Consider the following 144,179-nt stretch of genomic DNA (forward strand, 5'->3'; position numbering starts at 1 on the left):
AGATGTGTAGACACTCACTGAGAATATCCTATCATTTTATCTCCCCACACCCACCCTACATGGATGGCATGCCATTTACTCAGGGTCTATTGCCAATCAATTGAAATAAAAAAAGTGGTAAAATACAGTAGTGATGTGGTGGGGCTGTATGTGATGAGAGGTGCTTCATAAAACCCTGGAATCATGGTAAATGATGTCCAGCTGTGTTATTAGGTCTTTGGAGAAGGAAGTGCATCTCAGAGTAATCATTAGACATTATCCTGTATGCTGGAGACACAGCACAATAGAGGTGACCACCTTCTGGGAAGAAGCAGTCCAATGGGAGACAGCTATACACGGAGCTCAACCTTGTCTCCCAAAGGACACACTGGCACAAGTTTGAATTTTGTCCTTTAGCTCCAGAGAAATAAAATTCCCAGGGAATGTAAGACAAAAGAATACTTCAGTAATGAAACACAAGGGATTTCATCCATTAGAGACAAAGGACTGTAAATACTTTCTACACACTGACCAAGATCTACTTTATTCATGTAAGGTGATGAGAAAACACCATTGTACCTTCTAGAAGCCTTATGAGTGGGTCCATCTCCATGTTCTTCCTGGGGGCACAACCTCTGGCTTTAGCAGTGGTACATGGGAGAAACAGCACAGGTAAACTCTTCTCTGGATGAGGAACAACATCATCGCGGGTGCCCAGAGATTGGTCGTGCAGGATGGCCCTCTCTTTTTGGCACAAATAATTGCAAGTTTAATAGATAAAGTCCTGATGAGTTAGAGTCTCTGGTTCTAAAGTCTGATTCTGGCAACATGGCAATGTCTTCTTTCTCTGATCTGTCTTCCCCGGTGCTGGCTCTCATTCCTGCAACCTCCTTCTCTCAACAGCCTTCCTTGCTTCACTGCATTAACGTGTGTGGTAACCTCATTCAACTATTTTTCACATAGTCACTCACAAAACTCTTCTTTACATTAAATTATAGGCTGGACACAAAGAAATGTGTAGACATTTTCCCTTCTTGTAAGTATCACACATTCTATGTAAGGCAACAGACGGTAAGTGCGTGCTTATTCCGGCTCTGCAATCCTACTGAAATGGACCATATTGTTGCACTCCTTCCTGGGGACTTTTAGTGAAGGTTTCACAGAGAGATGATGGTCACACTGAGCTTTGAAGGAGGAGACAAGAGGGGAGTAATGTTGGGATTATTAAAGCCATATGGTGTGCTTTGGAAATTGCACATAATTAATAACTGATGTACAATGAAAGCAAGGAATGGAAAGTGAAGCATGAGTGTGGACAGGTAGGCATCAGCCATGTAACACACAGCTGTATGCATTGCCTAAAGATGGAAAACTCTGAAATTAGCGGAGTGTGGAAATTAGCGGAATGTCAAGGCAGAAGAACTGTCAATCACAGAACTCTTATTTAGCATTAAATTATAGTCTGGACACAAAGAAATGAAAAGATACTTTACCTTCTTTCCAGTATCTGACATTATCCGTAAGGGAACAGACGGTAAGTGCGTGCTTATTCCCGCTCTGCAATCCTACTGAAGTGGATCATAACGTTGTTGCCCTTCCTGCGGACTTTTCATAATGGCTTCACAGAGAGGTGATGGTCACACTGAGCTTTGAAGGAGGAGACAGGAGGGGAGCTTTCGAGATTATCAAAATCACACGGTGTACATCGGAAATTTCACATAAAATTAACTGATGAACAAAGAAAGCAATGAATGGAAAGTGAAGCATGAGCGTGGACAGGTAGACAGCAGCCATATAACACACAGCTGTATATTTTCCTAAGGAAGGACAACTCTGAAATTAGCGGAGCGTCAAGGCAGAATTAGCAGCACAGCATGGGAACAGTTAGACTTGCCTTTGGAGACATTGCTCTGGTTCATGTGCAGAGAAAGCACAGTAGAAGTGGGAGATGAATCTGTGAGGTTTTGGGATATACTACATCCAAAAATCTACCAAATAATATGAGGTAGCTTGACATTTTAAATTACTTTTTATTTATTTAAAATTTTAAAAAGTTATTTAGTTTTTAAACTCCTCTATAAAATTGGCATCAGAATTTGGGTTTAAGAGGTGCCGAATATGGGCATTAAAGCTGTGATTTTGCTAGTCCAAGGCAGGTACTGAACTCTGGGTCAGCTTCATAGCTTATTGTTTTCAAGGTATTTGCATATGACTTATCTTAAAATTTTTACTTTACATCTTCAACAGTTTTTCTAATAGTAACTTATTGTAATGTATTTTTCTTTCTTTTAAACAATTGTTAGAACCCAACCCAGATATCATACCATTCTATAGTTCAGTCATATCAAGCCATGTTGTACATCATCCGTTTCAATACTATTTTCCTTCTTGATATCAGAGCCCTCTTATCCTTTTCCCCTGCCCTCATCTAGGTCCCCTTCCATCGCAGCAGGAACTATCATTCTCGTTATTGTCCCTCACCATAATTGTGATGTAGCAATCACCTCGTTATCCAGTAGAGTATTGTAGAGATGACCATAGTAGATGAAAATGATAAATTTGACTTCAATGGTTAAAACCTTCTCATTTGATCTCTCCACATTATGGTCTATCTGGTTGTTAGTATGTTTTAATATTTTCTATTTTTTCATTTGGGATTTATGTCTGTTGTATTTTGTCGTTGTTGGTAACTCTCTTGACTCTTGGTTATGTATTATCTTATGTTCTCTGTGACATGCTACCCAGCATGGGTGAAGCTCTAGAGATAACGGGTTTGTTTGTTTTATTTTATAGGCAAATAACAAATACAGTAATGACAGTTCCCATAAACCTGTCACTTAGATGCCTATTTTCATCTCTATCCAGATCCTGCATTTATTTGTCAGACTTCCGTGGACTCCTGTGGCTGTGACAGGTTTCCTGATAGTTCTCCTTGTTTGATGCCCATACAAGTGTTGATGTGTGTCCATGAACTGTTTTGTAAAATGTCTCTCACTTGGATTTTGTCTGATGTTTTATCTCAGACAAAGATTGGAGCTGTGGAGTTTAAACTTATTATAATTTTGATTTATTGGTTTTTGGTAGAAGTCCACAAGGGTTAAGTATCAACTTCATTATCATTTTTTCAATAGCTATAAACTGGCTTAGATATTGATCTTAATTGAATTTAATGTATGGATCTAGTAGGGAAGGTTTTACATTTCGCAGTATTATTCATCCTTCCAATTCATGAACAGAGACTAAGTATGCATTTAGTCCTTTCATTTCACTGACAGGTATTATGTAGTTTTTAGAACATTTATTTTGATTGAATTTTGATGTATAATTGCCGTGGTTGAAAATTTCACTTTGGGATGTTACTGTTCATTATTGTTATGTGGAAATATATGGGAGGTTTTACCTTTACTTTGCAAGCTGTCATTTTGCTCTGCTTATCAGTTTTAGTATTTTTCTGTTTGTGGCTGTTTCTTTGGGTTTTCTACATAGGCAGTGAGGTCTTCTGTGAACAAAGAGAGCTTCGTTTCCTCCTTCCCAGTCTGTGTTTTGTATTTTTAAAATTTGCATTATTGTGTTTGTTAGGACTTGCAGTTAAAGAAGAGTGTTAACAGGGGATATCCTTGCCCTGTGATGAATCCAAAGGGGAAAATGTCTAATTTTTCACCATTAAACATGAGCCTAGTGGTCAGTTTCACAGATGTACTCTATCAAGTCAACTTTTTAAACTTTTTTCAACTTTTGGGGGGGATATTAACTTATAAATAATAATTTTGAGTGCTAACAGGTGCTTATTGTGATTTGACTTTATGACTTTTTTTCTTAAGTCAATGTTTCATTCTTCTATATTTTATTTTTTAGTTAGTTGATAGAATATTACATAAATGATTCTAAAATTTTTGAACCACTCTCTCATTTCTGGAATAAATACCACTTAGTTGTAATATATTATACTTGTCATTCATTATTGGATGCAATGAATATTTTTGAAGATATTTGCATTTCTTCTCATGGGTAATATTGAATGGTAGTCATCCTTTGTGATATATTTGTAGCTGGTTTTGATATTACTCACTGCCTTCTAATCTTTTCTGACTCATAGAGATCCTATAGGACAGAAAATAACTGTCCCCATGAGTTTCCAAGACTTTGACTGTGGATGGCGCAGAACGCCTCATCTTTCTCCCATGCAGTGGCAGGTGATTTCAGACTGCTGATCTTGCTGTTGCAGCTTAATGATAATCCAGTATCCCACCAGGACTCCTGGATTTGATATTAGGATACTGCTAGCTTCACAGAATGAATTAGGAAATATTCCATCTGCTCTTGCTTTCTTAAAGAGATTATAGAGAATTTATATCATTACTATTTTTTAAGCTTGTAGACTCCATGATCATTTTACTATTATATTAATCAATCACTGTGTGTCTAATATTAAAATGCCTCCTTAATGCACTGGATTTTCAAAAAGGAATTAAATATTCCTATTAAAAATTATCTTCCATTTTCTATATATGATTATTTAAACTACTTACTTATGTTTAAATATATTTATAATGTGAGTATAAGAATCCATTTAGATCACACATAAAAATATGTATCTACTTGGGTAATTCCACTATTGTTACTTTTCTGGGTATTGTGGGGCTTTGAACTAGGTAATATAACCTCCCTTTCTCTGATTCTTACATCGTTTATAATAATCTTCTTCCATCCTCTGTTGTGTACTTCATTCCTTCCATCCTCTCTGTAGACTGACTTTCTATCACATGGCAGGAGATGGCCACAAATAAAATCTCTGCCGAAGGGATTACTCGTCTCTTGAAATACCCAAAGACCTGGTTTTAGATTACTGATTCTCAACTCAGTTCTCACAGGAGAGTAAAACTGACTTTATTTTATTACCTTTTTGTTGTTGAATTGCCTCAACCTCCATAACACACCATCATAGATGAATATGGAGAGAGCAGGAGCAGTTATCAGTAAATGGGACACACGCTGAGCAGACACCTTAAGCTGCCATCTACAGTCCTAAAAGGGAAATATTATACCGCCTAGAAATTGAGGGAAGAGTAACTTTTGTGGAAGGCTGAATTATAAACCATTCATGTACATTATATTAGTATATACAAATAACACTTCACTGTATCACATAACAATATTGATGCTGTCAGCTGTCACCAAGTCAACTCTAACTCTGGATGAACCCACATGTGCAGAGTCGAACTGTGCTTTGGGATTTTCAAGGCTGTGATTTTGGGCAAGTAGATCACCAGACTTGCCTTTAGATTCCTCCCTGTTGGTTGTAAATGCCAAACTTTTAGGGAGTAGTCAAGTGCTTGCTCATTTGCATCACCTAGCGGCTCAGTAAAATACAGTAGGATATGATAGAATGTGTTGTGGTAACATGACAATACATATAACAATTATAAATGATGTTTAAGTTCTTTATATGGAGTCTGTTACAACCGCATCACCATCTTATCCCATATTCTCATCATTTTTAACTACAACTTTGATCCAGATCCCATTTTTGCACCTCAGTTACATCATCCACCCGTGGTGTCAGAGGGGTGAGGAATAGTCCTGTGTCGGGGGAGCACAGGCGCTGTCTCTGTACAATGTGTTCTTCTCATGACTAGCATCCTGACTGCATTCAGGTTTCTGCTGTAAGCCTCTTTATCAGAAGAGATTATACTAAGGAGCATTACGTTTTACTCTGTAACTTGCTTACGTCTCACCTTAAATTACGTGGTTTACAGACCTGACCAGCATTCAAGAAATCACACACATTCTGATATAACTCATCCACTTAAATTCCCCGATGTGTCGTAGCTGATCCCACTCCCTCTTTGTGTTTCCTGTTTCCATTCCTCCTTCCTAACGCTCTGAATTTTGTTCCTGGGCAAGTGCTGCCCTCTTGAACTTACATAGTTGAATATTGGCACATGGAGGAGAGTTCTGTTCCAGACGTGACTGCGGTGTGCATGCTCCATGACTCCATTGCAACAACTGTTTTTGAATTTCCATCTCTCTTCTAACCTCTGTAAGGGAAGAGCTCAAACATTGCATCTTCTGCTGTTCACATCAAATAAGGGTAAGAATTTTTATTTTTTCACAGAGGTTCCCACAACTGTTAAGAAAACTTTCATAAAATATTTGGTCAAACAAATTTATTAAATGAGCAATCAAATTCTTAAAAATATTTAGATAAATATAATGTTCTAGGGAAAAGATGGTATTAGAAGAAAGGACAGTTAGACAGTTTCAGCATCAAAGAGAATATTGAGCACATGAGATTCAAGAACACAAGATATACAAATATGAGCAGGGATTAATTAACTAACTGTTTAAATAGAAATGTCAGTATATCCCTTAAACTGTTGTTAACAGCTTATGGCAGAGTTTGCAATGCTCTTTTCTCTTTCCCAGTAGTTTCATCAGCCACATGGAACCAGGAAACCACACTCACATTCCAGAATTCATCCTTATGGGGCTTTCTGAAGAGGCAGAGCTGCAGCCCCTCCTCTTTGCACTGTTCCTCTCCATGTACCTGGTCACCTTCACTGGGAACCTGCTCATCATCCTGGCCATCACCACAGACCCCCACCTCCACACACCCATGTACTTCTTCCTCTCCAACCTCTCCTTTGCTGACATCTGTTTCACCTCCACCACTGTCCCAAAGATGCTGATGAACATCCACATGCAGACCAAAGTCATTACATATGAAGACTGCATCATGCAGATGTATTTTTTCTTGCTTTTTGGGGGATTTGACAACTTCCTATTGACAGTGATGGCCTATGACCGATATGTGGCCATCTGTCACCCACTGCACTACATGGTCATCATGAACCCAAGATCCTGTGGCCTCCTGCTTCTGGCCTCCTGGATATTGACGTTTCTAGACTCTGTATTACAAAGTTTGATGGCTTTGCGACTGTCTTTTTGTACAGAATTGGAAATCTCCCATTTCTTCTGTGAACTTAATCAGGTCATCCATCTTGCTTGTTCTGACACCTTCCTCAATGTCTTAGTGATGTATTTAGTAAGTGGACTTCTGTGTGCTGTTCCATTCATTGGGATCCTTTTCTCTTACATGAAGATTGTGTCCTGTGTTTTGAAAATTTCATCAGCTGGGGGCAAATATAAAGCCTTTTCCACCTGTGGGTCTCACCTCTCTGTGGTTTCCTTGTTCTATGGTACAGGTCTTGGAGTTTATCTTAGCTCTGCCGCTATTGAAAAATCTAGGGCCACTGCAGTAGCCTCAGTGATGTACACTGTAGCCACACCCATGCTGAATCCTTTTATCTACAGTCTTAGAAATAAAGACATAAAGCAAGCCCTAAGAAAACTCTTCAGCTGAGGAACATTCTATATAACAGAAATGCATCCTTAAGTTTAGAGAGCTTCTTTTGAAAATCAAAATTCAAAATAATAAAAATCTGTATTATACTTTCCTCAGGTCTAAATGTGTTTATGTACAAATTCAACAGCTGTAGTAAATTCCTTTTTTTTATTTTGTTAAAAAATATATATATATATATATATATATATATATATATATATATATATATATATATATATATATACTTTAACCGAATCTTCCCTTCAATGGCCAATTCAGCTTTCATTAGGAAATAGGTTTTCATCACTCACCATAGAGGAATAGCATGCAGTTATCACAAAGGGCCGGTGCTAGTTATTATCCAGAACCATTAAAAACTGGGACACAAATTGTATAATTCCTATTTTGGAAAATGTTTTTCTAACGATTACATCGGGCATGAAACTTTCAACCCACCTTGGTTATTTTTTTACACTGAAGCCATGTTGAATATTTTAAGCATGAAGTTTGTTAATTTGCCCTTATTAAATTATTCAAAGCACTGGTGGTGGTATGTTCAAATATTGGAAATGGCCTCCATAACCACACTGAAAACCAGACCAGCTAAGCATGCTGATACGTCTTCTATCATCAAAAAGACGGGAGAATCAAACAACTGAACTTATTGACTTCCTATACACGATTAATTTTCTGCCATCCAGATAATAGAAATTTTTGGTATAATTTTTAGTTCAAGATCATTGGTTTCAAGACCTCTCTAGATCTCAAATTGTTTAGCAAAGGTATGCATATCCCTTCCTGGCTTCAATGATACTACTTGAAATTGGCCTTCATTGTTTCAAAAGAACCTAGTGATCTTCAATTATGCTTGACTATAAAGTTCTCTTCACCAAAGCATCTGCCTCACTTGTGCCCTTGAGTCTCTCCCCGCAATCTGGTCAGCATCCTTAGCATGTTACAGGGGCCATTGATTTGAATTAGCAAATAACTCTCACAAATAATATAACCATATGAATATATTGATATAGCATGTGAAATGTTGTTATGCTATATAATTTTCAATTATGTTATATGATATTATGAAATAAAATTTGATTATTATGTATGAACGATCTTATGGACATTAACATTTAGGCTTTTTATCTATTATGATCTGTAGGTGTGTAGACACTCACTGAGAATATCCTAACCTCCCATTTCCAAATACCCTCCTTATAGGGATGGCATTCCATTTACTCAGGGTCTATTGTCAATTGATTGAAATAAACCATGGTAAAAAAACAGTGAGGGTGGTGGTGCTGTATGTGATCAGAAGTGCTTCATAAAACCCTGGCATCTTGGTAAATGATGTCCAGCTGTGATCTTCAGGTCTTTGGAGAAGGAAGTGCATCTCAGAGTGATCATTAGCCATTACCCTACATGCTGGAGACACAGCACAATAGAGATGACCGCCTTCTGGGAAGAAGCAGTCTAATGGGAGAAAGCTGTACATGGAGCTCCACATTGTCTCCCAAAGGACAAACTGGCACACGTTTGAATTTTGTTCTCTTAACCCCAGAGAAATAAAATTCTCAGGGAATGTAAGACAAAAGAATGCTTCATTAATGAGGCACAAGGGATTTCATCCACTAGAGCCAAAGGACTGTAAATACTTCCTTTACACTGACCCAGATCTACTGGATTCATCTAAGGGGATGAGAAAACACAGATGTACCTTCCAGAAGCCTCATGAGTGGGTCCATCTCCATGTTCTTCCTGGGGCACAACCTCTAACTTTAGCAGTGGCACATGGGAGAACCAGCCCTGTTGAAGTCTTCTCTGATAATAAATGGGTGGAACACAACATTATTGCAGGTGCCCAGAGACTGGTCATGCGTGATGGCCCTCTCTTCATGGTAGTGTCTGTAGGCGTATCAACAGGTATAACAAATAAAATAAATTTTAATGGATAAAGTCCTCCTAATTAGAATCTCTGGTTCGAGAGACTAGTTCTGGCTACCTGACAATGTCTTCTTTCTCTGATGTGTCTTCCCCGGGGCTGGCTCTCATTCCTGCAACCTCCTTCTCTCAACAGCCTTCCTTGCTTCACTGCATTAATGTGTCTGTTAACCTCATTCAACTATTTGTTCACATGGTCTCTCAAAAAACTCCTATTTAGCAGCAAATTAGACTCTTGACACAAGAAATGAATAGACATTTTCCCTATTTGCAAGAATCTTATATTCTACACAGGGTAACAGACGGTAAGTGCGTGCTTATCCTGGCTCTGCAATCCTACTGAAATGGATCATAATGTTATTGCCTTCTCTGTGGAATTGTAGTGAAGGTTTCACAGTAAACATGATGGTCACACTGAGCTTTTAAGGTGGACACAGGAGGGGAGTAATTTTGGGAGATATTTTTAAAACATATGGTGTGCATTGGAAATTGCAATTAATTAATCACTGTTGACAATGAAAGCAGGGAATGGAAAGTGAATCATGAGTGTGGACAGGTAGGTAGCAGCCACCTAACACACAGCTTTATATTTTGCCCAAGGATGGACAAGTCTGAAACTAGCAGAGAGACAAGGCAGAGTTAGCAGCAGCGTATGTCTGCAGTCAGACTTGCCATAGGAGACATTGCTCTGGTCCATGTGCAGAGCTGACTCCTGCTCCTTTGAAACCCGTAGAGAGATGAACAGTGGAAAAGCACAGTTGGCAGCAGAATTTGAGTTAAAGAGATGCAGAATATGCGAGTTAAAGCTTTGATTTTTCTAGTTCAAGGCAGGTAGTAGACTCTAGGTCAAGTTCACAGCTAACTGTTTTTAAGGTACTTGTATATGATTAATTTTAAAGTTTTTAGTTAACTTTCCCTTTTAACAGTTTTTCTAATACTAATTTATTTTAATGTATTTTTCTTTCTTTCAAACAATTGTGTTAGGACCCAATCCAGACATCATATCTTTCCATAGTTAAATCATATCAAGCAGTGTTATACATTATCACTTTGAAACATTTTTTCCTTCTTGTACTTCTTGATATCAGCTCCATCTCATGCTCTCCCTGCCACCCCATCTATGTCACCCCATCCCCGGCAGGAACTCTTATTCTAGTTATTGTCTCTGACAATAATTGAGATAGAGGATCAACCTGCTTATCACAGTATTGTAGAGATGACCATAGTTGATTAAGATGATACAATTGACTTGAACAGTTAAAACATCTCAGCGTTGGCAGGGTTTCCGCATGGGTTCCCAGGGCTGCTTCTGGTTCAAGTGTCTTTTCAGCTGCTGTGTCTCCCAGGCTGTGAGCAGAGAGTCACCCACCTCCAAGGAGGAAGCGCCAGATTTCCCAGAATTCTCAGAAGGCCATGCCCAAACAGAAGCCTCATTGTCTATGATCCAATTGCCAGATTAGAATCCACCCCTCCACTCATAATCCTCTCAAATTGACAATCATAAAACAACCACACCCAGGATGGGTGAAACTCTAGAGATAACAGGTTTGTTTGTTTTTTAATAGAAAAACTATAAATACAGGAAAGACATTTTCCATTAACCTTTCACTTAGTTGCCTATTTTCATTTCTATCCAGAATCCTGCATTTGTTTGTCAGACTGTCTTGGACTCCTGTGGCTGTGACAGGTAGCTGATATTGTTGACATGTGTTGTTTAATTACTTTGTAAAATGTCTATCACTTGGTATTTGTCTGATATTTGTCTCATGAATAGATTGAGGTTATGAAGTTTAATTTTTTTTAAATTTTGATTTCTTGGTTTTAGGGAGAAGACCACAAGGGTTGTTTCAACTTCATCCATTATTTTGTCAATAGCTGTAAACTAGCTCAGATCTTGAGTACAACTGCATTAGTATATGGATCGAGTTGGTAAGACTTTACATTTCACAGTGTTGCTGATCCTTCCTATTCATGAACAGAGAATGTCTATTTATACGGTCCTTTCATTTCTCTCACCGGCACCTTGTAGTTTTCAGTCTATGAATTTTGTTTGCATTTTGGTCTATTATTTCCATTGCCTCACAATTTCATTTTGGTATGTTACTGCTCATTATTGCTATGTGGAAATGTATTTGTTGTTATAGCTTTACTGTGCAACCTATGATTTTGATCTCTTTATTAGTTTTAGTATTTTTCTGTTTCTGGCTGTTTCTTTGGGTTCTCTACTTAGACAGTGATGTCTTCTGTGAACAGAGACAGCTTTGTTTCTTTCTTCCCAGTTTGTGCGGCTTTCATTTTTTAAATATGTGTTATTGTGTTTGTTAGAACTTCCAGTTAAATAAGAGTGATAAGAGGGCATATCCTTGCCCATTTATGAATCCAATGGGGAAAATATCTTATTTTTCACCATTAAACACAATGCTCGCTCTAAGGTTTATAGATGTATTCTATCAAGCCAACTTTTAAAACTTTTTTCAACTTTTGGGGGGAAATTAAAATGTAAGTAATAATTTTGAGTGCTATCAAATGCTTATTGTCATCTGACTATGATTTTTTTCTTAAGTTGATGTTTAGTTTTTCTATATTTTATTATTTTTCTTTAGCTAACTGATGAAGGTTATTACATAAACTGATTTTTAAATTTTGAACCACTCGCTTATGGCTGGAATAAATATCACTCAATTGTAATATGTTATTCTTGTCATACATTGTTGGATTCAATTAGGTAGTATTTTGTTGAAGACTTTTGCAATTCTGTTCATGAGTAATATTGAGTGATAGTCTTCCTTTGTTATATATTTTTATCTGGTGTTGATATTACTCACTGCCATCGAATCTATTCTGATGCATAGAGACCCCGTAGGACAGAGTATAATTGTCCCTATGAGGTTCCAAGACTTTTACTGTCGATGGAGTAGAAGCCTCATCTTTCTCCCATGCAGTGGCTGGTGATTTCAAACTGCTGATCTTGCTCTTGCAGCTTTGTGATAATCCACTCTCCCACCAGGACTCCTGGATTTGATAATAGGATACAGCTGGCTTCACAGAATGAGTGAGGAAATATTCCCTGAGCTCTTGCTTTCTGAAAGAGATTATATAGAATTTATATCATTACTATTGTTTTAAGGCTTATAGAATCCACTAGCATTTCATGAGTATATTAAATAATAAAGTGTTTAATGTCACAATGACCCCTAAATGCACTGCATTTTGGAAAAGGAATTAAATGAAGTCCATTTAAAAATCCTCTTCCATTTTTCTGTATAAGAATATTTCAATCAATTACTAATATTTTAATCTTATATTTACAATGTGAGCATAGGAGTTCATTAAAATCACATATAAAAATTTGTATCTAGTTGGTTAAGTCACTCTATTTTTACTTTCTGGGTATTGTGGGTTTAGGTAATATAATGTTACTTTCACTGAATCTTACATAGGTTATAATAAAAAAATCTCCTTTCCTCCCCTTTAGTCTTCTTCATTCCTTCCTTCGTCTGAGTAGACTGGCTTTCTACCACATGGCAGAAGAATGTTGCAAATAAAATCTCTGCCCAAGGGATTACTGGTCTTTGAAATACCCAAAGACCTGGTTTTGGATTATCGACTCTCAGCTCAGTTCTCACAGGACAGTGAAACTGACTTTTCTTTTTTTAGTTCTTTTTGGTCTTTGAATTGGCTCAGCCTCCATAACACACCCTCGTAGATCAATGTGGAGAGAGCAGGAGCAGTTATCAGTAAATGAGATACATGTTGAGCAGATACCAGAGTAACTTTTTAGTATAAAGAAATAACTCTACACTGTATCACTAATAATATTGATGCTGTCAGCTGTCACCAAGCCAACTCCAACTCTGGATGAACCCACATGTGCAGAGTAGAACTGAGCTTTGGGATTTTCAAGGCTGTGATCTTGGGGAAGCAGATCACCAGGCTTGCCTTTGGATTCCTCCCTGTTGATTGTAAATGCCAAACTTTTACATAGCGTTCCAGTACTTATGCATTTGCACCAGTAGCTGCTCAGAATAATGCAATAGGATGTGATATTATGTGTTACAATAATACATGTAAAAACAATAAGTGATGTTTAAGTTCTTTATCATGTAGTCGCTTACAATTTCATAACTACCTGATCTCATATTCCCACAACTTTTAACTACAACTTTAATCAAGATTCATTTTTGCACCTCAGGTACACCATCACCGTGGTGTCAGAAGGGTGAGGAATAGTCCTGTGTCAGGGGAGCACAGGCGCTGTCTCTGTACAACGAGTTCTTCTCGTGACTAGCATCCTGACTGCATTCAGGTTTCTGCTGTAAGCCTCTTTATCAGAAGAGATTATACTAAGAAGCATTTCTTTTTAATCTGTAACTTGCTTATGTCTTACTGTGAATTAAGTGATTTACAGAATTGAGCCAATATTCAAGAAATCACACACATTCACATTTCACTCATCTATTGGAATTGCCTGATGGACCACAGTTTATCCTGATGTCGCTTTGTGTTTTCTGTTTCCGTTCCTCCTTCCTTCCTCTCTGTATTTTGTTCCTAGGAAAGTGCTGCCCTCTTAAACTTATACAGTTTATTATTGATACGTGGAGGAGAGTCCTGTTCCAGACATGACTGATGTTTGCATGCTCCATCGGTCCATTGGACCAATTGTTTCCTTGTGTCTTTCAACTTCCATCCCTCTTTCTACCCCTCTAAGGGAAGAGCCAATAGTTGTATCTTATGTTGTTCACATCAAATAAGGGTAAAAACTGTAATTCTTCCACTGAGGTATCCAAAATTTTAAGAATACTGAGTATAAAATAATTGATTAAACATATTTGTTGAATAAACAATCAAAGTCTTAAGGAAATTGTAGAGAAATATAATGCTATAAGGACAAAGTGATATTAGAAGATAGGACAGCTAGACAGCTTTCACATCAAAGAGAATATTGAGCTTATTAGATTCAAGAAGATGAGATACACGGATGTGAATAGAGATAAATTAATTGTTTAAATTATAAATCACATTATATTCCTTATATTGTTAACCACTCACGGCATGTGTTTGCAAAGCTCTTTTCTCTTTCCTAGTAGTTTCATCAGCTACATGGAGCCAGAAAACCAAACTGATATTCCACAATTCATCCTTCTGGGGCTTTCTGAAGAGGCAGAGCTGCAGCCCCTCCTCTTTGGGCTGTTCCTCTCCATGTACCTGGTCACCTTCACTGGGAACCTGCTCATCATCCTGGCCATCACCACAGACTCCCACCTCCACACGCCCATGTACTTCTTCCTCTCCAACCTCTCCTTTGCTGACATCTGTTTCACCTCCACCACCATCCCAAAGATGCTGCTGAACATCCACATGCAGAAAAACGTTATTACTTATGAAGAGTGCATCACCCAGATGCATTTTTTCATTCTTTTTGCAGGCTTAGACAACTTCTTATTGACAGTGATGGCCTATGACCGGTTTGTGGCCATCTGTCACCCACTGCAATATACGGTCATCATGAACCCAAGATTTTGTGGCCTCCTGCTTCTGGCCTGCTGGGTATTGACATTTATGGACTCTCTATTAAATGGTTTATTGGTTTTGAGACTGTCTTTTTGTACAGAATTGGAAATCTCCCATTTTTTCTGTGAACTTAATCAGGTTGTCCACCTTGCTTGTTCCGACACCTTCCTCAATGACATAGTTCTGTATTTAGCAACTGGACTTTTGGGCACTATTCCACTGACTGGGATCCTTTTCTCTTACATGAAGATTGTGTTGTCCATTTTGAAAATTTCATCAGCTGGGGGTAAATCTAAAGCCTTTTCCACTTGTGGATCCCACCTCTCCGTGGTCTCCTTGTTCTATGGTACAGGTCTTGGGGTTTATCTTAGTTCTGCCGCTATTGAAAACTCCAGGGTCACTGCAATAGCCTCAGTGATGTACACTGTAGCCACACCCATGCTGAATCCTTTTATCTACAGTCTTAGAAATAAAGACATAAAGCAAGCCCTAAGAAAACTTTTCAGCTGAGAAACATCCTATATAACAGAAATTCATCCTTAAGTTTAGAGAGCTACTTTTGAAAAACAAAATTCAAAATGATAAAAATCTGCATTATAGTTTCCTTAGTCCTAAATGTGCTTATGTACATAATTAAATCTCCTTAATATTTAAGACAGCATATGAAAAATTGAAGACATAATATAAAATTGTTTCCTGTGTATTTTGTTGAAAATGTATTTACTTTAACTGTCTTCCCAGCAACAGGCAATTTTTTCTCTATACTGCAGGTTTCCTTATGAAGCAACCTTTTCATTACTCGCCATAGCGTAATAACAAAACAATTATGACAAAGGACCCATGCTCATTGTTATTCTGAAACCCTAAAAAAATTGAGACATAAATTCAACAATTCCTATTTTGGAAAACTTTTTTCTTGTGATTACATCTGGCATGAAACTTTTAACCTATCTTGGATTATTGTCTTTACACTGAAATCTTGTTAAACATTTTGAGCATAAAGTTTGTAAACTTGTTCTTATTAAATTATGAAGAGCACTGGTGGTATGTTCAAGTATTGGAAATGGCTCCCAGACCACACTGAGAACCATTCCAACTAAGCACACTGATACCTTTCCAATCAACAAAAAGATGAGCGAATTAAAATACTGAAGTTATTGACTTCCTGTAAACAATTAATCTTCTGCTATCCAGATAGTAGGAATTTTTGTTTTAACTTTTAGTTCAAGACCATTGGTTTCAAGGCCTCTCAATACCTCAATTTGTTCAGCAAACGTATGCATATCTCTTCTTGGCTTCAATGATACTACTAGAAATTTGCCTTTATTGTTTCAAAACAACCCAGTGCTTTCCAATTATGCTTGACCACAAAATTATCTTGACCAAAGCATCTGCCTCACTTTTGCCCTTGAGTGTTTCCTGTAATCTGATCAGCATCTCAAATAATTACATTTGAAACTCATGGTTTTTATGATCCTGGAAATACAGTGCCCTATATTTCCTCTGCACATAGGAAGCAGCTCTGTTTAGTTTTGCGCTACTTGAAAGGCTGGATTTTCAAACCTAGTCAGTGCTCAGAGGGAGAAAAATGAGACAGCATGCTCCCATTTAGATTAGAGTTTTGTGAGAATAGAACTATGTGCTCATATTTATATGTTAAGAATTGAGGTTGTATAAGGACAGTGGACCTCAACTCAAGTACTCTTTTAATACAAGAACACTTTGTTCTAACAATCCAGCATTCTGTGATACTCCTCTTCCTGATATGTTCGCTGAAGACAAAATGGGTGTATAAGCAAATGTGGTAAAGAAAGCTGATGATGTCTGACTATCAAAGATATAGCATCTGGGATCTTACAGGCTTAAAGATAAAACAAGCGGCAATCTAATCCATCAGCAATAAAGCCCACATGAAAGAAGCACATCAGGCTGTGTGATCTTGTGCTTCGATTTGATCTGGTATCAGGCATCTAAGACCCAGAATAACACCATACCCAAGGTGAATTGGGGCACGGGAGGCACGGATATGGAGTGGAGACCCAATGCCGGTCTGTAGACAAGTGGATATCTCCTCACAGAGGGGTGACAGGACAGAGATGAGCCAATCAGGGTGCAGTATAGTATTGATGAAACACACAACTTTCCTCTAGTTCTTTGGTGCTTACTTCACCCTAATCATGACCCTAATTCTACCTTACAAATAAGAACAGACCAGAACATGCACACTGCTACAAATAAGAGCTCAAGACACAGATAATGTAGGATATATAAACCCCTCAGAGCCAAAAATGAGAGGAGAAATACCAGGAGGATCACGGGAGGGTAGGGAGATAAAGGGTTAATTGATCACAATGATTAATCTAGAAAACCCTGCCAGGGGGATGAATAATGGAAAAGTGGGTGAGGGGCATCAGAGGACAATGTAAGATATGATAACTTATCAAGGGTTTATGAGGGGGGTGGGTGGAGGAGGGATAGGGGAAGAAATGGGGAGCAGATATCAGGGGCTCAATGTTTTATTCTTGCCTTTTTCCACCATTCAGCAAATGGTAGCTTGGGGGCTGTTTTCTCTTTGTTGACCTCTGAGTGGAGTTATTCTATGTTGAAGTCTCTTATTTGTGCTTGGCGAGTGTTGTTATGCCCATAGTGGTTTGGCAAGAATATTTTGTAGGGTTAGGTTTCTTTTAACATATTCTTTTTTAACTTGTCTGGGAAGACTCTTACTTCTCCATCTATCTTGATATATAATTTAGTTAGAAAGAGTATTCTTGGTTTTGCGTTATTGTCCTTCAATTTTTGAATATGTTACTCCACTCTCCTCTTCTTCATATTGCCCATTGATAGGTCTGAGCATAGTCTTATTTGTGTACCTTTATAGGTGACTACATTTTCCCCCTAGCTACGATTATGATTTTCTCCTTTCCCCAAAGTTGGATAGTTTAGCTATTATATTCCTTGATGATTTCTTCTAGGGATTCGGTCTAGCTGGTGTTCTTTCAGTCTCCTTAATGGTTGTCTGGTTTTCATTCATTATGCTGGGAAAGCTTTCCTCTAAGGATTCCCTCGCTATTGTTGCTGTTGACTTCTTCATTGTGTCTTGTTCTGGTAATCCAATTATTCTGGTGTTGTTCTTCTTCATAGCATCAGACATAGCTCTCGAGTTTTCATCAGTTTTTCTAATTACCTTCTTTGACTTTCCCGTTTGTTGAAGTCTATCTGATTAGCCTCTAGGTCACTGGTACGATTCTCTTCTTCCTCTAGTCTGTTGGCGAAGTCTGTGAATTTGCTACTGGTTTTTGTAATCTCATCCTTTAGTTCTTGTATTTCCCTTTGGTGAGTGGCCTTTATATCCTCGATCATTTCATCCTTTTTTTATATTGCTTTCCTCATATCCTGTATGATTCTAAGCACAATTCTGAAATTTCTTTCTGCAGCAGGTCAACATCTGCCTCTTTGATGACTGCTATTATGTCCAGGTTTTTGTTTCTCTTATTTTCTTGTTGAAGCAGCTTTAAAAAAATGTGTCATTTTGAGGAACTAAGTGCAATTTTCCTGGGGGTCAAAAAACCCTGTGCTAACTCTTTGGGATGTTGGTATTAATGCTTCTGCAGGCTGCCTATAGCCAACTGCCCTGTGGGGTTGTATTTAACCTGTATCCCATTGGAGTTTCACTCTCATCCTAGCCTATCAGGAAGCTATTGTTTGGAGGGAAAGTTGGATGACCCTCTAACTTGTCAGTCTCTAAGATCATCCTGTGTTGCTCTCTAGCAATCCTTAGGTCTCTGTAAGGGTCATTTGCAGCTATGCAGGCTGACATCTGAAGGAAAATGCTGACCTGGGTGTGGAAGCACATAGCTCAGAGGGTAGGTATTTGATGGTGGTGGGCTGGATCCTGCGCCCAGCTAAAGGCATTATGGACAGACAGGTGGGTGGGAAATAGGGAAATAGAGAGGCAGGGAACACCACACAGGGCAAGGAAAAGGCAGGAAAGAAAGTGCTGGCCTTGGAGAAAGGATCCACCAACACGCAGCAGGAGTGCCTTTTGCTATTTGAGGTATCAAACTTTGACTTCTGGGTAGCTGGCAACAAGGACACTGCAGCCCACCAAGGCGTAGCAGTCAACCTCATGTCAGCTGGGGTCTGACCTGTTTCTGTGGGTGCAGGTAAAAGGGTGGGATTCAGCTTCTGGTTTAGTGAGGTGCCCTGAACTGTCAAGGTAATTAACCAAAAGCTCCAGAACCCCTACTCAGCCCCCAGATTCCCCACTCACCGATCTCCACGGAGCTCCCAATGTGAACCTCCTACCTGATTGCCAGCTTGCCCCAACAGCACAATGTCCTTTTTGAAAATGAATGTAACATCATTTCTAATGATTGTGCTAATCCTGGCTTAATAAATTATGTTATTTTCTAACTCAAAATGGTCAAAACCAGTTCATTTCCACTCACTAATGCCTAGGAGATCTATTTTTATGTGTCCCTTTTCCTTTTTGATAGCTTCCAATTTTCCTAGACTCATACTCTGCACATCCCAAGATCCAGGCACTGACAGAGTTTTGTAGTTGTTTCTTCTAACGCTGAGCTGTGCCCTATCAACAAATGAAGATCCCAAAGTCTCCACTTCCACAGACTTTACTCCATTCACAGCCTTGGTCAAGTCTACTGCAACAAAGAAGCTCCTCTTCAGTCACATTTCAAGTGGCCTTCAATCTGGAGGACCCATCATCCAGTACGATCTCAGATAATGTTCTGCTTCCATTCATTAGACCCTTGGGCACTGACAATGTTTGGAAACTGTGCATAAGGTTTTCAAGGACACTTCTGAATGGGCATCCACTTCCTTGTTCATAAGCTGTTCTTAATTTAGGAACTCCACTGAAACTGGTTCCCTTCTGGTGACCCCGGTGACATTTGAAGTATCAGTGACATTGCTTCCACCATCTCAGCATCACACAAGCCACCACAGTATGACAAAATGACAGACAAATGAGGTCACATGAAATCAGTTCTGTCTGGATGAAAAATTGACCCAACTTACTTGCCCACCACTTTAACCTTAACTCTCAGTTCCAGTAGTAACCACCTTCAATGTCTTTTACAGAAAGCACCTCCTTAAAGACACCACCAACCAAAGCCAAGAAAGAGGTAAGTGGAGCATAGCCAGGTAACAAACACTAAAATGTAGGGCAGAGTGCACATATCCTGGGATACCGACTCTTTAAAGATGGGGCTACAGTAGAAAGGCAGAGAAAAGTCAATTAACAATTGCATTAGTCAAGCCACTGAATAGCTTCCCAGATTGTTCTCATTCTTCTTTCTAACACCAGCCCAAGAAAGGTAAACTAAGAAAAGGTGTATTGGGATTATGTGAAGCTACTGCTGCAAAGAGACTTAAATAGTCGATGATTTTTCAAAAATGAACATTTATTCTCTTCTCTAGTAACAGTTTAGAAGTTAACTGTCTGGATTGGTAGAGGAATTTGGTTCTGAGCATCATGAAGGGACCTAAGTTCTTTCCATGCTGTTGTTCTACTATCCCCTGGGTTATTGTTCTCGAGTGATCAGAACATGGTTGCTATTGGGAAAGGGAGTCCATTGGCAGATTGAATGCTGAGCATAGAAAAGTGGAGAGAAGGGATGTATCTACTCACTGTATGAGATTCTAGGTGGTACAGGTTGTGCTCAGTTTCTAATCCACCTAAAAGTACCACAGGAGAAAAATGCCTGATGATTTACTTTTGTTAAGATTACAGCCAAGAACCCCCTATGGAATGGCTGTGCTCAAGAACACATGGTTCGTATGTGAGTAGGAATCTGCTATACAGCAACTAACAAGAACAATTTTACAATCGTTTTCTTAGAGGCAGGTCGTAAAGCAACCCTGGATTTTTGATAAGCAGATTGATCCAAGGTTCCAAGAACCTACAGCCTAATAGACTGAGCTTGTCTCCTCCTCTCTCTACCCTCTACCCTCACACTGCACTTGTTGTTGTTGTTGTTGTTGTTTTTAGGTGCCATTGAATTAATTTGGATCCATAGTGACCCTATGCACACAGAACTAAGTACTGCTAGGACCTGTGCCATTCTCACAATTGTTCCTATGCTTGACCCCATTACTCTAGCCACTGTATCAATACATCTCTTTGAAGGCTTTCCCCCCTTTCTGCTGCCCCTCTACTTTACCAACCATGATGTCCTTCTCCACGGACTTGTCTCTCCAGACAGCATGTCCAAAGTATGTAACGTGAAGTCTGGCCGTCTTTTCCACTAAGGAATGCTCTAGCTGTACTTCTTCCAAGACATATTTATTTGTCCTTTTGACAGTGTATGATACTTTCAATGTATTTCTTCAGTCTTCCTTATTCATTTTTGAACTTTCACATGCAAAGGAAACAAGTGAAAATACCAAAACTTGGGCCAAGCACACCTTATTCATCAAAGTAATCCCTCTGCTTTGCACCATTCTAAAGAGTAAAGAAACAGAATTATTCAATGTAATGCATCATTTGAGTTGCACATTTCCAGTGAAATTCTTCCTGCCTTGCCCTCCCCAACTTCCAGGCCTTTATACATATGGTTCCCTATTAAAACTCCCTTTTCCAGTTCCTCACTTGACTACCTGCCTTCCACTCTTCTTTGTTCACACCTCAGTTCACACTCCCCTCATCTGGGTTAACACCCCGTATATAGTGTCCCTAAGATGGGGCAACATGGAGGTTAGAAGTGAGGATCCTGGAGTCCTTCTTGCTGGGAGACAAATCCTTGCACCTCATTAGCCAGTGGCGTTTAGGCAAAATGACTTAACTTCTCTAGAATTATAACGTGGGGATGACAATGGTGTCCCCTTCCTTGAGTGGATTGGAAATAATGTAAGGCTTCAGCACAGTGCCTGATCCAGAGTAAAGGTTCCACCCACATTATCTCTTACTAATTGCTGCAGACTGAAGACACTGACAAGATGCAAGCCCCTTGAGGGCAAGGGCAACAATAAGCCCACACTAGGAGATCAACAAATGTTCATGGAAGTAATGTATAATATACAACCATGTGGTTAATGTGAATCTTTCATTATAAAAATGCCTTGTCAAGAAAATATCACTCCAAAGTCATTGTGCTGAGTCAGCTACTACAGTTGTAATTCTGAATGGCAATTCTTTCAGCACTTACTCTGTACAAATGCTTATAAGTCAAGAATACATCAGTAGTCACTTTGAGGAGAGAGATATGTCTTACATATCAGCTAAAAGCAGGGAGAGTACTTTTAAAATAGAAATTTCAAGGCAAAGTTTCCAGGAAACCTTGGTGAATTTAAAGAGTAGAACATTCAAAAGGTATACTTGAAGTCTGGTAATGAAAGCATATTGTCCCTGGCTATCAAAAAGAATAACATCTGGAAGCTCATCTGTAGATGATTAGACATCCCCACAGAGGGGTTATAAGGAATGGACAATTCAACCAGGATGTAGTATAGCTCTGATGAAACACAGATCATTCCTCTCGCTCCCAACTTCTTCCACCCTGCCACCATCACGACTCAGTTCTACCTTACAAATCTGGAGAGAGCAGAGTAATACACACATCGATACAGATAAGAGCTCTCAAGACATGAAATTCAGGACTCCCACTCCTCAGGAACAGAAGTGGAAGTAGCGATATCATGACAGTGGGGGCGGGGTGAGGGGAGGTCAAGGAAAGAAGGGAGAGAAAAAGGGAACCCATCACAATGTTGGATGTAGAACCCCCATGGGAAGGAAAAACAGGAAAGTGGGTGAAGGGAGATAATGGACTGTGTAAGACATGAAATAAGAATAATAATATATAATTGATCAAGGATTCACTAGGTTGGGAGAGTAGGGAAAGGAGCAGGGGAAAAGAGGAACTGATACAAAAAAGCTCAAGTAGAAATAAATTGTTTTGGAAATGTTGATGGCAATGTATGTACAAGTGTGCTTTATACTATGGAATAATGGATGGTTATAAGATTTGTAAGAGGCCCCAACAAAATGAGTATTTTTTAAAAAAATGAATATCGTCTGGGGCCTTAAAGACTTGTCCTCAAACAAGCAGCCATTTGCGCAAGGCATTAACTAAGTCCACATGAAAGAAGCACACCAGCCAATGCTTATAAATAATAAAATTTAGGTTCATAGAAGGAAATTGTATCAGAGCTTAAATTATGAGTATCAGTTTTCAGAACACTATGGATGACAATGGAAGGCTCAAATCCATTTGCAGTGTCCCTGCATGTATTAAGCCTCTGTGACTCCCATCTGACCACCGTCAGGGATGTGAATAACCTTCCTAGCAGACGGAGAGCACTGTGAACTTGGTAATAGAAGATGTTGTTGGGTTAAAATGTCATGCCTCATCATTTGATCTCCCTTTTGACTCATTTTGAAGCTAGTCCACTTTTGTTTGTAAGCGAAGAGGAAATCCTTGTAGGTGGGGATCCCGTCTAGCCGTGGTCCAGGGATGGGAATGACCTGGCTCTCGGGCAATGGAAAGCGGATTGCTGCAGGATCAGTGAGGTTAAAATCTAACACCTTATTATGTGTTCTCCTTTTGACCCATTTTTAATTTGTTCTGATTTTGAATATTTCCTCAATTCCTTCCAGTTGAATTTGTTCTCTGCTTATTTTGTTATTGTTGGGTTTGTTTGTTTGCATTTGGTTGTTTGTTTGGGGGGAGGGAGGTGCTGGGTTTTTTGTATGCTTTCCAGGATGTAAAATTTAGGATAGGCAAATCTATAGAGACAATAACTTGATTAATGGCTTATTAGGAGTGTGGGAGGGGTGGTTGGAGGGTCAGGGGAGCTAGTCGTAATGAGTACAAGAAGAAAGAAAATGGTCTGGATCTGATTGTGATGATGATTGAACAATTATTTTTGATATGGCTGAATGAATGAAGTGTACAATATGTGAATTTCATGTTACTAAAACTATTTTAAGGTATACTTGAACCTCAGTTCCAGAAGTTCCTCCAACCTCTTCAAAATGTTATTCACTTGATAACTCTTTGGTGTGGTAGCATATTCTCTTAAATGTGTTCATTCAATTGATGAATATTTATTGAGCACCTACTATTTGCCAAGGACAGCCCTGTGCTTGTTGGACACCATCAAGTCCATTCCAACTGACAGCAACCCTATGGGACTGAGTTGAACTGCCTGTAGGATTTCCATGGCTGTTATCTTTACAGAGGAGTCTGGTTACTCAGTGCCTAAGAACTTGGCTGCCAACTGAAAGGCTAGTGATTCCAATCCATCACCGACTCCAGCGGAGAAAGATGTGGCAGCCTTGGAAATCCTGGAGAGCAGTTCTACTCTGCCCAGAGGGTCACTATGAGTTGCCTATGAGTCTGAATTAATTCATCAGCAGTGGGTTTTCATCTTTCCGGGAGCAAATTGAGCACTTAATCATTGCACCACCAGGGCTTCTTCAGGCTAATGTAACTGCTAAGAAACAGCTGAGAAGTAAACATGGTTCCCACATTCATGGGACTTACTGTCTAGCATCTCAGTGTGCACACAAATTCCCAGGAGACCTTGTTACAGTGCAGAGTTCGAATCAGTCCACCTGGGCAGGGGCTATGTTCCTGGTCGTCTATAGGCTACCACGCGATGCTGACTGTGCTGGTTCCAGGACACGTTCTGAATACAAGGACATGAGAACCTGCATAAAAAGTATTTCGATTTTCCTGTATCACAGTGATATAAACTTCCCTTTAGCCCTTCATCCTTCTCCTGCTACTGGCTTGCCTTTTCTTTTCTTTCACAGACTAATTTCTGGGTTGAAAATGGGCAGGCAAATATTTCCCCAAATTAAGAGGAAATCTATATAGACTTTCTTCATTACTATAGCTCTGTTTCAGAGTTTCTCAATCTAAATATAAGCATTACTCATGCTCAGACTCGATAGTTCTCTGTGATGAGGCTATCGTGTGCATGGAAGAGCATGGAGCAGCTCCCCTGGCCTTTACCCCTAGGTGTCAGGAGCACTCCCACCCCAGTTGTTACATCTAAAATTGTGTCTAGCCATGGTCCTTATGAGGACCACTGGTTTATTTTTACCAGCCTTGCCTCTTCACTCTTGGTAAAAGACATCGTTAACATTTAACCTTTACATAATGTTGACCACGCACAGACATTGTCCTAGTGTTGTTGTTGTTAACTGCTGTAGATTCACCCCTAACTCGCCGTGTCCTCGTGCAGAATGGAATGAAACACTGCCCAGTCATGTGCTATCCCCATGGCTGGATACAGATGGGACTGCTGTGATCCAAAGGGTTCCATTGGCTGGTTTGGGGAAGTAGATTAACATTTTTTCCTGGTCTGTCTTAGTCTGAAAGCTCCCCTGGAATGCTGTTAGCATCATAGTAACACGCACACCTCCATTGGCAGACAGGTGGTGGTGGTCCTTGCGGTGCACTGTCCAGGATTGAATCCGGGTCTCCCGAATGAAGAGCAAAACTGTTACAACTGAACCATGACTGCTCCCTCTAGAAGTATCATTTTATTAGGGGCTCATGCAACTCTTATCACAATCCATACATACATCAATTTTGTCCAGCACATTTGTATATATGCTGCCATCATCATTCTCAAAACACCTGCTTTCTACTTGAGCCCTTGGTATCAGTTCCTCATCTTTCCCCTCCCTCCCCGCTCCCTCTCCCCCTGAACCCTTCATAATTTATAAAGTATTATTGTTTTGTCATGTCTTACACTGTCCTATGTCTCCCTCACCCACTTCTCAGCTATCTGTCCCCCAGGGAGGAGGCTATATGTAGACCTTGCAATCTGTTCCCTCTTTCTCCCTCACCTTCCCTCCACCCTCCCGATATCGCCACTCTCACCACTGGTCCTGAGGGGTTCATCTGTCCTGGCCTCCCTGTATTTCCAGTTCCTATCTCTGCCAGTGTACATCCTCTGGTCCAGCTGGATATGTAAGGTAGAACTGGGATCATGACAGTGGGTGGGAGGAAGCATTCAAGAACTAGAGGAACATTTTAAATTTCATCATTGCTACACTGCACCCTGACTGGCTAGTTTTTTCCCCACAGCCCTTGTGCAAGGGGATGTCCTATTTCCCTCGGATGGGTCCTGGATCCCCACTCCACAGTCCCCCTTATTCACAATGCTATGATTTTTAGGTGGGTCTTTGATGCCTCATACATGATCCCTTCGATATCTTGTGATAGCACATGCTGGTGTGCTTCTTCCATTTGGGCTTTGTTGTTTCTCAGTTAGATGGCCCCTTGTTTATCTCCCAGCCTATAGGACACCAGATTCTATATATTTTGGCAGCCAGGCACCATCCACTTTCTTCACCACATTTACTTATGCACCCACTTTTTCCTCAGCAATCGAGTCCGGAGAGGCTGGTATGCTTCTTCCATGTGGGCTTTGCTGTCTCTCAGCTAGATGACTGCTTGTTTATTTTCAGGTCTTTAAGACATCAGGTGCTATATCTTTTGGTAGCCGGGCACCATGAGCTTTCTTCACCACATTTGTTTGTGCATCCATTGTCTTCAGCAATTGTGCCAGGAAGGTGAGCATCTTAGACTGCCGAATTGTTAGAACAAAGTGTTCTTGTGTTGAGGGAGTACTTGTGCAGGGGCTCACTGTTCATCCGTTTTCTTAATATTCAACCTATAAATATATGTACATCGATCTATTTCCCCCTCATTGTATATAAATATATTTACATCTTTATATGCCTGTATTTAAATCTCTATGACTACCCTTTGCCTCCTAGTTCTTTCCTCTATTTCTTTGTACTTTGCTCTTGTCCCACTATCATGTTCTGCCTTCATTTGGGTTTTAGGAATTCCTCTCAGTTACATTGCCCTTGATCCAGCCCTGCCAGACCTCCCACACCCTCGTCAACACTGATCTTGGATCACTTGTTGTTCCCTTGTCCCTAGGTTTGTTAACACCCACTTCCTTTCCCCCGCCTCCCCTATTCCCATGTATGCCTGGAACTGTCACCCCGTTGTTCTCTCTTCTGGCTTGTTTATTCTGCCTATCTCTTCCAGGTAGACATGCTATGTACCATCACAAGACTGAGTACAATGAAGCAACAACAGAAAGTAAAACAATAGCTACAACAACAACACACACACACACAAAAACATAAATAGTTCAGGGTCTATTTGTTGTCCTTTACAAGTGTTTTCCAGTGGAGTCTGATGGAGTGCCATGCCCTGGCACCACCTCTATCCCTGGGGACTTCACTGCTCTGCTCCCCCAGCTGCTCTGCTGCACACCCCCAGTGGCTGGCTTCAGTGTAGTGAGCTCAGGGCAGGCACAGTTCCGGCCCTGTGTCTCTAGTGTTGTCCCCAATGGTGCTATGGGTCAATGAGGAATGCTCCCGAGGTGAGGCCGGCCATGTGGTCATCTCTGTGCAGGAACATTGTCCTCAGGGCTTGGTGAGCCAGGTTGTGCTTCACTTTTTTTCCCCCCCTATCCTCCTTCATTGGCTCCTGTATGCTCTGACCAGACCAGTCCCTCATCTTGAGCTGTAGCTTCAGTGCTGTCCTCTGAAGTGAATTCTTCTTGGGGGGAGAATGGTGCTGTCCACTTAGTTGGCAATGGGCCAGCCCCTCAGGCTTCTCTAACTGTTCCTTGCTTCATGTCAGTGTGTTGCGTTCTTGTCTTGGAGCTCCAGGTTTTAGTCTGGTCTCTCTTTCCCTGTGGAGACAATCAACACCCTCCCCCTGTGTGGGTTAGTGCCCTGTTCCCCAGGCATCAAACATCTTTCTTTCCCCCTCACTTTTACTGGGCTACCATATGTATCCCTGAGTTTAGTCTGTCCCCTGCCATATTACCTGGACCTCACCCCAGGGATGTATAGCATCATCTTCCCTATGCCCCTTTTTAATTTTTTTACTTTACCTCAGCGGACTAATGTAGTACTTGTCCTTTTGTGCTTGGCTTACTTCAATTAGCGTAATTTCCTCCAGTTCTTCCCATGTGGCGATGTGCTTCATGCGTTCATCACTGCTTTTTAGGGATGCGTAATACTCCATTGTATGTATGTACCAGAGTGTTTTAATCCATTTGTCTGTTGATAGGAATCTGGGCTATTTCCAACTCCTTGCAATTGTGAACTGTGCCGCGACGAACATTGGGGCACAAATGTCTGGTCATGGTTTATTTTTTGTCTCTTCTGGATATATGCCCAATAGGGGGATTGCTGGATCATATGGTAGCTCAATTTCCAACTGTTTTAGATATCGCCAAATCGATTTCCATAATGGCTGTACATACCTACAGGTCCACCAGCAGTGGACAAGAGTTCCTATCTCTCTGCATCCCCTCCAACACTTGTTACTTTCTGATTGCTTGAATTGGGCTATCTTTGAGGGTGTTAGGTGGTATTTCATCGTTGTTTAAATTTGCATTTCTCTTATGGCTAGAGATCTGGAACATTTTCTCATATATTTATTGGCCATATGGATTTCGGCCCTTGAGGAACTCCTGCTCAGGTCCTTTGCCCACCTCCTGAGTGGACAATTGTTTTTTTTTTCCTTTTTTTTGTTTTTCTTGTTGTAGGTTTGCAGAGTATTGTAGATTTTAGTAATAAGGCCTTTGTCTGATGTGTCATTGCTAAAGATGGTTTCCCATTCTGTGGTGTCTCATTCTCTTGGTGAATTATTTCAATGTACATAAGTGTTTTATTTTTAGTATGTCCCACTGGTCAATTTGTACCTCCTCCGTGTTGGTGTCCTTCCAGATTTCTGATAGCCTATGTAATCCCTGTGTCAAGGTTCTCAGGTTAGACCCAATTCCCTCATTGATGGCCCTAATAGTTTGGGGTTTGACCTCAAGGTCTGTGATCCACCTTGAGTGTATTCTTGTGTATAGAGTGAGGGAAGGGTCTTGTTTCATTTTTCTGCAGCTACGTTTCCATTTTTTTCAGCACCATGAATTGAAGAGGGCATCCGCTTCCCATTTGATATTGGGCCCCTTATCAAAGATCAGTTGTCTGTATGCTGATGATTTTTATTTCTGTGTTTTCAATCCTCTTCCATTGGTCTGAATATCTGTCGTTATACCAGTACCACACTGTTTTGACCACTGTGGCTGTGTAGTAGGTGCTGAAATTGGGTAAAACAAGCCCTCCGACTTGGTCCTTCTTGAGGAGTTCTCTGCTAATTCCCGGTTTCTTCCCTCTCCATATGAAGTTGGTTATCTGTTTTTCCAACTCTTTGAAGAAAGATGCTGGAATATGGATTGGGATAGCATTGAACTTATATAGTGCCTTGGATAGAATTGACATCTTTACAATATTGAGTCTGCTGATCCACAAGCATGGGATCTCCTTCCATTTGTTGAGGTCATCCTTGGTTTCTTTTAATAGTGTTTTGTAGGTTTCCTCATACAGATCTTTTGTTTTTTGAGTCAGGGATATCCCTAGATATTTCAATTTGTGTTTGGTTCTGTGCCCTTGGCCGATGTGTATAGTAGTGCAATAGACTTCTGTTTGTTGATGTTGTAATCTGCTACTCTGCCATATTCCTCTATTGTTTCCAGTACTCCTCTTGTGGAACTTTTAGGATTTTACATATATAATATCATGTCATCTGGGAGTAATGATAGTTTTTCTTCTTCCTTCACCAGACGAATACCTTTGATGTCCTTTCTTTGCCTTATATTGTTAGCCAGGACCTCCAGCACAATGTTAAATAGGAGTGGGGACAAGAGGCATCCTTGTCTAGTCCACTTTTTCAGAAGACTTGATCTCATCTTTTCTACATGTCTACCACATTGGTGTTGGTTTTTCATATATAGCTTATGTTATATTGAGGAATTTTCCTTCCATTCCTATCTTCTTGAGTGTCTTAAACATGAATTGGTGTTGGATGTTGTTGAGTGCTTTTTCTGCATCTATTGATATTATCATGTGGCTCTTTTATTTTTTCATTTTAATGTAACAAATAATATTAATGATCTTTCGTATGTTGAACCATCCCTGCATCCCTGGAATGAATCTCACTTGGTCGTGGTGAATTATATACTATTGTATTTGGTTGGCTAGTGTTTTGTTAAGGATTTTTGCATCAATATTCATTAGGGAAATTGGTCTGTAGTTCTCAATTCTTTCCCAGTTTAGGTATCAGAGTTACACTGGCTTCATAGAAGGAATTTGGAAGTTTGCCACCTTTTTCTATGTTCTGGAAGAGTTTGTGTAGGATTGGTGTCAGTTCTTCCCTGAATGTTTGATAGAATCCACCAGTATATCTATCTGGTCCCGGTGACTTTTTGGTTGGTAATTCTTTGATAGCCTTGTCTATTTCTTCTATTGATATGGGTCTGTTGAGGTTCTTGATGTCCATTGGGGATAATTTAGGGAGGGATTGTCTTTCTAAGAATTCATCCATGTCCTCCAAGTTTTTTAATTAATTGGAGTACAGTGCTTCATAGTACTGTTAATTATCCTTTTGATTTCACTATGGTCCATTGTAATATTCCCTCTTTCATCCCTCATCCTTGCTATTGAAATATGTTCCTTCCTTCCTCTGATCAAATTCGCGAGAGGTTTGTCGATGCGATTTATCCATTCGAAGAATCAACTTTTAACAGCATTGATATTTTTCCATAGTTTTCTTATTTTCTCTCTCCTGAATCTCAGATCTAGTTCTTATTATTTCTTTTCTTTTTCTGTTAGTTGGATTTTCTTGCTGACTCCACTCTAGTTGGTGTAAATTTTGTGCCAGTGTATCAATCATAAGCCTCTCCTCCTTTTTATGTGTACATGTAATGCTGTGTAGCATCTCTTAACTCACTGAATTCTCCCCCAAACCCCACAAGGTAGGATTACTGCCCCTATGTCAAAATAAGGAAACGGAGACTCAGAGTGACTGAATGGCTTGCCTAAGATCACACACTGGTGAAGGGTAGACCCAGAAATTAAGTCCAGGTCAGCTTCCCAGAGCCTGCTTTCTTATTTTCTGTTGTCCCTCAGCACGGGGATCATAGCAGAGTGGATTTATTTTATTCTTTTGTCTTCAAAGCTACAATGGGTAATTAACCAAGTTGAAGTACTTGTCACTAATAACACTCTGTGGGACAAAAGAGAGAAGACAGAAGTTGCATCCATGGCCACATCCATTCTCCAAAATGTGGAATTACGTGCTCTGGAAACTGCTCTGAAGTCCCCAGATAAAAAAGTACAGAACATCCACAGCAGTTCAATAGGTAAGATAACAATCGAGCCTGGTGCACAATGGGCACTGTCACTAGAAGGACTCTGGATAAGCAATTACCACAACAGACACACACAAATACACTGGATGGGTCCTTTTATATAAACTCCTCGATAACACAGATTAATTTATAGTGACAGGAAGCAGATCAGTAGCTGTCAGGTATAGGAAAGGGTAGAAGGATGACAAAGGGGCAGGATAAATATTTGAGAAACTGATGAGGGAAATGTTTATATCTTGACTGTGTGGAAGTTGCTGGGTGAATACACATCACAGAACTTATCCTAATGTGCACTTTAATTAAGTGCACATTGTTACGTTTAAATTACAGCTTACTAGCCATGTCTTCTTTAATTTAAAAATGTTTTTAAGGCCACCAATACGTCCCATTTGTGGTCTCTAATTTTGGCTTGAAGGTAGGATTTTGAAACTCTGGTGCCTATCCTTACCCAGGGCGTTCCTTGGGTGGAAGAATGCTAGAAACATGATTCTCAGGATTGAGATACAGCATTGTTTGCTTAATCAATTCCTTCTTATCCTACATTCAGGTAATTTCCCATGTTTCACCATTGTCTAAACAGCCATGATCCTTCTTGTAGCGATGTCTGTCCTCTTGTCTTTAATTGCTTTCTGAAGTAAGGCCCTAGAAATGAAGGCATTGCTTCAAAGGTGCTATGTAGAAAACAATGGACGGTTCCTGGAAGTAAAGTCTTTCTGAAGTTCTGGACCACACTTTTCCTATCTGTGAAATGGAATTGTAGAAATATTATAAGATTGACACATATATGGCCCTTCACTAAGAACCTGGCCCATCCCAGATGTTCAGTAGATGTGGGCTGTTCATGTTGGTGATGCAGTTTTAAGGCTCTTTGTGGCATCAGTAACTGGCCTGTTGCTCATCTTACCAGCCATTGAAACTCGAGTTGTTGGGAATAACTGCTCTGAAGAAAGAAAGACACTCAGCTTGCAGACCCAGATGAACACACTGGACATCCTGTGCGATGACGTGGTCCAGGGAAACGTGCAAGGTACATGTGACAGATGCTTTTTCTTCACACAGGTCAATAGCATCATTTGGTTTTTTCTTTATTTTTGTTGTTCTTCTTCTTGGTCTGGATATTGGTTTTGGTTTTTGTCATAATATGACCACCAAAGTAAACCAGTCATTCATAACCCAGGGACAAGCAGAAAGAGACTCAGTAATTTCATATCAGACAGAAATTACTATAAATTTGATTATGGTGAATCAAACCATGGTAAAATATGATCCTTGGTCAGTTGACCTCCCTCTTGACCCAACCTGAATTTGCTCTAGGCTTAAATATTTCTTGCTTGTTCCCTGAAAGAAATTTCTTCTCTAGATTTTAAAATGTTGTTGGTGGTCTTTTTGCTCTTAGTCTTTATTTTTTATTTCATCTTTATATTATTATTATTTCTGCTTCAATTTGCTTTTGCTTTGTTATTGTTTCTGTTAGGTTTCCCGGTTTATGAAGGAGTGGCTGCATAGAGACAGTAACTGATGCGATGGTTTATTGGGAGAGAGGTGGGGTCAGGGAATGAGTGGAATTGGGGAGCAAACCATGAATGCAGGAGGGGATAGGGGTCAATAGAACTGATTCTGATGATGGATCTACAACTCTTTTAAAAAGCAATTTAACTATGGACATGTATGATGAGAATATTCTATCAAGAAATGTACTACAAAAGAAGCCAAGTGACACGTGGTTATTAACATGGGTGAAGGAGGAAGAGTCCTTGCTTAAGGGTCATGAGTTTATGTTAATGGTGGTGGAAAGCATATCAATAATGTTTGTACAATATGAAGAGTATAATCACTGACACTGACTTATACATGCAGTAGTTTTGGATTGGAGACTGCTTTGTTGTGTATATTTTGGCCACAGTTTTAAAAAATATTACCCAACTAACAATGAGTACATGGAAGAAGAAAATGTTCTAAAATTGAATGTGGTCATGATTGTACACCTCTTCTTGTTATGGTTGAACTATTGAACTGCATGCTGTGTGGATGAAGTTCCAAACAACTGTTTTTCTTAGGAAAAGAAAATTACGTAGTAGTATATGATTTAAAATATCATGTACATAAATATTGTATGCTATTAAAATAAGTCAAAATAGGGCAGTCCTCTGCTTGAAATCCCTCAATAGCTTCCCTCTGAGCTTAAATTAGAAGCCCTTGAGACATTTGCCTCAGCTGCCCCATCTCCTCACTGCCCTCATCTCCTTCCACTCTCCCCCTGGTTTGCTCTGCTTTGACCACACAGGCTTCCTTGCTGCTCCCCGATTCTCCCCCAGCCATGGGCAGCTCTGTTGCATCCTCCGTGGTTTCTAGGGGTCAAAATTGATTCCCTGGCATACAACATCTGAGAACCCTCTGAAACCGCAGCCTCCCGCCTAGCTCTGTCCCCTTCCCCAGCTTACTTTTCTCAATAGAAATAAACACTCACTGATATACAGTATATGCCTTTATTTATTTATATCTGTCTTAGTATTTTTATCTGCATCAGAGTGGAATATCCATAAGAGGAGACACTCAATTTGTTTTGCCCTCCCTCACAATGTATCCCTAGAATAGTGCCTATAACATTAATGACCTTAGATTCTAAACAGTGTTGAATAAACGATGTCTATATTTGTTATTTCCAAATAGATTATTTCTTTTCAGTTTGGATTTATATAAGTGTGTATAGAACAGAAATTATTAGATAAATAGATCATAGAAAGATACATGTAAGCCAACATTAATAGATTTTTCCTCGTGTCCAGACTCAGCATTATATTTAATCCAAGTGAAATGCAAAACCATCTCTATGAGTCTCAAAAAACAAGTCTGTCTTTATTGAAGTCTCTTCAAGAGGCAGCATAGGAGAAGGATGGGACAGCATCACACAAGACTTAACCCATCTTCCTACAAACCCCCTTTACAGCAGACGCATCTCGCCTCTTTTCCTCCCTCAAAATTCCATCTGCTTCTCTCTTGCCCCTCCTCTCAACACTTTGTCATTTCCTTGGAAGGAGCGCTGGCTGCAGAATGGTTAGGTTTGGACTACTAACTGCAAAGTCTGCAATTTGAAACCAGTGCCTTTGCAGGAGAAAGATGGGCTTTCTACTCCCATAAAGAGTTACAATCTCAGAAACTCACCGAGGCAGTTCTACCCCGCACTATAGAGCCTCAACAAGTCAGAATTGACTCAATGGCATTGAATTTTGTTTGGTTGGGGGGTGGGGTGTTGTTTGTTTTTGTAAGGTTAGATCTGTGGCCTTTCTTCTGTAAATCAAATTAGTCTCACTTCATTTTTTCCACTTCTCATTCAGGGTCAAAACCCATTCACGGCTACACAACGTCTGACTCAGAATCTGGGAGAAGGAGAGACACTATGATTACCTCTACATATGTTGACCAATACACTGTGTGTCTGTTATGTACATCTACAGATAAACAACTCTCCCTATAGAAGTGTGTGTGTAAGAGAGAGAGAGAATGAGAGAGAGTGTGTGAATATATATTATACACGTGGACCCTGGGTGTTACAAATAGTTAAGCCAAAAGTTGGGCAGTTCAAACCCACTGACAGGTGTCTCAAACAACAGGCCCGGTGATCTGCTTCCAAAGACTCATAATCTTCAAAACTTTGTAAAGAAGTTCTACTCTACACACATAGGATTGTCCTGAGTTAGCATTGACTCAAAGGCAGCAAATATCGGCAACGTACATACATACATAGAGATGAGGAGAGTATGTGAGGAAATTACATTTTCTTTTCATTCAATTTTTCCATGAAGTGCTTTGACATATATCACACGGTGACCCAACATAATGCAGAAATTATTAGACACTATCATTAATATCACAATATCACCTGCAAGTAAAATTTTGTTGAAGATAATTTTAAAACAGTCACAGCAGTCCAAGGACATGGAGGTGTCAGAAATTTTCAGAAGGAACGAGGGAGATTATTGCTGACCTCCAAAGGAATTTGGCTTTAGGCAGAGAATACCAGAAAAAATTTTATTTGGGGTTCACTGACTGAGGAGAGGGATTTGACTTTATGGATCATAACAAATTATAGATAAAATTGAAGAGAATGGAAATTCCAGAACACTTCATTATGTTCATGCAGAACTCATATATAGACCAAGAGGCAGTCATTCAAACAGAACCAAGGGGGTACTGCATGGCTTAAAATCAGGAATGGTGTGTGTCAGGGTTGTATCCTTTCACTGTCCTTATTCAATCTGTATGCTAAGCAAATAAGATGGAAACTGAACCATATGAAGAAAACAGCATCAGGATTGGAGGGCGCCCCATTGACAATGTGCAGATGACACATCCTTGCTTGCTGAAAGCAAAAAGAACTCGAAGCACTTACTGATGAAGATCAAAGACTACATCCTTCGGTATGGACCGCACCTCAACATAAAGAAAACACAAGCTTTCACAACTGGACCAATAAGTAATATGATCGTGAGGTCATGATCATGAGATAAAATTAAGGTTGCTTGGGATTTCATTTCACTTGGATCCACGATGATCAACACTTGTAAATGTAGTCAATAAATTAATCAATCATCCCCTTGGGAAAATCTGCTGCACAAGATCTCTTTAAGGTGTTGAAGAGCAAAGATGTTACTTTGAGGACTAGGGTGCATCTGAACCAAGACGTGGTATCTTCAATGACGTCATGTTCACGTAAAAGATGAGCAATATATAAAGAATTGACGTATTTGAATGATGGTATTGGTGCAGAATATTGACTATGGAATGACAGAAGAAGAGACATGTCTTAAAGGAAGCGTAGCCAGAATACTCTTTAGAAGCGAGATGGAAAACCTTCATGTCCCATACTTTTAACATGGTATCCAGAGGGATCAGTCCCTGGTGAAGGACGTCAGGCTTGGCAACATAGAGAAGGTCAATAGGAAGGCTCTCGACTGGAGGGATTGAAACAGTAGCTGCAACGATGAACATAAAAACAAATGTGAGGATGGTGCCAGACTGGACTATTGTTTGCTTTGTTGTCTACAGAGTAGCTGTGAGTTGGAACCAATTCAATGGCATCTCACAACAGCAACATGTTACACTTAAATATCCTTCTACAACAAGATAAAACCATGAATCTCAAGAAAATGTAAATAACTGCATGTCAATATTCATGGACAACTCACCGATTAATGAGGCAACCAGTAAAATGTTAAGAATAATTTTGAGTAGCGATACCAGAGGGTAAGAGGAAGGTGGGAGGAGAAAGGGGGAACCAATGACAGTGACCTACATATAACCTCCTCCCAGGGGGGTGGACAACAGAAAAGTGGGTAAAGGGAGACGTTGGTCAGTGTAAGACATTAAAAAGTAATAATAATTTACAAATTCTCAAGGGTTCATGAGAGAGGGAAGGAGGGGAAAAATTAGGAGCCCATTCCAAGGGCTCAAGTAGAAAGAAAATGTTTTGGAAATGATGATGGCAACATATGTGCAAATGTGCTTGACACAATGGATGGATGGATGGATTTTGATAAGAGCTGTACGAGCCCCCAGTAAAATGTTTTTTTAAAAAGAATAATTCACTAGCAATTTGAAGAACAGATAAAATACATATTCATATATATACATAGAGAGACAATGAGGACTGTTGAGATACTTCGCTAACTGATGCAACACTGATTAATATTCTGTAGGACAATGGAATATTTGGTGTTACCTTTTCTCTGGAACAGAAAGAAACCATATACATATCTACCAAGCAAAATGCATTTGCACCTCCAGAGAGAACTGTTCACACTTCTATTAGTTTCCTACACACCCGCCTCCGTGCCTACAGAGTTATAACCTGGCAATAGAAAATCAAGGGTGAAAACTCCGACAGAATCTGATCCTCCCAGGAGGCCTACTGGACAGTGCTCTGTTCTCTATCGAAGACACCCAGTGACATCGTCTCCCCATTTTTAGATCTCAGATGACTTCCCTATATGTAATGTATAATGTATATTTGGAAATGTATATTGATTTATATAGCGTTTTACATCCAGTTCAACACCGATTATCTCACAGTAGCTGAATTATATAAGACTTGTGGAATTTCATTTTGTTCTTTCTATCACACAAATTTTCTAATTTAATTTGATAATAAATGGCGGTGTAGCAAGCCATGTGCGACTCCACAGGAGTTGAAAAAATGGACCACATTTGCTTGTAGCAGTAGGGCCAAATCCTGATGACATTGTCAGTTAACGTGACAAAGGCAAGTTGCAAAAGGATACACAAAATTATGGGCATGTTTGAAACACATAAAGCATTATGTGTCATTTTGTAAACACACATAGTAAAATTATGAAAGCATTCATGCACAGGCTAAATTCCAATTTGAATTCTATGCTTACCTCTGGAGAAGGAAGAAAGAGAAACAAAGTAATAGGAGCCATATCTAAACATTTCACTTCTAAACATTTCATATCTAAAACAATTCTTTTGAAAAGAATTCTGAAGACAAGACGTCAAAATGTAAATATCCTTACATCTGAGTATAGAATGTCTAAATTTGTTTGGTATATTTTTCTGCATGCTTGAAGCATCCTTTAAACTGTTTGAAGAAGAGAAAAGGTGTTTGTTTAAAATTAACCTTTTACTGTATGGCTGGCACTATGCTGGCAGCCCTGTCCTCCCAAAATGAAGTCTCCTCTCCAGTCACGGCCCTGAGGAGGGTTATAGTCTGTGGGGAAAATTGGGTTAAGTTTACATGAGGCAGTCAGTTGGCACAGCTATACAGGCATTCAGAGAAAGTGATATAGGTGTTCAGTGATACAGGCATTCAGTGATACAGGCTTTATAGGCGTTCAGTGATATAAGCGTTCAGTGATATAGGCGGTCAGTGATATGAGCGTTCAGTGATATAGGCATTCAGTGATATAGGCATTCAGTGATATAGGCGGTCAGTGATGTGGGCATTCAGAGACGGGAGCAGCAGAGCTGATGAACTGGTTTGACCCCGTCTTGTAGGAGGAGGTGGACTTGAGTACGAAGAGCATGCACGAAAGCTTGAACTTCGTGGGCAGCCCCTAAGCACAGAAGGAGATCGGGGAGGCTTGGCAAGTGTAGAGTATCCAGGTCCCGTTTAAGGGGTGGTGGACAGGAAGGACAGATGAAAAGGTGAACCACTGTTTCTTTCCTCAGGTCTCAATGCAGTTGCCTTTATTTCATATGCTTCTCTGGGGGACATCATCAATGCAACGTTTTCAAAAGAGATGAATGAGAGCAGTCGACTCTCCCTGAACTCCCAGGTAGTGAGTGCTGCCATTGGACCCCAAAGAAACACCTCTTCCTCCAAGTCTGTCACTCTGAGTTTCCGGCACACGAAGGTGGGTCAGAACTGCAGTGTGGTCTTGCTGGGGTTTCAGGGAGGTCGACTGAAAACTTGTACATGTCTCAGAGAGTGCTTCCAGAACTACACCACCCAGAATGGCAACCACAAATTCTCTGGCTCTGGAGCACTGGAACATAGCTATTCAAACCGAGATAGGCTCTGAGTGTAAGACACACCCCGGATTTGAAAACTCAAATATATTTTTTAAAGAATGTAAAATAACTCATTAATAATTTAAATGTTATCTACACATTAGAAAGAATACTTTGAAGATTGCAGATTAAGCAAAAGGTACTCTGAAAATTAATCTCACTAGTTTCTTCTTACCTTTTTTAATGTGGCCAGTGTACATTTTAAATTAATAGGTGGCTCACATGATGCTGTTTGAAAAACATAGTAGATGCAATTATTCTGTCTACAGGTACTTCATAAATGTGTGTGATTTAACTTGAGATTCAGAGAAGCCTGATGGTGGCATAGCAGCTTACATATTGGGCTGCAAACCACAAAGTCAGCAGTTCAAAACCAGCAGCCACTGTGCGGAGAAAGATGAGACTTTCTACACCCGTCAACAATTATGGTCTCAGCAGTTCTCATCTGTCTTGTAGGGTTGCTGAGTCAGGATTTATGTATTTGATGGCAGTGGGTTTTGAGATGAAACTCAGTGACCAAAAAAACTTTCTTTTAATCCATTTCCCTTTTTCCTTCTCTGTCTGATCTCTTAGAACAGCCAGACGCATATACGATAGAATTGGTCGGCTTCGTTTCCCTTGGGCTCTGTTAAAAACAGTTCCCTGGAGACATGTAGGGTTCCTCTCCCTAGAACATAAAATCTAGGTTTGGGATTTTTCTTGTGTGTCATCAGACTTGCTGCCTGATAAGTAATCTGGGAACGGCCCAGTGGGTGATCAAAGGAAATCAGGCCCCAAACAAGAGAGCATCCGATCGTAGTCTGGGCCCTCTGGACTGATGCTCTGGAAGGCCAGGGAACGAAGACATCAGATGGAAGCTTATTCTACTCTCTTTCCTCAGGACCTTTCTTCCCTATACCACCTTGTCCTTGTGTCCTTGAATATTGTGTTGTGGGTGTCGGGATCACAGTAGGTGTACAGAGACCAGGGAAATCGGGCTGGCTGAGAGAATCTTTGGGGGAGAAGATGCTACAATCAATGAAACCTAAAATCCTGGCTCCAAGAAAGTTGTAGCCGTGTTTCCAGTTATGCAGACCCCAACAGAGCTGCCCCTACAGTGGCGAGCGTCTGAGCCAAAACAGCAGGCTCACTTGAAATCAAAATCACCCGGGTGACACCTCGTCCACAGTGTTCAACGGGGCAACCAGGCAGACGTGGACTTGGAGAATCATCCCTCCTATGGAAGAAGATTCTATTTCATTTTATTTTCAGATGAAGCCCAATAGCAAGAAGGTTTTCTGTGTCTACTGGGAAAGCTCAGGAGAAGGTGGCCACTGGACCACGGATGGCTGTTTCCTGATAGCCGTGAACGAGAGCCACACTGTATGTAACTCCACCCACCTGTCCAGCTTCGCTGTCCTCATTGCCATCACAAGCCAGGTAAAGTGTAAATGCTTAATTCTTCTGTTACATACTTTGTGAGCAACTCTGAGAAAACAGTAAGTACTATAAAGGAAATAATAATAAATTTTAAAAGCAAGTGACTAGAGTGACGGGGGAAATATATAACTTTATATCATGTAACCAGAGTAGGGTTCTCTAAGAACTAAATATTTGAGCTCCTTTTTAAAAATTATTTTGAAATATTTGAATTTTTTAAGTCAGTACTCACACATAAGAACAATGGTGAAGATGGTGCTGGATAGAATAGTGCTTTCTTCTGTTCTACATAGGGTTGGTGTGTCATTCTGGGTAGATTAGGAAAAAAATTCACAAGCATGCATATGTGTATAAGAAAGAGCTTTATATATAAGAGCAGTTGAATATTGAGAAAAAACATCCCAGCCCAGTCCAGATCAAGTCCATATGTCTGGAATTAGGCCACATGTCCAATACCAATCTATAAAGTCCTCTTCAGACTCACAAAATACAGTCAATGAAGCCAAATACACGAAGATCACAGGCCAGTGGGTGGAAGGTCTTGTGGATCCATTGGCAGTATTAGCATCTCAGTGCTGGTGTGGGTCTTCGTGGCTCCTCCAACTCCATGGCGCTAGCATAGCTCCATGTGTCATGGCAGCAGGAATATCAAGCAAAGAGTCTGTGTGCCCAGCCTCCAGCAAGCTATTTATCTCTGTATTGTGACCTGATTGACAGGCTAAATTCCACCCATTTGCCCTTAATAGTCTCAAATTGGCACCAGATTATGCAACTACCACAGGAAGTGAGTTGGTTTTAGAGTTTCATGAGTCAAAATTGACTCAAAAGCAACAAACTTCCATTTTTTGTAAGTTTGAGGGCAAGTAGTCTGTCTGGGAAATGATCCCAGACCCTATCAGCCAAAGAGAAGGGAAGAGATGGAGCCGAAGGAAGTGGAGAGAGTGTGAAAGGGCAAGTCACCACCGTCAAAGAAAAGCTTTGACCAGTAAGTCTGCTGGGGTTACCAGGATGTATTGTGTGAGAGCTGTTCCTAAACAGAGGGCACCCCCAAAAATGAAGGTTACACTGTTTGGCTCATTAATGACATTTTGTTTTCCTTTTGTTTGGGGGAATTTGGTCACTGAAATCTAAGCTCAATTGGATGAATGTTGCCAAGTATTACGGATAAGTATTGCTGACAAGTGCTACTTGGTGCTGATAAGGAAAACTTGCCAGAGTTTTGATTCTACTTGCACCTATTGTTTCTTGTACACAACCTTATGACGGATTTTTGTTTGGCTCTTAGCTTAGCAAAGCCATTTTAACTCTTGATCCATATATATGTGTGTGTATACACACACACACACTTAACATCATCCTATGTAACTGGGCTCATCCCATTGAATCACTCTGGTCATAGAACAGACCATGCACCACAGTGTCATCTCACCTGAGAGCAAGGTTGCTGGAGTACTTTTCTACCAGTTTCTCAACTGTTATTACTTGAGTGTAGCTTTCAGGGACACTTCTGGCTTGCTCTGGCAAGTCCAAGTCTAGGTGGCTGAGAAATGGGTGGAACTTGGAGAGGATCATGGAATGGTCCTACTCCATAGGGCTTTCTTTCAAAATCTCTTCGGGAGCAAAATTTAGTCCAAAAGACTTTTCTCACACGCTCCATCATCAAGCTTCCCTGCTGTGTTTGGGATACATCACTGAGAGACAAGGAGCCCTGGTGGCATACACAGTGGGTTACACATTGGCCGTTAACCCAAGGATCACCAGTTCAAAACTACCAGCAACTCCCAGGGAGAAAGACGAGGCTTTCTGCTCCTATAGCTATTTAGAGCCTTCAAAACTCACAGGGGCAGTTCTACTCTGTCCTATAAGGATGATATGTGTCAGAATGCACTTGATGGGGTGTGGGTTTTTTGAGTGAGTTATCCTACGAGGGGAACCATCATTTCAGAGCAAGGAGGCTACATGCGAATGCCTTTTTGCTCCCAGGAGGAGGATCCTGTGCTGACTGTGATCACCTACGTGGGGCTGGGCCTCTCCCTGCTTTGCCTGCTCCTGGCAGCCCTCACCTTCCTCCTGTGCAAAGCCATCCAGAACACCAGCACCTCCATCCACCTGCAGCTCTCACTCTGCCTCTTCCTGGCCCACCTCCTCTTCCTCACTGGGATTGACCAAACTGAGTCTGAGGTACGGCAATGTCCCAAAGGCCTCCCTGTCCTGTCCATGAGATGCAGGGCCCATGGAGTCGTGCTGTTCTTGATGCCCTGGTAAGCGTTCCTCAGTCCAGGGAGAGTTGGAAAGGTTCATGCCAAGGTGGGAAATGTTTGCTTTAACTATCAACAACCTTTACTTTTGAAGACCTTGGTCTAATGTCAAGGGTTCTAAGGTCAATGTCAAGGTGAAAGAGAGGCTCTTGGGCTGCATCCCACCATGATAGACCCCCCTGATGACTCTCCCTCCTCCCCTAGGTGTTGTGCGCCATCATCGCTGGTTCCTTACATTACCTCTACCTGGCTGCCTTCACCTGGATGCTACTGGAGGGCCTGAACCTCTTCCTCACTGCGAGAAACCTGACGGTGGTCAACTACTCCAGTGTGAGCAGATTCATGAGGAAGCTCATGTTCCCTGTGGGCTACGGAGTCCCAGCCATGATTGTGGCCATTTCTGCAGCGTCCAAGCCTCACCTTTATGGAACTTCTGCCCGGTAAAAGCAATTCCACCCTGGGCTATGGACAGTTGTACATTTCCTTATATTGCCTGAAGCTTTTGGGGAGTGGTGTTAATGACGGTCACTGGACTGTACGTGTATTTCCAATGTACATTCTCCTTTATAAAAGCCCTAAGCCCTTTCCCAAAGGGGGCAGCTCAGGTGATGGTCACCATTGGGGTCCTCAAGGAAGAGTTTGATGTACATCTCAGCTCTGTCCTTCCCAGGCTCTGAAGCCCTGAGTTCTCAATCCCAGCCCCCTCACGTGAGAGAGAGGGATAATAATTTACCCGCATTGGCCCAGCCTCTCATGGCTGCTATGAGAATTCACACGACTCTATTAGTTTTCTAAAGTTGCTGTTGCAAATAAGCGAGCAACTTTTAATAAGAGAAATGCACTGTTTCGCAGTTCTGAATGCCCGAAGGCCAAAATCAGGGTATTGGCCGCACTCTCCCCAAAAGTCCTAGAAAAGGATCCTTTCTTGCTTTTCCCAGCTTCCGGTGGTTCCTGACCATGCTTGGCATATCTTGTAGCTACATCAATATATCTGCCTCTTTTGTCACATGGCGCATCGGTGTCTTCTCTCCTTGTTTATAAGGACACCGCTCACAGTGGATTAGGTCCATGCTTCTCTAGAAAGGCTTTATGCTAACTGGTGACATCTTCAAAGTCCGTGTTTCCAAAGAAGGGCACATTCACACTTATAGAAATGAGGAACATCAACCTATAAAGTGACACAAGCCAATCCATCACGAGGACTTCACCACACAACACTTAGCACAGTACAGATACTGAGTCCCCGCATGGTGCAAACTGTTAGCAGGCTCGGCTGCTGAAGGGAAAGTCGGTACCTGGTGGCATTTTGGAAAAAAGGCCTGCTGATGTACCTCTGAAAAGTAAGCTGTTGAAACCCTGTGGAGCAGCATCCCTCCCTGACACCATGGGTCTCCGTGAGCTGTGCTGCCTGGATAACAGCTGACTTTGTAGAGGAGCATCCCACCCTGACACCATGGGTCTCCGTGAGCTGCGCTGCCTGGATAACAGCTGACTTTGTCACGTGGGAGTGTGAACCACTGTCTTCAGTACTCCGCCGTGGGAAGGTTGTCACTTTAGGTTCAGTTCATGCACAGTCTCTGATTTCTCCTTGGTCACTTTCTCGTTTTTCCCAGTTGCTGGCTACACCTGGACCAAGGATTCATCTGGGGTTTCCTTGGCCCTGTCTTGGCCATTATCTGTGTGAGTGAGTATGTGGCTTCCACGCGTTCTGGGTGCAGGGCTGTATCAGGGACACAAATGTTCTCAAATATATGGTATGATTTTCCACCTACTACCATTCAAACCCATGTTCAAGTGTGTGAACTCACTATGGACATGGTACTATGAAAATATATTTTAGCTGTTGTTGAGAATATACACCAGACTTCAGTGTATACACTGTGTACAGACCAATTCAATAATTTCCACATGAACAATTCAGTGATGTTGACTGCATTTTTCAAATTATGTAACTATTCTCTGCCCCCCTTAGTTTTCTGATATGTTTCTCCCCCACTAACTTAAACTCACTGACCCCCAAATTTCCCACCTAATCTCCCGATCCACTCCTGTCATTTGGACCCCACATAGATAATTCTTAAAAGAGCTCAATACTCAAGGTGGACACTCTTCAAGAGTTCAAATTAATTGTTACTTGGATTTAAGAAGACCCCAGGGGATAAGTTTGATTTAAAGATGATCTCTGGGGAATTGTTTCAGTTCATTCACTCTGTGGCTCCAGAAAGCGTGGATTCCATTTCAAATGTGAAACTCTGTTCTACATTTCCCCCTCACAAGCACCTCCCTTCGATCAAGATTATTCGGTAATGATAGCATTGATCAAAATGTTTGGCAATGATAGCTGGGCACCATTCAGTCTGGCCTCTTGGCGAAGGAGCTGGTCGCTCACGAAGGCAATTAGATCTGCAGTCCAGTTCCATCTCCAACCCCTAGTTCACCTTCATCTGCTGCTGCTCCAGGTGGCTCAGTCAGAACTCACTGCCACAGAGTCACTGGTGACTCAAAACAGCCACATAGGATAGGACCGAACACCCCAGTGGGTTTCTGAAGCTGTAGCTCTTTCTGGGAGTAGAAAGCCCTTCTCCCTTGGAGCGCCTGTTGCATTCAAATGGCTTAACCTTGTGGTGAGCAGCTCAACCATTAACCTCTGTGCCACCAGGGAGAGCACTATAGCTTGGATGGCCTCTTTTGAGCTTTTAAGGCCACAAGCACCACGAAGGGACTGATATGTAGAACATGATCATTAAACACACCATTAGAGCAGTTAACTAAGTGGCCCCCCTTGGAACTGCGATATGACCCTAAGCTGCTAAATCAAGAAGCTAAATCCCATGAGGTGATTGGTTGTACATAAGAAGTCTTTGTACTGCTTTGTTGTTTGTGTATTTGTTTTTATAAATGCATCTGAAAACGTTTGCCAATTGACATGGTGCAGATCTAACTTGCCTTCTGCGCTCTTTATCACCCGTGCAGGTGAATTTCATACTGTTCCTCTTGGTCCTGTGGATTTTACACAGGAAGCTTTCCTCTCTCAACAGTGAAGTCTCAACCATCCAGAACACAAAGTAAGATGAGACAGATGCTACTTCTCCCCCCGCACCCCTTTTCTGATGTAGCCTCCTCGATGCTTCTCCCTCCTCCATTTCCGGACACACACGCCCCCCACAGCCAGGCCAGAGGCAAGCAAGGTCATTATAGTCTCCCACTATAGTCTCCCACGGTCCTAGTTAATGAGAAGCTGTACAAACGAGAATACAGGTTAAGCAACTATGGCAAAGAGGCCCCAAAAGAGTGAGATGGGAGCTTCTTTCACTCTCATGTTACAAATCGAGACGGGAGTATTCTGAACTGGTAGGGACACGGCTTCACAGAGGGTGCCAGGGACTCGCTCAGGGGGTTCTTTCCAACTGTTGCTCTGCTAAAGCCCGGAGTACTGTTTTTGTCCGCATCTCATCCATGGCAGAGATGACATGAACATTGCACAGGCCACCTTAGTCAACCTTAGTCTCATGGCGACACCTAACTACAAAGGAGTCTAGGAAAAGTCATCTCTCACATGGAAACTATGTGTTCTAATAAAACTAAGAGGTAGAAGGGACTTAACACTGGAAAGAAGGTGGGGAGTGCGGAGGGAATGTCAAAATCCGAAGTTTCTGCTACCCAACAGGAGCGCTCTTTCTTTGTAAAAAATAGCCAACTCAGGTCTGTTAATACACCAATTATGACCCCTTAAATTCTATAAGAATCCCAAGAATTGAGCTTCTGAAGAATATCTTAACTCAGCCAATAATTAGCTAATCGTAGCTAATGTTTAAGTGTATTAGGTTTTTTACGTCATCATTTCTGACTCCACTCAGGATGCTGACACTCAAAGCGACAGCTCAGCTCTTCATTCTGGGCTGCACCTGGTTTCTGGGCATCCTGCAAGTGGGCCCAGCTGCCCGGGTCATGGCCTACGTCTTCACCATCATCAACAGCCTACAAGGAGTCTTCGTCTTCCTGGTCTACTGCCTCCTCAGCCAGCAAGTAAATATTGACCTCTATTTCTTTAAAGTTAATAAAAGTTTGGAGTTACAGATACCAATGTAACACTTAAAGCTGTGTTCTCTAAATTTTAAAATGGGCTTGAAAAAAAGTATGCAAGCACTATTTTCTATAAGATGCTACTGTTTTCCTTCTAATTTAAGATGCTGTTGATGGTAAGATGTGTTCAGAAAGTAACTAATTGCTGTATCAAGAAATGTCGTGCTTGCCTTCAGCTTTTCTATGTGTAATAATCACTCTTGCTGTGTAACAAGAATCTTCGAAATGTCAATGGCTTAAATGACAGGTATTTTACTGTTCTCATTCTTGGGTGTACAGGTTGGTTGGGGCTCAATCTTGATCTTGGCTGAGCTTGGCCTGGCTTAGCTTACAAGGAGACAGGCCCTACTGGGGACAGCCATTTCAATATTTTGCTTCCATCCCCTCTACTCATATCTTGTTGGCCAAAGCAAGTCACATGATCAAGCCCAAATCAACCAAACCCAAAACTCACTGCTACAGAGTCAATACTGACGCAGAGCCATCACTGATGGGTTTCTGAGACTGTCACTGTCTCAGAACCTTTCTTTCTCCCATGGAGCTCCTGGTGCTTTCTCACTGCTGACCATGCAGACTGCAGCCCAATGGGTAACCCGTCTGCCACCAGGGGTCTTTCAGTACCCAAAAGACAAGAACGTTCCACCCACCATGCAGCTAGGACACAAGTGTACCACTGCTACAGAAATGTGAAGGAATAAGATCGATAAGGCAATTTACCACAGCACTAAACATGAATTCTTTTTTTACTTTCAGAAAACTAGTTTTTGAGATATTTTATTATGAGTTGGGTTAAGGTTGGCGGAGCATGTCAGTTTTCCATTCAACGTGTCATATACCATTTGTTTCATGTCATTGATTGCAGTCCCCGTGATGTAACATCACTTACTCCATTTCCTCCCTGTGTTTTCTGCTTCCATTACTATTTATTTTCTACCCCTTCTGAACTTTGTCCTTGGGAAAATGCTGCCTTTTCTATCTCAAGTGGTTGATATTTCTAAGGTGTACATACTTCCCTAGGATTATTGTTCCCTTGTCTACTTTTTGCTGAAAATTCAGCCAGGATGATGAGTTCACACCTGAAGAACGACTAAATGTGTGTTTTATCATTTTAATGGTTGTATTGACATATTATTCAATTTCAACAGTTGTACTAACATTTAACTCATATCATACAATTTAATCGTGTGGGCATAAACTTTTGAACATTTCAGTAACATGAGTTCTTAAACAAATTTTCAAGTGTTGGTATCATCTTCTAACTAATACATTCTACTTGTTCTATAGTGAAATCATATAATAAGCTAATTCCCAGAATTTTATTATCTTTACTTTCAAATATAAAAGAAAGGCAACAAAGTTGTGTCATAATCTCCAAGACGCTATAATTAACAAGGTGCCATATTTGTGCGACTTTCTGCATCTGTAAAGATTTAGAGCAGGGCTCCTCAAACTCTTTCAACAGGGGCCAGTTCACTGTCCCTCAGAGTCATTAGAGGGCCAGGCTATGGTTAAAAAAAAAAAAAACTATTAACAAATTCCTATGCATGCTGCACATATCTTATTTTGAAGTAAAAAAACAAAAGGGGGAAAAACACCCGGCGGACCAGATAAATGTCCTCAGTGAGTCACATGTGGCCCGCAGGCCGTAGTTTGAGGACCCCTGATTTAGAGCCTCAGAAACCCCCTACAGGGTCATTGTGAGTCAAAATTGACCTGAAGGCGATGGTGGTTTTCCAAAATATTTACATTATTACATACCTATCCATTTATCCACGCCTCCTTCTATCCACTCATGCATGTCTTTACAAGCAGCAATACCTTACATGTGCAGCCAAAGAAACGTGCAAGCAGCTCTTCTCCATCAGTGTACACACCTGAGGGAGCACTATGCAAAAGACTTACTCCTTCTCTTCCCTCAGTTTCTTCCACTTTCTAAGGCATCACATCGCGGAAGCAGTTAGGTTTTAAAGATGTGTATTTTTATTTCCAGTTCTATGTGGCTAACGGGTGGCCTATTCATTTGTCTGCAGCAAATAACAGAAAGCAAAGATAAGTTCCAACACTCATGAAATACTTACTGTTTGGACTCATTGGGATCAGGCTCCTAAAAACATAGTTCCTTCCTGAGGGGCAGGCCCAGATCAATTGGACAACATGCTGGCTCTGAAATTTAACCCCTAAGGAAAATGGAACACCAATGTATACTATTGATTTCCTAGGCACACCTCAACTTAAATTTCATTATATTACGCAACTTCTGCAGAATGAGAACAGAACGCTGGAGGCGCAGTGGTTAAGTGGTGATTGGAATGCACCAACTTCTCCATGGAGGAAACATGTGATAGTCTGCTTCCATGAAGATTACAGTCTTGAAAAACTACAAACTCATAGCAACACTAAAGGACAGTTCGACTCTGTCTTTAGTGTTGCTATGAGTGTGTTGTACAGAACCTGGTACAATGCAACTATTAAAAATCATGTTATAAAGACTGAAACCTTATGAAGCGGGGATTCACACAGCCCCAACCAGGAGGTAGAGGGGCCAAATAAACATCATCCAGCAACCAAAAGAAACATAAAAGCACTCAAGTTCCTTTTTTCTCTTTAATGTTTTATACAACTTTATTCAATTTCCTCAGACAGCCTGAAAGGACAGACACATCTCAGACAGCCTGAAAGGACAGACACCTTTCTTTTCCCAGACATTTTCTTCTCCCTCATAGCCCCAGCACCACCTTGTTCCAAGTGTCCCCCAAAATCTACCTCTTGGCACTCAAAAATGCTCATCGTCATCAAGTCCATTCCAACTCATCACAACCTTACAGCACTGGAAGCACTTGCTGATGAAGCTCCAGGATCGCAGCCTCAATGTGAAATCCACAGTATGGATGACAACTCCATGCAAAACAGGCCAACAAACTCACAACTGGACCATTGTGGTCACTAGTGAAAGGTTTGACGTTGTCATGGATTGTGTCACGATCATTGTTCATAAGAAGCAACACTCAAGAGATCAAAAGATGTGTGACATTGTGTAAATCTGTTACACAGGACCTCTCTGGAGTATTGAAAAGCAAGCATTTTACTTTGAGGACTGAGGTGTTCCTGGCCCAAGCCATGGTATTTTCCATCGCCTCATATACATGTGAAAGTTGAACACTGGATACAGGAGACTGAAGAAGAATCGGTGCGTTTGAACTGTGGTGCTGGAGGTGAATATTGAAAGTCCCATGGACTGCTAAAAGGACAAACCGAACTGTCTTGGAAGAAATATGGCCAGAGGGCTCCTTAGAGGCAAGGATGGCAACCCTTCACCTTACATACTTTGGACATATTGTCAGGAGGGAGCGGTCCCTGGAGAAGGAGATCACGTAGGGTTGGGGAGAGGGGCAGTGAAGAGGAGAAAGGCCCTCAGGGAGATGGATAGACACTGCGGCTGCAGCAGCGGGCTCGGGAAGAGGAACCATTGTGAGCATGGAGCAGGGCCGCACGGTGTGCTGTTCTGTTGTGTAGAAGTTCACTGTGGGTTGGAGCCAACCCAGTGGCGTCTACGACATATGGCTTCTGCTTTCCTACTTTTCATCTGCATGTTTTATAGATTTTTTTATATTTTATAATTTTTATATATTTTTATATATTTTTGTATTATATAATATGAAACCAATAAAAAACTATTGCTGCGGAGTCCACTCGGATTCCTGAAAAGCCCTGAGTGGAAGGGTAGAATCTAGCTCCATGGGGTTTTCTTGGCTATAATCTTTCTGGAAGCAAACTTGTCTTTCCTCAGAAGAACTTCTGGGGGGGTCAAACCCCAGTTTTTCAGGGAGCAGCCCAGCCCAAACAGTTCACACCACTCAGGGGTCTTTATGTAATATAATAAAAGTCGGGTTTTTAAATAATAAGTCTCTTCTCTTTTTGACTCGCTGGCTTCTTTCCTCTTCACCACTGTTAATGGAGACCCTGTGGGTGTTTCCCTTGATGCTCTAGGTCTGGAAACAGTACCGAGGGTGGTTTAGCAGGATCGTGGAATCCAAGTCTGAGATGGAGATCAACACACTTTCCAGCAGAGCTGCCCTGACTCCAAACCCAGCAAGGTAAGAGGACTTGTGACTTAGCTTAGTGTTTCACCCCTTTGGTGCCTCTGATGTTGTCTCTCAGTACTGAGCCCCTCTCACAAAGGGGAAAAGGGAGAGTTATATTCTTGTCCTGAACACCTCCCTGGTCGGTCATTCTCACTGTTACCATGGAGATGCTCAGTTAGTCTCCTGGGTCACTAACTACCAGTACTTCCCTTGTACTTATGCTAAGTAACAGTATGCTGACTTGTGTTTACGTCTCCATGATACAAAGAGACAGAGGTAAAAGATGACCAACACTGTGCGGTGTCCATTTAAAGTAGACCCCCCACAGGGAGGGGTTTTTAAGCCTAGAGGTAGCAGAGCATAAAAATACTCTTCTCCAGACCCCCAGTATCCTGTAGAAAGGTGGGCGTGAGCCCAGGGGAGGCAGTGGATATCATGGAAAGGGATCCCATCACAGATGTTCTACTTACATAGAGGGGAAGCATGCAGCAAACAGTGAGGATTTCCTGAGAAGAAATAGCCCTCTTAGAAAGGGGACCCCACTGGAACTGTTGCTTGTATTTGTCCACTCGGCCATTGAGCTAACTCAAACTCCATGTACCAAGGGATGACTTTTCAGCCTGCTCTGAAAGAGACATCTTATTTTTTTTCTTATTTGCCCTTTGGGGAGAAAACATACAATACCTCAAACAAGGTATGTGTGAATGAGCAAGAAGAGCTCCAAATGTCCAAATCCATAAAATCTCCACAGAAAAGGTCATAACATTGCCAAAATTTTCAAAAAGCTTGATTTCCTGTGTTCTGAGTATATGCTCACCGCAGTTGCTCACCATAGAATACTTTGTGCACATGGAGAAGTCTAATCAACCACTTTCGATGTTTCTTAAGATAATTGGTGAATTGATTTTACTCAGCAGTGAAAAGCTACATTGATGTCATTTTGTGGCAACATCTATTCCTTCTTTAGAAAGTGGTTGCTTTATATGTAAATACATAATCCACAAAAAATATAGGTATTGGCTTATGTACTTATGACAGCATTGTATATGACAATACACTGAGGTAGTGGGTGGACTTTGGACCTCTGCTCATAACTTCCCTCAATGCAAGAACACTTTGTTCTAACAAATTGACCTTCTGAGATGCTCACCCTCCTGGCACAATTGCTGAAAACGAAATGGGTGCATAAGCAAATGTGAAGAAGGCAGATGGTGCCTGGCTATTAAAAGACACAGCATCTGGGGTCTTAAAGGCTTGAAGTTAAACAAGCAGCCATCCAGCAGAGATGCAACAAGCCTACATGGAAGAAGCACAGCAGCCAGTACAGTCATGAGGAGGCATCAGGACCAGGTAACAGGCGTCAGAAGACACACAACAAGCTAACAAACCAAAACATATTGTTGAGAATGAGAGAGATCAGTGCAGAGACCCAAAGCCCATCTGTAGACAATGGAACATTCCCTCATAGAGGGGCCACAGGGAAGGGATGAGTCAACCAGGGTGCAGTAAAGCATAGATGAAACACACACTATTCCTCTGGTTCCTTGAGGCTTTCCACCCCCCACCCCCACCCCACACACACACTGTCATGACCCCAGGTCTGTTTCTCAATTCAGACTAGACCGGAACATGAACACAGGTATAGAAAAAAGATGGGAGGTCACGACACATGGAATCCAGGAATAGGAGGGCAAACAGCATTACTAGAAGGGTAGGAGGTAGTAGGGGCAAGAAGGGTAGAAAAGGGGAGCTGATTGAAATGATTAGCACATAATCATACACCCCCTCCAGGGGGTAGAACAACATTAAACATGGGGGAAGGGAGACAGAGGTCAGTGTGAGATATGAAAATAATAATAATTTATAATCTATCAAGGGGTCATGAGGGTGGGGGGGAGGGGGAGATTAAAGGAGGAGCTGATTCCAAGGACTCAATAGAAAGTAAATGTCTGGAAAGGAATGATGGCGACATAGGTACAAGCATGCCTGAAGCAATCGATGTGTGGATGGTAATAAGATTTGTAAGAGCGCCCAATAAAATGATCATTTAATAAATGAAAAAGAAAGTCATTGTTTTGTGCAGCATCCAGCTGTTATAACTCACAGCAACACTGTAGGACAGACACTCTGGGAGCTCTGGACGGTTTTCCAGGCTTCGGTGTTGACGGCAGCAGCTCACCGGCTCCTTTCTGACACTGTCACTGCTGACTCAACCGCTGGCTTCTCAGCTAGGAGCTAGCACTGGACTGCTGCAGCAGAGGGACCATGCGTTCATTATGAGTCCATGAGGACCATGGGGAAGAGGTGCCAGGAGAAAAGGTTGAGATCCTGTCAGGTTATCAGACAATTTCATTTATGACTATCGGACTTAGTGCTTCTCAATTAGGGTGAAATTGTCAGAGATGCTAACAAGTGACTGTAGCTGATAAAAATCCCCCCGATAATCCACAATCACTCCCCAAACTGCCCACTCTCCACTGACACGCTGGTTCTCCACAAAGAAATAAGGAAGTTTCTTTTTTAGGTTTGCTTCACCTTGGGAAACTCAGAGATGAGTATATCTTTGAAAGGGGATATATTAAAAAACTATGAGTCTCCTTTTAATAGATACATGAGCTTTAATTAAAAGAATCTCTTAAGGGTTTTTTGTTTGTCTAGGCAGAGTCTGTGAATAAAGAGTTAGCGGAATCCTTTCTCCTTCTCTATAGGCAAACTTGACCTTTGTCTAATTTCCTGGCTCTGTTCCTCTGGAAACTTGATATAGAAGGAAAGTCAGCTGTGTAAACAGGCAACACGTAAGGTAAAAATTATGCTTTTCTGGGAAAGGGCCAGACAGTGAGTCATAAACTCCTGGAGGGAAGTCCTAAATTGGAGCTATGAAGAATGAATGAATGAATGAATTCACTATACATATCAGGCATGATGGAAATAGTCGATCTTTACCTCCATAGAAGTTTGTTCTCCGCTGCAGGCTCCCACTGCAGGTTGTGCTCAGGCAATGCTGAACCTGGATCATTGTGAATATTTCATCTTTTTGTAACATAGGAAGCCCACCGCTCAGGCTTTCTTTGCGCTCTGACGTTTCTCCTAAACGTGTTCTGCAGGCTCATCCAGCCCCTTGAACTATCAATTTCACCCAAATTATAAGCTTCCTCTTGACTTCACCTCCTCTCTTACTCACCCTAGATCACATGATCCACCACTGCAAGGAACTCACTGCTATATGTCCACCTTCTTTGCTTCCTTTTCTGATTCCGTTTCCTACCTTCGGACCACGCTACATCTTCAGCATCACTTACAGCCATTCAGTTCAATCTGACAATGGCAAGCACTGCAGATTGTCACCTTGGCAGCCACCCTGATTAGTCTCCTAGGTGGGACAGGAAAGTGCCTGGGCCAAAAGGGTCCACTGAGATTGGTCTAAGCCATCAGTTATCAATGGGACGTGATTTGCCCACAGGGAAAATACACAAGGACATTTGGCATTGAGCTGTTTTGTTGCCATGACTGGGAATGGTGGTCTGACTGGCATCGAGTTGATCAATGTTCCATCCAGTGGGACAGCCAGGGGTGCTGTTATACATTCTACAATGTGGACCATCTCCCAGCCACAAGCAAGTATTCATCGCCAAACACCAACAGTGTTGAGGTTGAGTAATCCCGGTTTAAGCTGGTGCTGTGAGTCATCCCATTGACTCTGCCTTCTAGTGAATGTCCAGCAGAATGGAACCCTTGTCCATAGTGCGCTGTCCTCACAATGGCTGTGCGAGCACAATGTTGCACCTACTGTGTCCATCACTCCTAGTCGTCTTGCTCACTAATCCTCTCCTTTACCAGCATGGTGTCCTCTTCCAGACGCTGCTTCCCTCTGATCACATGTCCAAAATATATGCCCTAAAGGCTCGCTGTCCTCACTTCCAAGGCTACCGCCACTCTGGCTGTACTTCTTCTTCGGAATTAGATTTGTTTGCTCTGCTGACAGTCTGTGATACTCTCCATGTTCTTCACCCAACCGTAATTCAAGTGCATTCACTTTTCTCTGGTCTTCCTTAGTCACTGTCTAACGTTCACGTGCATACGAGGAGATTGAAAACACCCAGGCCTGGGGCAGGCACAGCTTAGTCCTCACAGAGGCATCTTTGCTCTTGAACATTTTCACTAGGTTTTGTGCAGCAGATTTGCCATATGTTACATGTGACTTTGGTTTAAGCTAACCGTGGTGATTTTCCATTTTTCTGTAGATGTCTTGAAGGTGAACATCTGGACAAGCTCTAGCCAATGAGATACAAGATACATCTGCTGAAAAATATTTCTTCAGTTGAGAAAGACAAAGATAAAACCAAGGAGCAGCCCAGGATTTCCTATTCTGGGATGCTCTCATAGAGCAATAAGATAAATGGAAGTAAGACATATTGGGAAAATGAAAGAAGAAAGAACAGAAAGACTAGAATAATCTGAGGCTTTAGGACATTGCTGTGTTGCTGAACTAAGCCTTGGACTTTATGCTACGCGAGATGACCATTATTAAGACATTTTGAGTTAAGGCATCTGCTGCTCGAAGCCCAAAGCATCCTTTCTTATGAGCAAACCAACCCTGTCTCTTCTCCATTCTTCCTTTCCTCCAGGTAAATGAGACCCCAAGATCCTTCATCTTGGAATCAACACAAATTCTTGCTCTAACAAAACCTTCCGTGCCCCCTGGGGATCTCGGATCCTATCCCTAGTCAACTTCCCACACGAGGACTTCCAAATGTCCCCTCCTTCCTCAGTTCTCATCACCGTTCACTTGATGTAAGGCAAAAGACTTCTACTTCAAAGAGAAAAATGACCACCAGCAATCAGAAATTCAACGTCCTGATTTCCCTTATAAATGCATTCACACTCATAGCCATCCTTGCTTACTTCCCCCACCCGTCCACATGGCCCTCCTGCCCTGCTCTCCACAAGGGCCAAGGGCTCCTCCCTTCCTAAGGCCCTCTTCCTGCATCCGTGCTGAGATCCCACCCTGTCTGATGTTTTTGGAGGCCTTTACCAGTGATTGTTCCCTCTCTCTCCTGAGCTTCTTCCCCGTCCATGTCCTTGTTCCAGTGCCATTTATCCATCCTAAAAGTAGTCAGCAATTTTTTTGGTAAAAGATCATGTAGTAAATATTTTCTTATATTCAGGCCATATACACTCTTCGTACCCATACACGCACACACACACACACACACACACAGATACACACACATGATAGATACATGACCGAGAGATTGATAGACTGACAATTCAACAGATAGATTAGATACGTACAAACTATAGATATAAAATCTGGTACTATATGATATATACAGTAAATATATAAATGTAGATTTAGACATATGTGGGACACTTGAAAAATATTATGACTAACCAATTGCACAAACCTCATGCTCCATAAGGTTGAGGCCAGAAGAACTAGACGGGGCCCAGGTCCCCCTCCAGACCAAATAGAATCACAAGAGGAGGTTCTGGGTAAAGTAAGAGACAAAGGTGGAATGAAATTCACAATTACTTTCTTAATAATCTGGGCTTACTGATCTCATAGAGACTTTGGGCACTGTATCCTTTAGACACTCGTCACTCCTGAGACTGAGCTGTCCCCATGGCGCAACTTACAGTCACATAGTAGGAATACATGAATGAATAAATAGAGAGGGAATTGGTTTTCAGTTTGACATGCTTTAATTCTATTTTCCCACAAAATTTGTTCAGCCCTGTCATGGGTGTGTGTAGAGGGAGTGGTGTAAAACGGAGAGAGAGAGAGAGAGAGAAAGAGAGAGAGAGAGAGAGAGAGAGAGAGAGAGAGAGAGAGAGAGAGAGAGAGAAAGAGAGAGAGAGAGAGAGAGAGAGAGAGGCAATGAACTGATTTGCTAACCAACGGCTCCTCTGGAGAAAGGTGGTGCTCTCTGATCTTGTAAAGATGGACTCACAGAGTCAGGACGACTCACAGACTCACAGAGTCATAGAGTCAGGACCACTCACAGAGTCATATATTCAGATGAACTCACAGTCAGGACCACTCACAGAGTCACAGAGTCAGGACGACTCACAGAGTCAGAGTCAGATGGACTCACAGTCAGGACGACTCACAGAGTCAGAGTCAGATGGACTCACAGAGTCAGGACGAATCACAGAGTCAGAGTCAGATGGATTCACAGGGTCAGGATGGGTCCAAGTAGACTTGACGGCCACCAAACCCACTGCCACTGTGAATAGCAGCTACTACAGTCATGGAAGCTGTGTCTCGATGGGAGGAAAGGAAGGGATGTCTAGCATGTCCAGTAGGAGTGGTGGGTGGGAATTGTAAGCCCAAACCCACTGCCACTGTGAATAGCAGCTACTATAGTCATGGAAGCTGTGTCTTGATGGGAGGAAAGGAAGGGATGTCTAGCATGTCCAGTAGGAGTGGTGGGTGGGAATTGTAATCCTGATCGCTGACTTGTGGTCAGTTTAATAGTTTCACAGTACAAGCTTGTGATTTGTGCTTACTCTAAATGGAAATAAGGATTGTTTTTGAACGCAAAACATGCATCTAGGTGTAACAACCACGTCTGAGTAAACTCTAACTGTTAAGCAAGTTTCAGCTTTTTGTGAGTTGTAAAATGAGCCTAAGCAGTAGCGTATGCAGGTGAAAGCAGTTCAGGTGTGTTAGATGTCGCTCGGAGACCACATGCCATTGAACACTGAGTGCACGTTGAAAGGCATGCCTTTTTTTGTAAACAAAACTCAAGCATAGGAGCTGTGTCTACAATTAAAAAGTGAAACAGGTGGCATGTTTTAATTCTAGTTTCATTAATAATCTGCAAGGCATGTAAATTTAAGTGTTTGGGCTTTTTTTAAGTTTATAGGAAAAATTAGATACAATACAAATACTCTTAGGATTTTGGTTTTGGTGTTTATATGACATTCTGAGGCCATGATTGAAATCTCATTATTCTGTGATTTACTTTTTAGGTTTATTGTGCTAAATGAAACTTGCCAAATAAATCTTTCTTTAAAAACAAAACAAACCAAAAAAAAAAAAAAAAGAAAGAAAAGTGAGTGAAGGGAGATGTCGGTAAGTGTAAGATATGACATAATAATAATAATTTATAAATTATCAAGGATTCATGAGGAAGGGGAAAAATGGGGAGCTGCTACCAAGGGCTCAAGTAGAAAGCAAATGTTTTGAGAATGATGATGACAACAAATGTACAAATGTTTGAGGAGAAAACAACGGTACCAATGGTTCCAGGGGGAAGTGGGAGAGGGGGAGGTTGAGGGAAAGGTAGTGGTGTTAACAAACCCAGGGACAAGGGAACAACAAGTGATCCAAATAGGTGGTGATGAGGGTGTGGGGGGCCTGGTAGGATGTCATCAAGGGTAATGTAACCAAGAAGAATTACTGAAACCCAAATGAAGGCTGAGCATGATAGTGGGACAGGACGAAAGTAAAAGCAAATAGAGGAAAGAACTAGGAGGCAAAGGGCATTTGTAGAGGCCTAAATAAAGGCATGCACATATGTAAATATATTTATATATGAGGATGGGGATATAGATCTATGTGTATAGTTTTATAGGTTTATAGGTTTAGCATTAAGGACAGTGGACCTCCTCTCATGTACTCCCTCAATTCAAGAATACTTTGTTATACTAAACTGGCATTCCACGATGCTCATCTTTCTGACATGATCACTGAAGACAAATGGGTGCATAAGCCAAAGTGGTGAAGAAAACTGATGGTGCCCAGCTATCAAAAGATATAGTATTTGGGATCTTATCTTGAAGGTAAACAAGCGGTCATCTAGCTCAGAAGCAACAAAGCACACATGGAAGAAGCACACCAGCCTGTGTGATCACGAGGTGTTGAAGGAATCAGTTATCAGGCATCAAAGAACAACAAAAAAAATCAAATTGTGAATGAGGGGGAGTTCAGATTGGGGACCCAAAACCCATCTGAAGGCAACTGGACATCCCCTTACAGAAGGATCATGGGGAGGAGACAAGCCAGTCAGTGTTCAGTGTAGCATTAATGAAACAAGCAACTTTCCTCTAGTTATTCAATTCCCCCCCCAACACACACACACACACACACACACACACACAGTATCGTGATCCCAATTATACCTTAAAAATCTGGCTAGACAAGAGGATATACACTGGTACAGATAGGAACTGGAAACATAGGTAATCCAGGACAGGGATCCCTTCAGGACCGGTGCTGAGAGTGACAATACCTGGAGGGTGGAGGGAGGGTGAGGTAAAGGGAGAACCAACTACAAGGATCTACATATAACTTTCTCCCTGGGGGATGGACAAAAGTGGGTGAAGGGAGACATCAGACAGTGTAAGATATGACAAAATAATAATAATTTATAAATTATCAAGGGTTCATGAGGGAGGGGGAGTGGGGAAGGAGGGAAAAATGAGGGACTGATACCAAGGTCTCAAGCAGAAGGCAAATGTTTTAAGAATGATGATGGCAACAAATGTACAAATGTGCTTGAAACAATGGATGTGTGTGTATGGATTGTGATAAGAGTTATACTAGCTCATAATAAAATGATTTTAAAAAGTAGTGCGAGCCCCAAATAAAATGATTTTTAAAAATTTTTAAAAATAATATTATTAAAAAATAATAACAAGGATCAATCTTCCTAAAGTTATAGAAGGATAAGGTAGTAGACTCTTAAGTCAGACTGCTCACATTTGTGATAGCCTGGCTTTACCATTTGCACTGTGACTTTTGGCAAGTTCAAAGAAATCTCCCAGGAATTTATATGAGCACTAACTCTATTCATGTATCAAAAGCATTTTGCCAGGTGTTCAGCATATATGGTCTATAGCACAAACCCGCAAGATAAATGCTAGAAACTGTTTTTTGTTGTTCTTTTCCTATTACTCTGATAATTGTTTCTTTCCATCCTGTGTTCAGCAGCAAGCGTATCTTTTTGTATTACCCGTATCAATCATAAATACTCTAAGTACTTTTTAATGGTTAGCATAGTTCACAAAATATTTGCATACTGATTTAACTAATCGTGTTATGTGCTGGAGGTTTCAAAATGATGAATTAGAAAATATAATAAAGAATATACCCATTGGGGAAAAAAGTAAAGGTAGTTATGCACTATTATATATTTTAATCACCTAATCATGTAATGTCTGTGAATTTTACTGAATTCATTACCAACATTTATGTTCAAGCAAGACAGCAAGAATGAAGAAGAGTCCAGATGATAAAAGTTCATTTGTATGGAGACTGATATGGTACTTCCTGTACAAGTTTGTAAAATGCCCTGGAAAATAAGATTAAATTTTTTAAAAAAGGAAGAAAATAAGATTAAAATTCAAAGGGCTTTATTGAACTGAGAAAAAGCAATTTGAAGTTATTTGTGAGAAATAGAATGTTGTTCAATTTGAACCAGTGTAGTAATGGTCACCTTGAAATAAAAAACAAATGATATAATACCATGTGTTAAATAGAAGGCAATAGCGGAAATGCAGGTAAAACTGGACAGACTTTGTTAGCACAACTGGTTATGAAGGCTCAGCAGGTACTAATAACCTTCCTTCTTTATTATTCTTCCTTGACTTTTAGCCAAGTGGTTATTCACTACGGGATCTTCCTTGGAGCTGTTTTTCCTTAGAGCTGTTGTTGAGTAGGCTCCAATTCCTAGCACTTCTATGTGCCACAGAATTAAACCTTGTCTGGTCCTGTACCTTCTTTGAAATTGTTATATTCATGTGATTGTAGCTGCTGATGTGTCACTGAGGTCTCCATCTCTTTTCTCGACCTCTAGCTTACCAAGCGTGATGTCCTTTTCCAGGGACTGGTCCTGCCTTGATAGCAACATGTTCGAAGTACATGAGACAAAGTCTTGCCTCTGTCGCTTCCTAGGTGCTTTCTGGCTATACTTCTTTTAAAACAGAATTGTTTTGTTCTTCTGGCAGTCCATAGCACTTTCCATATTCTTCACAAGATAATTCAAATGTAGTTTTCTTATTCATTGTCCCGTTTTTGCATGCATATTAGGTATATGAAAACACCACGACTTGGATCGAGTACGCATTAGTTCTCAACATGACATCTTTGCTCTTTACTGCTTAAAATAGTTCTTAGGCAGAAGATTGGTCCAATGTAAGACATTGCTTGATTCCTTGACTGCTGCTTCCATGAATGTTAATTGTGTATCCAATTAAAATAAAATCCTTAACAACTTAAAAAAAAGAAAAAGAAAGAAAGAAAAATGAAACAAGGGAATTGACAATGGACCCTAATGAAATTAAGAGGTTAATTACACTGTACTATGAAGGCCTGTACTCCAATGAATTTAACAACTTGGATGACATGGACAAATGCCTGGAAAAACTATCCCTCTCCAGCTTATCCCAGATAAACATCGGGAACCTCAACAGGCCATACAATAGAAGAAATAGATAAGGTTCTCTAGGGACTACCAACTAAAAAATTCCCATGGGCCAGATGGATTCTCAGGAGAATTTTACCAAGCATTCAGGGAAGAGCTGACACCAATCCTACACAATCTCTTCCAGAACACAGAAAGGGATGGCACATTTCCGAGCACTTTCTATGAAGCTAGTGTAACACTGATACCTAAAGCGGGCAAGGAGCCCACAAGAATTGAGAACTACATACCAATATCTCTAGTGAACACCAATGCAAACCTCCTTGCCAAAATAGTGGCCAATAGAATACAAAAGTATATAAAATGAATAATTCATTGTGACCAAGTGGGAGTCATTCCAGAGATGCAGGGACGGTTCATATTTCAAAGGTCCATAAACATGATTGACCACACTGACATGGAAAAGGATAAGAACCACCTGATAATATCTGTAGCTATAGAACAAGCATATGACAACATCCAAGACTCATTCCTGTGTAAGACATTTAAGACGAGATGAATGGAAGAAAAATTCTTCAATAGAATGCAAGTCATACCCAAGATAACAATGTATAAATTACCAAGGGCTCGTGGGGGAGGGGGGAGCGGGGAGGGAGGGGAAAAAAAGAGAACCTGATGCAAAGGGCTTAAGTGGAGAGCAAATGCTTTGAGAATGATTGGGGCAGGGAATGTGCGGATGTGCTTTATACAATTGATGTATGTATATATATGGATTGTGATAAGAGTTGTATGAGCCCCTAATAAAATGTAAAAAAAGAAAAGAAAAAAAGAAAATGATTAGGGCAAAGAATGTACAGATGTGCTTTGTACAATTGATGGATGTATATGTATGCATTGTGATCAGAGTTCTGTGAACCCCTAATAAAATGTTTTTTTTTAAAAAAAGAATGTAAGTCATACCAACAACCATGTATTAGTGAATGGAGAAAAGATTAAAACAATCCCACTGAAAAGGGGGAGCAGACAGGATGCCACTTACCCTTTTTGTAATTCAACATCATACTGGAAGTCCTAGCTAACAGCATAAGTAAAAGGAAAGATATTAAAGGAATTCAACTGGGGAAAGAAGAGATGAAGCTATCATTCACAGATGATATGATTTCATATATTGAAAACCCCAAAATCTACACAAGGGAAGTGCTGGAAGTGATAGAGGAATATGGCAGAGAGGCAGGGTACAAGATCAACAAACAGAAGTCTATTGGATTGCTATATATACTAGAAAAGACCATGGAAGAGGAGAGCTAAAAGGTTGTAAACACAAATTGAAGTATCTAGGGATAAACTTAACAACAACAAAAATATTTTTATGAGGAAAACTACAAAACGCGATTACAAGAAAACAAAAGTTACCTCCACAAATGGAAGTATAGTCCTTCCTTGTGGATCAGAAGACTCAATATAGTAAAGATATCTACCCTACCCAAAGCACTATATAAATTTAATACTATCCTGATACAAATACCAACATCTTTTTTCAAGGAATAGAAAAACTGACTACCAACTTCATATGGTGAGGGAATGTGTTGGTCTGGGTAGAATAGAGAAATAAATCCACAAACACACATATGTGTATAAGAAAGAGGTTTATATACAAGAGCAGTTGAATATTGAGAAAACATCCCAATCCAGACCAGTCTAAGCCCATAAGTTCAATATTATCTCATATGTCTGATACTAATCTATGAAGTCATCTTTAGACTCACAAAACACATGCAATGACACCAAATGTAGGATGATCACAGGCCAGTTGGTAGAAAGTCTTTTGGAGCCAGTGATGATAGAAACAACTCGGTGTTCAAACAGGTCTCCACAGGGCTCCTTCAGTTCCCCAGGCACAGAGTCTATAAGCGTACTTCCATGTGTCTTGTCAGTAGAGCATCACCAAGCGAGTGAGCAGAGAAGTCTCCTTCCACCAAGGAGGAAATCCAGAGCTTCCCAGAATTCTCAGGAGAAAGCCATGCCCACACAGAGACCTCATTGGCTAAGACCCTACTGCAGACTAGACTTCACCACTACACTCTTAATACTCAAATTGACACCAAATTATGTATCCACCAGAGGAAAGACGCCCAGAATTATCAAAGAAATCCTGAAGAAGCAGGACAAAGTCAGAGGGCTTGCTTTACCAGACTTTAACACGTAGACAGTCACAGTGGTCAAACAGTGTGGTATTGGTATAATGACAGATACTCAGACCAGTGGGAAAGAACAGAAAATCCAAAAATAAAAACCAGTATACAGACAACTGATCTTTGATAAGGGCCCCTAAAATATCAAATGGGAATTGGACTCCCTCTTCAACAAATGGTGCTGGGAAAATGGATATCAACCTGTTTAAAAATGAAGCGAGACCCTCACCTCACTCCATGCACAAGAATAAAGTGGAGGTGGATCACAGATCTCCAAGTAAATCTCCACACTATTAGGGCCATCAATAAAGGAATTGGGACAAACCTAAGAACTCTGGTGCAGGGAAGGCCCAGGTTATTTGAAAAGAGGGAAGGGTGCAAACACAGAGGAGACTCAAATTGACAAGTGGGATATACTGAAGATAACACACCTGTGCACATCAAATGACTTCACCAAGAGAATAATAGGAGATCCCAAAGACTGGGAAAACATCTTTAGCAATGACACATCAGACAAAGGGCTTATTACTAAAATATACAATATTCTGCTAGCCCACAACAACAACCAAAAGCCACTGGAGAAGTGGGCAAAAGATTTGAACAAAAATTCCATAAGGGTGGAAATTTGAATGGCCAATAAACACATGAGAAAATGTTCCTGCTCATTAGCCATAAGACAAATGCAAATTAAGACAACTATGAGATAGCACCAAATACCCTAAAAGATAGCCCAATTAAAAAAAATCAGAAAGCAACAGTGCTGGAGAGGGTGTGGTGAGATAGAAACTCGCACCCACTGCTGGTGGTCCTGGAAATACATGCAGGCACTATGGAAATCGAGCTGGCGACACCTAAAACAAATAGAAATTGAGCTACTATATGATCCAGCAATCCCTCCACTTGGCATATACATAGAAGAAGTAAGGAACAGACCAAGACTAGGAATCTGCACTCCAATGTTCATCATGGCACAGTTCACAATCAAGAAGACCTAGAAACAATCTAAATTTCCATCAACAGATGAATGGATTAAAAAAAACTCTAGAATGTATACAATGGAGCATTATGCAGCCCTAAAACGCAGCAATGAACACATGAAGCACATTGCCTCATGAGAAGAGTTGGAGAAAATTACGGTGAGCAAAGCCAGCCAAGCACAAAAGGACAAGCACAACATGAGTCCACTGAAGAAAGCTCAAAATACACAACTGGCACAGTGGCTAAGCTACTTAATGCATAAATCCCAGGTCAAGGTCCAGGCATTTTGCCAGAGTCTGACCTAATTCAGGGATGCATATGGCGGCCAACTGAAAAGAAGGGGAAAGACGAAAAATTGGGTGATGGAGAACAGGGCAGTTATACACCCATGGGGTGGATTTTGTTTATGTCTCCACAGGAAAGGGAGAGAGGGACTAGACCCCATCCCAGAGCACCAAGCATCGAGAGCAATACACTGGCATGGAGCAGTGAACTAATAGAGAAGACAATGGGGCTGGAGCCAAACCATGTTGACCCCTTGAACAAAATAAGGAACTACAGGGGACAGCATTGAATATATAGCCTGGGGAGAGAGGTGGGTCTGTCTAGACAACAGGGAAGAAATTAACAGAGAGAGAAAGAGAGAGAACCTCATCATTTCCCACACAAAGCCGCAAGGATGACATCCTTGCTCAGAGCAGCCAATGAACAGAGAGGGCCATTGGACCAGCCCCACTAAGAGATACAACATTCCCTCACTGACCCATAGCATTACAGGAGACAGCACTGGAGACACTGTGTGGAAAGTGTCCCTGGTCTGTCCCACATGCAGTGGAGTGAAACGCAAAGGAAGTGCAACAGGGCAGCAAGTAGCAGGCACAATTCTTCTTTTTTGAATGAGCATGATTGATTGACCTGTGTCAAAACCTAATTTTTGCAAAGATATTGTCCAATCACTTGATTATTTTATCTGTAGAGGTCACCAATCTATCAAACTATGTATTTTGGTCCAAAAGCTAATTCTACTACATTAGCTAAATTAATATATTATCAATATAATTATCACATAGCCTAGGTGGATGATTTATAATGTTCCCAATAAAGGGATAATCATGTCCCTCAAATGGACTACTACCACTTGTTTACCATACTGTGGTTGGTGGCTTGTGTGTTGCTGGAAGACATGTCACTGAAATTTCAAAAGCCAAACTGAACAGGTTTCTCTCAGGGGAGCTTCCAAACTGAGAAGAGAACACAAGGAAGGAAGCAGCTGTCCACTTCAGAGGAACTGACCACTAAACCCCTTACACACAACATCAGGACACGGTCAGACACTGAAGGTCTAATGAACAGAAGGAGAGCTTTGTCAGACAGAGTGTCAGAAGATGAACCTCTCAGGTCAGAGGGCACTCAGAACATGACAGAGGGAGAGCTTCCTTCTCCAAGCAGAGTCGTCTACATTGCCAGGGACGGTGTCCACGCTGCAGAGTAGTCTTCAAGATCTTCATTGGCTGATGGGGCACGGCTCATATATCTGCAAAAATACCTTAACAATCAGAACTTGGAATGTATGAAGTAGGAATCTAGGAAAATTGGAAGTCACAAAAAATGAAATGGAATGCACAAAGATCAAAATCCTATACATTATGGAGCTGAATGGTGCCATTTAAAACCAGAAAATACTATGGTTTACTCTGCCGGATGATGCAATCAAGAGGAAAGGTGTTGAATTCATTGGTGGGAAGGATATATCTTCCTTTCTTTTTAATATAAATCATATTATAGGGGACTCTTACAGCTCTTATAACAATTTGTGTATTAATTTTATCAAGCGCATTTGTACACATGTCGCCATCATTCTTTTCAAAGCATTTCTTACTACTTGAGCCCTTGTTATCAGCTCCTATTTTTCCATCCCTCCCCCAAGTTCCCACCATCATGAACTGTATATTATTATTATTTTCATAATTTATACCAATGTCCACACTGTCCACTGTTGCCATCATCATTTTCAAAACATTTGCCTTCTACTTGAACCCTTAATATCTGCTGCTCATTTTCCCCCTACTTCCTCTCTCCCCCTACCTCATGAACCCTTCATCATTCATAAATTATTATTATTTTGTCATATATTAAACTGTCCTATGTCTCCCCCCCGCCACCTTCTTCTCTACTTTCACTCCCCAAGGGAGGAGGCTGTACATAGATTCTTGTAATCAGTTCCCCCTTTTTACCCCACATTCTCTCCACCCTCCAGGCATCGCCACTCTCACCACTGGTCCTGAAGGAGTCATTTGTCCTGGATTCCTTGTGTTTCCAGTTCCTATCTGTACCTATGTACATCTTCTGGTCTAGTCAGATTTGTAAGATAGAATTGGTATCATGATAGTGTGGGGGAGGAAGCATTTAACAACTAGAGGAAAGTTATATGTTTCATAGTTGCTAACTTGTACCCTGACTGGTTCATCTCCTCCCCACAACCCTCAGGTTGGCTACCAATGGGCTTTGAGTCCCCACTCTGCACTCACCCACCTTTTCAATGGTATGCCTTTTTGTTCCTTGATGCTTGATACCTGATCCCTTCAACAGCTCATGGTCACACAGGCTGGTGTGTTTCTTCCATGTGGGCCTTGTTGCTTCTGAGCTAGATGACCATTTTTTTTAAAAAAAATCTTTGAGCCTTTAAGACCTCAGGTGCTATATCTTTTGATAGCCAGGCACCATCAGCTTTCTTCACCATATTTGCTTATGCACAAATCTTTAGCAATTGTGTCCGGAAGGTGTGCATCCTGGAATACCAATTTAATAGAACAAAGTGTATCTTAAAGTGCAATGCTATCTGTGATAGGCTTATATTTATCCCTCTTCAAGGACTTCAAACAATACAACTAATAATCCAATTTATACATGAACCAGGATAGCTAGTGATGAAGAATTTGAAGAATTCTGCCAATGCTTCCAGTCTGCAATGGATAAACATGCAATTAAGAAGCATGGATAATTATTGGTGATTGGAATATTTTGTATAAATGGGAGTGTATGATATAAGATCTCTTGTGTTACCCCTCAACTACCATTCAGCGGCCAATAGAACACTGGTGACACAGAAAGTAAGCACCTATCTTGTGTGGTAGAATGCATTATCAGTGGAAACAAGACCAATGATGTCTTGATAACTGTATCTATATATCTATCCATCCATCAATTTATCTATCTATCTATATCACACTTCTACAAGTGTGAGCAATTCCCTTATACATACTATTCTTCTTACCGATATATCTCTATCTATATCTGTATATTAATATAGGTGGGTAGAGAAATATATCAAGGGAATGCCTCACACTACTAGAGAAGTGAGTAAGTACAATTGGGTCAAATCTATAGGTCAGATGGTAAACTGGAGACTTACCATGATCCAGGGACTGCTGTGGTTGGTCAACCAGGAAGCAAGAAAACCACCCAGTAGCAGGAAGGCCACAGGCTAGTGGAGGTAGAGGCAACAGGTCAACAGGCCAGGCTTCTGACTGAAGAGTAAAAAAAAATCCAAGTAGGCATTCATTATGGTAGGCCAAATAGCTCCCAGATTGTCAGGGAATATAGCAGGCTGTTGGCTCAGGACCAAAGTACCAGGGTCAGAGACAGATGTAGGATCCAGATCCAGTAAGGAATGAGTGGCAAATCTTCCCACTAAATCTGCTTAAATATGAGAAGATCACACCCCAAGGAAACTTTCTTTCAATTACAGCAGAACAATGCCCTGGGTAATGAGACTGTCTCCTCCCTAATGCTCTTACATCTGCTTTGCTGCTCACAGTAAATTCCATCATGGAGTTGTTTAGGTTCGGTCACATCAGGGGGAAACACCAATTGCTAACTGCTAAGAATCCTGCTCCAACCACGTTGACACAAAACCAAATGAACACAGTTGCTAACTAAATTTCAGCGGTTTGAGGTCTCAAGTCACCAGCTGATGGATGAGAGAAAGCGTTGGCAGTTTGTTTTATAAAGATCCCAGCCTGGGGAAGCTCTGTGGAGTTCTGCTCTACCCCACAGGTCACTCTGAGTCAGAACTGACTGCACGACAGTGAGCTGGATGCACTTTCTTCCCACTAGGAGTAAGTGTCCAAGAATCACCCATTCTGTATCATGTAATCCTGCTTCATGGTTTTTCAATCATCAAGTGTATTTCAAAGCCACATGGTGTTCATCTGTTGATGGACATTTGGATTGTTTCTACCAGGTAGTACTTGTGAATACTGCTTCTGTAAGCATTCATATACCCGTGTTTGTTTAAATATCTATTTTTAATTATTTGTGGGCAGTAACTAGCAGTTGAATTGCTGGTCACTTTCTGAACCTAAGGTTAGCATTTGGAGGAACCAATGATATGTTCTTCACAATAACTGCACCCTCCCCCCGCCCCCAACACCAGCAATACGTGAGTGGTGGAAAAGTCTGTGGCAAAGCTCCATTAACTATTAATTCAAATATTCCACATACTCTTTGAAGCTACACCGGCCTATGTAGAAGATAGCTACATTCACGAAAAGACACGCCCACGGCACAGGTGTATAAAATCGTGCAAAACAAACAAAAAAAGAATTTCAGAATAGAAAGCAACACAGGATGCAATTCTCTGGGTATTCACCTACAAATCCTGAATATCATTTAATATTGGACTTTTATTCAGACTCCGTGGTGGGGCCCATCCACATGTGTTTGTTTATCACCCATGGATAGATCAGGTAGGTCTGCCATTCACTGATGCTAATAGGCCAAACAAGAAGAGAAAATTGTGGTGTTCACCTGTAAAGAACAAAAAGCTCCCTGAAGCAGATACCAATCAGGCCAGGGGAGCCTCTTCCCTGGAACACTTCATCCATCTATTGCCTTAAGTGGCTCCTTCTCAGAAAGATTTGCCCTCTTCTCTCCTCACATCTTCAACTACAGTGGATACTTCTGCAATACCTCTTTCCATTTGCAGAACAGAAAGCTACCAGAAGGACAGATTGCCTTTCAGATAACACTTCACATGTTACAAGTGTCATAGATTTGAATTAATAAATCATTCTCATAAATAATAGTATAAACCTTTGACTATATAGATATGGTATGTGAAATGTTATTGGGCTATATGATTTATTATTATATGATATTATATAATAAAATGTAAGTACTATGTATGAGCCATCTTATGGATATTGTAACTTTTAGGCTTTTTATCTAATGTGACCTGTGTATGTGTAGACACTCACTGAAAATATCCTAATATCATATCTCACAAAACACTGCCTACAGGGATGGTTTTCCTTTTATTCAGGGTCTATTGCAGTGGTTCTCAATCTTCCTAACGCCAGGACCTGATAATACAGCTACTCATGTTGTGGTGGCCCTGTATGTGGGTGTATCTGCATGTGGGCACACACGCCTGGAGACAGATAGAGGACTGATGTCATGGTTCCTAAGACCATCAGAAATATGATCTTAAGCGATCCCTGTGAAAGGATCATTTAACCCCCAAAGGGTCACTGCCCAAAGGTTGAGAACCAATGGTCTACTGTCAATTAATTGAAATAAGAGTGGTAAAAATACAGTTGTGAGACTGGTTAGTTTATGTGATCAGAAATGCTTCATAAAATCCTGGCATCTTGGTAAATTATGTCAGGTGTTTTCCTTAGATGCTTGGAGAAGAATCTGCATCTTAGAATAGCTATTATGCATTACCCTGCATGATGGATACACATCAAAAATAGAGGTGACCACCTCCTGGGAAGAAGCAGTCTAATGGAGTAAAGCTGTACACGGAGCTCCAAGCTGTGTCCCAAGGGTCAAATTGGCACATGTTTGACTTTTGTTCTCTCAGCTCCCGAGAAATAAATTTCCCAGGGAATGTAAGACAAAAGAATACTTCATTAATGAGGCACAAGGGATTTCATCCACTAGAGTCAAAAGATTGTAAATATTTCCCCTACACTGACTCAGATCTACTTGATTAATTTAAGGTGATGAGAAAACAGAGTTGTACCTTCTGGAAGCCTCATGAGTGAGTCCATCTCCATGCGCTTCCTGTGGGTATGACCTTTAACTTGATAGTGGCACATGGGAGAAACAACCTTGATGAACTTTCCTCCGATAATACCTGGATGAGCTTCCACATCATCGCAGTTGCCAGAGATTGGTGATGCGTGAGGGCCCTCTCTGATGGGCAATATCTGTAGACCTCTCAACAGGTATAACAAATAAAAGCAAGTTTAATGGATAAAGTCCTGATAAGTTATAGTCCCTGGTTCTAGGGACTGATTCTGGCTTCATGAAAATATCGTCTTTCTCTGATCTGTCTTCCCTGGTGCTGGCTCTCATTCCTGCAACCTCCTTCCTTGCTTCCCTGTATTAACGTGCCTATTAATCTCTTTCAACTATTTGTTCACATAGTAACTTTAAAAACTTTTATTTAGCACTAAATTATACTATGGAAAGAAAGAAATGAGTAGACATGTTCCCTTCTTGCAAGTATCTGACATTCTCCGTAAGGTAACAGACAGTAAGTGTGTGCTTATCCCAGCTCTGCAATCCCACTGAAATGGATCATATGGTTGTTGTACTTCCTGGGGACATTTAGGGAAGGTTTCACAGAGAGAGGATGGTCACACTGAGCTTTGAAAGAAGAAGCCGGAGGGGAGTTATGTTGGGATTATGAAAACCATATGGTGTGCATTGGAAATTACACATACTAATTAATAACTGATGAACAATGAAAGCAAGGAATGGAAAGTGAAGCATGGATGTGGACAGGTAGGCAGCAGCTATGTAACGCACAGCTGTATATTTTGGCTAAGGAAGGACAACTATGAAATTAGCGGAGCGTCAAGGCAGAATTAGCAGCACAGTCTGTCTGCAGTCAGAATTGCCTTTGGAGACATTGCTCTGTCCATGTGCAGAGCAGACTCCTGCTCCTGGGAAAACCATGGAGAGATGAAGAGTGGAAAAAGCGCAGTAGACGTGGGAGATGAATATGTGAAATTTCAAATTATAATGCATCTCCAAATCCACTGAGTACTATGACTCAGCTTGACATTTTAAATACTTATATTTCATAGTCTTCTATGAAATCGGCATAGAATTTGGCCTGAAGAGACGAAGAATACGAGAGTTAAAGCTGTGATTTTTCTTGGCCAAGTGGCAGGTAGTGGGCTCTGAGTCAAGTTCACAGCTTCTTGTTTTCAAGGTATTTGCATAGGACTAATGTTAAAATTTTACTTAACTTTCCTGTTTAACAGTTTTTCTAATTCTAATTTATGTTAATGTATTGTTCTTTTTTTCATAATGTATTGTTCTTTTTTTCATACAACTGTGTTAGTACCCAGTCTAGACATCATGCCATTCTATAGTTCAATCATATCAATCAATGTTGTACATTATGTTTTTCAAAACAATTTTTCCTTCTTGTACTTCTTGATATCAGCTTCCTCTTAGCCTCTTCCTACCGCCCTCACTCATAGCCCCTGACATCTCCAGAAGGAATTCTTATTCTAGATAGTTTCTTTCACCATAATTGAGATATAGGATTAACCTGGTTATCAGGCAAAGTATTGTAGAGTTGACCATAGTAGATTAAAATGATAAATTTGACTTGAATGGTTAATACCTTGTCATTTGATCTCTCTGTTTTGTGCTTGATCTGGTTGTTAATAGTTTTTAAATATTTTCTGTTGTTTTTTCATATTGGGGTTTATTTCTGTTGTATTTTGTCTTTGTTGGTAACCTTCTTGACTCTTTGTAAGATTTTTTAAAATGTTTTTTTGGTACATGAAACTGGGATGGGTGAATCTATAGAGATAGCAGGTTAGTTTTTAATAGAAAAATTACAACCACAGTAATGACATTTCCATAAATGTTCACTTAGATGCCTATTACTGTCTCTGTGCAGAATCTGACATTAGTGAGTCACACATCCTTGGAGGCTCACAGGGATTCTGATATTTTACTCGTATTTGATGACCTAGAATGCCTGTGCTGATCTGTGTTGGTTAGCTGTTTTGTAAAGTGTCTCTCACTTGTCATTTGTCTGATGTTAGTCCCAGGGCACAATTGGAGCTATGGAGCTTAAAGTGTTTTCTACCCTGATTTCTTGTTTTTTGGAAGAAGACCACAGGGGCTAAGCATCAATTTCATCCATAATCTTGTTGATAGCTGTAAACTGGTTTAGACCTTGGTCAAAAGTACATTAAGTATATGAGTCTGGTTCAGAAGGCTTTACTTACACTTCACAGTATTACTCATCCTTCCAATTCAGGAACAGAGAATATCTATTTATTTGGTTCTTTTATTTCTCTCACCGGTATTATGTAGCTTTCAGATTATTAATTTTGTTTGCATTTTTTATCTATTACCTGAGAATTTCATTTTGGTATGTTACTGTTCGTTATTGCTCTGTGGAAATATATTGGTGGTTATATCTTTTTCTAAGTGTCACTTTTCTATCCTTATTACTTTCACTTTTTTCTGTTTATGGTTGTTTTCTTGGATTTTCTACATAGACAATGATGTCTACTATGAACAAACACAGCTTTATTTCTTTCTTCCCAATCTGTAATATATATATTCATTCATTTATGCATTTATTTTGTGTTATTGTGCTTCTTAGGAATTCCAATTAAATAAGAGTGTTCAGAGAGAATATCCTTGCTCTGTTATGAAACCAAAGAAAAATGTGTAATTTTTCAGCTTTAAACACGACCCTAACTGTAAGTTTTTATGGATGTACTCTATCAAGTCAACTCTTTAAACTTTTTAAAACTTTTTTTGGGGGGTGGACATTAAAATGTAAGTGATAATTTTGAATGCTCTCACATCCTTATTATGTTTTGGTTGTATGTTTATTCTTTAGTTGATGTTAAATTTTTCTGTATTGTCTTTTTTTCTTTTAGCTAGTTGATATAGGATATTACATGAACTGACTTTTAATTTTGAACCACTTTCATGGTTGGAATAAATACCACTTAGTTGTAGTATATTATTCTTGTCATACATTATTGGATTCAATTAGCTAGTATTTTGTTGAAGACTTTCGCATTTATGTTCATGAGTACTATTGAGTGATCATCTTCTTTTGTTATGTAGTTGTATCTGGTTGTGATATTACTTGCTGCCTTTGAATCTATTCTGACTCATAGAGACCCTACAGGACAGGCATAAACTCTCCCCATGAGTGTCCAAGGCTTTTTGGAGTAGAAAGTCTATCGTTCTTCCATGTCGTTTCAAACTGCTGACTTTGCTATTGCAGGCCAGTGAGTAATCTACTACCCTATCAGGACTCCTGGTTTAGATATTAGGGTACTGCTAGCTTCTCAGAATGAGTTAGGAAATACTCCCTCTGCTCTTACTTTCTGAAAGAGATTATAGAGAATTTATATCATAACTTTTCTAAAGCTTGTAGAATCCACGAGCATGTCACTAGCATAGTAAACGACCACTATGTTGAATATCATAATGACTCCTAAATGAACAGAATTTTGGAAAAGTAATTAATTGAAATTCTTTGATTTCTCTTCCATTTTTATATGTAAATATTTCAATAACTTAGTAATAGTTTAATATATTTATAATGTGAGCATAGGAATTAATTTAAATCATGCATGCTAAAATATTTGTCTAGTTTGGTAATTCCACTATTTTTACTTTTCTGGGTATTGTAGGGTTTAGAAAAAGGTAATATAACCTTCTTTTCCCTATTTCTTACATAGCTTGTACTAAACTCCTTTCTTCCCCTTTTGTCTCCTTCCTTCCTTCCGTCCACTCAGAAGACTGACTTTCTATCCCATGGCAGAAATTGGCCGCAAAGAAAATCTCAGGTCAAGGAAATACTGATCTTTGAAATACCCAAACACCTGGTTTTGCACTATTGACTCACGAAACTCAGTTCTCATAGGAGAGGAAAATTGACTTCTTTTAGTGCTTTTATGTTTTTGATTTGGCTCAGCCTCAGGGGCATAAGACACCATCATGGATGAACGTGGAGAGAGCAGGAGCAGTTATCAGTAAATGAGACACACGTTGAGCAGACACCTTAAGCTGCCATCTAATATATCAAATGGGGACACTATTGAGGTTGTCAGCTATCAGCAAGTCAATTCCAACTCTAGATGAATCCACATGTGCAGAGTAGAACTTGGTAGAGGATTTCTGAGGCTGTGACCTTTGGGAAGCAGATCAACAGGCTTGCCTTTAGAAGCTCTTCTGATTGATGATACAAGTCAGTCTTTTAGCTGGTCAGACGGGGCTTGCTCATTTGTACCACCTAGGGTCTCAGTGTAATACGATAGGACATGTTGTGAGGTGGAGTGATATAATAATGCATATTAAAATAATATATGTCTAAGGACCTTATATTGGAGTCTTTTAAAACCTCAGAACCATCTGATTTCCTATTCCCATCACTTTTAACTACAACCTCAAACCAGATTCCTTTCTTGCACATCAGTTGCACCGTGCACCTTGTTGTCCATTGGGGTGAGGAATACTTCTGTGTCAGGGGAGCAGCACAACCTCTGTATCTGCCTAAAATAATCTTCTCATCACTAACATCCTAACTTTCCACAAATTTCCTGTTCGAAATTTCTTTATCAGAAGTGATGATACAAAGTAGTGTTTCTTGTTATAAGTAAAACATAACTCTATTAAGACATAACTCTATTATGTCTTACTCTGAATTAAGTGAAGCTTTACAGATCTGACCAACATTCAGCAGTTCACTCAACAAATCCCACACATTCTGATTTAACTCGTGCATTGCAATTCCCTGATGTACCACAGCTTATCCCACTTCCTCTTTGTGTTTCCTGTTCTCATTTCCCCCTCTTCCTAACCCTCTAAACTTTGTTCCTGGGCAAGTCCTGCCCTTTTAATCTTGTGTGGCTGATTCTTGTTGCAATGAGGAGAGCTCAGTTGCAGATGTGACTGCTGTTGGCCTGCTCCACCAGTCCACTGGACCCATTGCTTCCATGTGGCTTTCAGCTCCATCACTCTTCTTCATCTGGGAGGGAAGGGCCCAAGAGTTGCATCTTGTGCTGTTCACTAACTGCAGTTGTTCACCATTTGTCAAATAAGGGAAAATATTATTATTTTTTACAGAAATATCCACAAATTTCCAGAATACTCAGCATAAAATAATTACTTAAACATATTTGTCGAATGAACAATCAAACTTTTAAGGAATTTGTAGTGAAATATAATATTTTAGGGGAAAGATGGTATTAGAAGAAAGAACAAGTAGACAGTTTTAGCATCAAAGAGATTGCTCAGCACATGGGATTCAGGAATACGAGGGCTAACAATATAAAGAGGGATTGATGAATTACTTACTTGTTTAAAATAGAAATGGCAGCAGATCCCTTAAACTGGCGTTACAAGCTTATGGCAGAGTTTGCAATGCTCTTTCTCTTTCCCATTAATTTTATCAGCCACATGGAACCAAGAAACCACACTCATGTTCCAGAATTCATCCTTCTGGGGCTTTCAGAGGAGGCAGAGCTGCAGCCCCTCCTCTTTGGACTGTTCCTCTCCATGTACCTGGTCACCTTCACTGGGAACCTGCTCATCATCATGGCCATCACCACAGACTCCCACCTCCACACACCCATGTACTTCTTCCTCTCCAACCTCTCCTTTGCTGACATCTGTTTCACCTCCAACACCGTCCCAAAGATGCCGATGAACATCCAGATGCAGACCAAAGTAATTACGTATGAAGACTGCATCACCCAGATGCATTTTTGCATTCTTTTTGGTTGCTTAGACAACTTACTGTTGACAGTAATGGCCTATGATCGGTTTGTGGCCATCTGTCACCCTCTGCAGTACATGGTCATCATGAACCCAAGATCCTGTGGCCTTCTGCTTCTGGCCTCCTGGTTGTTGGCTCTTCTGGACTCTCTATTACAAAGTTTGATGGTTTTGAGACTGACATTTTGTACAGAATTGGAAATCTCCCATTTTTTCTGTGAAGTCAACCAGGTAGTCCAACTTGCTTGTTCAGACACATTCCTCAATGACTTAGTGATGTACATTACAACTTCTCTGCTGGGTGTTGTTCCATTCACTGGGATCCTTTTCTCTTACATGAATATTGTGTCCTCCATTTTGAAAATTTCATCAGCTGGAGGGAAGTATAAAGCCTTTTCCACCTGTGGGTCTCACCTCTCTGTGGTTTCCTTGTTCTATGGTACAGCTTTAGGGGTTTATCTTAGTGCTGCTATTGTCCAAAACTCCAGGGCCACTGCAATTGCCTCAGTGATGTACACTGTAGTCACACCCATGCTGAATCCTTTCATCTATAGTCTTAGAAATAGAGACATAAAGCAAGCCCTAAGTAAACTTGTTAGCTGAGAAGCATTATATGACAGAAACTGATCCTTAAGTTTAGAGAGTTACTTGTGAAACCCTTGATTTTCATGATCCTGGAAAATATAGTGTCATATTTTCTCTGCAGCACAGGAAGCAGCTCTATTGAATTAGTTTTGGACTTAATAATTGAAAGGCTGTTTTTTCAAAACTATCCTTTGCTCAGTAGAAGAATGATTAGAAAATATTTTCCCATACAGATTTACAGCTTTGTAAACCCTATGAGGCCCTTCAATGAGGCAGTTCAGTGAGCCAGACTCAATTGAGAGCAGTGGTAGGGAGGTGGCTATACAGGAATGATGAGTGTCACCCACTCTATTCCTCCAGTGGAAAATGTAGATTCGATCCAAAACCCATTGGCATGGTGGCCACCTCACAGTCCACAGATAGGACTGTGTAGAACTTCCTCGTAGCAGTTCTGATGTTGTACATATTTATAGAACAGACTGTCATATATTTTCAGCCAGGGTGCATGTAGTAGTTTTGAACTCCCCACCCTTGGTTACTGGTCTAGCACTTTTACCAGGATAATGCCAAACTTCCTGATACCTTGAGTGAACAAATGGATTGTATCTATTCAAAATTCCTTAAGACTTTTCATGTTTCCATTTTAATATATATGGTTATCTATTATGACCTATAGATGTGTAGACACTCACTGAGAATATCCTATCATTTTATCTCCCCACACCCACCCTACATGGATGGCATGCCATTTACTCAGGGTCTATTGCCAATCAATTGAAATAAAAAAAAGTGGTAAAATACAGTAGTGATGTGGTGGGGCTGTATGTGATGAGAGGTGCTTCATAAAACCCTGGAATCATGGTAAATGATGTCCAGCTGTGTTATTAGGTCTTTGGAGAAGGAAGTGCATCTCAGAGTAATCATTAGACATTATCCTGTATGCTGGAGACACAGCACAATAGAGGTGACCACCTTCTGGGAAGAAGCAGTCCAATGGGAGACAGCTATACACGGAGCTCAACCTTGTCTCCCAAAGGACACACTGGCACAAGTTTGAATTTTGTCCTTTAGCTCCAGAGAAATAAAATTCCCAGGGAATGTAAGACAAAAGAATACTTCAGTAATGAAACACAAGGGATTTCATCCATTAGAGACAAAGGACTGTAAATACTTTCTACACACTGACCAAGATCTACTTTATTCATGTAAGGTGATGAGAAAACACCATTGTACCTTCTAGAAGCCTTATGAGTGGGTCCATCTCCATGTTCTTCCTGGGGGCACAACCTCTGGCTTTAGCAGTGGTACATGGGAGAAACAGCACAGGTAAACTCTTCTCTGGATGAGGAACAACATCATCGCGGGTGCCCAGAGATTGGTCGTGCAGGATGGCCCTCTCTTTTTGGCACAAATAAAAGCAAGTTTAATAGATAAAGTCCTGATGAGTTAGAGTCTCTGGTTCTAGAGTCTGATTCTGGCAACATGGCAATGTCTTCTTTCTCTGATCTGTCTTCCCCGGTGCTGGCTCTCATTCCTGCAACCTCCTTCTCTCAACAGCCTTCCTTGCTTCACTGCATTAACGTGTGTGGTAACCTCATTCAACTATTTTTCACATAGTCACTCACAAAACTCTTCTTTACATTAAATTATAGGCTGGACACAAAGAAATGTGTAGACATTTTCCCTTCTTGTAAGTATCACACATTCTATGTAAGGCAACAGACGGTAAGTGCGTGCTTATTCCGGCTCTGCAATCCTACTGAAATGGACCATATTGTTGCACTCCTTCCTGGGGACTTTTAGTGAAGGTTTCACAGAGAGATGATGGTCACACTGAGCTTTGAAGGAGGAGACAAGAGGGGAGTAATGTTGGGATTATTAAAGCCATATGGTGTGCTTTGGAAATTGCACATAATTAATAACTGATGTACAATGAAAGCAAGGAATGGAAAGTGAAGCATGAGTGTGGACAGGTAGGCATCAACCATGTAACACACAGCTGTATGCATTGCCTAAAGATGGAAAACTCTGAAATTAGCGGAGTGTGGAAATTAGCGGAACGTCAAGGCAGAAGAACTGTCAATCACAGAACTCTTATTTAGCATTAAATTATAGTCTGGACACAAAGAAATGAAAAGATACTTTACCTTCTTTCCAGTATCTGACATTCTCCGTAAGGGAACAGACGGTAAGTGCGTGCTTATTCCCGCTCTGCAATCCTACTGAAGTGGATCATAACGTTGTTGCCCTTCCTGCGGACTTTTCATAATGGCTTCACAGAGAGGTGATGGTCACACTGAGCTTTGAAGGAGGAGACAGGAGGGGAGCTTTCGAGATTATCAAAATCACACGGTGTACATCGGAAATTTCACATAAAATTAACTGATGAACAAAGAAAGCAATGAATGGAAAGTGAAGCATGAGCGTGGACAGGTAGACAGCAGCCATATAACACACAGCTGTATATTTTCCTAAGGAAGGACAACTCTGAAATTAGCGGAGCGTCAAGGCAGAATTAGCAGCACAGCATGGGAACAGTTAGACTTGCCTTTGGAGACATTGCTCTGGTTCATGTGCAGAGAAAGCACAGTAGAAGTGGGAGATGAATCTGTGAGGTTTTGGGATATACTACATCCAAAAATCTACCAAATAATATGAGGTAGCTTGACATTTTAAATTACTTTTTATTTATTTAAAATTTTAAAAAGTTATTTAGTTTTTAAACTCCTCTATAAAATTGGCATCAGAATTTGGGTTTAAGAGGTGCCGAATATGGGCATTAAAGCTGTGATTTTGCTAGTCCAAGGCAGGTACTGAACTCTGGGTCAGCTTCATAGCTTATTGTTTTCAAGGTATTTGCATATGACTTATCTTAAAATTTTTACTTTACATCTTCAACAGTTTTTCTAATAGTAACTTATTGTAATGTATTTTTCTTTCTTTTAAACAATTGTTAGAACCCAACCCAGATATCATACCATTCTATAGTTCAGTCATATCAAGCCATGTTGTACATCATCCGTTTCAATACTATTTTCCTTCTTGATATCAGAGCCCTCTTATCCTTTTCCCCTGCCCTCATCTAGGTCCCCTGCCATCGCAGCAGGAACTCTCATTCTCGTTATTGTCCCTCACCATAATTGTGATGTAGGAATCACCTCGTTATCCAGTAGAGTATTGTAGAGATGACCATAGTAGATGAAAATGATAAATTTGACTTCAATGGTTAAAACCTTCTCATTTGATCTCTCCACATTATGGTCTATATGGTTGTTAGTATGTTTTAATATTTTCTATTTTTTCATTTGGGATTTATGTCTGTTGTATTTTGTCGTTGTTGGTAACTCTCTTGACTCTTGGTTATGTATTATCTTATGTTCTCTGTGACATGCTACCCAGCATGGGTGAAGCTCTAGAGATAACGGGTTTGTTTGTTTTATTTTATAGGCAAATAACAAATACAGTAATGACAGTTCCCATAAACCTGTCACTTAGATGCCTATTTTCATCTCTATCCAGATCCTGCATTTATTTGTCAGACTTCCGTGGACTCCTGTGGCTGTGACAGGTTTCCTGATAGTTCTCCTTGTTTGATGCCCATACAAGTGTTGATGTGTGTCCATGAATTGTTTTGTAAAATGTCTCTCACTTGGATTTTGTCTGATGTTTTATCTCAGACAAAGATTGGAGCTGTGGAGTTTAAACTTATTATAATTTTGATTTATTGGTTTTTGGTAGAAGTCCACAAGGGTTAAGTATCAACTTCATTATCATTTTTTCAATAGCTATAAACTGGCTTAGATATTGATCTTAATTGAATTTAATGTATGGATCTAGTAGGGAAGGTTTTACATTTCGCAGTATTATTCATCCTTCCAATTCATGAACAGAGACTAAGTATGCATTTAGTCCTTTCATTTCACTGACAGGTATTATGTAGTTTTTAGAACATTTATTTTGATTGAATTTTGATGTATAATTGCCGTGGTTGAAAATTTCACTTTGGGATGTTACTGTTCATTATTGTTATGTGGAAATATATGGGAGGTTTTACCTTTACTTTGCAAGCTGTCATTTTGCTCTGCTTATCAGTTTTAGTATTTTTCTGTTTGTGGCTGTTTCTTTGGGTTTTCTACATAGGCAGTGAGGTCTTCTGTGAACAAAGAGAGCTTCGTTTCCTCCTTCCCAGTCTGTGTTTTGTATTTTTAAAATTTGCATTATTGTGTTTGTTAGGACTTGCAGTTAAAGAAGAGTGTTAACAGGGGATATCCTTGCCCTGTGATGAATCCAAAGGGGAAAATGTCTAATTTTTCACCATTAAACATGAGCCTAGTGGTCAGTTTCACAGATGTACTCTATCAAGTCAACTTTTTAAACTTTTTTCAACTTTTGGGGGGGATATTAACTTATAAATAATAATTTTGAGTGCTAACAGGTGCTTATTGTGATTTGACTTTATGACTTTTTTTCTTAAGTCAATGTTTCATTCTTCTATATTTTATTTTTTAGTTAGTTGATAGAATATTACATAAATGATTCTAAAATTTTTGAACCACTCTCTCATTTCTGGAATAAATACCACTTAGTTGTAATATATTATACTTGTCATTCATTATTGGATGCAATGAATATTTTTGAAGATATTTGCATTTCTTCTCATGGGTAATATTGAATGGTAGTCATCCTTTGTGATATATTTGTAGCTGGTTTTGATATTACTCACTGCCTTCTAATCTTTTCTGACTCATAGAGATCCTATAGGACAGAAAATAACTGTCCCCATGAGTTTCCAAGACTTTGACTGTGGATGGCGCAGAACGCCTCATCTTTCTCCCATGCAGTGGCTGGTGATTTCAGACTGCTGATCTTGCTGTTGCAGCTTAATGATAATCCAGTATCCCACCAGGACTCCTGGATTTGATATTAGGATACTGCTAGCTTCACAGAATGAATTAGGAAATATTCCATCTGCTCTTGCTTTCTTAAAGAGATTATAGAGAATTTATATCATTACTATTTTTTAAGCTTGTAGACTCCATGATCATTTTACTATTATATTAATCAATCACTGTGTGTCTAATATTAAAATGCCTCCTTAATGCACTTGATTTTCAAAAAGGAATTAAATATTCCTATTAAAAATTATCTTCCATTTTCTATATATGATTATTTAAACTACTTACTTATGTTTAAATATATTTATAATGTGAGTATAAGAATCCATTTAGATCACACATAAAAATATGTATCTACTTGGGTAATTCCACTATTGTTACTTTTCTGGGTATTGTGGGGCTTTGAACTAGGTAATATAACCTCCCTTTCTCTGATTCTTACATCGTTTATAATAATCTTCTTCCATCCTCTGTTGTGTACTTCATTCCTTCCATCCTCTCTGTAGACTGACTTTCTATCACATGGCAGGAGATGGCCACAAATAAAATCTCTGCCGAAGGGATTACTCGTCTCTTGAAATACCCAAAGACCTGGTTTTAGATTACTGATTCTCAACTCAGTTCTCACAGGAGAGTAAAACTGACTTTATTTTATTACCTTTTTGTTGTTGAATTGCCTCAACCTCCATAACACACCATCATAGATGAATATGGAGAGAGCAGGAGCAGTTATCAGTAAATGGGACACACGCTGAGCAGACACCTTAAGCTGCCATCTACAGTCCTAAAAGGGAAATATTATACCGCCTAGAAATTGAGGGAAGAGTAACTTTTGTGGAAGGCTGAATTATAAACCATTCATGTACATTATATTAGTATATACAAATAACACTTCACTGTATCACATAACAATATTGATGCTGTCAGCTGTCACCAAGTCAACTCTAACTCTGGATGAACCCACATGTGCAGAGTCGAACTGTGCTTTGGGATTTTCAAGGCTGTGATTTTGGGCAAGTAGATCACCAGACTTGCCTTTAGATTCCTCCCTGTTGGTTGTAAATGCCAAACTTTTAGGGAGTAGTCAAGTGCTTGCTCATTTGCATCACCTAGCGGCTCAGTAAAATACAGTAGGATATGATAGAATGTGTTGTGGTAACATGACAATACATATAACAATTATAAATGATGTTTAAGTTCTTTATATGGAGTCTGTTACAACCGCATCACCATCTTATCCCATATTCTCATCATTTTTAACTACAACTTTGATCCAGATCCCATTTTTGCACCTCAGTTACATCATCCACCCGTGGTGTCAGAGGGGTGAGGAATAGTCCTGTGTCGGGGGAGCACAGGCGCTGTCTCTGTACAATGTGTTCTTCTCATGACTAGCATCCTGACTGCATTCAGGTTTCTGCTGTAAGCCTCTTTATCAGAAGAGATTATACTAAGGAGCATTACGTTTTACTCTGTAACTTGCTTACGTCTCACCTTAAATTACGTGGTTTACAGACCTGACCAGCATTCAAGAAATCACACACATTCTGATATAACTCATCCACTTAAATTCCCCGATGTGTCGTAGCTGATCCCACTCCCTCTTTGTGTTTCCTGTTTCCATTCCTCCTTCCTAACGCTCTGAATTTTGTTCCTGGGCAAGTGCTGCCCTCTTGAACTTACATAGTTGAATATTGGCACATGGAGGAGAGTTCTGTTCCAGACGTGACTGCGGTGTGCATGCTCCATGACTCCATTGCAACAACTGTTTTTGAATTTCCATCTCTCTTCTAACCTCTGTAAGGGAAGAGCTCAAACATTGCATCTTCTGCTGTTCACATCAAATAAGGGTAAGAATTTTTATTTTTTCACAGAGGTTCCCACAACTGTTAAGAAAACTTTCATAAAATATTTGGTCAAACACATTTATTAAATGAGCAATCAAATTCTTAAAAATATTTAGATAAATATAATGTTCTAGGGAAAAGATGGTATTAGAAGAAAGGACAGTTAGACAGTTTCAGCATCAAAGAGAATATTGAGCACATGAGATTCAAGAACACAAGATATACAAATATGAGCAGGGATTAATTAACTAACTGTTTAAATAGAAATGTCAGTATATCCCTTAAACTGTTGTTAACAGCTTATGGCAGAGTTTGCAATGCTCTTTTCTCTTTCCCAGTAGTTTCATCAGCCACATGGAACCAGGAAACCACACTCACATTCCAGAATTCATCCTTATGGGGCTTTCTGAAGAGGCAGAGCTGCAGCCCCTCCTCTTTGCACTGTTCCTCTCCATGTACCTGGTCACCTTCACTGGGAACCTGCTCATCATCCTGGCCATCACCACAGACCCCCACCTCCACACACCCATGTACTTCTTCCTCTCCAACCTCTCCTTTGCTGACATCTGTTTCACCTCCACCACTGTCCCAAAGATGCTGATGAACATCCACATGCAGACCAAAGTCATTACATATGAAGACTGCATCATGCAGATGTATTTTTTCTTGCTTTTTGGGGGATTTGACAACTTCCTATTGACAGTGATGGCCTATGACCGATATGTGGCCATCTGTCACCCACTGCACTACATGGTCATCATGAACCCAAGATCCTGTGGCCTCCTGCTTCTGGCCTCCTGGATATTGACGTTTCTAGACTCTGTATTACAAAGTTTGATGGCTTTGCGACTGTCTTTTTGTACAGAATTGGAAATCTCCCATTTCTTCTGTGAACTTAATCAGGTCATCCATCTTGCTTGTTCTGACACCTTCCTCAATGTCTTAGTGATGTATTTAGTAAGTGGACTTCTGTGTGCTGTTCCATTCATTGGGATCCTTTTCTCTTACATGAAGATTGTGTCCTGTGTTTTGAAAATTTCATCAGCTGGGGGCAAATATAAAGCCTTTTCCACCTGTGGGTCTCACCTCTCTGTGGTTTCCTTGTTCTATGGTACAGGTCTTGGAGTTTATCTTAGCTCTGCCGCTATTGAAAAATCTAGGGCCACTGCAGTAGCCTCAGTGATGTACACTGTAGCCACACCCATGCTGAATCCTTTTATCTACAGTCTTAGAAATAAAGACATAAAGCAAGCCCTAAGAAAACTCTTCAGCTGAGGAACATTCTATATAACAGAAATGCATCCTTAAGTTTAGAGAGCTTCTTTTGAAAATCAAAATTCAAAATAATAAAAATCTGTATTATACTTTCCTCAGGTCTAAATGTGTTTATGTACAAATTCAACAGCTGTAGTAAATTCCTTTTTTTAATTTTGTTAAAAAAAAATATATATATATATACTTTAACCGAATCTTCCCTTCAATGGCCAATTCAGCTTTCATTAGGAAATAGGTTTTCATCACTCACCATAGAGGAATAGCATGCAGTTATCACAAAGGGCCGGTGCTAGTTATTATCCAGAACCATTAAAAACTGGGACACAAATTGTATAATTCCTATTTTGGAAAATGTTTTTCTAACGATTACATCGGGCATGAAACTTTCAACCCACCTTGGTTATTTTTTTACACTGAAGCCATGTTGAATATTTTAAGCATGAAGTTTGTTAATTTGCCCTTATTAAATTATTCAAAGCACTGGTGGTGGTATGTTCAAATATTGGAAATGGCCTCCATAACCACACTGAAAACCAGACCAGCTAAGCATGCTGATACGTCTTCTATCATCAAAAAGACGGGAGAATCAAACAACTGAACTTATTGACTTCCTATACACGATTAATTTTCTGCCATCCAGATAATAGAAATTTTTGGTATAATTTTTAGTTCAAGATCATTGGTTTCAAGACCTCTCTAGATCTCAAATTGTTTAGCAAAGGTATGCATATCCCTTCCTGGCTTCAATGATACTACTTGAAATTGGCCTTCATTGTTTCAAAAGAACCTAGTGATCTTCAATTATGCTTGACTATAAAGTTCTTTTCACCAAAGCATCTGCCTCACTTGTGCCCTTGAGTCTCTCCCCGCAATCTGGTCAGCATCCTTAGCATGTTACAGGGGCCATTGATTTGAATTAGCAAATAACTCTCACAAATAATATAACCATATGAATATATTGATATAGCATGTGAAATGTTGTTATGCTATGTAATTTTCAATTATGTTATATGATATTATGAAATAAAATTTGATTATTATGTATGAACGATCTTATGGACATTAACATTTAGACTTTTTATCTATTATGATCTGTAGGTGTGTAGACACTCACTGAGAATATCCTAACCTCCCATTTCCAAATACCCTCCTTATAGGGATGGCATTCCATTTACTCAGGGTCTATTGTCAATTGATTGAAATAAACCATGGTAAAAAAACAGTGAGGGTGGTGGTGCTGTATGTGATCAGAAGTGCTTCATAAAACCCTGGCATCTTGGTAAATGATGTCCAGCTGTGATCTTCAGGTCTTTGGAGAAGGAAGTGCATCTCAGAGTGATCATTAGCCATTACCCTACATGCTGGAGACACAGCACAATAGAGATGACCGCCTTCTGGGAAGAAGCAGTCTAATGGGAGAAAGCTGTACATGGAGCTCCACATTGTCTCCCAAAGGACAAACTGGCACACGTTTGAATTTTGTTCTCTTAACCCCAGAGAAATAAAATTCTCAGGGAATGTAAGACAAAAGAATGCTTCATTAATGAGGCACAAGGGATTTCATCCACTAGAGCCAAAGGACTGTAAATACTTCCTTTACACTGACCCAGATCTACTGGATTCATCTAAGGGGATGAGAAAACACAGATGTACCTTCCAGAAGCCTCATGAGTGGGTCCATCTCCATGTTCTTCCTGGGGCACAACCTCTAACTTTAGCAGTGGCACATGGGAGAACCAGCCCTGTTGAAGTCTTCTCTGATAATAAATGGGTGGAACACAACATTATTGCAGGTGCCCAGAGACTGGTCATGCGTGATGGCCCTCTCTTCATGGTAGTGTCTGTAGGCGTATCAACAGGTATAACAAATAAAATAAATTTTAATGGATAAAGTCCTCCTAATTAGAATCTCTGGTTCGAGAGACTAGTTCTGGCTACCTGACAATGTCTTCTTTCTCTGATGTGTCTTCCCCGGGGCTGGCTCTCATTCCTGCAACCTCCTTCTCTCAACAGCCTTCCTTGCTTCACTGCATTAATGTGTCTGTTAACCTCATTCAACTATTTGTTCACATGGTCTCTCAAAAAACTCCTATTTAGCAGCAAATTAGACTCTTGACACAAGAAATGAATAGACATTTTCCCTATTTGCAAGAATCTTATATTCTACACAGGGTAACAGACGGTAAGTGCGTGCTTATCCTGGCTCTGCAATCCTACTGAAATGGATCATAATGTTATTGCCTTCTCTGTGGAATTGTAGTGAAGGTTTCACAGTAAACATGATGGTCACACTGAGCTTTTAAGGTGGACACAGGAGGGGAGTAATTTTGGGAGATATTTTTAAAACATATGGTGTGCATTGGAAATTGCAATTAATTAATCACTGTTGACAATGAAAGCAGGGAATGGAAAGTGAATCATGAGTGTGGACAGGTAGGTAGCAGCCACCTAACACACAGCTTTATATTTTGCCCAAGGATGGACAAGTCTGAAACTAGCAGAGAGACAAGGCAGAGTTAGCAGCAGCGTATGTCTGCAGTCAGACTTGCCATAGGAGACATTGCTCTGGTCCATGTGCAGAGCTGACTCCTGCTCCTTTGAAACCCGTAGAGAGATGAACAGTGGAAAAGCACAGTTGGCAGCAGAATTTGAGTTAAAGAGATGCAGAATATGCGAGTTAAAGCTTTGATTTTTCTAGTTCAAGGCAGGTAGTAGACTCTAGGTCAAGTTCACAGCTAACTGTTTTTAAGGTACTTGTATATGATTAATTTTAAAGTTTTTAGTTAACTTTCCCTTTTAACAGTTTTTCTAATACTAATTTATTTTAATGTATTTTTCTTTCTTTCAAACAATTGTGTTAGGACCCAATCCAGACATCATATCTTTCCATAGTTAAATCATATCAAGCAGTGTTATACATTATCACTTTGAAACATTTTTTCCTTCTTGTACTTCTTGATATCAGCTCCATCTCATGCTCTCCCTGCCACCCCATCTATGTCACCCCATCCCCGGCAGGAACTCTTATTCTAGTTATTGTCTCTGACAATAATTGAGATAGAGGATCAACCTGCTTATCACAGTATTGTAGAGATGACCATAGTTGATTAAGATGATACAATTGACTTGAACAGTTAAAACATCTCAGCGTTGGCAGGGTTTCCGCATGGGTTCCCAGGGCTGCTTCTGGTTCAAGTGTCTTTTCAGCTGCTGTGTCTCCCAGGCTGTGAGCAGAGAGTCACCCACCTCCAAGGAGGAAGCGCCAGATTTCCCAGAATTCTCAGAAGGCCATGCCCAAACAGAAGCCTCATTGTCTATGATCCAATTGCCAGATTAGAATCCACCCCTCCACTCATAATCCTCTCAAATTGACAATCATAAAACAACCACACCCAGGATGGGTGAAACTCTAGAGATAACAGGTTTGTTTGTTTTTTAATAGAAAAACTATAAATACAGGAAAGACATTTTCCATTAACCTTTCACTTAGTTGCCTATTTTCATTTCTATCCAGAATCCTGCATTTGTTTGTCAGACTGTCTTGGACTCCTGTGGCTGTGACAGGTAGCTGATATTGTTGACATGTGTTGTTTAATTACTTTGTAAAATGTCTATCACTTGGTATTTGTCTGATATTTGTCTCATGAATAGATTGAGGTTATGAAGTTTAATTTTTTTTAAATTTTGATTTCTTGGTTTTAGGGAGAAGACCACAAGGGTTGTTTCAACTTCATCCATTATTTTGTCAATAGCTGTAAACTAGCTCAGATCTTGAGTACAACTGCATTAGTATATGGATCGAGTTGGTAAGACTTTACATTTCACAGTGTTGCTGATCCTTCCTATTCATGAACAGAGAATGTCTATTTATACGGTCCTTTCATTTCTCTCACCGGCACCTTGTAGTTTTCAGTCTATGAATTTTGTTTGCATTTTGGTCTATTATTTCCATTGCCTCACAATTTCATTTTGGTATGTTACTGCTCATTATTGCTATGTGGAAATGTATTTGTTGTTATAGCTTTACTGTGCAACCTATGATTTTGATCTCTTTATTAGTTTTAGTATTTTTCTGTTTCTGGCTGTTTCTTTGGGTTCTCTACTTAGACAGTGATGTCTTCTGTGAACAGAGACAGCTTTGTTTCTTTCTTCCCAGTTTGTGCGGCTTTCATTTTTTAAATATGTGTTATTGTGTTTGTTAGAACTTCCAGTTAAATAAGAGTGATAAGAGGGCATATCCTTGCCCATTTATGAATCCAATGGGGAAAATATCTTATTTTTCACCATTAAACACAATGCTCGCTCTAAGGTTTATAGATGTATTCTATCAAGCCAACTTTTAAAACTTTTTTCAACTTTTGGGGGGAAATTAAAATGTAAGTAATAATTTTGAGTGCTATCAAATGCTTATTGTCATCTGACTATGATTTTTTTCTTAAGTTGATGTTTAGTTTTTCTATATTTTATTATTTTTCTTTAGCTAACTGATGAAGGTTATTACATAAACTGATTTTTAAATTTTGAACCACTCGCTTATGGCTGGAATAAATATCACTCAATTGTAATATGTTATTCTTGTCATACATTGTTGGATTCAATTAGGTAGTATTTTGTTGAAGACTTTTGCAATTCTGTTCATGAGTAATATTGAGTGATAGTCTTCCTTTGTTATATATTTTTATCTGGTGTTGATATTACTCACTGCCATCGAATCTATTCTGATGCATAGAGACCCCGTAGGACAGAGTATAATTGTCCCTATGAGGTTCCAAGACTTTTACTGTCGATGGAGTAGAAGCCTCATCTTTCTCCCATGCAGTGGCTGGTGATTTCAAACTGCTGATCTTGCTCTTGCAGCTTTGTGATAATCCACTCTCCCACCAGGACTCCTGGATTTGATAATAGGATACAGCTGGCTTCACAGAATGAGTGAGGAAATATTCCCTGAGCTCTTGCTTTCTGAAAGAGATTATATAGAATTTATATCATTACTATTGTTTTAAGGCTTATAGAATCCACTAGCATTTCATGAGTAAATTAAATAATAAAGTGTTTAATGTCACAATGACCCCTAAATGCACTGCATTTTGGAAAAGGAATTAAATGAAGTCCATTTAAAAATCCTCTTCCATTTTTCTGTATAAGAATATTTCAATCAATTACTAATATTTTAATCTTATATTTACAATGTGAGCATAGGAGTTCATTAAAATCACATATAAAAATTTGTATCTAGTTGGTTAAGTCACTCTATTTTTACTTTCTGGGTATTGTGGGTTTAGGTAATATAATGTTACTTTCACTGAATCTTACATAGGTTATAATAAAAAAATCTCCTTTCCTCCCCTTTAGTCTTCTTCATTCCTTCCTTCGTCTGAGTAGACTGGCTTTCTACCACATGGCAGAAGAATGTTGCAAATAAAATCTCTGCCCAAGGGATTACTGGTCTTTGAAATACCCAAAGACCTGGTTTTGGATTATCGACTCTCAGCTCAGTTCTCACAGGACAGTGAAACTGACTTTTCTTTTTTTAGTTCTTTTTGGTCTTTGAATTGGCTCAGCCTCCATAACACACCCTCGTAGATCAATGTGGAGAGAGCAGGAGCAGTTATCAGTAAATGAGATACATGTTGAGCAGATACCAGAGTAACTTTTTAGTATAAAGAAATAACTCTACACTGTATCACTAATAATATTGATGCTGTCAGCTGTCACCAAGCCAACTCCAACTCTGGATGAACCCACATGTGCAGAGTAGAACTGAGCTTTGGGATTTTCAAGGCTGTGATCTTGGGGAAGCAGATCACCAGGCTTGCCTTTGGATTCCTCCCTGTTGATTGTAAATGCCAAACTTTTACATAGCGTTCCAGTACTTATGCATTTGCACCAGTAGCTGCTCAGAATAATGCAATAGGATGTGATATTATGTGTTACAATAATACATGTAAAAACAATAAGTGATGTTTAAGTTCTTTATCATGTAGTCGCTTACAATTTCATAACTACCTGATCTCATATTCCCACAACTTTTAACTACAACTTTAATCAAGATTCATTTTTGCACCTCAGGTACACCATCACCGTGGTGTCAGAAGGGTGAGGAATAGTCCTGTGTCAGGGGAGCACAGGCGCTGTCTCTGTACAACGAGTTCTTCTCGTGACTAGCATCCTGACTGCATTCAGGTTTCTGCTGTAAGCCTCTTTATCAGAAGAGATTATACTAAGAAGCATTTCTTTTTAATCTGTAACTTGCTTATGTCTTACTGTGAATTAAGTGATTTACAGAATTGAGCCAATATTCAAGAAATCACACACATTCACATTTCACTCATCTATTGGAATTGCCTGATGGACCACAGTTTATCCTGATGTCGCTTTGTGTTTTCTGTTTCCGTTCCTCCTTCCTTCCTCTCTGTATTTTGTTCCTAGGAAAGTGCTGCCCTCTTAAACTTATACAGTTTATTATTGATACGTGGAGGAGAGTCCTGTTCCAGACATGACTGATGTTTGCATGCTCCATCGGTCCATTGGACCAATTGTTTCCTTGTGTCTTTCAACTTCCATCCCTCTTTCTACCCCTCTAAGGGAAGAGCCAATAGTTGTATCTTATGTTGTTCACATCAAATAAGGGTAAAAACTGTAATTCTTCCACTGAGGTATCCAAAATTTTAAGAATACTGAGTATAAAATAATTGATTAAACATATTTGTTGAATAAACAATCAAAGTCTTAAGGAAATTGTAGAGAAATATAATGCTATAAGGACAAAGTGATATTAGAAGATAGGACAGCTAGACAGCTTTCACATCAAAGAGAATATTGAGCTTATTAGATTCAAGAAGATGAGATACACGGATGTGAATAGAGATAAATTAATTGTTTAAATTATAAATCACATTATATTCCTTATATTGTTAACCACTCACGGCATGTGTTTGCAAAGCTCTTTTCTCTTTCCTAGTAGTTTCATCAGCTACATGGAGCCAGAAAACCAAACTGATATTCCACAATTCATCCTTCTGGGGCTTTCTGAAGAGGCAGAGCTGCAGCCCCTCCTCTTTGGGCTGTTCCTCTCCATGTACCTGGTCACCTTCACTGGGAACCTGCTCATCATCCTGGCCATCACCACAGACTCCCACCTCCACACGCCCATGTACTTCTTCCTCTCCAACCTCTCCTTTGCTGACATCTGTTTCACCTCCACCACCGTCCCAAAGATGCTGCTGAACATCCACATGCAGAAAAACGTTATTACTTATGAAGAGTGCATCACCCAGATGCATTTTTTCATTCTTTTTGCAGGCTTAGACAACTTCTTATTGACAGTGATGGCCTATGACCGGTTTGTGGCCATCTGTCACCCACTGCAATATACGGTCATCATGAACCCAAGATTTTGTGGCCTCCTGCTTCTGGCCTGCTGGGTATTGACATTTATGGACTCTCTATTAAATGGTTTATTGGTTTTGAGACTGTCTTTTTGTACAGAATTGGAAATCTCCCATTTTTTCTGTGAACTTAATCAGGTTGTCCACCTTGCTTGTTCCGACACCTTCCTCAATGACATAGTTCTGTATTTAGCAACTGGACTTTTGGGCACTATTCCACTGACTGGGATCCTTTTCTCTTACATGAAGATTGTGTCCTCCATTTTGAAAATTTCATCAGCTGGGGGTAAATCTAAAGCCTTTTCCACTTGTGGATCCCACCTCTCCGTGGTCTCCTTGTTCTATGGTACAGGTCTTGGGGTTTATCTTAGTTCTGCCGCTATTGAAAACTCCAGGGTCACTGCAATAGCCTCAGTGATGTACACTGTAGCCACACCCATGCTGAATCCTTTTATCTACAGTCTTAGAAATAAAGACATAAAGCAAGCCCTAAGAAAACTTTTCAGCTGAGAAACATCCTATATAACAGAAATTCATCCTTAAGTTTAGAGAGCTACTTTTGAAAAACAAAATTCAAAATGATAAAAATCTGCATTATAGTTTCCTTAGTCCTAAATGTGCTTATGTACATAATTAAATCTCCTTAATATTTAAGACAGCATATGAAAAATTGAAGACATAATATAAAATTGTTTCCTGTGTATTTTGTTGAAAATGTATTTACTTTAACTGTCTTCCCAGCAACAGGCAATTTTTTCTCTATACTGCAGGTTTCCTTATGAAGCAACCTTTTCATTACTCGCCATAGCGTAATAACAAAACAATTATGACAAAGGACCCATGCTCATTGTTATCCTGAAACCCTAAAAAAATTGAGACATAAATTCAACAATTCCTATTTTGGAAAACTTTTTTCTTGTGATTACATCTGGCATGAAACTTTTAACCTATCTTGGATTATTGTCTTTACACTGAAATCTTGTTAAACATTTTGAGCATAAAGTTTGTAAACTTGTTCTTATTAAATTATGAAGAGCACTGGTGGTATGTTCAAGTATTGGAAATGGCTCCCAGACCACACTGAGAACCATTCCAACTAAGCACACTGATACCTTTCCAATCAACAAAAAGATGAGCGAATTAAAATACTGAAGTTATTGACTTCCTGTAAACAATTAATCTTCTGCTATCCAGATAGTAGGAATTTTTGTTTTAACTTTTAGTTCAAGACCATTGGTTTCAAGGCCTCTCAATACCTCAATTTGTTCAGCAAACGTATGCATATCTCTTCTTGGCTTCAATGATACTACTAGAAATTTGCCTTTATTGTTTCAAAACAACCCAGTGCTTTCCAATTATGCTTGACCACAAAATTATCTTGACCAAAGCATCTGCCTCACTTTTGCCCTTGAGTGTTTCCTGTAATCTGATCAGCATCTCAAATAATTACATTTGAAACTCATGGTTTTCATGATCCTGGAAATACAGTGCCCTATATTTCCTCTGCACATAGGAAGCAGCTCTGTTTAGTTTTGCGCTACTTGAAAGGCTGGATTTTCAAACCTAGTCAGTGCTCAGAGGGAGAAAAATGAGACAGCATGCTCCCATTTAGATTAGAGTTTTGTGAGAATAGAACTATGTGCTCATATTTATATGTTAAGAATTGAGGTTGTATAAGGACAGTGGACCTCAACTCAAGTACTCTTTTAATACAAGAACACTTTGTTCTAACAATCCAGCATTCTGTGATACTCCTCTTCCTGATATGTTCGCTGAAGACAAAATGGGTGTATAAGCAAATGTGGTAAAGAAAGCTGATGATGTCTGACTATCAAAGATATAGCATCTGGGATCTTACAGGCTTAAAGATAAAACAAGCGGCAATCTAATCCATCAGCAATAAAGCCCACATGAAAGAAGCACATCAGGCTGTGTGATCTTGTGCTTCGATTTGATCTGGTATCAGGCATCTAAGACCCAGAATAACACCATACCCAAGGTGAATTGGGGCACGGGAGGCACGGATATGGAGTGGAGACCCAATGCCGGTCTGTAGACAAGTGGATATCTCCTCACAGAGGGGTGACAGGACAGAGATGAGCCAATCAGGGTGCAGTATAGTATTGATGAAACACACAACTTTCCTCTAGTTCTTTGGTGCTTACTTCACCCTAATCATGACCCTAATTCTACCTTACAAATAAGAACAGACCAGAACATGCACACTGCTACAAATAAGAGCTCAAGACACAGATAATGTAGGATAGATAAACCCCTCAGAGCCAAAAATGAGAGGAGAAATACTAGGAGGATCACGGGAGGGTAGGGAGATAAAGGGTTAATTGATCACAATGATTAATCTAGAAAACCCTGCCAGGGGGATGAATAATGGAAAAGTGGGTGAGGGGCATCAGAGGACAATGTAAGATATGATAACTTATCAAGGGTTTATGAGGGGGGTGGGTGGAGGAGGGATAGGGGAAGAAATGGGGAGCAGATATCAGGGGCTCAATGGGAAGAGAAGGCTTTGAAAATGATGATCTTGGAGTATGTGCAAATGTGCTTGACACATTAGAGGAATGTATGGATTGTGATAAGAGTATTTTAAGACTATTACAAGAAATAAAATTGGTATCAGAAATTGAAATTAAGAGATAAAATATGATAGTTAAAACTGTGGTTTCTCTTATCCAAGTCAAGTAGTGAATTACGGGTGAAGCTGAGTGCTTATTGTTTTCAAATAACTAATTTAAAATGTTATTTCACTGAACTTTTGTGTCTGAATAATTCTTATTGTTGTTGCTATTATAGAAAAATTACAAATACAGTAAAGACTTTTCCCACAAACCACACACTTAGTTGCATATCATTATCATCTTTATCCAGATTTGTACATTACCCATTTACACCACTTTGCTGCTCAGTGTATTACCATATGATTGATGTGATGTGGTGTGTTGTTGTGAGATATAATGAAGCCTACAAGGTAGTAAAGCAAGTCTAAGATGCCATGCCATAACATCTACTGTGTTGTAAGAACTTTTTCAGAGCAGGTGGTGTTTATAGACCAGCACCATCCAGTTCTTCGGACCCAGAGTTGTGGAGGCTGATGCTGGCAGTCTCCATCAGTGTCTTAGCCTCATCCTTTTCCTGTGCCTTCAATTTTCATCATTCCTCTTTCTTCTGGATGAGGAGACGTCAATACATACAGCTCAGCTGACTTCTCATTAGCTTTGAGAGACTACAATTACTACTCATCAAAGAAAGGCAAGAGTATTAAAATTTGATTGCTATTTTCAGTGTTGTCAACAAGACTCGTCATACAATAATTGATCAAACACATTAGTTGAATAAACAAAACAAAATTTCGAGTATTTTTACACAAGTATATATATATTTTTTAAAAGATGGGATTGCCTCACTCAGGGCGATTACGTCACCATTGGGCCTGAGATCCCATCATGAAATAAGCGTTGTCTGAATCACAGGGTCATAAAGTGTGACAGACACAGCAGCGTGGCTTAATTAATAGAGGTTGAATACACAACTCGGCACAAGCGAGATGTGCAGGTAAAAGTAAGCTGTATGAAGAAGTGGCTCAAAGTCTTATGGTCTCCACTTCTGTCAGACTACCTTCTTTCAGTTTACACCTACGGCCTCGTGAACAGCTCCTTATATTTGGCTGACTGAAGAAGAGGAATCTGATACTTGGTTCACAGAGGCTTCCTCACTTAAAAGTAGCATTGCAGTCCCTCACTGGGACCCAGAGTGGTAAAGGGAAATCCTCTCAATGAGCTGCACTTTGAGCAGCACAATTCATTGTTCATTTTTCTTGGAATGAGAAATGGGCAAATAGGCAACGGTATACTTATTCATGGGGCCCTGGACAATGATTTGACAGGATGGTAGGGACTTGTCAGGAACATGATTGGAAAGTTCCTGGCAAGGAGTTGAGGGAAAGAGGTATATGGATGGACTCCTCTGAATGGAGTGAAAAAAATGAGTGAAGATGTTTGTGTGTCATGTAATTCTCATTAAGGGTTACATCTGTAAAGAGGGGTTTTCATAATCTAGCTGATAGAAAGGCACATTTCATGGAAATTAATCATCCTCTTTCCACAATAATCCCTGTACTTGCACAATGGGCTGTTAAAAGGTGACCATAGGCACAGCAGTGGAAGTTATGCATGGGTGCAGCAAAGTGAACTCCACTCAAGAAGGCTGACTTGGTTCCTGCTTCTGCTGAGTCAGCTTCAGAGACCAATGCTAAGTCAGAGATATGAAATCATTCCTCAGGGAGATCACACAGCAATCTGGAGGGGATTGATTATATGAGGAGGCCCCCCGCCAAAAGAAAAGGAATTTTTTCATAGCTATTTATTTAATTTTTTACACAAAAAACCTTATCACCTTAAAAGTACTCTTCATTACACAATAAATTTGCCCATTCTGGGATTCCATTCTTGGGAATATTTTTCAAACTGATCTGTTCAGATAACTGACAGCACCTCTCTTGTTTTTTCTACATCATCAAATTGCTGTCATTTCATGTCCCTCTTCATTCAGGAAAATAAAAAGAAGTCTCATGGAACTAGGTAAAGTGAGTAAGGTATGTGGGGCAAGAGAGGGATGCTGGTTTTTTGCCCAAAACTGGAGCACAGAGATGTCTGTGTGAGAAGGTACATTGTCATGGTGGGAAAACCAGTCCCCCATCTGCCACAAATCAGGACTTTTTTGCTGCCCACTGTTATGCAGTCTTTTCATTAACAACTTGACCTGGTCGAACAAAGTCCAAATGAGCTATCTCCCTCAAATTAAAAAAAACAAACAAACAAATGAACATTGTCTCAATCTTTGATTTCATGTGACAATGGCTTCTTCCACTGGCTTGATTGATGGTTGCTTTGGGGGTCATAAGAATAGCACCATGTCTCATCACCAGTAATGATTTTGGGGAAAAAATCTGGGTCGCTTCTGAGTGGTTCTTGCAAAGCACAGCATGTTTCCACTCGAAGCTCTTTGTCCTGGTTCCTCAGAATCCGACACACATTTTGCACCACGCTTCACCTTCCCAATCTTCTGTTGAAATTCGCTGAACCGAGCTCCATGATAGTCCACATCACTTCCCCATCTCTTCAGTGGTTCATGGTTGGTTTTTGACCACAAGCGCATGGATTTTGTTGATATTTTCTTCTGTTGGGGAAGTTGATGGATGCACAGAACGATCCTTATCTTCAATCAACATTTCACATTATTTGAAATGAGGAAACTTACATTTTTCCTACAGCGTTGTCCTTGTAAGCTCTGTTAATCGTCACAACATGGCTCACCTCAGAAAGATTTCCCTCTTCTCTCCTAACATCTTCAACTAGAGTGGATCCTTCTGCAATACGCAGGCAAACGACTTCATATTTTCTCTTCACAGCATAGAAAGCTACCAGATGGACAGATTCCCTTTCAGATAACACCCACCATATCACCGTTGTCATTGATTTGAATTAGCAAATCATTCTCATAAATAATAATATAACCCTTTGAATATATCAATATGGTATATTAAATGTTATTGTGCTATATGATTTATTATTATATTATGATATTATATAATAAAATTTTAGTACTATGTATGAGGCATCTTATGGACATTGTAACATTTAGGCTTTTTATCTATTGTGACCTATGAAAATATATTAATATCATTTCTCCCAAAATACTACCTACAGGGAATGTTTTCCTTTTATTCAGGGTCTATTGCAGTGGTTTTCAACCTTCCTAATGCCGCAACCCTTTAATACAGTTCCTCTTGTTGTGATGACCCTGTATGTGAGAGTATCTGTATATTGGCACACACGCCTGGAGACACATAGAGGACTGGTGTCTTGGTTCCTATGACCCTGGGAAATATGGTCTTTGGTGACCCCTGTGAAAGGGTCATTCGATCAACAAAGGGGTCATTATCCAATGGTTGAGAACCAAATCTCTACTGTCAATTAATTGAAATAAAAGACATGGTAAAAATACAATGGTGAGACTGGTGGATTTATGTGATCAGAAGTGCTTCATACAATCCTGGCATCTTGGTAAATTATGTCCAGGTGCTTTCCTTAGATCTTTGGAGAAGAAACTGCACCTTAGAATAACCATTATTCATTACCCTGCATGATGGAGACGCACCAAAAATAGAGGTGACCACCTCCTGGGAAGAAGCAGTCTAATGGGATAAATCTGTACACGGAGCACCAAGCTGTCTCCCAAGGGTCAAACTGGCACACGTTTGATTTTTGTTCTCTTGGCTCCCCAGAAATAAATTTCCCAGGGAATGTAAGGCTAAAGAATACTTCATTAATGAGGCACAAGGGATTTCATCCACCAGAGTCAAAGAAATGAAAATACTTCCCCAACACTGACTTAGATCTACTCAATTATTCTAAGACGGTGAGAAAACACAGTTGTGCCTTCTAGAAGCCTCATGAGTGGGTCCATTTCCATGTTCTCCCTAGGGCACACCCTCTAACTTTAGCAGTGGTACATGGGAGAAACAGCATTGGTGAAGTCTGCTCTGGATGAGGTACAACATCATCGCAGATGCCTGGAGATTGGTGATGCGTGATGGCCCTCTCTTATTGGTAGTGTCTGTAGGCGGATCAACAGGTATAACAAATAAAAGAAAGTTTAATGGACGAAGTCCTGATAAGTTAGAGACTGATTCTAGAGACTGATTCTGGTTACATGACAACATCTTCTTTCTCTCATCTGTCTTCCCCAGTGCTGGCTCTCATTCCTGCAGCCTCCTTCTCTCAACAGCCTTCCTTGCTTCACTGCATTAACGTGTCTGTTAACCTCATTCAACTATTTGTTCACATAGTCACTCACAGAACTCTTATTTAGCATTAAATTATAGTCTGGACACAAATAAATGAGTAGACATTTTCCCTTCTTGCAAGTATCTGACATTCTCCGTAAGGTAACAGACGGTAAGTGCATGCTTATCCCGGCTCTGCAATCCTACTGAAATGGATCATATTGTTGTTGCCCTTCCTGGGGACTTTTAGTGAAGGTTTCACAGAGAGATGATGGTCACACTGAGCTTTGAAGGAGGAGACAGGACGGGTGTAAGGTATTGACTTTTAAAATCATAAGATGTGCATTGGAAATTGCACATAGTAATTAATAACTGATGAACAATGAAAGCAAGAAATGAAAAGTGAAACCTGAGTGTGGACGGGTAGGCAGCAGCCATGTAACACACAGCTGTATATTTTGCCCAAGGAAGGACAACTCTGAAGTTAGCAGAGCGTCAAGGCAGATTTAGCAGGATAGTCTGTCTGCAGTCAGACTTGCTTTTGGAGACCTTGCTCTGTCCATGTGCAGAGCAGACTCCTGCTCCTGTGAAAACCGTAGAGAGATGAAGAGTGGAAAAAGCACAGGAGAAGTGGGAAATGAATCTGTGAGGTTTTGAGTTATATTATATCACAAAATCAACTGAGTAATGTGAGGCAGCTTGACATTTTAAACTACTATTTATTTATTTATTTTAAATTTTTAATAGTTATTTTTTAAACTCATCTATGAATTTGGTATCAGAATTTGGGTTTAAGAGATGCAGAATATGCGAGTTAAAGCTGTGATTTTTCTAGTCCAAGGCAAATAATGGACTCTGGATCAAGCTCACAGCTTGTTGTATTCAAGATGTTTGCATATGGCTAATTTAAAAACTTTTACTTAATTTTACTCTTTCAACAGTTTTTCTAATACTAACTTATTGTAATGTATCTTTCTTTCTTTTAAACCACTGTTAGGACCCAGTCCAGACATACTATTCCATAGTTCATCATATCAAGCAATGTTGTACATTATTAGTTTCAAAACATTTTTTTTCCTTCTCATACTTCTTGATATCAGCTCCCTCTTATCCTTTTCCCCTGCCCCCATCTAGGTCCCCTGCCATCCGCAGCAGGAACTCTCATTCTTGTTATTGTCCCTCACCATAATTGTGATGTAGGAATCACCTCGTTATCCAACAGAGTCTTGTAGAGATCACCATGACAGATTAAAATGATAAATTTGACTTCAGTGATTAAAATCTTTTCATTTGCTCTCTCTACTTTGTTTCAATCCAGTTGTTAATATTTTTCAGAGTTTCTATTTGTTCACAATGAGATTTATCTCTGTTGTATTTGTTATTGTTGGTAACTCTCTTGACTCTTGGTTATGTTTTTTCTTATGTTCTTTGTAACATGAAACCCAGCATGGGTGAAACTCTAGAGAAAACATGTTTGTTTAAGCTTTTTTTAATAGAAAAATTATGAATTCAGTAAAGATTTCCCATAAACCTTTCCTTCAGATGCCTGTTATCATCTCTATCCAGAATCCTGATTTTATTTGTCATCCTTCCTTGGACTCCTGTGGCTGTGACAGGTTACCTGATATTTTTTCCTTGTTTGATAACCATGCAAGTGTCGACGTGTGTTGGTTGACTATTTTGTAAAATGTCTCTCACTTGGTGTTTGTCTGATGTTTCATGAGGAGACTGGAGTTAAAGAGTTAAAATTTTGGCATTTTGATTTCTTGGTTTTGGGTAGAAGACCACAAGGGTTAAGTATCAACTTCATGATCATTTTTTCAATAGCTATAAACTGGCTTAAATCTTGATCGGAATTGCATTAAATATGCGGATCTAGTTGGGAAGGTTTTGCATTTCACAGTATTATTCAACCTTCCTATTCATGAACAGTGAATATCTATGTATTTGGTCATTTCATTTCTCTCATACGTATTATGTCATTTTTAGACCATTGATTTTGTATGCAATTTGATCTATTATTGCCGTGGCTGCAGAATTTAGTTTTGGTATGTTACTACTGTTCATTATTGTTATATGGAAATTTATTGGTGGTTATAGCTTTATTTTACAAGCTATGATTTTTCTATCCTTATCAGTTTCAGTATTTTTCTGTTTGTGGCTGTTTCTTTGGGTTTTCTACATAGACAGTGGTGTCTTCTGTGAACAGAGACAGGTTTGTTTCTTCTTCCCAGTCTGTGTGGTTTTATTTGTAAAATTTGTGTTATTGTGCTTCTTAGGCCATGCATTGAAATGAGTGTTAAGAGAGGATTCCTTTGCCCTGTTATGAATAAAAGGGGAAAAAGTCTAATTTTTCACCATTGAACATGACTCTAGTGGTAAGTTTCATAGATGTACTCTACCAAGCCAAATTTTAAAACATTTTTCAACTTTTTTGTAGGAAATTAAAATGTAAATAATCATTTTGAATGTTATGAAATGCTTATTGCGATTTGAGTTTATGACTTTTTTCTTTAGTCGTTTAGTTCTTCTATATTTAATTATTTTTCCTTTTGGCTAGTTGATGTAGGATATTACATAAACTGATTTTCAAATTTTGATCCACTTTCCCAAGTGGAATAGATACCACTTAGTTGTAATATATTATTCTTTTCATACATTGTTGGATTCAATTAGTATTTTGTAGAAGAATTTTGCATTTATTTCATGGGTACCAGTGAGTGTTAGTCTTCCTTTGTTATATATTTGTATCTGGTTTTGATATTACTCACTGCCTTCGAATATGTTCTGACTCATAGAGATCCTATAAGACAGAGTACAACTGTCCCCATGAGGTTCCAATTCTTTTACTGTCGATGAAGCAGAAAGTCTCATCTGTCTCCCATGCAGTGGCTGGTGATTTCAGACAGCTGATCTTGTTGTTGCAGGTTAATGATAATCCACTCTCCCACCAGGACTCCTGGATGTGATATTAGGAAACTGTCGGCTTCACAGAATTAATTAGGAAATATACCCTTTGCTTACTGCTTTCTGAAAAAGATTGTAGACTATTTATATCATTATTATTTTTAAAGCTTATAGAATACCTTAGCATTTCATTAGGAGATTAAATTATCTCAGCTATTAATATCAAAATGACTCCTAAATGCTCTGAATTTTTAAAAAGGAGCAAAAAGAAGTGCTTTTTGTGACATTCTATATATGAATAGTTTAATTAATCACTAATATTTTAATATTATATTTATAACATAAGCATAGGAATTCATTTAAATCATATATATTACAATAATTATCTGGGTGGGTAAATCCACTATTTTTACTTTTCTGGGTATTGTGGGTTTAGAACTCGGTAATCTAACCTTCCTTTCTCTCATTCTTACAAAGCTTGCATTAATCTCCTTTCTTCCCCTTTTGTCTCCTTCTTTCCTCCCTTCCTCTCAGTAGACTGGCTTTCTACCACATGGCAGAAGACGGCCTCAAATAAAATCTCAGCTCAAGGATTACTGGTCTTTGAAATATGCAAAGACCTGATTTTGGATTATTGACTCTCAACTCAGTTCTCACATGAGAGTGAAACTAACTTTTCTTTTTTTAGGTCTTTTTTGTTGTTGAATTGGCTCAGCCTCCATAACACACCATCATAGATCAATGTGGAGAGAGCAGCAGCAGTTATCAGTAAATGAGATTCAAGTTGAGCGGATACCTTAAACTGCCACCTGCAGTCCCAAAAGAGAAATACTTCACCACCTAGAAACGAGGCAAGAGTAACTTTTTAGTACGTACAAATAACTCCACAGTGTATCACTTAACAATATTGATGCTGTCAGTGGTCACCAAGTCAACTCCAACTCTGGATGAATCCACACATGCAGAGAAGACTGTATTTTGGGATTTTCAAGGCTGTGACCTTTGGGAAGCAGATCACCAGGATTGCGTTTAGATTCTTCCGTGTTGAATGTAAATGTCAAACTTTTAGCGATCAGGCTAGTGTTTGCTCATTTGCACCACCTAGCGGCGGAGTATAATACAATAGGATATGCTATAATGTGTTGTGTTATAATAATACATAAAAAATAAGAAATGACGTTTAAGTTCTTTATCATGGAGTCTTTTACAACCTCATAACCATCTGATCCCATATTCCCATTATTCTTAATTACAACTTCTGTCCAGATCCCCTTTTTTGCACCTCAGGTACACCATCCACTGTGGTGTAATAAGAGGGGTGAGGAATAGTCCCGTGTCGGGGGGAGCACAGGCGCTGTCTCTGTACAACGTGCTCTTCTCGTGACTAGCATCCTGACTGCATTCAGGTTTCTGCTGTAAGCCTCTTTATCAGAAGGGATTATACTAAGGAGCATTTCCTTGTACTTTATAACTATCTGGATTATGTCTCACTGTCAAGTACGGGGTTTACAGACCTGACCGGCGTTCAAGGAATCACACACATTCCGATTTAACTCATCCATTGCAATTCCCCGATGTCTCATAGCTCATCCCACTGCCTCTTTGTGTTTCCTGTTTCCAGTCCTCCTTCCTCCACAACCCTCTGAATTTTGTTCACGTCAAATAAAGGTAAGAATTTTTATTTTTTCACTATACTTCCAATAAGTTTCAAGAACACTTGGAATAAAACATTTGGTCAAATGTATATGTTGAATAACAGTCAAAGACTTAAGGAATTTGTAGAGAAATATAATGTTGTAAGGAAAAGATGGTATCAGAAGAAAGGGCAGCTAGACATTTTCAGCATCAAAATAAATATTGAGCACCTGAGATTGAAGAACATGAAATATGCAGATGTGAATAGGGATTGATTAATTAATTATCTAAATTATAAATGGCAGCATATCCCTTAAATTGCTATTAAGAACTTATGGCATAGTTTGCAATGCTTTTTTCTCTTTCCAAATAGTTTCACTAACTAAAATGGAGTCCAAAAACCAAACTCTGATTCCAGAAATCATCCTTCTGGGGCTTTCTGAGGAGGCAGAGCTTCAGCCCCTCCTCTTCGGGCTGTTCCTCTCCATGTATCTGGTCACCTTCACTGGGAACCTGCTCATCATCCTGGCCATCACCACAGACTCCCACCTCCACACACCCATGTACTTCTTCCTCTCCAACCTCTCCTTTGCTGACATCTGTTTCACCTCCACCACTGTCCCAAAGATGCTGATGAACATCCACATGCAGACCAAAGTAATTACATATGAAGACTGCATCACTCAGATGTACTTTTTCTTGCTTTTTGTGGTCTTAGACAACTTCCTATTGACAGTGATGGCCTATGACCAATTTGTGGCCATCTGTCACCCTCTGCACTACATGGTCATCATGAACCCAAGATCCTGTGGCCTCCTGCTTCTGGCCTCCTGGGTATTGTCATTTCTGCACTCTGTATTAAATGCTTTAATGGTTTTGCGACTGTCTTTCTGTACAGAATTGGAAATCTCCCATTTTTTCTGTGAACTTAATCAGGTCGTCCAACTTGCTTGTTCTGACACATTCCTGAATGACTTAGTCATTTATTTAACAACTGGTCTTCTGGTTGTTATTCCACTCACTGGGATCCTTTTCTCTTACATGAAGATTGTGTCCTCCATCTTGAAAATCACATCAGCTGGGGGCAAATATAAAGCCTTTTCCACTTGTGGGTCCCACCTCTCCGTGGTTTCCTTGTTCTATGGGACAGGTCTTGGGGTTTATCTTAGTTCTGCCGCTATTGAAAACTCCAGGGCCTCTGCAGTAGCCTCAGTGATGTACACTGTAGCCACACCCATGCTGAATCCCTTTATCTACAGTCTGAGAAACAAAGACATAAAGCAAGCGCTACGAAAACTTTTCCGCTGAGGAACATCCTATATCACAGAAACGCATCCTTAAGTTTAGATAGCTACTTTTGAAAAACAAAATTCAAAATAGCAAAAATCTGTATTATATTTTCCCCATTTGTATATGTGCTTATGTACAGAATTTAGTCTCCTTAATATTTAAGATATAAAATGAAAAATTGAAGACGTACTATGAAATTACTTCCTGTATATTTTTTTAAAATGTATTTACTTTAACCAAATCTTCCCTTCAACGGGCAATTCTTTCAGGGTGCTTCAGCTTTCATTAGAAATAGATTTTCATCACTAGCCATGGAGGAATAGCATGCAGTTATCACAAAGGACCAGTGCTCATTATCATCCTGGATCATTGAAAACTGGGACTATGATTCCTATTTTGGAAGACATTTTTCTTGTGATTGCATACGGCATGAAATCTTCAACCCACCTGGGTTATTTTCTTTACACTGAAGTCCTGTTGAATATTTTAAGCATGAAAATTATAAACTTGTTCTTATCAAAAGTCTGCTCAAATATTGGAAATGGCTTCCAGAAGCACACTAAAAACCAGACCAGCTGAGCATGTTCATACCTGGTATAGAAAGGGGGAACTGATTACAAGGATCTACATATGGCGTCATCTCTGGGGAACTGACAGCAGAAAGGTGGGTGAGGGGAGATGTCGGACAGTGTAAGATTTGATGAAATAACACTAATTTACAAATTGTAAAAGGTTCATTATAGAGAGCTTGGGGGAGGAAGAGGAAAATGTGAGCAGCTGATGCCAAGGGCTCAGGTTGAAAGGAAATATTTTGAGAATGATGAAGACAACAAATGTACAAATGTGTGTCACACAATGGATGTATGCATGGATTGTGATACGCATTGTACAAGCCCAACCAAAAAAGATTGGGAAAAAAATTTAGCTTTTATCTATCATTTGAAATTTTAAAAAATTATTGATGTGTAAAAAATAATTTGATATTTTAATTGTCATGACCATGTACACCTTTTACAATCTTTAAATATTATTAATATTTTATAAATTCACAAAAATGATGATAGAATAAAAAAGACTGATTTTATTGACTTCCTGTACATGTTTAATCTTCTGCCATTCAGATAGTAGGGAATTCTGTTGTAATTGTTAATTGAAGACCATTGGTTTCAATACCTCCATTTGTTTAACAAAGGTATGTGTATTGCTACTTGGCTTCAATGGCACTACTGGGAATTTGCCTTGTTTGTTTCAAAGGAACCCAGTGCTCTCCAATTATGCTTGACCACAAAATTAGCTTCACCCAGGCATCTGCCTCACTTTGCCCATGAGTCTGTCCCTGTAATGTGATCAGCATCTCAAATAATTACATGTGAAATTGTTGGTTTTCATGATCCTGGAAAATGCAGCGCCCTGTATTTCCTCTGCACACAGGAAGCAGCTCTGTTGAGTTAAGGTTTTGGCTACTGGAAAGGTTGGATTTTCAAACCTATTCACTGCTTATGGGGAGAAAGATGAGACATTATGCTCCCATTAAGATTATAGCTTTGTTTTTTTCCCCCATGTCTTACAATGTCCAATGTCTCTCTTCATCTACTTTTCTGTAGTCCATCCCCCATGGAGGAGGTTATATGTAGATCATTGTGATTGGTTCCCCCTTTCTCCCTCACCTTCCCTTCCTGTTCTGGTACCTCTACTCTCATTATTAGTTTTGAAGTATTTATCTCTCCTGGATTCCCTGTTTCCAGCTCTTATGTGTACCAATGTAAGGTAGAATTGGGATCATGATAATTGGGGAAGGAAGCATCAAAGAACTAGAGGAAAGTTGTATGTTTCATCGGTGCTGCACTACCCTGACTGGCTCATTTCCCTGCAGCCCTTAAGTGATGTCCACTTGCCTACAGATGGGCTTTGAGTCTCCACTCTGAACTCCCCCTCATTCACAATGATATGATTTCTTGTTCTTTGGTGCCTAATAATCCTATCAACACCTCATGATCACACAGGCTGGTGTGCTTCTTCCATGTGGGCTTTCTTGCTTCTCAGCTATATGGCCTCTTATTTAGCTTCATGCCTTTAGGACTCTAGGCCCTATATATTATGATAGCCAACCACCATCAACTTCTTCAACACATTTTCTTATGCACCTGCTATGTCTTTAGCGATCATGTCAGGAAGGTGAGCATCATGGAATGCCAGGTTAATAGAACAAAGTATTCTTGCATTGAGGGAGTACCCAATGCCTATCTGCTAGTTTAATACTAAATCTGTAAATATATGCACATACATCTATTTCCTGATCATCATATATAAATACATTTAAATATGTACATGCATGTATTTAGACATCTATAAATGCCCTTTGCCTCCGAGGGAAGGAGAAGGGGGAAGAGGGAGGAAATGAGAAGGTGGTACCAAGGGCTCAAGTAGAAAGAAAATGTTTTCAGAATGATGAGGGCAACAAATGTATAAATATGCTTGACACAATGGATGTATGTATGGATTCTGTTAAGAGTTAATGGGGCCCCAATAAAATGATTTTATATTAAAACACTGCACCTTTGTAAAAACCCTATCACACAGTTCAGTCCAATGAGTCAGACTCAATTGGTAGCAGGGGAAGGGAGTTGGTCACACAGGAATGGTGAGTGCCACCCCCCTCTTCCTCCAGTGAAAAATGTAGACTCAATCCAAAACCCTCTGCAATGTGGTCCACCTCACAGCACACAGACAGTGATGAATAACTGCCTCATCGGATGTCTGAAGCTGTTATCTTTACAGAGAGCCACACTGTCACATTTTTCAACAACAAAGCAGGTAGTTGAATGAATCTCCACCTTTGGTTAGCAGCCTACCACTTTAATTGAGAGACTGCCAAACTTCCTTATATCATGAGTGAACAAGTTGATTGTATCCAAACTTCCTTAATATTTCTCCTGTTTTAAAAAAGTCATTGTATTGGGGGTTCTTACAATTTTAATCACAATCATACATGCATCCATTGTGTCATGCACAATTGTACATATGTTGCCATCATCATTTTCAAAACTTATCTTTCCACTTGAGCTCTTGGTATCAACTCATTTCCTCCTTTCCCCACCCTTCCTCCCTCCTGATAGCTTGATAAGTTATAATCATTTTTTTAAGTCTTACACCAACCGCTGTCTCCCTTCACCTAGTTTTCTGTTACCCATTCCCCTGCATGGGGGTTATATGTAGATCATTGTTATCGGTTCCTTCTATTTCCACCAACCTTACCGTGACTCTCCTGGTATGGTCCTGAGGGGTTTATCTCATTATTAGTTTATATAATTCTGTTCTTATGGGTCACTAAGGGCTATAATCTTGGTGGTATCACCAGTCTCTATCCAACCAATAAGCCATATAATTTTGAATTCTGTTCCACATCCTTCGCCCACTTGTATAGCAATTTACCTAAGATATACTTTATGTAAGTACCTTCTAGAGTGGGCATTTTCAGAGAAGGTTAGGTTGTTATCAGGAAACCATCCTACTCTCAAGAAAATGGAGATTAATATTTTCATGGTCCCATGTTCCACTGGTCTGTTTCCACATGTTTTTCAGTTTCCATTACTTTTATTTTCTCTGGATGGAAAGAGACAAATATTTGCACATGATATGCTGCTGCTTATGAGCATTTAAGATTCTAGCTGCTAATCACCAAATCAGAACACAGAGCCTTGCCCTTGCTCACTCTTCTCTGCCAGTTGACCTTGGTGCGTCCAAGACGATGGTTCTGATCCCACAGACTCGGGGAATCCTTTCTCCAGGTGTTTGTTTCTGTCTAAGAGCTTTTTATAACTTAGTCCTCTCATGTCCCTGTATGTGTCCTCAAAGTGGAAAAGTCTCTGCCCACCAGAGAAAACTCCCTTCTAGGAATGAAAGTTAGAGGGAGTCTGAGTCTGGTGTGTTCATGAGAGTGCTCACCTGGATTCACCACTGAGTGGAAGTAGGAAAATGCAACTATGAAAAGAAGGCCTATTTTGGAAAAGTTCCTTTGTTACCTGTTGACGTGGTCCCCAGAGACTACAGGTGAGAGAGGCACAAGGTGATAGATAAGAGGAGGACTGGCTGGTTGGAAGCTTAAAAAGTATCCTCCACATTTATAGATATATTTGTAACAATGGTAAATGCACTTACATGCATATCTGTGTCAAATCTGTAAGTATTCATGGTACACGCCAAGACTCCTAGACATCTCAACAAGCACCCATATTTCACTACTACTTCGGAAGATAATTTTGAGAAAGGATGAAAAGATTTTAGTAGTATTCCTGGTAACTAAACATGCTTTGTTGATATAACAGCCAAACTTGGCAAATGGTAGTTTTGGCAATATTTTTAAAATACTCTTCCATTAAAATCAATTAGCAATGGAATTTTACTTAACCATCTTTGGAAAATATTTACTTAACCATCTTTGGAAAATATTGGCTCACCAGTAATGCAATACCCATTTCTTTTAAATGTTGGCTTATGATATTGTTCAAAATGTATCATGTGTTCATGTCACCATCTATTTCAACTGAAGAGAAGATGGTGGCAGGAAAATTTTCTGCATAACCTTAATTTCTGCATAATATCTTACTTTAAAATTTTTTAATCTTCAAATAATTTTATTGGGGGTAGTTACAGCTCTTATCACAATACAAATATCTATCCATTGTGTCGAGCACATCTGTACACATGTTGCCATCATCATTTTCGAAATATGTTCTTTCTACTTGAGCCCTTGCTGTCAGCTCCTCATTCCCCACCTCACTCCTTCATGAACACTTGATAATTTATAAGTCCCCCCCCCCCATGTCTTACACGGGCCATGTCTCCCTTCGCCCACTTTTCTGTTATCCATCCCCCTAGGGAGAAGTTATAAGTAGATTATTGGGAAGGGATTCCCTCTTTCTCTCCCACCTTCCCCTTACTCTCTTGGTATCACTATTTTCATAATCTCACTACTTGAACCTCGATGTCAGCTCCTCTTTTCACCTTCCCTATCCCCTCTAACCCTTGAGACCCCTTGATAAATAATAAATTATTATTATGTTTGTATCCTACACCAACACCGTTTCCCTGCCTCCACACTGTCATTTCACTTCCTCTCCCCACTTTCCCCCTACTCTCTTGGCAGCCCTACTCCCATTTCTGTTCCCAAGGTGTTTATCTGACCTGTATACCACGTGTCCCAAACTCTTATCTGTACCTGTGAACATGCTCTGGACTAGCCCACAGGGAAAGGCAGGATTTAGGTGAAGATAATGGGGAGTGAGGAAGCTTCATGGAATATTGTGTGTCCCATTGGTGTTATACTTCACCCTGGTTGACTCATCCCTTCCTTGCGACCCATCTGTCCCAAAGGGGATATCCCATTTTCTACAGATGTGTATTGGGTCTCTGCTCAGACCCCCCCTCGTTCTCAACAATGTTTATTTGTTTGTTTGGCTTGGGTGTTCTGATCCCTGTTCCTTAGCTTGTCTACACGTCATGATTGCACAGGCTGCTGTACTGCTTTCATGTAGGCTGATGAGCTGCTGGTCATTTTGAAATACTTGTCTTGAAGATCACAACCCAATGTGGAAGCACTATGTCACTAGGTCTCCTAACACGGTAAAAATACACTGTGGAATCTGTGTGGGGTTACATGTTATCTGATACATTTCATAAAATGCTGGCATCCTGGTGAATTTTGTCTCGCTCTGTCCTTTAGGTCTTTGAAGTAGGAAATGCACCACCCTAGAACACCCAGTGTGAGTTGCCCTGCATTCTAGAAACACACTGAAATAGGGGGTCATCACCTCTGGGGAAGATGGAGCCCAATGGGAGAGAAGGTGCCAACTGTCTCTCAAGGGTCACAGGGAAATATTTTTTCTCTTAGCTCCAGAGAAATATATTTCTCAGGGGGTATAAGACAAAAGAATACAGCCTTAAGGGGGTACATGGGAATTTATACTTTAAATTGTATATATTTCCACTAATTAACTCAAATCTACTTGTCTAATTTCAGATGAAGAGAAAATGTGATTGGATTTTCCAGAGGTGTCATGAGTGGTTCCATCTCCCTGCCCTTCCTGTGGGATCAGAATGTCACTGTCTCAGCAGTAGAAGGAAGACATAGTATTAGTGACTTTAGACTGTTGCCAGATAACTTCTGGATGAACTGTAGCAGCATCACAGGTGTGGGGTGATTGGTGAAGAGTGAAGGCCCTTTGTAGTTGATAGTATATGTAGATGCAATAACAAGAATAACAAATAAAGGTAAATTTCATGATAAAGGTGGTGCTATGTTGTGGGATACAGAAAGATTTCTTGCAAGTTGCCCCTCCCCGCCCCCTCTCCGCCTCCCGCCAAATATGTGCCAAATCTAGCTGCTTGCTCCACACAGCAAATGGTTATACACTTGGAAGGTCAAGAAAAGCAGTTCGGAGGTTATTCTCCCTAAGAGTTGTCAGCATCTAGCCCAATCAGATGGTATAGTCTGTCCCACGCTAAATAGGTAAGGATAGTAGATTGTTTTTCTGAAGGATATCCCAGGGGGGTCAAGCCCACACAAGGATGAAGAACATTAGGCTGTCATATTGAGTCTAGGATCCGCTGATCTGGTTATATGTGTACCCCTAATCCCTCCTCTTCCTACTACATGTATACCCTTAGCTCATCCCCTTCCTGTCATGCTTATGCCTATTGTACTGCACCTTCCTGTGACATGTGTGGTTACCTGTTATCACACCCCTAAGTATATATGGGCTTTGGCCAGAAATAAAAGGGAACTCCTACTGCCCTCTCTGCCCACACTGTATGCAGACCTTGCTGGTGAGATCATGGACGTCCAGGGGTGAGTATGCTACCATGAAATTTCTCTTCTCACACATTTACTGTAAAAACAGAAGGTAGCAGTAATGATAAAAAGATGCAAGATTTTCTAAAAATAGTAAAAAGATATAGTCCATGGTTCACAGGGGAATAAACTTTCAATCTAGAGACCTGGGAGGAAATCACTGTAAACGTAAAGAAAGCGTACAGAGATGGGGAGAATATCCCCGTGTAGACAGGGTCTCTGTGGGTTCAGGTTAAGATAGTTTTAGAACCTTTGCAGGAGAAAGAGAATTATCAGTCGAGTGAGAAGTCCTGTGTCTGTCCAAATCTAGAAAAGCAAGTTAAATTCTCTGTGAATAAGTATGAATTAGGTGATGAAACTTAAGTAAGAACTGAAGAAGTAGTGACTGATTCTAAATAAAACCTCATGGCAAAAGCCTCTGTGTCCTAATGGGACTTCAGCATCAGAAGGTCCAAAGGTGATAAAGCACTAGAGGAAGCGAATTCCAAGATCCAAAATGAGGCTATTAAACAATGCTACGAAGCTCCCTTGCTTTCAAAGTTATGTAAAACTAAGGAAACAAAACCAACAGAGTAGTAAGAAGCTTATGAGCTACCCAAACTTAAATCTGGTGAGAGACAGGCAGAATGGGTATCAGGTCGATGAGAAGATTTTGGACAGAACTGAGAAAACGAATCCTGAATCAGAAGGAGACATCAGATGAGAAGCATCTACCCCGCTGCCAGAATATAGTGTAGAGAAGCCTAGGAATCACAAAACAATCAAGCAAGTCAGTGCTGGAGGGAGAGAAGAGATTAGATCCAAAGAAATGCAAACTGAGATAGTTAACACAGAAGATGAAGTTTGGGAAGTAGAATTTCAAGAAATACCAGTCAAGAAGACCAGCACAGAAAATAGAAGCAAAGAAGTATAGAAAAGTACCTGTACTTTCAAGGGTGGAAAGAGGGATTACAGAAAGACACTTAGAGATTAGAATGTCTTATGCTGTCCGAGTTATTAACAGACAGCCCGGGAAACACCCACAAGTAATTCACAGTGCCTTATCCTTTCAGCTCCTAAAAGTTATCTAGCAGGTGGTCATTGATTATGGCCCAGACTCTCATTTTGTAATTAGCATGATAATATCTCTGGCAGATTCTGAGAACTGGATCCTTGCTGACTGGAGAGCTTTGGAAAAAGTAGGTCTTTCTCCTTCAGAATTTTTACAATATCATATCTCATGGGATGGGACAGCACACGGAGAAGCTCATAAAATTCTAAAAATGGGTTAGACACAGGAATTCATCAGTTGCTAGGGGATGAGAATTATTTCACAGTTGAGTCACAACTATAGTTTATTAAACAGGCAATAAGACAGGTATGTGAGGGTTGTCTAAGGGCCTGGGGAAAAGACAATAACAAGAGGAGAGAGAAGGCAGAGCTCCACAGGTAAAAAACAGTGGAATAATGAACCCTCTGTTGTCTTTGTGTCCCAATTAGAAAATTTTCTGGTCAAATGTGTCAGAAATGTGCAGGCCGTGAAAGTTATCGTTCACAAGGTGTCCTACAATTTCACTAATGAACAATGGAGAATTGCCTTGGGTCCTTACAAGGAACTGGACATACTGTTAGATTATCTCGGAATGTGCAGGAATGTAGGAGCAGGTGAGTACAGGGCAGACTTACTAATGCTGCTGTAGGACATCACAGCAGGCATAGAGGTTGCGGGAATACAGGTCATCTTCAAAGAGATGCAGGCAGCACAGGCCAGTCTGCCTGGATGCACAAAGTGAGCTGAGGCCTGCTTCAGAGCATGGGCCAGGACCACTGAGCTCCAGTTTAAAAGTACCTGGAATTTTTCCCCTGGCGGAGAAAAAGAAGTCATTGGCTGAGTCAGTGTTGTTCAAGATTCAGCAGTAAGGGATTTCTGTTAGCGAATGCTTCCAGACTGGGAAATAGAGAAAGGAGCTTGAACCAAGCCCTGACAAACAGAGTGCAGAGGCAAGGCCTCTGTCTAACCCAGCAAATGAATCTCTGAAAGGTAGCAATCACTGGTATCCTCCAACCTCACAGCAGGAGACCAGACCTGGCCAAACATGCAAAACCTCAGCCTCTGTTCTCTCTACAGAGAATTTGACTAACCAAAAAGAGGCTCAGAAGCCCTTGTAGCAGCCTGTTGATTCCAAAAGGCAGAGGCCTCTTATTGAAAGAGGAATACAGTTTTTATCAGGAAGATTCAACCTAAGTCCTCAAGGATTTCAAACTGATACTGGAGCTATTCAAAGTTAGGAGCTAACGTCAAAAGCTGTAATTGAACCAGAAATCATTAAGAGTGATACTTGGGGTCCACTACCTAAAGGAACTATAGGAGGTTTATTAGGAATATCTAACCTAAATTCTCAAAGTGTTCAGATTGTTGCTGGAGTTAATGATCAGGACAATGATGAAGAAATCAAGGCAGTGATTAAATCTGATATACCAGGGTTTATAAAGAAGGAAAATGCTTCAGCAAATTTTTGTTTCCTTGCATTTCTAAAGCAAAAATTAATACCTACCAGGAAAGAGTACTTGAGAAGTCTGACCACCCTATAAATCGATGGTCTTTTGGAATGCTGTTGTGGGGAAACAATAGCACTCCAAAATGGAATTAGGAAAAAGGGTTTTCAAATGTGGATATGGGGTCTTTTACATAGGGCGTTTCCTTATGGAGGGCCTAAGACCTGCCCATTAATTTCCTCTGAATCTGGCGTGGAAGGAATGAAGGAAGTTAACCAAGACAGAACATTGTAAGGTGGTAAAATCGTACAGTGTAAAAAACCTGAAGGGCAATACGGCTTAATTGAACTTCTAACCTTTTTGGCAAACTTAGAGAAAGAATGTCTGTTTGGTAAGTTAGTTCAAAAACAGCTGGACAATTTTATTAAGGATTGTTTTCAGTCCTTCATGTTATCCTGAATGTGTTAAGAGGCTCACTCTAAATCCAATGGGCTCTCCTAATTCTCTGAAAGCTAGGAACCAACGAACCATGAGTGTGAGGGGCTGGTTCCCACACACTATGTTCAAGTTCCTGTTTCCAGACAGTGATTCTAAATACATGAAAATGGTTTCTCTAACCTGTCTTCTCTGGTGCTGGCTCACATACAAGCATTCTTCTTCTGTCCACAGCTCTCTCCTTGTTTGACTGCATAGCCTTTCCACACCATTGATGGAGTGTCTGTTACTCTCATTAAACTCTTTGTACACATAGCAACTCAGAAAACCCTGTTTTAGCATTAAATTATAATCTGGAAATGAAGAAATGAGTATACTATTCCCCCCTTCTTAGAAGTATCTTACATTCTACACAGTGTAACACATGATAAGTAGATGCTGTATAAGATGGTACTGCACTCCTTCTGCAATGGATCGTATTGTTGTTTTCCTTCCTGGGGAGTTTTCGTCGAGGTTCACAGAGAAGCTTATGGTCACACTGAGCTTTGAAGGAGGACGCCGGCATGGACTAATGTGGGGATTCTTAAAAGCATAAGGTTTGCTTAGGAGATCGCACATTATAGTTCATAGCTGATGAACAATGAAAGCAAGGAATGGAGAGTGAAGTTTGGGTGTGGCCAGGTAGGCAGCAGCCGGATAACAGAGATTCTTATAGTGAGCCTGCAGGATGGGCAATTCTGAAATTAGCGGAGAGTCAATGCAGAGTGTATGACAGAGGATGTCTACCCTCAGACTTGCCCTGTGGAGACCTTGCCCCGGTGAAAGTGAAGAACACACTATTGCTCTTGTGAAAACCACAGAGAGATGAAGAGTGGGAAAAGCACACTAAAATTTGGGGGTGAACCTGTGAGGTTTTGAATTATAAAACCTCTAATAATTCATGGAATACAGCTTGACATCTTAATTTCATTATTTAAGGTTTTAACTCTCCTTTAAAATGGGTATCAGCATTTTGGTTTAGGAGATGAAGAACATGATGGTTAAAGCTGTGGTTTTTCTTATCCAAGGCAGGTAGTGAACTCTGGATGAAGCTCACAGCTCGCTGTTTTCAAGGTTTTTTTTTGTTTTTTATATAAGTAAAATGTTGCTTGACTGAATTTTGTTGTTTGAATAATTGTTGTTGTTGTTATAGAAAAATTATAAATGCAGTAATGAATTTTCCCATAAACCCCAAACTTAGATGCCTATCATCATCTCTATCGAGATTTGAAAATTACCCATTTACACCACTTTGCAGCTCAGTAGAATACCATATGATTGATGTGGTGTGGTGTAGCATGGTGTGTTATAACAGTACATGCAAAAATAGTAAACCAGCTCCCATACCATAAGGTCTACTGCAACCCAACAATAGTGTGGTCTCTGTGCTTACTTTAAACTACCTCAATCCAGTTATCTTTTGACACTTTACTTAAGCCATTCGCCTTTGTTGTGTCAGATGGTATGAGGAATGCTCCTGTCTCAGGGACTTTGCACTGTTGTATCTCTTCCTAAAATGTTCTTCTCACGACAATCATCTTAACTGTCCTCAGACTCCCTGAAAAAAGGCTTCTTCTCAGAAGTGATTATGCAAAGAAGCATTTCTGTTTTACTCTAACTTACTGTCTTCTTACTGTGAATTAGGTGAAAATAAGGACCTGTCTAAATACTATGATTCACACACATTGTGATGTTACTTATCCATCACAATCAGCCTATTGTTGCAGCAACTCAGCCAACCCATCTTGCCATTGTCCCCCTACTTTACCAAGTTTGATGTCTTTTTCCAGAAACTGGTCTTCCCTGCTAACATGTTCAAAGTACACGAGATGAATATAAGTGAGCCTATCAGGTTGTGGTTGAAGAGGTGAATGAGCTCACAGTCAGTAAGTCAGATGACATGTCATAGAGCAGGCCACTGATGGCACCCAGGATCAGCAGGCAATATGGCAAACTATTGCCTTAGGTCCAAAGAACCAGAGGCTGATGAACCAGATGTGTGATGCAGGACCAGAAAGAAGCAACCAAGCTTCTCCTTTGGGTCAATTTATATAGAAATTAAATTAAAACATGAGGAAATTGTCTTTCAATTACATCAGACCCCTCTCAGTCTCTTCCACCACATTCCTGTCAGTTTGTCATATTTGGGTGGTTTGCTAGGACTACAGATTCCAGAGGAATGATGTTACATCCATTCTATGAATAAATGTATAGAAGAACATTTCCACTATCTTGAAGTACAGTGTTGCATATGTACTAATGTCTATATGCCTGGATGGAACTCCAGTTAATACAAATAATATCCAAATATATATACCAACCACGGAAACTAGTGATGAAAAAGTTGAAGAGCTCTACAAATTTCTTTAGTCTGAAATTGATTGATCATGCAATCAAGATGCATGATAACTTTGGGTATATGGATGCTAAAGTCAGAAACAAAGAGGAAGGAACATTAGTCATATAATATGGCCTTGGTGATAGAAGTGAAGTCAGAATGCATAAAAGAGTTTTGGGAAACTAATAATTTATTCATTTAAAATGTCTTTATATCAACAAAATAAACAACAGTGGCACACATCATTCTAGCAAATATAATACACAGGAATCACATTGACTCTATCCTCCAGACCAGATAATGGAGAAACTCAATACTAGCATCCAAAATGAATTCTGGGGCTGACCATGGAATAGGTCAATTGCTAACATGTAACTTCAGAATGAAACTGAACAAAATTTAAACAAGCCCACAAAAGCCAAAATACAACCCTGAACTTGTATATACCACATGATTTAGAGAACATCTCAAAAACAGTTTTGACAGTGAATACTCATGACAGAGATCTGGTAAGCTGTAGGATAAAATCAACAGTTTCATACATGAAGAAATTAAACAGTCATTGAAAAGCAAGTGTTTTAAACATGGCTCCTTACAGAAACAAAACCAGGGGACATATGATTTATATACAGATAAGAGAATAGGTTTAAACAGCACAAAGGAACATAATACCTAATTAGTGTACACAGCAGTACAGAGTACTCAGTTCAACTCTTTTCCATACAACAGTTAATATACTGGAAGTCCTTCAACTCAGGAGGGCTGCTGAGTCAGCGATCAAGGAAGCCGACAGCTGAGTCTTCTCTCGGGCAATGCAGGCAGAGTCCGTCCACATGCAGGAAACAGTAGGGTGGGTCACCAACAGGCAGCATCTCATAAGCTTAGCAAAACATGCCTGGATGGGATATAGAATTCAAACAATTCAAGATGACAGTATGCCTCAAGCTCAAGCAAAGTATGCATAAGCAGTGTGATGAAGCAGAACTCAAAGGAAACTCAAGGTCTAGCAATACAATCCATGTGTTGGCTTCTCCCACAAGTAGTGTGGCTCACAAGTTGATCAGGCTTGTGCAATAACACGACAGCAAGAGAGAGAGGGGCGGTGCTTGCTGAACCTTTTATCTCCTTCCCCTCCAATCAAACTCTGACCTGATTAATCCCACATGATTCGATTGGCCACGTTCACACAATAAACCTATCACAGCAAGAAATAAAGAAAAGTTAAAATTTGTGTCAATGTAGATTATTAAACTTGCTCTTTTATATGGAATTGCTGATATAAATGAAAGAAATGAAATAAAAGAGCTGAAAAGGAAATTTTAAAGAATTAAAAAAAACATAATAATACAAGGAAATGTACACAGACCTGGTGCTAAACACCAAAAATGGTGAGCTAAGTATTTCTTAAGATGAAAGGACCGAAGAGAAAAATCCAGGCCCCAAGTTGCAATATCGAAGATTCTATTGGCAAAATATTGAGTGATGCGGAAAGCTTCAGAAGTTTGAAGAAATACAGAGTCAAAATACCTAACAGCATTGATTGGCATGCTACCATTTCAACCGGTAACATATGATCAAGAACTGATGCCTTGGTCAAGTAAACTGGAAGACAGCTCCCATACACCTACTATAACAGTTCAATTTTTAAAATGCTGTAGAGTGTGGAGAAATTGGTACCCTTATACACTGATGGTGGGCTTGTAAATGTGTCCAACTATTGTGAAAACTGATGTAGTAATATCCAAAATAAACGGGAGTAGAAATACCAGACAACCCAGCAACACCTCTGCTGAGTAGACACCCCAAAGAAGTAACAACACAAACAGATATATGCTTTCCTATGTTTATCACAGCCAGTTCATAATAACAATAAGCTGGAAATAGCTCAAAGGTCCATCAGTGGAAGAATTGAAAACGAAAATCTGGTACATAAACACAATGGAATACTGTGGATCCCTAAAAAACAGTGATGAAACCACGAGTGTCCTGATGACATGGATGAACCAGAAAACCATGATGCTGAGTGGTTAGTCAATCACTAAAAAAGAACTCCTGTATGGGCCACCACTGTAAGGATAAAGGCCATGACACAGGAAACCGTCTGTTCTCAAGTCACTTAATCTTCTAATGTTTTGTAACAGGTAAGGAGGAAGCGTGTCTGCTAATGCTCATGATCTGTACCTCATGCAATTATTTTTCCATCTCAGTAACCACTTTGACAGAGGCCTCCCTCAGCTGTGGTTAGTTTCTATGTTGAGGAGAGAAGGAGAAGACAAGTCATCTCCTACTATATGGCATGGTTCTGTGATCACCCCAGATCAACAGACACCCCTACCAGGCTGCTCAGTGAACCTCAGTGGAAATTCAAGTAGAGAAGGGCATGTAGGTCTGTGTTGGTGAAGGGAATCACACATCTGTTGGTGAGTAGCCTAGATGGGCAATCTGCCATTGGAAAAAGTGGTTAACATCACTCGGAGAGATTCACCACCACCACCACCACCACCACCACCACCACCACCACCACCACCACCACCACCACCACCACCCAAGGTGAGGGTATGCCTGGTATTATGTTTCTCATTGACCACTGTTGAACCAGTTTGTGTCCAGCCTTTGATAATGGAGTACTTTAGGCTCTGACCTTTTAAGGTGCACAGCATGACGACCTTCTCAGGTCACAACAAGGCTCTGATTTGGAACACCCACTAAGCACACTGAACTTTGTCTTAAACTCCCCTGTAGTACGTTTAAGAAAGTGAATGAGTCTCCTGGAGTAAGGCTGAAGTGCCCTAGTGTGAGGAGAAGCAGGTGGGTGGGTGGCAAGTCAGGAATGCCATATGTTATTCAACATCTCTTTATTTTAGTGACATATCTTAATCAAGCAGGCATGGTTATTTTTTGAATGAGCGTTATTGTTTGATTTTTGTCCAACCCTAATTTTTAAAAAAAATATTGTCAAATCACTTGAATATTTGATCTGTACGGGTCAACAATGTATAAAACTATGTAGTTTGGTCTAAAAGCTGGCCTGTACATGTATACTTTCGTTTCTTTTTTTCTATTCTTTTTTCAAAATCATTTTATTAGGGGCTCATACAACTCTTATCACAATCCATAAATACATCAGTTATGTAAAACACATTTGTACATTCATTGCCCTCATCATTCTCAAGACATTGGCTCTCCACCTAAGCCCCTGGTATCAACTCATTTCCCCCCTCCATCCCTGCTCCCCCCTCCCTAATGAACCCTTGATAATTTATAAATTATTATTTTATCATGTCCTGCCCTGTCCGACGTCTCCCTTCACCCACTTTTCTGTTGTCCATCCCCCAGGGAGGAGGTCACATGTAAATCCTTGTAATCGGTCCACCCTCCCAGTATCGCCACTCACACCACTAGTCCTGGAGGGATCATCCGCCCTGGATTCCCTGTGTTTCCAGTTCCTATCTGTACAAGTGTACATCCTCTGGTCTAGCCAGATTTGTAAGGTAGAACTGGGATCAAGGTACTGAGGGGAGGAGGAAACATTTAGTAATTTAGAGGAAATGTTGTATGTTTCATCGTTGGTACGTCGCACCTTGACTGGCTCATCTCCTCCCTGAGACTCTTCTGTAAGGGGCTGTCCAGTGTCCTACAAATAGGCTTTGGGTCTCCACTCCACACCCTTCCATCCACATTTGAAATTTTACTACATTATCTATATTTATATATTATCAAATACTTAGCACATACCCTAGGTGGGTGATTTATAATGTTTCCAATAAAAGGCTAATGATGTCTTTCAAATGGACTACACCACTTGTTTACCATACTGTGGTGGCTTGTGTGTTGCTGGAAGACGTGTGACTAAAATTTCAAAAGCCAACAGGGTCACCCACACTAAACAAGTTTCTTTCAGGGGAGCTTCCAAACTGAGAATAGAACACAAGGAAGGAAGCAGCTGTCCACTTCAGAGGAACTGACCACTAAATCCCTTATGCACAGCATCAGGACATGGTCAGACACTGAAGGCCTAGTGAACAGAAGGAGAGCTTTGTCAGACAGAGTGTCAGAAGATGAGCCCCTCAGGTCAGAGGGCACTCAGAACGTGACAGAGGAAGAGCTGCCTTCTCCAAGTAGAGTCATCTCCATTGCCAGGGACGGTGTCAATGCTGCAGAGCAGAGCCTTCCCGTGCTTCATTTGCTGATGGGGCATGGCTCAAAATTAGGCAAACAATGATTACAAACATCACCTAATAATCAAATTTGGAATGTATGAACTAGGAGACTAGGAAAATTGGAAGCCATAAAAAATAAAATGGAACGCAGAAAGATTGAGATCCTAGATGTTAGTGAGCTGAAATGGGACATCTTAAATATTAGTGAGCTGAAACAGACATATTGAATCAGAAAATAATATGGTTTACTATACCAAGAAAGACATAATCAAGAGGAAAGGTCATTCGTTGTGAGAAAGAATATTTCAAGATCTATCTTGAAGTGCAATGCCATCAGTGATAGGATTATATTTCTCTCTCTTTAAGGAAATTGAACAATACAACTAATATTCCAATTTATACACCAACCATGAGAGCTACTGAGGAAGAAATTTAAAAATTGAAATTGAAAAATTCTGCCAATGCTTTCATTGTGAAATGGATCGACCATGCCATTAAGAAGCATTGATACAAGAAAACTTCGTTCTGTGGTGCTCACCTTCCCAATATGATTGCTGAAGTCAAAGGATGTGTATAAGCAAATGTGGTGAAATAAGCTGATGGTGCCTGGCTATGGAAAGATATAGTGTCTGGAGTCTTAAAGGCTTAAAGCTTCACAAGTAGCCATTGAGCAGGGAAGCAACAAATCCCACATGGAAGAAGCACACCAGGTTGTGTCATCTCAAGGTGTCAGCAGGATAACGTATTAGGCATCAAAAGACCCAAAACAAACAAATTAAATGATGGGGGTCAGAGTGGAGACCCAAAGGCCATCTGTACATAATTGGACATTCTCTGACAAAAGGGCTACAAGGAAAGAATGAGAGAGCAAAAGTGCAACACAGCTCCAACAAACACATGGCATTCCTCTAGTTCTTTAATTCGTCCTCCTCCCCACTATCATGACCCCAGTTCTAATTTCAAAATTGGGCTAGACCAGAGCATGGACAGTGGTACAGAAGAGATCTCGATGCATGGAATCCAGGACAGATAACACCCTCAAGAACAGCAATAGGAGTATCAATATCATGAGGGTAGGGGGACGATGGGGGGAGAAGGGGGAGAAACAGGGAACCGACTACAATGATGCACAACATACCCCTCCCCAGGGGGATGAGTAACAATACCATGGACATAGAAAAACAGAGGGTGGGTAAGGTATGAGAAGAATAGTACTTTTTCATTTATGAGAGGTCCATGAGGGTGGGAGGGTAGGGGGGAAAACAGGAGCTGATACCAAGGGCTCAAACAGAAAGAAAATATTTTTAAAATGATGAAGGCAACATATGTACAAATGTGCTAGTAACAATTGATATATGGATTGTTATAAGAGCTGTGAGAGCCCTCAATAAAATAATTTATTTATAATAAAAAAGGATTGATCATTATTGGCAATTGGCATATTTTATATAAATGGGAGCATATGATATATGACTTCTTGTGTCCTCCGCCCCCCTTCTATGCTAGAATGTATTCTCAGTGCCAACAAGACCCATGATATCTTGATATCTCTATCTAGCTATTTAGCTACCTATCTATCTATCAATCATTTTATGCATCAGTTATAAAACAGTGTGACAAATTCCTTTGATACATATTTCTCTTCCTATATATACCTCTATTTATCTATATATAGCTATATCTCCAGATAGATAGATAGATAGATAGATAGATAGATAGATAGATAGATAGATATCAAGGTAATGACTCCCATTGTTGTAGGAGGGAGGAAATTCAATCTGACTCAAATCTATGGATCAGATATTAAATTGTAGACATAACATGTCCCTGTAACTGCTGTTGTTAGCCAACCAGGAAGTAAGAAGACCATCCCTGAAGCAAGAAGCCCACAGGCTGGTGGAGGTAGAGGCATAAAAATTAAAGGTCAACAGGCCAGGCTTCTGCCTGCAGAATAAAAAATCTAAGATTGGCAGTCATTATGGCAGGCCAATGATAGCTCCCAGATTGTGAGGCAATATAGCAGGCTGTTGGCTCAAGGCCATAACATCAGTACTAACTGGTAGAAACAATCCAAATATTGTTATGTAACTAAGAATCCTGGCCCAACCACATTGACACAAAACCACATTAACACAGTTGCTAACCTAAATTTCAGAGGTTTGAGGTCTCAAGTCACCAGCTACTCTATGGGAGAAAGATTTGTCAGTTTGTTTTAAAAAGATTCCAGCCTGGGGAACCTCTGTGGAGTTTTGCTGTACCCTCCAGGGTCACTCTGAGTCAGAACTGATCCACGGCAGTGAGTTGGATGCGCTTTCTTCCCACTAGGTGTAAGTTTCCAAGAATCACCCATTCTGTGTCATGTAATCCTGCTTCATGGTTTTTCACTAACTGAACAATCATCTATTGCATGTCAAGGCCATATTTTTTTTCATGTGTTGATGGACATTTGGGTTGTTTCTCCTAGTTAGTACTTTTGAATCTTGCTTCTATCAGAATTCATATACCAGAGTTTGTAAAATTACCTCTTTTTAATTTGGCGGTGGGGGCGGGGGACAGTACCTAGCAGTTAAATTGCTGGTCACTTGCTAAACCTAGGGTTAGCATTTGGAGGAACCAACGATCTATTCTTCACAATACTTGCATCCTTTCTCCCCATCAGCAATACGTGAGGGCTCTAAGTGAGTGGTGGAAAAGTTTGTGGCAAAGTTCCATTACTATTAATTCAAATATTCCACATACTTTTTGAAACCTCCTAATAATTACTAATGTATCAAATTATGCAAACCATATAAAATGAATTGCAGAATAGAAAGCAACACAGGATGCAATGCACTGGGTATTCACATACAAATACGGAATATCCTTTAATATTAGATCTTCTGTTCAGCCTCTGTGGGGGGATCCACTCACTTGTATTTATCATCCCGTGCACTGATCAGGTAGGTATGACTTTCATTGATGCTAACAGGCCAAACCAGAACAGTGAATACGAATCAGGCCAGAGGAGCCTCTTCCCTGGGGCACTTCTTCCACTTCCCGTCCTCCATCTATTGCCTTAAGTGGCTCCTCTTCAGAAAGATGTCCCCCTTCTCTCCTCACATCTTCAACTAGAGTGGATCTTTCTGCAATACGCATGCAAACCTCTTTACATTTTCTTATTTAAAAAATAATATTGGTGTCTCTTACATTTGTTATTATCATTTTCAAACATTTTCTATCTACTCGAGCTCTTGATATCAGCTACTCATTTCCCACCTCCCTACTCTCCCTCATGAAACCTTGATAATTTATTTTTAAAATTTTTCCCCATGTAAAAGAAAATAGAGGAAAGAAGTAGGTGACAAAGGGTATTTACAGAGGTCTAAAGACTGGAATGTACATATGTAAATATATTTCTATAAGAGTGTGGGGAAACAGATCTATGTGCATTTATTTATAGAGTTAGTATTAAGACAGCAGATGGACATTGGGCCGCCACTCAGGCACTTACTCAAAGAAAGAATATATTGTTCTATTAAAGGGGCATTCCAAGACACACACCTTCCCCACACGATAGCTGAAGAAAAATGTGTGCATAAGCAAATGTGGTGAAGAAAGCTGATGGTCCCCAGTTATCAAAAGATATAGCATCTGGGGTCTTAAAGGCTTAAAGATAAATAAGCAGCCATCTAGCTGAGAAGTATCAATGGCCACATGGAAGAAGCACACCAGCCTGTCTAACCATGAGCTGTAGAAGGGACCAGTTATCAGACATTAAAGAACTAAAAATCATATCAGTGAGTGTCCATCTTCCTGATACCATCAATGAAGACAAATGTGTGCATAAGCAAATGTGGTGAAGAAAGCTGATGGTTCCCGACTATCAAAAGATATAGCAGCTGGGGTCTTGGAGGCTCAAAGATAAAAAAGTGGCCATTTAGTTCAGAAGCAACAAAGCCCCAATGGAAAAAAAAAAACACACCAGCTTGTGTGACCACGAGCTGATGAAGGGATCAGGTATCAAGCATGAAGGAACTAAAATATCATATCATTGTAAATGTGGGTGAGTGCAGAGTGGAGACTCAAAGCCCATCAGTAGCCAACCGGACACCCCCTTACTGAAGGGTTGTGGGAGGAGATGAACCAGTCAGGGTGCAGGATAACAACGATGAAACATATAACTTTGCTTCCCCTACCCCTCTATCATGATCCCAATTCTACCTTACAAATCTGGCTATACCAGAGGATGTACGTTGGTAAAGATAGCAACTGGAAACACAGGGAATCCAGGACAGATTACTCCTTCAGGATCAGTGGTGAGAGTGGCAATGCCTGGCGGGTGGAAAAAATGTGGGGTAGAAAGGGAGACTGATTGCAAGAATCTACGTATAGCCTCCTCCCTGGGGGATGGACAGCAGAGAAGAGAGCAGGGGGAGATGTGGGACAGTGTAACATATGACAAAATAATAACAATTTATGAATTATGAAGGGTTCATAATGTAGGGAATGGAGAGGGAGGGGGAAAATGAGTAGCTGATATTAAGGGCTCTAGTAGAAGGCAAATGTTTTGAGAATGACGATGGCAACAGATGTACATATGTGCTTGACACAATGGATAGAGATAAAAAATGTATGAGCCCACAATAAAATACTTAAAATAAAATTCCCTCATGTCTTACCCCAACTGCTGACTCCTTTCAACCACTTTTCCATGTCTACTGTGTTAGACAGGATTCTCTAGAGATACAAAACCAGATTGCTAATAATTTTATCTATTTATTTTAAAGATAGATATATAACACAAGAAATAAACAGTTAAATTATAAAGCACTACAAATGGCTCAGTGCAACCCACTTCGGTGAAAGAGTTGTGAGACACTGGCAGCCCTTCAAGTCTTGAGGTAGTCAGGTAGTCCTCCTTAGAGAGATTCAGGCTATCCCTACACAGGCAGCAAACAGCAAGGCAGGTCAACAACAGTCAGCCAGGTCACCAACAATCAGACCCCAGCTCAAGAGATGTAAAGTCCAATTGTGTGGTGAGGCAGGTCTTAAAAGGACCTCAAATTACAGAGACATAGTTCACAGGTTAGGTACCCAACAGGTAATGTAGCATGCAAATTGAGGCACAGAACAAGCAAGGCAGCCACACACTAGTCGATGATCTAAGAGCTAGAGATAACCAAGGCGAGGCTCTCTGAGCCATTTAGCTCTCTGCCCTTCAATTAATCCCACATGTGTTTATTGGCTAGGTTGGCACAATAAACTAACTATCTCATCTACCCACCTATGAAGGAGCTATATGCAGATCATTGTGATCCATTCACTCTTTCTTCCCCCACCTTCCCCTGCTGGTATCTCTATTGCTCTTTGGACTTTCCATTCATAGAGTAGAAAGCAACCAAATGAACAGATTCCCTTTCAGATAAAACATAGCATATCACAGGTGTCATTGATTTGAATTAGCAAATAATTCTCATAAGTAATTTTTAACACTTTGAATATATTGGTATTCTATGAGAAGCACTATAATGCTTTATTATTTATTGTTATATGATATGAAATAGAAATTGAGTATTATCTATGAGCAATATTATAGACATCAAATATTTAAGATTTTGATCTATTATGACCTGTAGATGTGTAGACACTCACTGACAATATCCTATCATCCCATCTCCCAATACCCTACCAACAGGGATGGCATTCCATTTCTTCCAGGTATATTGTCAATTAATTGAAATAAAACACACGGTAAAAATACACTAGTGAGATTGGTGGGGCTCTATGTGATCAGAAGTGCCTCACAAAAGCTTGGCATCTTGGTAAATGATGTGTTCCTTAGAATTTTGGAGAAGGAAATGCATCTCAGAGTGATCATTAGACATTGCCCTGCATGCTGGAGACACAGCACAATAGAGATGACCACCTTCTGGGAAGAAGCAGTCCGGTGGGAGAAAGCTGTACATGGAGCTCCACGTTCTCTCCCAAAGGACAAAGCAGCACAAATTTTGTTCTCTTAGCCCCAGAGCAATAAAATTCTCAGGGAATGAAGACAAAAGAATACTTCATTAATGAGGCATAAGGGATTTATTCTGCTAGAGCCAAAGGACTGTAAATACGTCCTCTACACTGACCCAGATCTACTCGATTCATGTAAGGGGATGAGAAAACACAGCTGTACCTTCCAGAAGCCTCATGAGTGGGTCCATCTCTACATTCTTCCTGAGGGCAGAACCTCTAACTTTAGCAGTGGCACTTGGGAGAACCAGCACTGGTGAAATCTTCTCTGATGATACCTGGATGAGCTACAACACAATCGCAGGAGCCTGGAGATTGGTGATGCGTGATGGCCCTCTCTTATTGGCACTATCTGTAGGAGGATCAACAGGTATAATAAATGAAAGCAAGTTTAATAGATAACTTTCTGATAAGTTAGAGTCCCTGGCCCTAGAGACTGATTCTGGCTACAGGACAATGTCTTCTTTCTCTGATCTGTCTTCCCCGGTGCTGGCTCTCATTCCTGCAACCTCCTTCTCTCAACAGCCTTCCTTGCTTCACTGCATTAACGTGTCTGTTAACCTCATTCAACTATTTGTTCACACTATAACTCACAAAACTCTTCTTTACATTAAATTATAGGCTGGACACAAAGAAATGTGTAGACATTTTCCCTTCTTGTAAGTATCACACATTCTTCGTAAGGCAACAGACAGTAAATGCGTGCTTATCCCGGCTCTGCAATCCTACTGAAATGGATCATATAGTGTTGCCCGTCCATGGTAATTTTAGTGAAGGTTTCACAGGAAAAATGATGGTCACCTGGGCCTTGAAGGAGGAGGCAGGAGGGGAGTAACATTGGTATTCTTAAAAACGTAAGGTGTACCTTGGAAATTGCACATAATTATTAATAACTGATGAACAACAGGAGCAGGGAACATAAAGTGAAGCATGAGTGTGGACAGGTAGGCAGCAGCCATGTAACACAGAGCTGTATATTTTGCCTAAAGAAGGACAACTCTGAAATTAGCGAGAGTCAAGGCAGAACTAGCAACAAAGTATGTCTGCAGTCAGACTTGCCTTTGGAGACATTGCTCTGGTCCATGTGCAGAGCAGACTCCTGCTCCTCTGAAAACCTTAGAGAGATGAAGAGTGGAGAAAGCACAGTAGAAGTGGGAGATAAATCTGTGAGCTTTTCAATTATAATACATCCCAAAATCCACCAATTAATATGACACAACATGACATTTAAATTATTTATTTTCGAACTGTTCTATAAAATTGGCATATGAATTTGGGTTTAAGAGATGACGAATATAAAAAAGAGATCAAGAATATGTGAGTTAAAACTTATTTTTCTTCTCTGAGGCAGGTAGTGAACACTGGGTGAAATTCACAGCTTGTTTTTTCAATGTATTTGCATATCACTAATTTTTTAAATATCATTTTGTTGGGGGCTAAAACAGTTCTTACCATAATCCATACATACATCCATATGTCAAGCACATTTGTACATTTATTGCCATTATCATCCTCAAAACATTATTTGCTTTCTACTTGAGCCTTTGATATCAGCTCATTCCAACCCCTGTGTCCCCCCATCTTCCTCCCTCATTAACCCTTGATAATTTATAAATTATTATTCTATTGTCATATCTTACATTGTCTTATGTTAAAATTTTACTTTACTGTTTCAATAGTTTGTCCTTTATCAGGGACTCTTCAGACTCACAACAATCTGATCTCGTATTCCTGTCATTTTAACTACAACTTCAACCCAGATTTCTTTTTGAACATCAGTTACACCATCCACCATGGTGTCAGAGGGGTGAGGAATACTCCTGTGTCGGGGGGAGCAGAGGCACTATCTCTGTACAATGTGTTCTTCTCGTGACTAGCACCCAAACTGCATTCAGGTTTCCTGCTCTAAGCCTCTTTATCAGAAGTAATTGTATAAAATGCATTTATTTTTCCTATATACCTTCCTTCCTTCCTACTGTGAATTAAGAGGTTTACAAACCCAACCAGCACTGAAAAAATCACACACATTGGGATTTGACTTGTCCACTGCAATTCCCTGATGTACCATAACTTAACCCGCTGTCTCTTTTTTGTTTCCTGTTTCCATTCCTCCTTCCTCCATAACACTCTGAATGTTGTTCTTGGGCATGTGTTGCCCTCTTGAACTTACATAGATGAGTATTGGCACAGGGGGGAGGGTCCTGTTCCAGGCATGACTGATGCTTGAATGCTCCATGAGTCCATTGGACCAATTGTTTCCATGTGTCTTTCAACTTCCTTCACTCTTCCTACCTCTGTAAGGGAAGAGCCCAATAGTTGCACCTTCTGTTGTTCATATCAAATAAGGGAGAGGATTTTTATCTTTTCACGGAGGTTCCCACAACTATCAAGAACACTTGGCAAAAAATAATTGGTCAAACACATGTGCTGAATGAATGTCTTAATGAATTTGTAGAGAAATATACTTCTTTAGGAAAAAGATATTATTAGAAAACTTAACAGGAAAACTGTTAGAGCATAAATTACAAAATTGAGCACATGGGATTGAAGAACGTGAAATATATAGATATAAATAGGGATTAATTAATTAGCTATTTAAAATATAAACAACTATATATTCCTCAAACTGTTGTTATCAGCTCATAGTAGAGTTTGAAAAATGCTTTTTCTCATTCCTAGTAGATTCATCAGCTACATGGATCCAGGAAACCACACTCAGATTCCAGAATTCATCCTTCTGGGGCTTTCTGAAGAGGCAGAGCTTCAGCCCCTCCTCTTTGGACTGTTCCTCTCCATGTACCTGGTCACCTTCACTGGGAATCTGCTCATCATCCTGGCCATCACCACAGACTCCCACCTCCACACACCCATGTACTTCTTCCTCTCCAACCTCTCCTTTGCTGACATCTGTTCTACCTCCACCACTGTCCCAAAGATGCTACTGAACATCCAGATGCAGACCAAAGTAATTACATATGAAGACTGCATCATTCAGATGTATTTTTTCATGCTTTTTGGGGGCTTAGACAATTTCCTATTGACAGTGATGGCCTATGATCGGTTTGTGGCCATCTGTCACCCACTGCACTACACAGTCATCATGAACCCAAGATTCTGTGGTCTCCTGCTTCTGGCCTCCTGGGTACTGTCATTTCTGGTCTCTCTATTAAATGGTTTAATAGTTTTACGACTGTCATTTTGTACAGAACTGGAAATCTCCCATTTCTTCTGTGAACTTGATCAGGTCGTCCAACTTGCTTGTTCTGACACATTCCTCAATGACTTAGTCATGTATTTAACAACTGGACTTTTTGGTGCTATTCCGCTCACTGGGATCCTTTTCTCTTACACGAAGATTGTGTCCTCCATTTTGAAAATTGCATCATCTGCGGGCAAATATAAAGCCTTTTCCACGTGTGTGTCTCACCTGTCTATTGTTTCCTTGTTCTATGGCACAGCTTTTGGGGTTTATTTTAGTTCTGCGGTTATTGAAAACTCCAGGTCCACTGCAATAGCCTCAGTGATGTACACTGTAGCCACACCCATGCTGAATCCTTTTATCTATAGCCTTAGAAATAAAGACATAAAACAAGCCCTAAGAACATTTTTCAGCTGAGAAACAATCCTATATCACAAAAATTCATCATGATGTGTAGAGAACTACTTGTGAAAAACAAAATTCAAAATAATAAATATCTGTATTATACTTTCCTCGTTCATAAATGTGATTATGTACATAATTCAATCTCATTAATTTTAAGACATAATATTAAAAATTTAAGACATAATATAAAATTACTTCATTGTATTTCATTAAAAATACATTTTCTTTAACCCAATTTTCCTTTAACAGGCAATTTTAAGAACTAGAAGAGAATTGTGTTTCATAGTTGCTACACTTAACCCGGACCGGCTTGTCTCCTCCCCGTAATCCTTCTGTAAGGGACTAGCCACTTGCCTACAAATGGACTTTAGGTTCCCAATCTGCATTTCTCTTCCTTTACAATGATATTTTTTTGATGGCTGCTACCTGATCCCTTCGACACCTCGAAATCACACAGGCTGGGGTACTTCTGCCAGGTGGGCTTTGTTGCTTCTCATCCAGATAGCCGCTTGTTTACCTTAAAGCCTTTAAAACCCCAGATGCTATATCTTCTGATAGGTGGGCACTATCAACTTTCTTCACCACATTTGCTTATGCACCCATCTGTCTTCAGCAATTATGTCAGGAAGGTGAGCATCACGGAATGCCAGTTTAATTGAACAAAGTGTTCTTGCATTGAGGGGGTGCTTGAGTGGAGGCCCAATGTCCATCTGCTACCTTAATACCAATCCTATAAATATATGCACATAGTTCTATTTCCTCATCACCATATAAATGCCCTTTGCCTCCTAGTGCTTTCCTCTATTTCCTTTTACTTTCCTCTTGTCCCACTATCATGCTCAGCCTTCATTTGGGTTTCAGTAATTCCTCTCGGTTACATTACCCTTGATCAAGCCCTACCAGGCCTCTTGTACCCTCCTTGCCACAGACTGTGGATCACTTATTGTTCCCTTTTCTCTGCGTTTGTTAACACCACTCCCTTTCCCCCACCCCCCCCTCTCCCTTGTGGCCCCAGAACCCTTGATCAAGCTGTTTTCTCCTCAAGATTGTTTATCTAGCCTATCTTATCTCGATAGACCTGCAAATGTTATAATATGCACAAAAACAAGGCAGAGAAAAACAAAGCAACAAAAGAAACAAAACAACAACAAAAAGTCAATGACAAGAAAAGAAAAGTCTGTAATAGTTCAAGGTCTGTTTGTTGATCTTTAGGAATGTTTTCTGGTCATGTCTGATGGGGTGCCAAGGCCTGGCCCCAAAGTCTACTTTTGGTATTCCTTTGGGACTTCCTTGCTCTGCCCCCTTGCTGTTCTGTTGCATGTGTTTTGACTTTCTGTGGTGGGGGTAGGGTCAGATCAGACACAATTCCCACACTGTGTCTCCAGTGTTGTCCCCTGTAGGGCTATGGGTTAGAGAGGGATGTACTGTCTCATAGTGGATGCGGCCACATGGTCCTCTCTGTGTATTGGCTGCTCTGAGCAGGGATATTGTCCTCAAGGTTTGGTGGGCCAGGATGTGTTCCTCTCTCTTTTCCTCCCTCCTCAGTAACTCCCTTGTGCTCTGATCAGACATGTCCCTCTCCCTGAGCTGTAGCTTCAGTACTGTCCTCTGAAGTAAATTCTTCTGGGGGAAGGGGCAGCTGTCCATGTAGTTGGGATTGGGGCTGGCCCCTCAGACCATTATACTGGTTCCCTGCTTCATACCCAAACATTGCATTCACATCTTGGAAAGCTGGGTTGAAGTCTGGTCCCTCTTTCCCTGTGGAGATGTAAACTATACTCTCCCCTTGGGTGGGTTAGTATCCTGTTCGCCCCCTACCCACTTATCTTCTTTTTTTTTCAATCACTGAAAACAAATAGGTGCATAAGCAAATGTGGTGAAGAAAGCTAACGGTGCCCAGCTGTCAAAATATATAGCATCTGGGATCTTAAAGGCTCTAAGGTAAACAAGCAGCCATCTAGTTGAGAAGCAAGAAAGCCCACTTGGAAGAAGCACACCAGCCTGTATGATCATGGAGTGTTGAAGAGATCAGGTATCAGGAATCAAAAACAAAAAATCATATCATTGTGAATGAGGGGCAGTGCAGAGTGGGGATCCAAAGCCCATCCGTACGCAAGTGGACATTCCCTTACAGAAGGGTTGTGGGGAGGAGATAAGCCAGTCTGGTGCAGTATAGTAGCACTACATGATCATAATTTTACTTTACAAATCCAGCTAGACCACTGGTAGAGATAGGAACTTGAAACACAGGTTATCCAGGACAGATGATTCCTTCAGGACCAGTGGTGAGAATGACGGTATCAGGAGGGTCAAAGGAAGATGGGTGAAAAGGGGGAGCCGATTATAAGGCTCTACAGATAACCCTCCTCCATGGGGGATGGACAACAGTAAAGTGGGTGAAGGGAGATGTCAGACAGTGGAAGATATGACAAAATAATAATAATTTATAAATTATCAAGGGTTGATGAGGGAGGGTAGGGAGGGGGGGACAATGAGAACCTGATGCCATGGGTTCAGGTAGAAAGCAAATGTTTTGGGAATGATGAGGGCAGCAAATGTAAAAATGTGTTTCACACAATGAATGTATGTATAGATTGTGATAAGTTATATGAGCCCCCATAAAATGATTTTTTTTAATTATGAAAATCTCTTAGGCAGAAGGAAACAGCTTAAGGAAAAGGCTCCCTGAGCCTGGGGGATCAGAACCATCATCTTGCTTTACCATAGTAGGTCCCAGTGAGGGGCTACAATGCTACTTTCAAGTGAGGAAGTCTCTATGAACCAAGTATCAGATTCCTGTTTTTCAGCCAACCAATCATAAGCAGCTCTTCACGAGGCCGTAGGTGTAAACCGGGAGAAAGAAGGTAGTCTGACAGAAGTGGAGACCATAAGACCTTGAGCCACTTCTTCATACAGCTCACTTTTACCTGCACATCTCGCTCATGCCAAGTTGTATATTCAACCTCTATTTATTTAAGCAATGCTGCTGTGTCTGTAACACTTTATGAGCCAGTGATTCAGACAACGCTTATTTCATGATGGGATCTCAGGCCCAATGGTGATGTAATCGCCCTGAGTGAGGTAATCACATCTTTTTTAAAAGCAATATATTTTTGTAAAAATACTTGAAATTTTGTTTCGTTCATTCAACTAATGCATTTGATCAATTATTGCATGACAAGTCTTGTTGACAACACTGAAAACAGCAATCAAATTTTAATACTCTTGCCTTTCTTTGATGAGTAGTAATTGTAGCCTCTCAAAGCTAATGAGAAGTCAGCTGAGCTCTATGAATTGATGTCTCCTCATCCAGAAGAAAGAGGAATGATGAAAATTGAAGGCACAGGAAAAGGATGAGTCTAAGACACTGATGGAGTCTGCCAGCATCAGCCTCCACAACTCTGGATCTGGAGAACTGGATGGTGCTGGTCTACATATACCACCTGCTCTGGAAAAGTTCATACAACACGGTAGATGTTATGGTATGGCATCGTAGATTGGCTTTTCTACTTTTGTATGCTTCATTATATCTCACCACACCACATCACATCAATCATATGGTATTATACTGAGCAGGAAAGTGGTGTAAATGGTTAATATGCAAATCTGGATAGAGGTGATAATGATACACAACTAAGTGTGTGGTTTGTGGGAAAAATTTTTACTGTATTTGTAATTTTTCTATAACAACAACAATAAGAATTATTCAAACACCAACGTTCAGTAAAATGACATTTTTAATTAGTTATTTGAAATCACCGAGCTGTGAACTTCACTCAGATTTCACTAGCTGCCTTGGATAAGAAAAATCATCGTTTTCACTATCATATTCTTTATCTCTTAAACCCAAACTCTGATGCTCATTTTATTTTTTAAATATAATTTTAAAATACTCGTATACCTCTTATAATTCACACATTCCTCCAGTGAGTCAAGCACATTTGCACACATGCTAGGACCATCATTTTCAAAGCCTTCTCTTCCCATTGAGCCCCTGATATCTGCTCCGCATTTCTTCCCCATCCCCTCCTTCCTCCCTCACTAACTCTTGATAAGTTATGGATCATTTTTCCATATCTTACATTGTCCTCCGTCGCCCCTCATCCAATTTCCATTAATCATCCCCCTGGGAGGATTTTCTACATTAATCCTTGTGATCAATTAATCCTTTCTTTCCCTACCCTCCTTTGATCCTCCTGGTATTTCTACTTTCATTGTTGGCTATGAAGGGTTTATCTATCCTGGATTCCCTGTGTCATGAACTCTTATCTGTAGCAGTGTGCATGTTCTTGTCTGATCTGATTTGTAAGGTACAATTGAGATCATGATTATGGTGAAGGAAGCACCAAAGGACTAGAGGAAAGTTGTGTGTTTCATCGGTGCTATGCTGCACCCTGACTGACTCATCTCTTTCCTTTGACCCCTCTGTGAGGGGATGTCTAATTGTCTACAAATGAATATTGGGTTTCCACTTCATGTCCATGCCCCCCCACCCCCAATTCAACTTGGGTATGATTTTATTCTGGGTCTTAGATGCCTTATACCTGATCCCATCGACAGCACAAGATCACATATGCTTGTGTGCTTCTTCCGTGTGGGCTTTGTTACTTCTGAGCTAGATGGATTTATCTTCAAGCATTTAAGATCCCAGATGCTATATATTTTTATAGACGGACACCATCAACTTTTTTCACCACATTTGCTTATGCACCCATTTTGTCTTCAGCAATCATGTTGGGAAGATGAGATCACAGAATACAGGATTGTTAGAACAAACTGTTCTAGTGTTAAAGGAATACTTGAGTGGAGGCCCAATGTGCATCTGCAACCTTAATTTTTAACAGTTAGATATGAGCACATAGTTCTATTCCCACAAAGCTATAATCTTAATGGGAGGATATTATCTCATGTTTTGCCCTCTGAGCAGTGAATAGGCCTGAAATTACAGCCGTTGAAGTAGGTCAAAACTTAACAGAGCTACTTCCTGTGCTCCAGAGGAAATATAGGGCACTGTATTTTCCAGGATCATGAAAGCCATGAGTTTCAAATGTAATTATGTGAGATGCTGATCAGATTGCAGTGAGAAACTCAAGGACAAACGTGAGGCAGAGGCTTTGGTGGAGATAATTTTGTGGTCAAGCATAACTGGAGAGCACCGGGTTCTTTTGAAACAAAAAGACAAATGTCCAGTAGTGTCATTGAAGCCAAGAAGGGGTATGCATATCTGTGCTAAACAAATTGAGGTGTAGAGAAGTCTTAAAACTAATGATCTTCAACTAACCACTACAACAAAAATTCCTACTATGTAGATGGCAGAAGATTAGTCATGAACAGGAAGACAATAATTAAGTCTTCTTGATTCTACCATCTTTCAGATGATAGAAGAGATATCAGTGTGCTTAGCTGAAATGGTTTTCAGTGTGGTTCTGAAAGACATTTCCAATCCTTGAATATACCAACAGTTCTTTTCACAATGTAATAAGAGCAAGTTTACAAAATTTATGCTCAAAATTTTTAACAAGATTTCAGTATAAAGAAAATAATCCAAGATAGGCTGAAAGCTTCATGCCAAATGTAATAACAAAAAAAGTTTTCAAAAATAGGAAAATGTTGACTTGATGTCTCAGATTTTATGGTTCAGGCTAACAATGAGCATGGGTCCTTTGGGCTAATTGTATGCTATTACGCTATGGCTAGATATGAAAATTCTGTCTCATAAGGAAACCTGCATTCACACAGAAAGAATTGCTTATTGAAGGGAAGACTTGGTTTAAGTAAATATATTTTTAACAAGCAATACAGGAAGTAATATCATATTTTGTCTTATATTTTTTCATATGCTGTCTTAAATGTTAAGAAGATTGAATTATGTACATAAGCACATTTAGGACTGAGAAAAGTATAATACAGATTTTTATTATGCTGAATTTTGTTTTTCACAAGTAGATATCTAAACTTAAGGATGAGTTTCAGTAATATAGGATGTTTCTCAGCTGAAAAGTTTCCTTAGGGCTTGCTTTATGTCTTTATTTCTAAGACTGTAGATAAAAGGATTCAGCATGGGTGTGGCTACAGTGTACATCACTGAGGCTACTGCAGTGGCCCTGGAGTTTTCTGTAGGAGAGGAACTAAGAAAAACCCCAAGACCTGTACCATAGAACATGGAAACAACAGAAAGATGAGATCCACATGTGGAAAAGGCTTTATATTTGGCCCCAACTGATGAAATTTGCAAAATGGAGGACACAATCTTTGTGTAAGAGAAAAGGATCCCAGTGAGTGGAATAGCGCCGAAAAGTCCAGTTGCTAGATACATGACTAAGACATTGAGGAAGGTGTCAGAACAAGCAAGTTGGATGACCTGCTTAGGTTCACAGAAAAAATGGGAGATTTCCAATTCTGTACAGAAAGACAGTCGCAAAACCATTAAAGCATGTACTAAAGCATCCAGAAGAGTCAATACCCAGGCGGCCAGAAGCAGGAGGCCACAGAATCTTGTGTTCATGATGACAGTGTAGTGCAGTGGGTGACAGATGGCTACAAACCGGTCATAGGCCATCACTGTCAGGAGTAAGTTGTCTAAGCCCCCAAAAAGCATGAAAAAATATACCTGGGTGATGCAGTCTTCATATGTAATTCCTTTGGTCTTCATGCGGATATTCATCAGCATCTTTGGGACGGTGGTGGAGGTGAAACAGATGTCAGCGAAGGAGAGGTTGGAGAGGAAGAAGTACATGGGTGTGTGGAGATGGGAGTCTGTGGTGATGGCCAGGATGATGAGCAGGTTCCCAGTGAAGGTGACCAGGTACATGGAGAGGAACAGTGCAAAGAGGAAGGGCTGCAACTCTGCCTCTTCAGAAAGCCCCAGAAGGATGAACTCTGGAACCTGAGTGTGGTTTTTGGGCTCCATATAGCTGGTGAAACTATTTGGAAAGAGAAAAGAACATTGCAAACTCTGCCATAAGCTGTTAACAGCAGTTTAAGTGATATACTGTCATTTATAATTCATACAATTAATGAATTTATCCCTAGTCACATCTCTTTATTTCAGCTTCTTGGATCTGATGTGCTCAATATTCTCTCTGATGCAGAAGCTGTCTATTTGTCCTATCTTCTAATACCACCTTTTCCCTAAAGCATTATATTTCTCTCCAAATTCCCTAATACTTTGATTGCTCATTCAACAAATGTGTTTGACCAATTATTCTTAAAGTATTCTTAAAAGTTGTGGGAACCTCAGTGGAAAAATTTAAGTTCTTACCCTTATTTGATGTGAACAGCTTAAGATGTAACTATTGGTTTGTTTGTTTTTTCCTCACATAGTGATGCAATTTGAAAGACACAGGGAAACAATTGGCCCAATGAACTCATGAAGCGTACAAACAGCCATCATGTCTGGATCAGAACTCTCCTGTATGTCCCCATAATCAACTCTGTAAGTCCAAGAGGGAAGCACTGGCTCAGGAATAAATTCAGAGGGTTTGGAAGGAAGAGGAAAGGAAACAGGAAACACAAGAGGGAGGGGGTAAGCATTGGGGGATTCAATGGATGAGCTATATCAGAATGAGTGTCATTTCTTGAATATTGGTTCAAATCTGTAAATTACTTAATTCACAGTAAAAATTAGCCAGTTTTAGAGTAAAAAGAAATGCTTCTTTTAATATAATCACTTCTGATAAAGAGGCTTACAGCAGGAAATCTGAATGCACTTAGGATGCTCGTCATGAGAACAGTTTAAGCAGAGTTAGAGGTCGTGCTACACCTGTAACACAAGAGCATTCATCACACCCTCTGACCATGAGGTACATGGTGTAAGTGATGTGCAAAGAGGAATCTGGATTGAAGTTGTAGTTAAAAGTGATGGGAATATGAGATCAGATGGTTATGATATTGTAAGAGACTCCATAGTAAAGAACGAAAACATCATTTATTATTTTATATATATTATTGTAAGACACCACATTATATCATATCCTATTGAATTATACTTAGCAGCTAGTGGTGTAAATGCAGAAGCACTTGAACTCTAGATAAAAACTTGGCACTTACTTCTAAAGGCAAGTCTGGTGATCTGCTTCCCAAAGATCTCAGCCTTGAAAATCCTAAAGCACAGTTCTACTCCTCATATGTGGGTTCATCCAGGGTTGGAATTGACTTGGTGACAGCTGACAACATCAAACTACAATGTAGTGTTATTTGTATATACTAGTATAATGTACATGTATGGTATGTAATTCAGCTTTCACAAAATTGCTCTTCCCTCATTTTCTACATGGTGGTATAGTAATTCCCTTTTTGATTGTAAATGGCAGCTTAAGGTATCTGCTCATCTTGTGTCTCATTTATTGATAACTGCTCCTGCTCTCTACATATTAATCCATGAACGTGTATTATGTCCTGAGGCTGAGCCAATTCAACAACATAAAGGACTAACAAAAAATTATGTTTTTCTCTCGCCTATGAGAACTGAGTTTTGTGAGTCAATAATCCAAAACCAGGTCTTTGGGTATTTCGAAAACCAGTAATCCCTTGAGCTGAGATTTTATTTGCGACAATCTTCTGTCATGTGGTAGAAAGCCAGTCTACTCAGAGGAAGTAAGGAATGAAGGAGACAGAAGTGGAGGAAAGGAGATTATTATAAGCTATGTAAGAATCAGAGAAAGGAATGTTATATTACTTAGTTCTAAATCCCACAATACCTAGAAAAGTAAAAAGAGTGGACTTAACCAACTAGATAAATATTTTTAATATATATGATTTTAATTAATTCCAATGTTCATATTATAAGTATAAGATTAAAATATTAGTAATCAATAGAATATTCACATATAGAAAAATAGAAGAGAATTTTTTAATGAACTTCATTTAATTCCTTTTCCAAAGTTCAGTACATTTAGGAGTCATTTAGACATTAAATGCAGTGATTATTTGATACATTAGTGAAATTCTAGTGGATTCTACAAGTTTTAAAACAATAGTAATGACATAAATTCTCTATAATCTCTTCCAAAAAACAAGAGCAGAGGGAATATTTCCTAACTCATTCTGTGAAGCCAGCTGTATCCTATTATCAAATCCAGGAGTCCTGGTGGGGGAGTGGATTACTCATAAGGTGCAACAGCAAGATCAGCACTTTGAAATCACCAGCCACTGCATGGGAGAAAGATGAGATTTTCTGCTCCATCAACAGTAAAATCTTAGAAATTCATGGGAACAGTAATACTCTGTCCTATAATGTCTCCATAGATTCAAAGGCAGTGAGTAATATCAAAACCAGATACGAATATATAACAAAGGAAGACTATCACAATATTACTCATCAACATAAATGCAAAAGTCTTCAATAAAATACAAGCTAATTAAATCCAACAATGTATGACAAGAATAGCATATTACAACTCAGTGATATTTATTCCAGCCATAAGCAAGTTGTCCAAAATTTGGAAATGTGTTCATGTAATAACCTACATCAACTAGATAAAGAAAAATGAAATATAGAAAAACTAAACATCGACTAAAGAGAAATCATCGTCAAATCACAATAAGCATTTGATAACATTCTAAATTATTACATATATTTAAATTTCACCCCAAAAAAGTTGAAGAAAGTTGGCTTCAGAGAGTACATCTATAAATCTTAAAGCTAGGGTTGTGTTTACTGGTGAAAAATGAGATAATTTCCCCTTGGATTCATACATGGGCAAAGATAGGCCCTCTTACCACTCATTTAGCTGGAAGTTCTAACAAACACAATAACACAAATTTAAAAAATGAAACCATACACACTGGGAAGGAGGAAATGAAGCTGTCTTTGTTCAAAGAAGACATCACTGTCCATGTAGAAAACCCAAAGAAACAGCCTGAAATAGAAAAATACTAAAACTAATAGAGCAAAATGGTAGCTTCCACAAAAAAGATATAACCACAAACACATTTCCACATAACAATAATCAACAGTAACATATCAAAATGAAATTCTTAGGCCATGGCAATAATAGATCCAAATGCAAACAAAATTCATAGGCTAAAAACTATATAATACTGGTGAGAGAAATGAAAGGACCAAATACATAGATATTGACTGTTCATGAATTGGAAGGATCAGTAATACTGTGAAATGTAAAATCTTCCCAATATATCCATATAATTAATGCACTTCTAATAAAGATATAAACCAGTCTACAGCTATTGACAAAATGATGGATCAAGTTGATACTTAACTTTGTGGTCTTCTTCCCAAAAACAAGAAATCAAAATTTAAAAAATTTTAAACTTTATAACTCCACTCTATTCATGAGGCAAACATCAGACAAATACCAAGTGGGAGACATTTTACAAAACAGTTAAACAACACACTCAGCAGATATCAGGGTCCCTGTCACAGCCACAGGAGTTCAAGGAAGTATGACAAATAAAGGATTCTGGATAGAGATGATTATAGGTCTCTAAATGAAAAGCTTATGGGAAATTTCTTTCCTATATTTGTATTTTTTCTATTAAAAAACAAACAAATAAACCTGGTACCTCTAGAGCTTCACCCATTGTGGGTGTGGTAGTTATACAGTTGTCAATTTGAGAGGATTATGAATGAACGGGTGGAGTCTAGTCTGTCAATTGGATCGTAGACAATGAGGCTTCTGTGTGGGCATGGCCTTCTGAGAATTCTGGGAAAACTGGCACTTCCTCCTTGGAGGTGGGTGTCTCTGCCCACACCCTGGGAGACATAGCAGCTGAAAAGACACTTGAACCTGATGCAGCCCTGTGAAGCCATGCAGAAACCACTGCCAGTGCTGAGATGTTTCCAATGACACTTAACCCAAAGATTTTTTACCCACTGACCTGTGATCTTCTACATTCGATGTCATTACATGTGTTTTGTGAGATGAAGAGAACTTTGTAGATTTCTATTGGACATATGGGCTAGTATCGGACTTATGGACATGATCTGGATAGGGGTGGGATGTTTTCTCAATGTTCAATTGTTCCTGTATATAAATCTCTTTCTTATACATATATGTGTGTTCATGGATTTCTTTCTCAAGTCTATCCAGACTAACACATTGGGTTTCATGTCACAAAGAACACAAGAAAACACATAACTGAGGGTCAAGGGGTTATCAACAATGACGAAATACACAGAGATAAACCCCAATATGAAAAAAAGAGAAAATATTAAAATATATTAACAACCAGATCAAGCACAAAGCAGAGAACTGAAATGGCAAGGTTTTTAATATTCAAGTCAAATGTATCTTTTTAATATACTATGGTCATCTCTACAACACTCTGATAACCAGGTTGATCCTATATCTCCATTGTGATTAGAGACAATACCTAAAATAAGAGTTCCTGCTGGGGATGGCAGGGGACATAGATGGGGTGGCAGGGAGAGGGTAAGAGGGAGCTGATATCAAGAAGTACATGAAGAATAAAAATATTTTGAAATTGATAATGCACAACATTGCTTGATATGATTGAACTATGCAATGGTATGATGTCTGGATTGGGTCCTAACACAATTGTATGAAAGAAAGAAAACTACATTAAAATAAATCAGTATTAGAAAAACTTAAATGGGAAAGATAAGTAAATATTTTAATATTAGTCATATACAAGTACATTGAAAACAGCAACCTATGAACTTGAACTAAAGCCCACTCACTACCTGCATTGGACTAGAAAAATCAAGGCTTTAACTTGCATATCCTGTGTCTCTTAGACACAAATTCTGCTACCAACTTCAAAAATCAGTTGAAAAATAAATAATTTTAAATGACAAGCTACCTCATATTACTCGGTCAATTTTTAGTTACATTATGATTGAAAACCTCACAGATACATCTCCCACTTCTACTGTGCTTTTTCCACTCTTCATCTCTCTACAGTTTTCACAGAGCAATGTCTTCAAAGGCAAGTCCGACTGCAGACCTACTCTGCTATTAACTCTGCCATGACTCTCCGCTAATTTCAGAGTTGTCCATCCTTAGACAAAATATACAACTGTGTGTTACATGGCTGCTGCCTACCTGTCCACACTCATGCTTCACTTTCAATTCCTTGCTTTCATTATCAACAGTTATTAATTATTAATTGCAATTTCCAATGCACACCGTATTTTTTTAATCCCAACATCATTCCCCTCCAGTGTTCTCCTCCGTCAAAGCTCAGTGTGACCATCATCTCTCTGTGAAACTTTCCCTAAATGTCCCCAGGAAGGACAACGACATTATGATCAATTTCAGTAGGATTGCAGTGCCGGGATAAGCTCTTACTTACCGTCTGTTACCTTACATAGAGTGTAAGATACTTGGATGAAGGGAAAATGTCTACTCATTTCCTTCTTTCCATAGTATTATGTAGTGTTAATAAAAGTTTTGTGAGTGACTATGTCAACAAATAGTTGAAAGAGATTAACAGACACGTTAATGCAGTGAAGCAAGGAAGGCTGTTGAGAGAAGGAGGTTGCAGGAATGAGAGCCAGCACCGGGGAAGACAGATCAGAGAAAGAAAATATTGTCATGTAACCAGAATCCATCTCTAGAACCAGAGACTAGCTCATCAGGACTTTATCCATTAAATTTGCTCTTATTTGATATACCTGTTGATCCTCCTACATATACTGCCAATAAGAGAGGGTCATCATGCATCACCAATCTCCAGGCACCCACGATGATATTGTACCTCATCCAGAGCTGAGTTCACCAGTGCTGTTTCTCCCATGAACCAATGCTAAAGTTAGAGGTTGTGCCCCCAGGAAGAGCATCGAGATGAACTCACTCCTGAGGCTTCTAGAAGGTACAATGGTGTTTTCTCATCACCTTAGATGACTCAATGATATCTTGGTCAGTGTAGAGGAAGCATTTATAATCCTTTGGCTCTAGTGGATGAAATCCCTTGTGCCTCATTAATGAAGTATTCTTTTGTCTTAAATTTCCTGAGAATTTTATTTCTCTGGAGCTAACAGAACAAAATTCAACTTGTGCCACTTTGTCCTTTGGGAGGCAACGTGGAGCTCCGTGTACAGCTTTCTCCCATTGGACTGCTTCTTCCCAGAAGGTGGTCATCTCTATTGTGCTGTGTCTCCAGCATGCAGGGGAATGTCTAATGATCACTCTGAGATGCACTTCCTTCTCCAAAGACCTCAAGATCACAGCTGGACATCATTTACCAAGATTCTAGCATTTTGTGAAGCAATTCAGATCACCTACAGCCTCACCAGTCTCATTACTGTATCTTTACCATGTTTTTTTTATTTAATGTAATTGACAATAGACCCTGAGTAAATGGAATGCCATCCCTGTAGGGAGCATATTTAGAGATAGGATGACAGGATATTCTCAGTGAATGTCTATACACCAAAAGGTCATAATAGATAAAATGCCTAAATGTTACAATGTCCATAAGATCGTTCATCCATAATACTCAAATTTTGTTTCATAATATCATATAATATAATGAAAAATAATATAACATAATAGCATTTCACATACTTAATCAATATATACATAGGGTCATGTTATTATTTATGAGAGTGATTTGCTAATTCAAATCAATGACACCTGTGACATGCTAAGTGTTATCTAAAAGTGAATCTATTAATTTGATAGCATTTTTTGTGTGAATGGAAAGTCCAAAGAGGAATAGAAATACCAGGATGGTAAAGGGAATATTGGGTGAGAAAGACGGACTGGATCACAATGATCTGCATATAACCCCTTACTAGGGAAGTGAACTAAGGAAAAGTGGTGGAAGGGAGTCAGCAGTTGGGGTAAGACATGGGGAGAATTTTTAAAAATAAGCTATCAAAGATTCTTGAGGGAGGGAGGGAAGGGGGAGGGAGGGAGGAAGGGAGGAGAGGGAAAATGAGGAGCTGATATTAAGTGCTCAAGTAGAAAGAAAATGTTTTTAAAATGTTGATGGCAGCATAAGTACAAATGTGCTTGACACATAAATGTATATATGACTAGTGATAAGACTTG

General features: G+C 39.9%; 9 protein-coding genes across 9 annotated transcripts; 8 read left to right on the top strand and 1 right to left on the bottom strand.

The window, feature by feature from the left end:
• Positions 1 to 6,595: 6,595 nt before the first annotated feature.
• LOC142450108 (olfactory receptor 7A17-like) lies at positions 6,596 to 7,342 on the top strand. The gene has a single exon (XM_075551690.1). It carries the CDS (start codon positions 6,596 to 6,598, stop codon positions 7,340 to 7,342), a length of 747 nt encoding a protein of 248 aa, XP_075407805.1.
• A 6,993-nt stretch (positions 7,343 to 14,335) lies between these two features.
• LOC142432117 (olfactory receptor 7A17-like) lies at positions 14,336 to 15,283 on the top strand. The gene has a single exon (XM_075537219.1). It carries the CDS (start codon positions 14,363 to 14,365, stop codon positions 15,281 to 15,283), a length of 921 nt encoding a protein of 306 aa, XP_075393334.1. The 5' UTR covers positions 14,336 to 14,362.
• A 15,575-nt stretch (positions 15,284 to 30,858) lies between these two features.
• LOC142450165 (adhesion G protein-coupled receptor E3-like) lies at positions 30,859 to 72,854 on the top strand. The gene is given in 12 exon segments (XM_075551824.1): positions 30,859 to 30,973; positions 31,890 to 32,009; positions 38,171 to 38,355; positions 39,764 to 39,931; positions 41,915 to 42,112; positions 42,394 to 42,629; positions 43,803 to 43,869; positions 45,163 to 45,254; positions 46,047 to 46,215; positions 50,260 to 50,341; positions 50,344 to 50,366; positions 72,825 to 72,854. Coding segments are annotated over 12 exon segments (1,470 nt in total). The 5' UTR covers positions 30,859 to 30,873.
• Positions 72,855 to 75,396: 2,542 nt separating this feature from the next.
• LOC142450221 (olfactory receptor 7C1-like) lies at positions 75,397 to 76,281 on the top strand. The gene has a single exon (XM_075551954.1). The coding sequence runs from the start codon at positions 75,460 to 75,462 to the stop codon at positions 76,279 to 76,281; it is 822 nt and encodes a 273-aa protein (XP_075408069.1). The 5' UTR covers positions 75,397 to 75,459.
• Positions 76,282 to 83,533: 7,252 nt separating this feature from the next.
• On the top strand, positions 83,534 to 84,280 carry LOC142450285 (olfactory receptor 7A17-like). Its single transcript, XM_075552080.1, has one exon. The coding sequence runs from the start codon at positions 83,534 to 83,536 to the stop codon at positions 84,278 to 84,280; it is 747 nt and encodes a 248-aa protein (XP_075408195.1).
• A 6,950-nt stretch (positions 84,281 to 91,230) lies between these two features.
• LOC142432125 (olfactory receptor 7A17-like) lies at positions 91,231 to 92,178 on the top strand. The gene has a single exon (XM_075537231.1). The coding sequence runs from the start codon at positions 91,258 to 91,260 to the stop codon at positions 92,176 to 92,178; it is 921 nt and encodes a 306-aa protein (XP_075393346.1). The 5' UTR covers positions 91,231 to 91,257.
• Positions 92,179 to 103,399: 11,221 nt separating this feature from the next.
• On the top strand, positions 103,400 to 104,320 carry LOC142450349 (olfactory receptor 7A10-like). Its single transcript, XM_075552208.1, has one exon. The coding sequence runs from the start codon at positions 103,400 to 103,402 to the stop codon at positions 104,318 to 104,320; it is 921 nt and encodes a 306-aa protein (XP_075408323.1).
• A 24,935-nt stretch (positions 104,321 to 129,255) lies between these two features.
• LOC142432134 (olfactory receptor 7A5-like) lies at positions 129,256 to 130,212 on the top strand. The gene has a single exon (XM_075537243.1). The coding sequence runs from the start codon at positions 129,256 to 129,258 to the stop codon at positions 130,210 to 130,212; it is 957 nt and encodes a 318-aa protein (XP_075393358.1).
• Positions 130,213 to 136,189: 5,977 nt separating this feature from the next.
• Positions 136,190 to 137,128, bottom strand: LOC142450411 (olfactory receptor 7A17-like). Its single transcript, XM_075552334.1, has one exon. The coding sequence runs from the start codon at positions 137,108 to 137,110 to the stop codon at positions 136,190 to 136,192; it is 921 nt and encodes a 306-aa protein (XP_075408449.1). The 5' UTR covers positions 137,111 to 137,128.
• Positions 137,129 to 144,179: the final 7,051 nt, after the last annotated feature.

The sequence above is a fragment of the Tenrec ecaudatus genome, chromosome 1 (genome assembly GCF_050624435.1).
Source record: "Tenrec ecaudatus isolate mTenEca1 chromosome 1, mTenEca1.hap1, whole genome shotgun sequence".
NCBI classification, from domain to species: Eukaryota; Metazoa; Chordata; class Mammalia; order Afrosoricida; family Tenrecidae; genus Tenrec; species Tenrec ecaudatus.

Coding starts and splice junctions, on each gene's coding strand:
- LOC142450285 (XM_075552080.1), top strand. CDS start 83,534: ATGTACTTCTTCCTCTCCAACCTCTCCTTTGCTGACATCTGTTTCACC.
- LOC142450108 (XM_075551690.1), top strand. CDS start 6,596: ATGTACTTCTTCCTCTCCAACCTCTCCTTTGCTGACATCTGTTTCACC.
- LOC142432125 (XM_075537231.1), top strand. CDS start 91,258: ATGGAGCCAGAAAACCAAACTGATATTCCACAATTCATCCTTCTGGGG.
- LOC142450221 (XM_075551954.1), top strand. CDS start 75,460: ATGTACCTGGTCACCTTCACTGGGAACCTGCTCATCATCATGGCCATC.
- LOC142450349 (XM_075552208.1), top strand. CDS start 103,400: ATGGAGTCCAAAAACCAAACTCTGATTCCAGAAATCATCCTTCTGGGG.
- LOC142450411 (XM_075552334.1), bottom strand. CDS start 137,110: ATGGAGCCCAAAAACCACACTCAGGTTCCAGAGTTCATCCTTCTGGGG.
- LOC142432117 (XM_075537219.1), top strand. CDS start 14,363: ATGGAGCCAGAAAACCAAACTGATATTCCACAATTCATCCTTCTGGGG.
- LOC142432134 (XM_075537243.1), top strand. CDS start 129,256: ATGCTTTTTCTCATTCCTAGTAGATTCATCAGCTACATGGATCCAGGA.